Here is a 144,179-nt window from a genome sequence, read left to right as displayed (position 1 = left end):
TCCCAGTCTCTCCTCCGACTCCCCGTCTCTCCTCGGACTCCCCGTCTCTCCTCTGACTCCCCGCCAAAACTCAGTCCACAGTCATATCATACAGCATGGTATCCGAAAACAAAACCATACATAACCTCCCATTGGCTAATAGAACGCTGCTCTCTCACTTTAAAGTAAAACAAACTGCTAGCGTAAACTATCTTCAACTTTTAACACAACAAAGCTGCATTCCCCAGATTAACATAACAAAGTCGCCATTTTGACCCTTACAAAAAGAAAGACCCCGTACACAGGGTTTCTGGTTTGGGAAAACAGTAGGTTGTGAAAGACACATACTTATCCCCATAGGTCTTGATGAAGTTAGATAGAAAATGCAACCAAAATTGATTGTGCCTCGAATCATGCTATTAAACAGAACCGGAATAGGTTCTGTTTTGAAATGCAAGGATAACTTCAACGTAAATCTGTTGGAAGAGACGTTAAACCTTGCTTCAAAGAACAGAACATGAAAGGTTGCCATAAAGATGTGAAAAAGACAGGGCATGGGGACTTGGTGATCTTGTGTCCATGTGTACACAGCCCCAGCCCTGACGAGCAGCCCAGGTCTCTGCATGGCGCAGACTGATCAATGGACCAATGGCTTCAGTGGTGGATGTCCATGAAGTGCAAGGTCTAAAAGGTAGCCCTCATAGAAGATTAGCTTGCATACTGCTATGTAAAAACATAAAGTAAGAGAACATGTATTTTTCCCTTGAATCGTTTACACAGTTTGAATGGTTGAGCTAATCTAAAAACTATCAAACAGCCCATTTGAATGATCTCTTAAAGAGAATCTCTCTTCATCAGTAGTCATGGGAACATAGCGGCAACTCCATTGTAATTAGGGGCCTGGATACTAGCCTGAGGGCATGTAGGGATGAAGACCCGATTGACAGTCGATAGATAGAACATGCCACATTTCCCCGACTACATGGACTTCTAGTAAACTATCTTTTTCAGAACAGAAGGAGGTTAAGACAATGTAGAAAGCAGATACAGGATATTTCATGAGATATGATGCCTAAAGTGGACACAAGCTTTGTTCATGAGACAATTAATCTCTGTAGACATGCATGCTGGTGATAAACCTGTGACAGTCAGACGTGGCTAGTAATAACAGAATTGTTGAGTATTACTGACCTCTGGAATGAGTGGTTGATAAGCAAGTACCGACTGGTCAAATCAAAGATTTTTTGTTATGATCAGATGTTGAGCAGAAACAAGGATGTTCAATGTTCAAAGTAGTCATGAGCAGAGGTATTTAAGCAACTGATCATGCATTTTCTTATTAGAGATATCATAACTGATCATTAGTATATTGATAGAACATAGAACTGATCAGCACAGGAACAGGGTTCTTCGGCACACAAAATTGATTCAAACTATTTTAACTAGTAATCAAATGCCTAACAAATTCTTTTGCCAACACAAAGTCCATTCTCTGCACATTCATTGCCTAAAAGCATTTAAAATGCCACTTTCTTACTTGCTTCCACTACCACCCCTTCCAGCATATTCCAGGCACCAACCTGCCTGTATAAAAACTTGCCTTGCACATCTCCTTTGAACCTACCACTCTAATCTTAAATGCATGCCCTTTTGTATTAGATTTATGAGGTCTCCCCTCTGCCTCCACTGCTCCAGAAAAAAAACAACTCAAGTTTATCCAATCTCTCTTAATAGCACATACATTCTAATCCAAGCAGCTTCCTGATAAACTTCTGCACAATCTCCAAATCCTCCATGCTCTTCATATCATCAGACAACTGAAACTGAGTGCAATTCCATGAGGAAAACATGCACCAGTCCTCACTGAGGGATCAGCAGTGGAAAAGGTGAGCAATTTCAAGTTCCTGGCTGTCAACGTCTCTAAGGATCTATCATGCTCCCAACATATTGAAGCAATTACAAAGAAGGCACAACAGCAGCTATACAGTATTTGAATAGGACTCTGAGGAGACTTGGTTGTATGTCACCAAAGACACCCGCAAGTTTCTACAGTTATACTGTGGAGTCCATTTTATCTGGCTGCATCACGGATGGCATGGAGGGGCCACTGTACAGGATTGGGAAAAGCAGCAGAATGTTGGAAACTCTGTCAGCTCTATCATAGGCATAGCTTTCCCAGCATCCATGATACCTTCAAAAAACCATGCCTCAAAGAGACGATTTCCATCACTGAGGAGCCCCATTACCTAGGACATGCTTCCTTTTCATTGCTACCACCAAGGAGTACAGGAGCCTGAAGATACACACTTAACTTTTCAGAAACAGTTTCTTCCTCTCCTCCATCAGATTTCTGAATGGAGAGTGAAGCCATGGACACTACCTCAGTATTTTTTCACAATACTTATTTAATTTAATTTTCTTTTAGATATATAGAGGCCTTTGAAAGGAAGCTCTCCAAGTACGCCGGACTGGTCAGCAACTGTCAGCAGGCTGGATGGAGAGCGAGGTGTCTCCCAGTGGAGGTTAGTTATAGGGGATTTGCAGCCCATTCCTTAGCCAGAGCCTTCAGCAATTTGGGCATCGAGGGAGAGAGGAAGAGGAGAGCCATCTGCAGTACCACTGATGCAGCAGAGAGGGCCTCAAGATGGCTGTGGCTCAAAAGAGGGGAGCCATGGAGTCATAAGTAGCTAGCCATCTAGACACAAGCTGGGGTCTGATCAGCCCCGGCTGGGTCACCTGGAGGAGGTTGTATGATGTTGAAAGACCCGAAACACCCGGTGATTCCAGGAACATCACTGAAGATGTGTCCAGAGGCATCAGAAGATGTATGGACACAGCAGTATATATATATATATATATTTCTCATTATAATGTTTCATTATATGTATTACAATATACTGCTCGGCAAAACTAAAAAAAATCTTTCCTTAGCTACTTTCTTGGTTCTAATATACTTATGAAAGGTTTTACATTTCTCCGTAATCCTACTTGTTAAGAAAATATTTTGGCCCTTGTTTTGTCCTCTGAACTTTTAAATGTTTTCTGCTATTTTTCCTATAAACCCTGAAGGACTATTTTGAAACTAATATCCTACACCTGACACACTCTTCTTCCTGTTCCTTGAGCAGCCTTCAATTTCCTTTGTTAATCACGGTTCCCCTAAAATTTCATCTATGTTTTTTTTTAGTTGAACTGAAAAATGCTGACTCTGGTTCTTACTATCTCACTTTTAAACACTTCCCACTCATCCGATGTTGTTTCCCTGTCACAGTGTAACTATGTCTGTCAGGTACAGTCTTACACTGGTGAAACTCACCTTCCCCAAGTTCAAAGCTCGATCTTAAGGAGCAATCTTATCCTTTTCCTTGAAGCTTACTGACCCATGGCTATAATTCCCAAAGGGTTTCTTCATAGGCAGATATTTCTACCACTTGCCCCATTACAATTATTTTTCCAAAGTGTTGCTTCCTCAGAATATTTTTTGGTTATGATGGACTGTTTGAATCTGAACACAAGTAGAATTTCAGACTACTTGCATCACATAGGAGTTTGGAGAAATTAACTTCTATTGGATATTATGCGTTTAATTGCATTACAGTGCTGACGCTTTGCAATAGTTCAACAAACCTAAAAATATTTTGTTGATGATTTTCACTTGTACTCAGTGTCTGAGGTGTCTCACTTAAGCATCCATCAATAATTGATGGATTCCAGTTGCCCTGATACTGTTTCTCCAGGACCAAAATGTCCTTGTGAAGCCTTTCACCATGCTCATCACTGACAGTACCAAGATTTGCAGAGAAGAAGTCTAAATGGGAATGCAGTAAATTATTCTTCAGTGACATATTGAACCTCATGGTTTTGTATGCTTGAAGCATGTTGTCAACCAGTTACATGTAGTTTGGTGCTCTGTAGTTGCCAAGAAATTTTTCAGCAACATCCTTGAATGCCTTCCATATGATTTTCTATGGTCCTACTAGAAGTTCTTTGAATTCCTGTCATTGATGACCTGTTTGATTTATGGACAAACAAAAATGACTTTTTTAATCTTGGCACCAGTTATTCTGGCTTGAATTATGAATTGAAATAACAAATATGGGTGATTTAAAAAAATGTTGCCTGATAGGTAAATTCATGGTGGTTTTCATGCCCAGCAGCCCAAAATACATAAGATACACGCAAAGGTGGTCAGAAGCAGTATCTTTGATGTGGTGTTATCATTCTCTTAGGTAAAGTTCTGGCATAATGCTTAAGGAAACCCATAAGACCATAAGACATAGGAGTAGAATTAAGCCATTCAGCCCATCGAGTCTGCTCCGCTATTCCATCATGGTTGATCCTGGATCCCACTCAACCCCATACACTGGCCTTCTCACCATATCCTTTGATGCCCTGACTGATCAGGAAACAGTCAACTTTTGCCTTACATATATGCATGGACTTGGCCTCCACCACAGACCGTGGCAGAGTATTCCACAGATTCACTACCCTCTAGCTAAAAAATTTCCTCCTTACCACTGTTCTAAAAAGTTGCCCCTCAATTTTGAAGCTGTGCTCTCTAATTCTGGATACCCCCACCTTAGGTAATATCCTCTCCACATCCACCCTATCGTGCCCTTTCAACAGTTGGTAGGTTTCAATGAGATCCCCAAACAGAAGCTGGTGCAGGGGACAGGGTTTGAGGTTTTTGGACCATTGGGATCTCTTCTGGGGGAAGGCATAACCTGTTCAAAAGTGATGGGTTGCACTTGAACCAGAGGGGGACCAATATTCTAGTGGGCAGGTTTGTAGAGCTGTTGGGGAGGGTTTAAACTAATTTGGTAGGGGAGTGGGAGCTGCAGTGAGGGGATTCAGGATAGGACAGATGGTAAAACAGTAAAGATAGTGTGCAGTCAGATTGTCAGGAAGGGCAGGCAGGTGATGGGACTTAGTTGTAGCCAACAGGCTGAGTATTAAATCATTAGGGTGCAAAATCAGAAAGGATAGCAAATACGGTACTCAAGGTGTTGTATAAATGTGTGTAGTATAAGAAATAAGGTGGATGATCTTGTTGCATTATTACAGATTGCCAGGTACGTATGATGTTGTGACCATCACTGAATCGTGGCTGAAGGATGGTTGTAGTTTGAAGCTGAATGTCCAAGGTTACACGTTATATCAGTGGGATAGGGAGGAAGGCAGAGGGGGTGGTGTGGCTCTCCTGGTAAAGAGTGGCATCAAATCAGTGGAAAGATGTGACATAGGATCAGAAGATGTTGAATCCTTGTGGGTTGAGTTAAGACACTGCAAGGGGAAAAGGATGTTGATGGCAGTTATATACAGGCTTCCCAACAGTAGCTGGGAGGTGGACCACAGGTTACAACAGGAAACAGAAAAGGCGAGTCAAAAAGGCAATGTTATGGTAGTCATGGGAGATTTTCACACGTGGGTCGATTGGGAAAATCAGGTTGGTAATGTATCTCAGGAGAGTGAGTTTGTTGAATGCCTAAGATTTGGTTTTTTAGAGTAGTTTGTCATTGAGCCTACTAGGGGGTCAGCTATACTGGATTGGATGTTATGTAATGAACTAGAGGCGATTAGGGAGCTTAAGGTAAAAGAACCCTCAGGAACCAATGATCACAGTATGATTGTGTTCAACTTGAAATTTGATAGGGAGAAAGTAAAGTCTGATGTAGCAGTACTTCATTGGAGGAAGGGAAATTACAGTGGTATGAGAGAGCAGTTGGCCAAAGTAAATTGGAAGGAGCTGCTGGCCAGGATGTCAGCAGAGCAGCAATGGTGTGTATTTCTGGGAAAAAATGAGGATGGTGCAGGACATGTGTATTCCAAAAATGAAGAAATACTCAAATGGTAAAATAGTACAACCGTGGCTGACAAGGGAAGTCAAAGCTATTGTAAAAGCAAAAGAAAGGGCGTACAACAAAGTAAAAATTAGTGCGAAGATAGAAGATTGGGAAGTTTTTAAAAAACTACAGAGAACAGCTAAAAAAATCATTAGAAGGGAAAAGATGAAATATGAAAGCAAGCTAGCAAATAATATCAAAGTGGATAATGGAAGTTTTTTCATGTTAAAAATAAAAGAGAAATGAGAGTGGACATAGGGCCGCTAGAAAATGAGGCAGGAGAAATAATAATGGGGGTCAAGGAAATGGCTGATGAACTAAATAAGTATTTTGCATCAGTTTTCACTGTGGAAGACCTTAGCAGTATGCCAGATGTTGTAGTATGTGAAGGAAGCGAAGTGAGTACACTTACTGTTACAAGAGAGGAGGTACTCAAAAAACTGAAAGACCTAAAGTACATAAGTCACCCAGACCAGATGAACTGCACCCTAGGTTCTGAAAGAGGTAGCGTTAGAGGTTGTGGTGGCATTAGAAATGATCTTTCAAAAGTCATTGGACTCTGGCATGGTGCTAGAGGACTGGAAAATTGCAAATGTCACTTCATTCTTTAAGAAAGGAGGAAGGCAACAGAAAGAAAATTATAGACTAGTTAGCCTGACCTCAGTAGTTGGGAAGATGTTAGAGTCAATTGTTAAGGATGAGGTGATGGAGTGCTTGGTGACACAGGACAAGATAGGACAAAGTCAGCATGGTTTCCTTAAGGGAAAATCTTGCCTGACGAACCTATTGGAATTCTTTGTGGAGATTACAAGTGGAATAGATAAAGGGGATGTAGTGGATGTTGTATATTTGGACTTTCAGAAGGTCTTTGACAAGGTGCCACACATGAGGCTGCTTACCAAGTTAGGAGACCATGGTATTACAGGAAAGTTACTAACGTGGTTAGAGCATTGGATGATTGGTAGGAGGCAGCAAGTGGGAATAAAAGGATCCTTTTCTGGTTGGCATCCAGTGACGAGTGGTGTTCCGCAGGGGTTGGTGTTGGGATCACTTCTTTTTATGCTGTATATAAATGATTTAAATGATGGAATAGATGGCATTGTTGCCAAGTTTGCAGATGATATGAAGATTAGTGGAGGGGCAGGTAGAGTTGAGGAAACAGATGATTGGGACAGACTAGGAGAATGGACAAGAAAGTGGCAAATGAAATACAGTGTTGGAAAATGCATGTCATGCACTTTGGTAGTAGAAATAGATGTGTAGAGTATTTTCTAAATGGGGAGAAAATACAGGAATCTGAGATGCAAAAGGACTTGGGAGTCCTTGTGCAGAACAACCTAAAGGTTAACTTGCAGGTCGAGTCGGTGGTGAGGAAGGCAAATGCCATGTTAGCATTCATTTCATGGGGTCTAGAATATAAGAGCAGGGATGTGATGCTGAGGCTTCATAAGGCACTGGTGAGGCCTCATCCTGAGTATTGTGAACAGTTTTGGTCCCCTCATCTTAGAAAAGATGTGCTAGCATTGGAAATGGCGCAGAGAAGGTTCACAAAGATAATTCTGGGAGTGAAAGTGTTATCATATGAGGAACATTTAATGGCTCTGGGTCTGTACTAGCTGGAATTCAGAATGATGAGGGGGGATCTCATTGAAACCTTTCGAATATTAAAAGGCCTAGGCAGAGTAGATGTCAAAAGGATGTTTCCCATGGTGGGAGAATCTAGGACAAGAGGCACAGCCTCAGGATAGAGCAGTGCCCTTCCAAAACAAAGATATAGAGAAATTTATATATGGAAAGAGTGGTGAATTTGTGGAATTTGTTGCCAATGCAGCTGTGAAGGCCAGGTCGTTGGGTGTACTTAAGGCAGAGATTGATAGATTCTTGATTATACATGCCATCAAAGGTTATGGAGAGAAGGCTGGGAACTGGGGTTGAGGAGGAGAATAAAAAAGATCAGCCATGATTGAATGGCGGAGCAGCCTTGATGGGTCCAATGGCCTAATTCTGCTCCTATGTCTTATGGTCTATGGTATAGTGAAATAAGGGCAATATATCCAGCCTTGCTGACAATGCTTATAAATTCCAGTGAGCACAGGCCCAAAGCTGCCAAAAGCTCCTGATGTGTTAACCCTTCATTCCCAGAATCATCCCCAGGAACCTCCTCCAGACTCTCCCCAATGACAACACATCCTTTTTGAGATTTGGGTCCCAAAACTGTTAACAATACTCCAAGTGCAGCCTGGCTAGTGTCTTATGAAGACTCAGCATAATCTCCTCAGCAAGGAATATTCTATTCCCCTTGAAATAAATGCCAATATTCCATTTACCTTCTTTACCACAGACTCAACCAGTAAATTAACCTTCTGGGAGTCTTGCACAAGGACGCCTAAGTCCCTCTGCAACTCCGATGATTGATCCTTCTCCCCATTTATATAATAGTCTGCACTATTGTTCCTTTTACCAAAATGCATGATCATACATTTCCCAACACTGTATTCCATCTGCCACTTTTTTGCCCATTCTTCCAATTTGTCCAAGTCCTGATGAAATCACATTGCTTCCTCAGCACTACCTACCCCTCCACCTATCTTCGTATCACCTACAAACTTTGCTACAGAGCCATCAATGCCTTTATCTAATTCATTGACAAACATGTGAAAAGTAGCAGTCCCAACACTGATCCCTGAGGAACACCACTAGCCACTGGCAGCCAACCAGAAAAGACCTCTTTTATTCCCAGTCACTGCCTCCTGCCTGTTAGCCATTCCTCTATCCATGCCAGTATCTTTCCTGTAAAAGCATAAGATTTTATCTTGTTAAGCAGCCTCATGTGTGGCACCTTATCAAATATCTTCTGAAATTCCAAGAAATGACATCCTCTACCTCTCTTTTGTCCACCCTGCTTGTTACTTCCTCAAAGAACTCTAACAGATTTGTCAGGCAAGGTTTCCCTTCACAGAAACCATGCTGACTTTGACTTATTTTATCATTAGTAATAGACTCCAACAGTTACCCATCCACTGAGGTTAGGTTAACTGGCCTATAATTTCCTTTCTTTTACCTTCCTCCCTTCTTAGAGAGTGGAGTGACATTTGCAATCTTCCATTCCTCCAGGACCATTCCAGAATCAAGTGATTCTTGAAAGATCATGACCAATGCATCAGTTATCTCTTCAGCAACCCATCTCACTTGTATGCATTTTACAAACACAAAAGGGTACAAGTTAAGCCCGTTGTAGTACAGGTTACCTTTCAGTGTGGACAAGTAGCAGAACAATCAATGGAGCTGATGAGTGTAGGGAAGTTTATGAAAATTGCAGGATTACATGAAAATAACATGAATGGAAATACTGGAATAGCTCAGCAAAGAACTAGGAAAATTTGATATTTGAATAGCCTTCTATGCCATTGTGCACAAGAGTGTTAGGCAGACTAATCTATTAGTTAAGACATGGTGTGGGAAGATTTTCATATTCTTGAAGCCAGTGGAAACTGATCAAGATAAATGTATTTCTCCTTAACTGTGTTATGTAACCGGCAACAATGAATATTATTCGAGACAGGTTTTATAAAAACAACCAAACATTTATTAAACACGTATAAGCAATAAAGGAAAACGTTAACCAGAGGTTAACAGGTATGCAGTTGTTCACCAGCTCGCCACTCAGCTCTGGTTCTTAAAGTGTTAAATGCTGAAAACAGTTCTTAAAGCGATACAGTCAGATACAGTTCTTAAAGCAATAACTTTCAAAGTCCAACAGTTTTACACATTCAATTGGGAGAGACTTCTCTGGAGAAGGATTTCTTCACCGACGCACCTTTACTGCCGGTTCTGTCCACAGGATTCCCGATGCCAAAAATAAACAGTTTAAATTGACTGACCTTAAATTCCTTTTAGAGAGCGAGAGCTTTTGTGCATGAATTCATTGCGCTATTGCAAGAGTTATCTCAATGCAGGTTCTCTTCAACGAAGACTCAATAAGGTCGATCTTTTATTAAACTGCCAAACGATGCCAACTTCTCTCGATCCTTTGCTTCGATGAATTCTTCACTCTCCCTTCAAAACTGTCGGAATTGAGTAAATTGGCACTTCCAGCCACAAATTTCCAGTTCAAATACAATATCTTGTAAGAGAACGCACCTTCCGTTTTAAAAATGAAACTGCATCACAAAAACAAACACACAACAGAAGTGGAGGCACAACGCGTTCTACCTGGAAATCTACAAACTCAAAAACCACTGCGTCACCTGAGTCGACCCTTATGTAGTCACGGGGGGGGGGGGGCACATGTCATCACATGACCTCACATCGGCGGGAAAATCACATCAGGTGACCTCCAAAAGACCATTACAGCATTCTCACAAAAAAACAGATCTCCTTGAGCATGTAACACCTCCTTCCAAAAAATAATTTTTGGTCTCTTGAAAAACACAAAGGTATAAAATTTACAAAATACACAATATATTCAATCTTATCTTTCAGCCCTTTACAAACTAATGTATAGTAGGAGTGTTACAAATGATAAAATATCACTCCAAAAAACAAATTTGCATAGTACATTTAACATCTAGACAGACAACCAGCGATCACATTATCTTTACCATTGATATGATTGATCAAAATATTGTACTCCTGTAACATTAAACTGGATTATTAAATTGGAGTTTAATTTCCTTAACCCTTTTCCTTAACAGTCACAGTAGCAACCTCTCTCTCATAATACGGTTTTATCATATTTATATGACACAGCTGTGTTGTTTTTCTCCTTTCTGGGGTTTTTACCACATAATCCACCTCATTTACTTTAGATTTAATCTCATAAGGACCATGGAATTTGGCTTGTAATGGGTTCGTTTGCACTGGGAAAAGAACCAAAACCTTATCTCCAGGCTTAAATGACCTCATCCTAGCTTCCTTATCATACCACGTCCTCATCTTCTTTTGAGCTAACTTTAAATTCTCCTTGGCCAAACTACAAGCTTTGTACAATCTGTCTTTAAATTTCAAAATATAATCTAACAAACTAGTGTGTACTTCTTTATTAATCCACTGTTCCTTCAACAAAGCCAAAGGTCCTCGAACTCTATGTCCAAACACAAGTTCAAAAGGACTAAAACCTAATAATTCTTGTACTGCCCCCCTGACTGCAAAAAGTAGTAAATGTATACCTTTATCCCAATCCTTTTCATTTTCTACACAATATGTCCTAATCATAGTTTTTAGTGTAGAATGAAATCTCTCCAAGGCTCCTTGTGATTCTGGATGATAGGCTGAGGAAATAATCTGCTTTGCTCCCAGTTTATAAACTATCTGCTGAAACAACCCAAACATAAAATTACTTCCTTGATTTGATTGTATTTCCTTAGGCAACCCAAAATAAGTAAAGAATTTTATAAGAGCTTTTGTCACAGTTTTGGCTGTTATATTCCTAAGAGATACTGCCTCTGGAAACCTAGATGCTGTGCACATAATAGTTAATAAATATTGATGTCGAGTTTTAGTTTTTGGCAAAGGACCTACAGAGTCTACAATGATTTTTGAAAACGGCTCACCAAATACAGGAATTGGTTGCAGTGGGGCCACTGGAGTAACCTGATTAGGTTTATCAACAATTTGACATGTATGACACGTTCTACAAAATGCTGCCACATCTTGTCTTAAACTAGGCCAATAAAAATGTTTAGAAACTTTGTTCATAGTTTTCTTTACCTCTAAATGACCATCCAAAGGAATACTATGAACAATAGTCAAAATCTCATTTCGGTAAATTTTAGGAACAACAACCTGATGATTAACTTCCCATTCCTCACTAGCAGGAATTGTAGGCGATCTCCACTTTCTCATTAATACCCCCTTTTCAAAATAATGTCCAAATGGTACTTTTCCAATTTCACTATCTGGAAGAGCTTGTTCTTTTAATTTAACTATCTCAGGATCCCTACCCTGCTCTGCTATCATCTCCTTCCGAGATAAAGACAAATCTTCCTGATCAGACTTACCACCAAAATCCTGATCAAATAAGGTAGGTAAGAAAGTTTCTGATACATCCTCAAAATTCGAATCTTGATTTGAACTGTCATGGGTAACAACCTCATCCTTTACATCAGTCTTTTTAGCCGTAGCTCTTGTTACAACACAGGAAGAATCTGTGTTAGAATCCCTCTGTGGTTCCTCAAAATTTGAATTTATTGTCAAATGCACTTCAGGAAAAACTTGTCCACCTGCTAAATCATTCCCTAACAAAAGAGAAACATCATTCACAGGTAAACTGGATTGTAGTCCTACTTTAACAACCTCTGTAACTAATCCTGACCTTAAATTTACTCTATGTAAATGTACTGGCATAAGGGCGCTCCCTACACCTCTTATATAATTTACCTCACCAATGTCAGACTCATCACTAAACCTTAGCACACTGTTTAATATTAGTGATTGTGAGGCTCCAGTATCTCTGAGTATCCTTATCAGTACTGCATTGGATCCTTCTTTCAAGGATACAAATCCTTCTGTTGTAAAAGCCTTATATCCCTTAACTTGGTCAGACTCTGACACATCTTCATTAATATTTTCTAAACCCTGTGGTTTTACGGTTTTTCCAATATGCTGCACACAAGCATCTGGGGCCACTTCTTTCTCTTTCCGTTTCAATCGGAAGCAATTAGCCACTACATGTCCAGGTTTCTTACAATAATTACAAATAATACCAAAATTTCTTTCCTTCACAGGTCTCCCTTCATCCTTACTTTTCTCACTAACTTCAAATTTAATGTCTGATTTACCTTGACTCTCTGTGCTAGTTTTCCTTTCAAAAAATTTACCTGGAGAAAATGTATTCTTGTGAATTAAAACATACTCATCAGCTAATTTAGCATTCTCCTGCAATGTAGCAGTGTCCCGTTCATTTAAGTATGTTCTCACTTCAACAGGAATGCTTCTTTTAAGTTCCTCCTGCAAAATCAGCTCTTTCAATTTATTATACTCCCTATTCACATTTTTAGAGGAAACCCATCTCTCAAAAAACACAGATTTCTCATAGGCAAATTTCACATAAGTTTTTTCCACCGATTTCTTTAAACCTCTAAATCTTTCTCTGTACGCTTCCGGAACCATCTCGTATGCTTTTAATATATTCTCTTTCACAATATCATAATCCATTGCTTGCTCAGCATTTAAAGCTGTATAAACTTGTTGTGCCTTACCTTTAATTACACTTTGTAACATCACTGGCCATTGGTCCTTCGGCCACTTTAAACTCAGAGCAACTGTTTTGAAATGCTGAAAATATGCATCCACATCAGCTTCATTAAATGGAGGAGCCAAAACAACCTCATGACTAGCAATAAATTGTTTTGTAGAACCAGAAAACTGATTCCCAGACCTTATTTTCTCCATCTCTAGCTCAAATTTCCTCTGGTTTTCAGCTTCTCTTTCTCTCATTTCCACTTTAAATCTTTCAAACTTTAACTGTTCAAGATGCAACTGCATTTCCAGATTACTCAGTGGAAACTTATCTAACACCTCCTGATCAAACAATTCCAAATTAATATAATGTTCACCAATTTTCCTTTGTATGAAAGCCTTGGTAGAATTTCCCGTAATTCCTTTACTATCCAATTTCTTAGCAATCTCCAATACCACAGGTTTTCTCGCATTCTCTAAAAATCCCGAGTCAGGCGTCTTCAAAAACTCGTCAATATCCATTGTTGCCGAATACAACACACACACCAATCAAACCACAAAAAAAAATCGGATATTCACTTTTACCAAATCAAAATGGCAATTACCAGCACTTAAACACAAAATTGGAACATATCCCAGATGAGCCCCCACAAAATTATGTTACGTAACTGGCAACAATGAATATTAATCGAGACAGGTTTTTTAAAAACAACCAAACATTTATTAAACACGTATAAGCGATAAGGAAAAAAAAAACAAAGGAAAACTTTAACCAGAGTTTAACAGGTACACAGTTGTTCACCAGCTCGCCACTCGGCTCTGGTTCTTAAAGCGTTAAATGCTGAAAACAGTTCTTAAAGCGATACAGTCAGATACAGTTCTTAAAGCGATAACTTCCAAAGTCCAACAGTTTTACACATTCAATTGGGAGAGACTTCTCTGGAGAAGGATTTCTTCACCGACGCACCTTTACTGCCGGTTCTGTCCACAGGATTCCCGATGCCGAAAATAAACAGTTTAAATCGACTGACCTTAAATTCCTTTTAGAGAGAGAGAGCCTTTGTGCATGAACTCATTGCACTATTGCAAGAGTTATCTCAATGCAGCTTTTCTTCAACAAAGACTCAATAAGGTTGATCCTTTATTAAACTGCCAAATGATGCCGACTTCGCTCGATCCTTCACTTCGATGAATTCTTCACTCTTCCTTCAAAACTGTCAGAATTGAGTAAATTGGCACTTCCAGCCACAAATTTCCAGTTCAAGTACAATATCTTGTAAGAGAGCACACCTTCCGTTTTAAAAATGAAACTGCGTCACAAAAACAAACACGCAACAGAAGCGGAGGCACAACACGTTCTACCTGGAAATCTACAAACTCAAAAACCACTGCGTCACCTGAGTCGACCCTTATGTAGACGCGGAGGGGAGTGTGGGCACATGTCATCACGTGACCTCACAACGGCAGGAAAATCACATCAGGTGACCTCCAAAAGACCATTACAGCATTCTCAAAAAAAACAGATCTCCTTGAGTATGTAACAACTGGACAAGGAGCAATGCCTTGATGGGTGGTTTACTAGGGTGACCAGAGAGAATTGCACTAAAATGGATATGGAGAAAATAATTACTTGTGCAAAGGTTTGCAACTATTTGAACTAGGCATGAAAACAATGCAGTATTAGATGGGATCAGACAAAGCCAGACTGTGATATAGAAACACAAGAGACTGAAACCTGCAATGTGCAATTGGGAAGGAGTAGATTCCGTGAATGGCAGAGAGGGATAGGAAGTAGAAGATAAGGCTGGTGGGGGTGGGGTCTCATTACAGCTGTCAGAAACGATGACGTGCTGGTTATGGCGCTCACAGGGTGAAAGGTGTGAGGTAGGGACTCTGCAATTCTGTCTTGAGGGAGGCAGGTGAAGGGCAGACGCATGAGAAACAGAGCGGGCGTGAAAGTGGGCTCCATCAACCTGACCAGTCAGGAAGATATTCTTCCAGAAAAAAATCAGTACATTTCAGATAAACTAGAAGAGAAAACCTCACCCTGAAGGCAGGTGCACCGGAGGCAGAGAAATTAGGAATAAGAATGGCATCTTTACAAGAGACAGGGTAGAAACAGGTGTAGAAAAGTAGATGTGGGAGCAGATAAGTTTAAAGTAAGTGTCAGTGGAAAGTTTGTCTCCTGTGATGGAGACAGAGAGATCCAGAAATGGAAGAGAAGAGTTAGATAGGGTTCACTTGAAATTGATAACAGAGTTGAAGATTGTAGTGAAGGTAAAATACAAGAGTTCTGAATGGGTGCAGGTAATTGAACTGATGGAATTTTTGTGCTATTTCCTGCACCCATGTAGAATGGAATTTCTGGAATTACACTTGGACTTTGCTCATTATTGTCAGAATTACCGAGATAAAGTGAAAAGATTGTCTTACATACTGTTCATATAGATCAAAGTTCAAAGATTTGAAATACATTTATTGTCAAAATATGTATGCACTTTTCAACCCTGATTCTTCATCCAACAGGCAGCCATGAAACAAGAAACTTTTGGTATCCTCTTTAATATTATTGGCAAGCTTACTGGTAAATTCCAAGTTCTACTTCCTATCCCTCTTATGACTTTTTAGTTGTCTTCTGTTGGCTTTTAAAAGTTACCCAATCCTCTCAATTCCCACTAATTTTTGTTCTATTATATGTCCTTTCTTCAGTTTTTACAGTGGCTTTCACTTCTCTTGTCATCATCCTGCCTTTAGAATACTTCTCTTCTTTGGAATGAATCTACCCTGTGCCTTCCAAATTGCTCCCAAAAACTCCAGCCATTGCTGTTCTGCTGTCAACCCTGCTAGTGTCCCCTTCCAATCAATTCTGGCCAGCTCCTCTGTCGTGCCTCTGTAACTTCCTTTACTTCAGTGTAATACTGATCCATCTGACTTTAGCTTCTCCCTCTCAAATTGCAGGGTGAATTCTATCATATTATGATCACTGTTTCCAAAGGGTTCCTTTACCTTAAATATACAGCCCTGAAGTTTTTCTTCCCACAGGCAGCAATGAAATAAAGAAACACCATGGAACCCATTGAAAGAAAACTTCAAACAGCCAGTGTGCAAAAAAATCACGCAAACAGTCCAGGAATATTTAACTTAGTTCAGTTCATTTCAGTTTAGTGCTGTGTTGTTTGTTGACTTCAGGCCACAGAGTCATCCCATCTCGATCAAAGTCACTCAAACTAGCAATTTAAAAAAGAAGTAATCAGAAACATGAAGCACATCATTACATGAACTGCAGAGTCAAGTCCACAAACAATATCGATTCAGTCTAGCCCAAGACCCAAGAACTGATGTAGGCTGGAGCATGTGCATCACCCCACTTCCTGAAGTTAATGATCAGCTCTTTTGTTTCGCTGACATTGAAGTAAAGGTTCTTATCAAGACACCATATTACTAAGCTCTCTTTCTCCTTTCTGTACTCCAACTCCTTGTTTGGGACACAACCCACAATAGTGGTATCATCTGAAAATGGTGTTAAAAGGCATTACAGCGGTATCTGTCCTCATAATCATAGGTGTACAGGGACTAGAGTAGGGGGCTGGGAACATAGCCTTGCAGAACACCAGTGTTTAGAATAATTATGGTGCAGATGTTTCTGCTTATCCTTACTAACTACAGTCCAAGAAGGAGGAGAAGCTGGCGGCGTGATGCAGCTTGCGCGGCCACTCTGGTGAAGAATATCTGTAATCTGTCAAGTAGGGGACCGTGCACAATTCTGATTTGATGGAGACAGACATGAGAAGCACAGAGGAACATCTGGAGAAACTTCTGAAATGGCCGCTTCGCTGCCACTGCTACTGTGTGGCCTGGAATCTCCGGAGAAGAAGGCCCCAAATCCTTGGCTTTGCTTGTTTCAGCAGCCGGGGCGAGGTCGAAGGCACTCGGCAGAGGATGGCGCTCGGGAGGCTGTATCGGAGCGGCTGGTTGGAGGCTCGAAGTTTTCGGATGGACGGACTCAGTGTCAGCTGTTGTCGGGTGCTTCCAAGGCATCGGCAGTTGTCAGTGCCTGGAGGTTTATGGCAGGGAGTTTCTCCCTTTTGCCACCTGCTATCGGGGACTTAGGAGTCAATCGGGACTTTGAGACTTTTTTTTACCTGCTCTTCATCAAATTATGGTATTGCTTTGCACTGCTGTAACTATATGTTATAATCATGTAGTTTTGTCAGTGTTAGTCTTTGGTTTGTCCTGTTTTCTGTGATATCATTCTGCAGGAACATTCTATCATTTCTTAACGCATGCATGCATTTCTAAATGACAATAAACAAGGACTGAGACTTCTCATAATCTAAATCTAAATCTATTAGTCAGGAAGTCAAGGATCCAGTTGCAGAGGGAGGCACTGATTCCCAGTATCTGGAGTTTGGTCATGAGTTCAGCTATCAATGTAATTGAAAATGAGTTGGGACTTGGTATGGCAGAAGAGTTGGAACAGGGACTGTTCATGTTCAGTGTATCCAATAAAAAGACAGGATAGCCAAGGCCCATAATGGGTGCCCTTAGCTAAACTTTTGCTTAATAGAAAATGAGAGGAGTTGAAAGAGAAGTGTTTCAGGGTAAGAACAAAATCATCCAGGCAGATGAGAATGCTAGTGGAGGAGAACCTGTTGGATTCTTGTTGTAGGTAGAAGTTGAGGGCTTGGTGACCTTAATTATGGGAGATGATGGGAGATAATGAGTTACAATGTAAAAGGGAGTAAAAATCCAAAAGAGTGATGAATGCAGGACTGAATGTGTTATATTTGAATGCACGCAGTACACGGAATAAGGTAGGTGAACTTGTGACACAGTTAGAGATTGGAATGTATGAAACAGTGGACATTAGTGAATCATGACTGAAAAAAGATTATAGCTGGGAGCTTAACATCCAGGATCAAAATGAAAAGCAGGTAGGCAGAGGATGTGGAGTGGCTATGTTGGTAAAAAATGAAATCTAATCCTTAAAAAGAGGTAACATCAGGTTGGAGGACGTAGAGTCATTGTGAGTCAAGCTAAGAAACTGCAAGGGTAGAAAAACCCTGATAGGAGCTACTGTATATATAGGCTCCAAACAATAGCAAAGCTGTGGAATACAACTTACAACAGGAGTTAGAAAATGCATGTCAAAAGGACAATGTTATGATAATCATGGAAGATTTGAATATGCAGGTGGATTGGAGAAATCAGGTTGGTGCTGGATCCCAAGACGGGGAATTAATAGAATGTTTTTTAGATCAGCTCATAGTTGAGCCTACAAGGGCAGCAGTTATTCTGGATTGGATGTTGTGCAGTGCACAAGAATTGATGAGAGAGCTTAAGGTAAAGGAACCCTTAGGAAACCGTGATCATGATCTGATAGAATTTGCCATGCAATTTGAGAGGGAGAAGCTAGCAGGCGTGATGTCAACGTAGTAATGGCTGGAGTTTCTGGGAGCAATTCAGAAGGCACAGGATAGAAATTTCTCAAAGAACAGAAATATTCTAAAGGCAGGATGATGCAATTATGGTTGACGAGACAAGTCAAAATCAACGTAAAAGCCAAAGAGAGGACATATAATACAACAAAATTTAGTGGAAAGTTAGGTGATGGGGAAAATTTTAAAAATCAGCATAAAGCACTAAAAAATGTCTTTTACTAAAGAGGTACAGGATGGAATATGAAGGTAAGCTATTTTTAAGAATATATCAAAAGTTTCTTCAGATATACAAAGAATAAAAGAGAGGTGAAAGGAAATATTGGACCACTGAAAAATAATGTGGGAGAGGTAGAAATGGGGGCAAGGAAATGACAGACAAATTGAGTAAGTATTTTGCAATTAGTCTTCATTGTGGCAGACAGCAGGAATGCTATGCCAGAGGTTCTAGAGAATCAAGGGGCAGATGTGAGTAGAGTTGCCCTTACTATAAGGAAGATACTTGGACACTGAAAGGTTTAAATGTAAATAAACCACCTCAATGCCTCAGCGTTCTCAAAGAGGTGGCTGAAGAGATTATGGATGCATTAGCAATAAACATTCAAGGATCAAGTTCCTGAGGACTGGAAAATTGCAAATGTCACTCCACTCTTCAAGAAGGGAGATAGGCAGAAGAAAGGGAATTATATGCTAGTTGGCCTGTCCTCAGTGAGTTGGGAAGATGTCGGGGTTACTTATTATGTAAGTCGGCATGGTTTCCTTAAGGGAAAATCTTGCCTGGCAAATCTGTTGGAATTTTTTGAAGAAATTTATTGATAAGGGTAGATGTTATCTGCATGGATTTTAGTAAGGCATTTGATAAAGTCCCTCATGGGAGGCTAATGCAAAAAATTAAGATGCACAGGTTCCACAGCAAATTGACTGTTTGGATTCAGAACTGGTTTGTGCATAGAACACAAAGGGTAGTGAGAGAATGGACGTATTCGAGCTGGAGGTCTGTTCCACTGAGATCAGTGCAGGGATCTCTGCTGTTTCTGATGTATATATGTATGACCTAGATGACCATGTAGATTGGTGGGTCAGTAAGTTTGCAGACGATATCAAGATTGGTGGAGTTGTGAATAGCGTAGAAGACTGGCAAAGTATACAGCACTATATAGATCAGTTGCAGATATGGGCTGAGAAATGGCAGATGGAGTTTAACCCAGATAAATGTGAGTTATTGCACCTGCATAAGGCAAGATCCTTAACAGAGTTGCTGAGCAGAAAGACCTTGAGATCCAAGTTCATAGCTCCTTAAAAGTGGGGCTACACAGGTCGATAATGCGATTAAGAAGGATTATGGGATGCTTGTTTTTATTAGTCAAGACACTGAGTTCAAAGGTCAGAGGGTTACGTTGCAACTTTGTAAAACTCAGGTTAGTCTACATCTGGAGTGTTGCATGCAGTTCTGGTCACCCCACTATAGGAAGGACGTTGAGGCTTTGGAGGGTGCAGAAGAGGTTTACCCTGATGCTGCCTGGTTTAGAGGGCATGGGTTATCACGAAGGCTGGATAAACTCGAGTTGTTTTCACTGGACTGCCAGAGGCTGAGGGGAGATTTGATAGGGGCTTTCAAGATTGTGAGAGGCATATGCAAAGTGTATCTGTTTCCCGGGAATGAAATGTCTGATACCAGAGGGCATGTATTGAAGGTGAGGGGGGTAGGTTCAGGGTGGATGTCAGGTTTTTACTCAGAGTCATGAATGCCTGGAATGGTGGTAGAGACAAATACATTGAGGATTTTAAGAGACATTGGGATAGGTACATGGATGTGAGGAAGATGGAGGGATATGGACACGGTGTAGGTAGGAAGGATTAGTATTTGGCTGCTTTTGATTTGTTTTTTTAGCCGGGTCAGCACAATATTGTGGGCCGAATGGCCTGCTCCTCTGCTGTACTCTTCCATTTTCTATATTCTATGTTCTAAATAACAAGCAGGATAGACAAAGGGGAAATCAGTAAAGGCTCTGTACATGGGCTTTCAGAAGGCCTTTCACAAGGTGCCACACATAAGGTTGCTTAACTAGTTAAGAGCCCATGGTATTAGGAAAGATACTAGCATGGATAGATTGGCTGATTGGCAGAAGGCAAAGATGTCCATAATTAATTTACATCACAGGTGGATGGGGTCGTGAAGAAAGCTTTTGGCACATTGGCCCTCATAAATCAAAATACTAAGTATAGGACATGAGTTCTAAATTGGATTATAGTGTGCAGTTTTGGCCATCTACCTACAGGAAAAATGTAAATAAGGTTGAAAGAGTACAGAAGAAATTTACAGGCATGTTGCTGGTTCTGGAGCACCTGAGTTATAAGGAAAGATTGAATAAGTTCGGACTTTATTCCTTGTGTAATGCGCCATAAGTTTTCACTGCTAATGTAAAGGCCTCTCTGTAATGTTTCACCGCTGATGTAATGGTTTCTCTGTAGCAGCAGTGTTTGGGTTATGGCTAGAGATAACGGGGGGAAGGGTTTGGAATGTACACCATCCAATGAGAGGCGTGTTGTTTCTTTCTTGTGTGTTTGAAAGAAGGCATTCGCAGTCTTTTGTGGGCGAGAGGTGAAAGAAGACGCGAGTGGAGAGAGTTGGTAGACCATAGGGTGGAGTGGACTTGGAGTGAGGGTCCGGGGTCAACGACGCTTGGAGGAGGTCGATAGGGAATGAATGGATGGAAAATTGTGAGCTCCCACGTGCACTTTAGACTGTTTCATTAGAATAGGCCCTTTTTCTTTTTGTTTTCTTTACTAACCCTATAGTCAAATTAAGAATTATAAAGCTCAATTGTTTGATTGCACAGGGTGTACTGTCTGATATTTTGTGGTATGGGTTTGTAACTGGGCAATACATCATGCAGCATCCACAAAAACAAGATTTCTCATGCTTGGTTGGGTCGGAAGTTGTTCTCCCCTAGACAAACGCAAGCTAGCTGAACCTGAGAGTTACACTTGGAACACAGGAGATTGAGAGGAGATTTAATAGAGGTATACTAAATTATGAGGGGTATAGATAGGGTAAATGCAGGCAGGATTTTTCCAATGAGGTTGGGTGGGACTACAACCAGAGGTCATAGGTTAAGGGTAAAAGGTGAAAAGTTTAAAGGGAACGTGAGGGGAAAACTTTTTACTCAGAGTGTGAGAGTATGTAATGAGCTGCCAGCAAAATTGGAGCATGCAGGCTCGATTTCAAAGTTTAAGAGAAGTTTGGATAGGTACATGGATGGTAAGGATATGGAGGGCTATGGTCACAGTGCAAGTCAATGGGAGTAGGCAGTTTAAATGCTTTGGCATAGACTGGATGGGCCAAAGGACTTGTTTCTGTGCTGGACTTTCCAATGACTCTATGACTCAATCATTAGCCGTTTTCTATACACAATTGCATGAGAAAATGATTTAGCCTGGATAGACTGCTCTAATGATATGTACAGAATCACCATGACCATTGTTTAGAGTATTTGAAGTTCACACTGCTACTGGCTCACTTATTACACAAACACATCATTTGAATGCTTTGGAGGATTGGGAGGTAAGACACCAATTTAGGTTACATCCAGTCTTCATTATCCTTTGCACATTAATTGTTTGTTCACTTGTGCATCTGGCTATATTAACTTTACCTTTATCCTTGTTACACAATTTACCTTCCAGATTACATTACAGATTTGCATTTGAGAGCAACATCTCATTCTGCTTTGCATCAAATACTCTTGGCAGTATGGAAGATCAGAGGGATCTTAGGGTCCGAGTCCACAGGACACTCAAAGCTGCTACGCAGGTTGACTCTGTGGTTAAGAAGGCATACAGTACAGTGGCCTTTATCAATCGTGGGATTGAGCTTAGAAGCCGAGAGGTAATGTTGCAGCTATATAGGTCCCTGGTGAGACCCCAATTGGCGTACTGTGCTCAATTCTGGTAACTTCACTACAGGAAGGATGTGGAAACTATAGAAAGGGTGCAGAGCAGATTTACAAGGATGTTGCCTGGATTGGGGAGCATACCTTATGAGAATAGGTTGAGTGAACTCGGCCTTTTCTCCTTGGAGAGACATGGGATGAGAGGTGACCTGATAGAGGTGTATAAGATGATGAGAGGCATTGATCGTGTGGATAGTCAGAGGCTTTTGCCCGGGGCTGAAATGGCTAGCACGAGAGGACACAGGTTTAAGGTGCTGGGGAGTAGGTACAGAGGAGACATCAGGGGTAAGCTTTTTACACAGAGAGTGGTGAGTGCGTGGAATGGGCTGCCGGCGACGGTGGTGAAGGCAGATACAATGGGGTCTTTTAAGAGGCTCCTGGATAGATACATGGAGTTTAGAAAAATAGATGGCTATGGGTAACCCGAGGTAATTTCTAAGTAAGTATATGTTCAGTCCAGCATTGTGGGCCGAAGAGTCTGTATTGTGCTGTAGGTTTTCTATGTTCTATGTTCCATGTGATATTTCGTGCATGTCTGCCTTCACCCCATCCTCCCATCACCCCACCATGGATAGGGTTCCTCTTGTCCTCACCTACCACCCTACTAGACTCCATGTCCAGCACATAATTCTCCATAACTTCCGCCATTTCCAAAGGGATCTCACAACCAAGCACATCTTTCCCTCCTCCCAAATTTCTGCTTTCCACAGGGTTCACTATCTATGTGATTCCCTTGTCAGTTCGTCCCTCCTCACTGATCTCCCTCCTGGCACTTATCCTTGCAGGTGGAACAAGTGCTACACCTGCCTCTACACCTCCTCCCTCACCACCATTCAGGGCCCCAAACAGTCCTCCCAGGTGAGGTGACACTTCACCTGTTGGGGTGATATACTGTGTCCGGTGCTCCCGGTGTGACCTCCTGTATATACTGTATAGTCTGTTGGGGTGATATACTGTGTCCGGTGCTCCCGGTGTGACCTCCTGTATATCGATGCAGATTGGGAGTCCACTTCACTGAGTACCCATGCTCCACTTGCCAGAAAAAGCGACATCTCCCGGTGACCACCCATTTTAATTCCACTTCCCTTCCCATTCCGATACGTCGATCCATAGCCCCCTCTGCTGTTTCAAGGAGGCCACACTCAGGTTGGAGGAACAACACCTTATTTACTGTCTAGGTAACCTCCAAATTTATGGCATAAACATCGATTTCTCATACTTCCAGTAATGTCCACCCCCACCTTCACCATTCCTCATCCCCTTTTCCCTCTCTCACCTTATCTCCTTACCTGCCCATCACCTCCCTCTGTTGCTCTTCCCCCCTTTCTATGGCCTTCTGTGCTCTCCTATTAGATTCCTCCTACTCCAGCCCTGTATCTTTCACCAATCAACTTCCCAGCTCTTTACTTCACCATCCCCCTCCCGGTTTCACCCATCACATGTTGTTTCTCCCATCCCTCACCCACCTTTTAAATCTACTCCTCATCTTTTTTTTCTCCAGTCCTGCTGAAGGGTCTCAGCCTGAAACATCGACTGTACTTTTCCCATAGATGCTGCCTAGCCTGCTGAGTTCCTCCAGCATTTTGTGTTTTTGCTTGGACTTCCAGCATTTTCAGCTTTTCTCGTGTTTTTTATCCGGTTATTAATTTAGATATTTATCAGCAACACTAAATTACTTTTGTTTTCCTGGATACTGCAGCAGTTGCAAACATCTTAAGAAACCTCGGGGAAACCTCTTGCCAATGCATTCACTGTGCGCAGTCTAACAGAAAGTGCAAGGACCAAGATGAGGTCGATTGACAGCTCAAGGTTTCATCTTCAGCTCAGATGTCAGACTGTGAATCACTTGCATCGGGATGGCCAATCCCTGATTCTCTGCTGTGGCCATGTTATTTAGGTGGCTAAAGGTGACCCCCAGGATTTTTAGGGTGTCAACTTGGTGATGATAATCCCACAGAATGTCAAGAGTAGATAGTTAAGCCCTGCCTTACTTTGATGGGGTAAAACTGAAGAGCCACAGAAATAAGCTTTCAAGGAAAACCGAAAATATTGGAACTACTCAGCAGATCAGGCCACACCTGTGGCTAAATAGACAAGAATTCACTTTTAATCAAACAGAGTTAATGCTTCAGGTCAAAGACCTTTTGTCAAATGCACCAGCTAGGCTTAGTGGTTGAAAAAATACTGGATTGTAGTAAATAGAACCTCGTTCACTAATTTCAGATTCAAGCCTATACTTGACTCAGTCCATACGGTGTGGTTGACTCTTAAACTCCCTTGAAGTCAGCTATCAAATCATGTAACAGTATCATCACTGCTGTAGTCCAACAAAGGAGTAAAACTGATCATAACTGAAAAAAACTGCACATGCCGGAGATCTAAGATAAAAACTGAAAATGCTGGAAACATTCAGCAGGTGAGGCTGTATTCCTGAAAGTGAAACAGCTAACATTTCACACCGCAGCCTCTCCATCACGACTCACTCACTATCAGTACTTAATATCTGTGTTTAGTAACTACTTTACATCTGTCTTTAGTAAGGAAGAGAATACAAACATAAGATCAGTAAAAGCAGGAATGGTAGAATGAGAATTGCAAGCTGAGATCTGCTGAGAAGGCTAATTCAGAATCAGAATCAGGTTTATTATCACCAGCGTGTGGCGTGAAATTTGTTAACTTAGTAGCAGCAGTTCATTGCAATACATAATCTAGCAAAGAGAAAAAAAATAAATACAATAAAACATAATAATAAATAAACAAGTAAATCAATTACATATATTGAATAGATTAAAAAATGTGCAAAGACAGAAATACTGTATATTAAAAAAAGTGAGGTAGTGTCCAAAGCTTCAAAGTCATTCAGGAATCAGATGGCAGAGGGGAAGAAGCTGTTCCTGAATCACTGAGTGTGTGCCTTCAGGCTTCTGTACCTCCTACCTGATGGTAACAGTGAGAAAAGGGCATGCCCTGGGTGCTGGAGGTCTTTCATAATGGACGCTGCCATTCTGAGACAGCACTTGCTGAAGATGTTCTGGGTACTTTGTAGGCTAGTGTCCAAGATGGAGCTGACTAGATTTACAACCTTCTGCAGCTTCTTTCAGTCCTGTGCAGTAGCCCTTCCATACCAGACAATAATGCAGCCTGTCAGAATGCTCTCCAAGGTACAACTATAGAAGTTTTTGAGTGTATTTGTTGACATACCAAATTGCTTCAAACTCCTAATAAAGCATAGCCATTGTCTTGCCCTCTTTATGACTACATCAATGTGTTGGGACCAGGTTAGATCCTCAGAGTTCTTAACACCCAGGAACTTGAAGCTGCTCACTCTCTCCACTTCTGATCCCTCTATGAGGATTGGTATGTGTTCCTTCATTTTATCCTTCCTGAAGTCCACAATCAGCTCTTTTGTCTTACTGACATTGAGTGCCAGGACGTTGCTGTGGCACCACTCCACTAGTTGGCATATCTCACACCTGTACATCTTCTTGTCACCACCTAAGATTCTACCAACAATGGTTGTATTGTCAGCAAATTTGTAGATGGTATTTGAGCTATGCCTAGCCACACAGTCATGTGTATACAGAAAGTAAAGCAGTGGGCTAAGCACACATCCGAGGTGCACTAGTGTTTATCATCAGTGAAGAAGATATGTTATCACCAATCCTCACAGACTGTGGTCTTCCGGTTAGGAAGTCGAGGATCCAATTACAGAGAGAGGTACAGAGGTCCAGGTTCTGCAACTTCTCAATCAGGATTGTGGGAATAATGGTATTAAATGCTGAGCTATAGTCGATGAACAGCATCCTGACATAGGTGTTTGTGTTGTCTAGGTGGTCTAAAGCCGTGTGAAGAGCCATTGAGATTGCGTCTGCCGTTGACCTATTGTGACGATAGGCAAATTGCAATGGGTACAGGTCCTTGCTGAGGCAGGGGTTCAGTCTAGTTATAACCAACCTCTCAAAGCATTTCATCACTTAGTTGCTTGATCAAAAATGGTTTGCATCACTGTTGCTTAGCAAAGTTCTAATCGATTTTTTTCGTTGCTTCTGAGAAGCCAACTACCAGTTGTAAGTTATGATGTAGCTGGCAGCCCAGTCCCATGGTGGGCGTTGGATTGTGGAATACGGTTTGCCTGCCAACAAAAGGATACTCATGTTCAAAACGATGTCTAATGACATTTCCCGGACCACAGACAGGTCATTTTAACAATTAGTGGTGAATAAAGTTCTGGGAACTGCAGAGAGACAAAAAAAATCACACACAATGGAGAATTTGGGTTACTTAAAGAGAGCCAGTCTAGAAATGTAAAAGACAGATTGTTATTGACGAACCTGATGGAATTTTTTGTAATTACAAAAGTTGATAAGAAAATAGAGTGGATGTTGCCCCAATGGATTATAAGAAAGTATTTAGCAAGTGTTACATACCCCGTAACTGGGTTGCCAAACCAGCAGAAATGGATCACTCAGTTGGAGTCTGGATTACTAGAACTAAGGAAGTTTTATTAAAGAAACAAGCAACACAGTAATCGAAAGGATTATAAATGCAACAGTTCAGCAATGATAAACACACATGTGCACAGAATTAAGATAACAGGATCAATCAAGCTCTATCGTTGTCTAGGGGTAAATGACCAAATTTCAAAGTGACACAAAAGTTCAGTCCAATTTAGTTCAGTTCGCAGTAATCGTTGCCATGGCGATGGACAACGTGGGGGGAGAGAGAGAGAGAACGGGAATGACTGATCATTCAGAACGGCTTCCACTCACAGACCGGCGATATTTCTCACAAGCAGCTTTCGAGTGGGTCCTTTGTGATGTCACCTGAGGTCACCGACTGTGACCCCTCCTCCAGATGCGGTCGATCCTCTGCAGTGAACCCGGCACCCAAGCAAGGGCGGACACACACCGGGTTCCCGCTGATCGTACCTTTCCACCCTGTGCGTTTAAGGTGCGGTACTTCCCACCAACTCGTGAGAGGCGCACCGCTTCCAGGGTCTCGTTACCTCGGGTGTCGTGTGTGTGTCCTGCCTTAGCGAACCTGTCCCTTTTTATCCCCCTGTTGGGGTATCGCCTGTCCATCACTTCAAACAGTTCAGGGTTCAAAGGGGGGGGCCGCTCCAGACAGCTCTCTCTCCCGTCCCTTCATTACACATCTCCAGATCGCCTGTCCATCACTTCAAACAGTTCAGGGTTCAAAGGGGGAGCCGCTCCAGACAGCTCTCTCTCCCGTCCCTTCATTACACATCTCCAGACGCTGCTCCATTGTTCCTCATCTCTCCTTCCCCTGAGGACAGGTGGCAGACCACTTGCTGATGCCACTGATGCTAACCCAGGCCAGCAAACATCTTAATTTTATGTGTATTCTCGTCACACAAGGTACTGGTGACATCAACAGGCTAGACTGAGCTGATTTTCAGATGGTGACTTTCACTGGGAACTGTGACCAGCTGCAACACACAAACCAGCAAGTTCTGCATGTATTAGCACTCAGTGAGCATAAGGCAGAATGTGCAGGAGTTCAGATGCGGGTGTGTCAGATACCTCGCAGCATTTGATCCAGGAATCACCATCATGTCCTGTGCTGAGATCCTGCATAGACCCATCCATTTGAATGGGATTCTTGATCTTCATTAAGTAAGAATTTCCAATTTTTGTCTTACCATTAATTTTATATTCTGTCATCATATTTGATCTACCAAAATGAACTACCTCACACTTCAGTTCATGCTTTTTCAACAATAACACTTTATCAGATCTATGCTGGTGACAATCCCATTCACTTTCTTTTTTGAAGTGACATCATCTTGAACCATTTAATTTTAAATAAAATGATGATAATTTTCAATGAAGGGTGCAAAATTGTTCAGAGTGATGAGAGTTCCCCCTTCAGACTGAGTTAGTAACTACTTTGACATCAGAAATCTCATGGCTGCTCTTTAAAATATTTTCAAGTAACTTAAAATTCATCCTGCTGGATTAGTCAGACTTCTATCAGCAATTCTCAGTCCTATTGCTGACTCTGATGTTGCCGCATTGGCTGAGCCTTGCAACTAGCTCGCAATTGAGGTGACATCCTCAGTGCACAGTTGCTGGTGTCTCTCTCTGGAGGTGCTCTTGTTTGTTTAGACCCCCCCCCCTCATGCTTGCCTTGGAACTGGTTGGCTACCCCTAGTGTCCACCTTGACTGGTGAAGAAACGTCTGCAAGCTAATTACCAAGCTCGGTGACACCTCAACCCGAGCAGCCAATATTCACCACCACACTATTGTTTACTTTATAAGTAATTTTCTATTGATTTCAATGTTCCTTACATCTGTATAAAATTCCATTTATTTTTGTCCACTCTCCCAAGTACTGTGGATTCTCTACCGTACCTCCTCCATTTCTGTACGCCAGGTAGGGGAATCTCCAAACATTGCCCAAACCCACAGCACAGCCAGTCACTGAGAGCAGATAGTCAGCCTTCGCGGACCAGTTGCCACGCTGCACATTTTCGTCACTGTCACCCATGATAGCAGTCTGTTGGGCAGGAGAGCAAAGTTCTGATTAGATGATGACAACTGGAACTCATTCAGAATGGACAATTTTCAGCCAGTGCAGGAACACTGAGTGTTCAGCAGCATGTGCTTGCTACCATGAATTTGGAATTCCACAAGAAACTTTGCCCCTCTTAGGATTTAGCTTGATTATATTTTGATGTTATATAGTGATAAAATGCTTATTCTATCTTCTGTAAGGACTGTTTGATGGCAATTCTCTGAAAATCTGTGAAAGGCTGATTTGCTTCTATTCATATTTGTAGAATAGAAACATAGAAACATCGAAAATAGGTGCAGGAGTAGGCCATTCGGCCCTTCGAGCCTGCACCGCCATTTATTATGATCATGGCTGATCATCCAACTCAGAACCCCGCCCCAGCCTTCCCTCCATACCCCCTGACCCCCATAGCCACAAGGGCCATATCTAACTCCCTCTTAAATATAGCCAATGAACTGGCCTCAACTGTTTCCTGTGGCAGAGAATTCCATAGATTCACCACTCTCTGTGTGAAGAAGTTTTTCCTAATCTCGGTCCTAAAAGGCTTCCCTTCTATCCTCAAACTGTGGCCCCTCGTTCTGGACTTCCCCAACATCGGGAACAATCTTCCTGCATCTAGCCTGTCCAATCCCTTTAGGATCTTATACGTTTCAATCAGATCCCCCCCTCAATCTTCTAAATTCCAACGAGTACAAGCCCAGTTCATCCAGTCTTTCTTCATATGAAAGTCCTGCCATCCCAGGAATCAATCTGGTGAACCTTCTTTGTACTCCCTCTAAGGCAAGGATGTCTTTCCTCAGATTAGGGGACCAAAACTGCACACAATACTCCAGGTGTGTTCTCACCAAGGCCTTGTACAACTGCAGTAGTACCTCCCTGCTCCTGTACTCGAATCCTCTCGCTATAAATGCCAGCATACCATTCCCCTTTTTCACCGCCTGCTGTACCTGCATGCCCACTTTCAATGACTGGTGTACAATGACACCCAGGTCTCGTTGCACCTCCCCTTTTCTTAATCGGCCACCATTCAGATAATAATCTGTTTTCCTATTTTTGCCACCAAAGTGGATAACTTCACATTTATCCACATTAAATTGCATCTGCCATGAATTTGCCCACTCACCCAACCTATCCAAGTCACCCTGCATCCTCTTAGCATCCTCCTCACTGCTAACACTGCCACCCAGCTTCTTGTCATCCGCAAACTTGGAGATGCTGCATTTAATTCCCTCATCCAAGTCATTAATATATATTGTAAACAACTGGGGTCCCAGCACTGAGCCTTGCGGTACACCACTAGTCACCGCCTGCCATTCTGAAAAGGTCCCGTTTATTCCCACTCTTTGCTTCCTGTCTGCTAACCAATTCTCCACCCACACCAATACCTTACACCCAATACCATGTGCTTTAAGTTTGCACACTAATCTCCTGTGTGGGACCTTGTCAAAAGCCTTTTGAAAATCCAAATATACCACATCCACTGGTTCTCCCCTATCCACTCTACTAGTTACATCCTCAAAAAATTCTATGAGATTCGTCAGACATGATTTTCCTTTCACAAATCCATGCTGACTTTATCCGATCATTTCACCGCTTTCCAAATGTGCTGTTATCACATCCTTGATAACTGACTCCAGCAGTTTCCCCACCACCGACGTTAGGCTAACCGGTCTATAATTTCCCGGTTTCTCTCTCCCTCCTTTTTTAACAAGTGGAGTTACATTAGCCACCCTCCAATCCTCAGGAACTAGTCCAGAATCTAACGAGTTTTGAAAAATTATCACTAATGCATCCACTATTTCTTGGGCTACTTCCTTAAGCACTCTAGGATGCAGACCATCTGGCCCTGGGGATTTATCTGCCTTCAATCCCTTCAATTTACCTAACACCACTTCCCTACTAACATGTATTTCGCTCAGTTCCTCCATCTCACTGGACCCTCTGTCCCCTACTATTTCTGGAAGATTATTTATGTCCTCCTTAGTGAAGACAGAACCAAAGTAATTATTCAATTGGTCTGCCATGTCCTTGCTCCCCATAATCAATTCACCTGTTTCTGTCTGCAGGGGACCTACATTTGTCTTTACCAGTCTTTTCCTTTTTACATATCTATAAAAGCTTTTACAGTCCGTTTTTATGCTCCCTGCCAGTTTTCTCTCATAATCTTTTTTCCCCTTCCTAATTAAGCCCTTTGTCCTCCTCTGCTGAACTCTGAATTTCTCCCGGTCCTCAGGTGAGCCACTTTCTCTGGCTAATTTGTATGCTACTTCTTTGGAATTGATACTATCCCTAATTTCTCTTGTCAGCCACGGGTGCACTACCTTCCTTGATTTATTCTTTTGCCAAACTGGGATGAACAATTGTTGTAGTTCATCCATGCAACCTTTAAATGCTTGCCATTGCATATCCACCGTCAACCCTTTAAGTGTCATTTGCCAGTCTATCTTAGCTAATTCACGTCTCATACCTTCAAAGTTACCCCTCTTTAAGTTCAGAACCTTTGTTTCTGAATTAACTATGTCACTCTCCATCTTAATGAAGAATTCCACCATATTATGGTCACTCTTACCCAAGGGGCCTCTCACGACAAGATCGCTAATTAACCCTTCCTCATTGCTCAAAACCCTGTCCAGAATAGCCTGCTCTCAAGTTGGTTCCTCGACATGTTGGTTCAAAAAACCATCTCGCATACATTCCAAGAAATCCTCTTCCTCAGCACCTTTACCAATTTGGTTCACCCAATCTACATGTAGATTGAAGTCACCCATTATAACTGCTGTTCCTTTATTGCACACATTTCTAATTTCCTGTTTAATACCATCTCCGACCTCACTACTACTGTTAGGTGGCCTGTACACAACTCCCACCAGCGTCTTCTGCCCCTTAGTGTTACGCAGCTCTACCCATATCGATTCCACATCGATGATGAACAACTCATCCACTTGTCTGAGATTATAGAGCAGATCACTTAATTCCAATTGCCTTTCAGTGTCCTGCTGTGGTCAGAGGGATTCTGCTCCACACCAGACAATGATTCTCTCACTGTCAGAAGACAACACCTTCTTCTTTTTGAGGGAAATCCAATCTGGTTATCTCAGATATCAATGCAAGGCACCCAAGAATTTCTGGCATCACCTCACAGACTATTAGTTTCTACTGAGCTTATCTGCATTTATTTTGGTGGCCAGAAAGAATTAAGGTCTGCAACCAGGGATCAGAAATGATGCAAGGGCTGTGGAAGCAGACAAAGCAAATGTCTTTGTTCTTGCAATGTGGTTACAGGAATGCAGGCTGCCACTTTGTTAAATTACTCTTACAGCCACCATTTTGTAAACTGTTTAGTGAACTGGTTCTTGTTCAAGGATGTCTTAATCAGAGCAATTGAAAGTGAACACAATGAGTTCCTTACAAATGATGTGCTAAAGCTGAGACCATTTCAATTAAGAATCTGTTTATTCCATTATGACAAAAATGGCAGATTTGTAGAAAGGCTTCACTAACTGCAAGAGAATTCTAATTTATTTTGTTCCTCTCAACCAGTGAACACGTATATAATTTCCATATGTCATTAAAATTTTGCCATTCTGCAGTATATATGATCATAAACAGTGAATTCATTCACTCAGTACTTTGAAGGAGTCTAGACTGAGTGCTGAACTAAAATTTAAATACAACTATTCCTGTAATGACAGCTCAGTGAATTAAATCAACCTGCACCTGTGCTGTAAGTTCAGTGCAAGACTGGCACCACAGATGTGTACAGAAAGTAAAGGGTTAATAGTAGAAACCTGTACAGTTGCCAGTGATAAAGATCCAAAATTTAAAACAGTTTGAAGACTATAACTTTAAAGGAGCTGTTACAAATTGATTCATATGAATTACATATATAAATGTAGATTAATAGACAAATGAAGTTGAAGATTAATATTAAGTTCAAAATAGGGAATCATGAATCGAGTTTAGGAGAGAAATAAAAAAGGAAGTAAGATGGATAAAAAGAAACTAAGAATTGTTTAGTGGATAACAGAAAAAAGCAAGTGTTTAATAAATATGAAAATAGTAAAAAGCAAGTTATAGAAACATTGGGTCTAGTTTGGGATCAAAAATGTCTGTGAAAGCAAAGCAGACAGCTTTGGAATTAAATAGAATGATACAATAATAAACTGCAGAACACGTCCATACAGGCCATAATGACTGTGTCTTGCCCAGTAGCAGAGTTATTGGAATACTTACACACCTTTGCTCCTTCCCCGTGGCCCTATAATGAATTTTCTCTTCAACTAGACCCCAAAATCTCTTTTGAAATTTCTTGGTGAAATTTGATGATTAGAAACAGTTCTTCTCAACTACTCTGTCAAAACCATTGATAATTTTAAACTCCACCTCTATCTCCCATCTCCTATACCTTCTCTGCAATACAGCAGACCAGGCAGCATTTAGCGAAAGAATAAACAGTTGACGTTTCTATCTGAGACCTTTCATCATGCTGCTTGATTTTCTAAGTTCCTGCAGCATTTTGTGTGTGTTGCTTTGGATTTCCAGCATCAGCAGTTTTTTTGCATGTTCTCTGATTCACATCCTACACAGCTTTAATGCCCCCCACCCCCACCACCCCCACTCCTGGTACCAGCCGTTAATCTTTTTGGTACCCCTTTAAAAGAAGTAACATTTTCTCTCAGTCCCCACAATGCTCCAGTTAGGACCTACTGAAAGTATCTGACACAATTGGATTCCAAGGCAATTTTAAACACAGATTGGAGCTGTTTAATTCAATTTTATTACAGCAGTGGTGATAATTTCACCTTGGGATAAATCTTAAAGGAGCCTAAGTGTTTGCCCATTCAACCAATGCTTAGAGTTTTTCATGAGAGCCAACTTGCAATAATCTTGCTGTGTGCTGAGTTAGTGATTTAAATATGTGTTGGAAATATCTTTGAGGAAACTTCTCAACACATAGGGAAGAGAAAAATGATGATTGACAAAGGTTAAACAGCAACTGTAGAGATGCATCAAAGGATGAGCATGGGGGTGAAAAATGAGGGCTGAGAAAAGAGGTGCTTGTGTGCCCATTGCATAAGCATGTGGTCAGAATATGTGAGTGTGTGTGTGCGCGCACGCGCGCACGCACACACGAACCTTAGACCCTCTTCTCACTGGAGCAGGATTTTATTTTGTATAGATCACATGATGTGCAATGGTTATCCCACATTAAGAAATTTAAACTGAGTAACTCTCAACAGCCAACAGTCTGGAATGGAGAAACTGGGAGAACCCAGTTAAAAGTCAATTGCATTCACAAAAGTAATGTGATAATCTTTAGGTAACACTCAAATGAGAATAATATGCAGATGTAATGATACAGTTTAGAACTATGGTATCCCACAGACAACTGTAGATGCTAAGTCATCGAATATATTTAAAATAGAAGCTGATAGGTTCTTGATCCTAGTTTAAGTCATTTAGAAGTCAGCACTGAACCAAGATATCAAGACACTTGGCTAAAACACCAGAAAAGGAGTGGAGGGAACACATCCCAACATTCCTCAGAAATGGCCTTTATTTCCAGTGTGAATATCAGGATGTGGCCAGGCCATAAAAGCCTGACTGGACTCCAGAACATGTTGCTAACAGACGGATTTCGGTGATGCAGCTACGTTGTGTGTTACAGTGCCAGAAGATGTGGCCTCAGTATTACACATATGAACCTGAGAACTGACACTGTTCAATCTTCTGATAATGGACTGTTAATTCCTGCTGCAAGGAAATGAACTTTCCAATGACAAGAGCTCTGTCCAGTCATCTGCACAGCTAAACACTTCAGATAAGAGTAGTCTGGAAAGGAGAAATTGTTGAGAACCCAGTTAAAGCCAATTGCATTCGCAGAAGTAATGTGATAATACTTAGGTAATACCAAAATGAGAATAATATGCGGATGGAATGATACCTTTTAGAACAGAGTATCTACAGTATGTCACAGACAACTGTGGACACTCAAGTCATTCGATATATTTAAAATGGAAGCTAATAGGTTCTTGATTAGTCAGGGCATCAAAGGTTACAGGTCGAAGGCAGGAAAATGGGGTTGAGAAGGTAAATAAATCAACCATGATTGAATGGCAGAGCAGACTTGATGGGCCAATGGCCTAATACTGCACTATGTCAATGGCCATCAGGTCTCACAGTATGTTCCAAAGCTTGGATGCATTCAATTTGCTGTTTACAGTTGCTTTTGCTTGTGTTTGAAGAAGTGCAACAATTTGTAAATGTTGTAAAACTCACAACTTACTGAAAACTCAGGTGGCTCAATTGCTGATTCTCTAGAGTATTACCGAGTTACTAATTGCTGATTCTCTAGAGTATTACCGAGTTACTAATTGCTGATGCTCCGGAGTATTACCGAGTTACCAATTGCTGATGCTCCGGAGTATTACCGCGTTACCAATTGCTGATGCTCCGGAGTATTACCGAGTTACTAATTGCTGATGCTCTGGAGTATTACCGAGTTACTAATTGCTGATGCTCCGGAGTATTACCGAGTTACTAATTGCTGATGCTCTAGAGTATTACCGAGTTACTAATTGCTGATGCTCCGGAGTATTACTGAGTTACCAATTGCTGATGCTCCGGAGTATTACCGAGTTACTAATTGCTGATGCTCTAGAGTATTACCGAGTTACCAATTGCTGATGCTCCGGAGTATTACCGAGTTACCAATTGCTGATGCTCCGGAGTATTACCGAGTTACTAATTGCTGATGCTCTGGAGTATTACCGAGTTACTAATTGCTGATGCTCTAGAGTATTACCGAGTTACCAATTGCTGATGCTCCGGAGTATTACCGAGTTACCAATTGCTGATGCTCCGGAGTATTACCGAGTTACCAATTGCTGATGCTCCGGAGTATTACCGAGTTACCAATTGCTGATGCTCTAGAGTATTACCGAGTTACCAATTGCTGATGCTCCGGAGTATTACCGAGTTATGAATTGCTGATGCTCTAGAGTATTACCGAGTTACTAATTGCTGATGCTCTAGAGTATTACTGAGTTACGGAGAATCTAGAGTAATTATTATGGGAATGAACTTCCTATTATCAGCAGCAGAAGATGTAGCCCCCGGCCCGACGCGAGAGTCAGGCATTGTTCAGCCGGCTCTACCAGGGTTCATGGACGACATCACTATAACAACTGTGTCACATGTCCAAGCAAGATGGGTATTGGAAACCCTGGGTAATGTAGCCACTTGGGCGAGGATGCCCTTCAAGCTAAGAAGTCCAGGTGCATAGTGATCAGAAAGGGCAAAGTTACTAGCAAGTTTAGCCTCCAAGTTCAGGGTGAGGTCATCCCTCCATCGAAGATAACCTGATAAAATCCTTGGGGAAGTGGTTTAATGTGTCACTGACAGATGGGGCCAATGTCACCAATGCTGTAAAGCAGACAGACGAATGGCTGAAGAAGATCGACAAATCCAGACTCCCGGGTAAATTCAAGACCTGGCTGTACCAATATGGCCTTCTGCCCAGGCTTCTCTGGCTCTTCACACTTTATAAGTTCCCCATGACTGTCGTAGAGGGCATCGAGAGGAAAACCAACAAGCACCTGCGGAGATGGTTGGGAGATCCCCCAAGCTTCTCTTCAGTGGGCCTCTACATTCGTTCTGGGCAACTGCAGCTTCCCCTGTCATCTGTTGTGGAGGAATTCAAGGTGGCAAAATGCAGAGCTTTATTAAGCTTGAGAGATTCCAATGACATCTTGGTAAAGCAAGCAGGCATTACAACCAGATCTGGACGCAAGTGGGCAGCCAACGCAGCTGTGGAGGAGGCAGTGTGTTCTCTGAAGCTGCGAGGTATCATCAGCAACCCGTCGAGCGGCAAGGCCTCGGCTCAGTTCACTTCCAGAAGTGGGGAAACGCAAGCATAAGGAACAGGCGAGACATGATACAGGCAGAAGTACGGATCCGTGAGGAAGAGAAACGGATTTCAAAGGCAGTGGAACAAAGGTCCCAGGGTGCCTGGACAAAATGGGATCTACCTAAGCGCTAGATCTCATGGGCAGAGTTATGGAAATTGGAGCCCTTCCGTATTTCCTTCCTCTTGCGATCCGTGTATGACACCCTTCTTTCACCATTACATCGGTACACATGGGGGATGAGAGAGGACCCGAACTGTAAGCTCTGTGGTCAAAAGGGGACACTGGCTCATATACTGTCCAGGTGTAAAACAGCTTTAACTCAAGGACGGTATAGGTGGCGCCATGATAAGGTGCTTCTGGCTCTTGCTGACACACTAGAGCAGGAGAGATGCAAGAAGAGGACGGCTGGCACAGATTTGAGGAAGGCCATCACCTTCATCAAAGAGGGAGCTAGGCCTTTCGTAACCAAACAACCAAAGCCCAATCTGCTGCTAACGACCAGGTCCTGGGAGATGAGGGTCGATGTGGGAAGGAGGTTGCAGTTCCCAGATGTGGTGCACACAACCCTACACCCGGACATTGTACTGTGGTCAACTGAAGACAAGAAAATAATTCTGGTTGAGTTGACTGTGCCATGGGAGGAGGGATGGGAAGAGGCCCATGAGAGAAAGGCCGTGAAGTACCAGCCCTTAGTGCAGGACTGTAAAGACAAGGGATGGCAGGCATGGTTGTTTCCTGTGGAAATCGGCTGCAGAGGTTTTCCAGCCAAATCAGCATGGCGGTTGTTGTCAGATCTGGGCCTGGATGAAAGGAGCAAAAAACAAGCAGCTCGTAGAATGGGGGGAGAGGCAGAACGAGCTTCTTGTTGGATTTGGAGTAGGCGAGAGGAGGGGAGCAGATGGGCAGTGATTTGGCCACCACTGCCGGCCCACCAACTGGGGAGTGTTGTGGTTAAGGGTCAAAACACTCGGTGAAGGTTGGGAACCACCTGATGACATCTGCTCCTGGCTGAAGGCTAAAGTTACCTCATAAGGTAACTGGAGAATGCACACTAACAGGTGTATGTAACAAGTAATTTCTGGTTTGTACCAGTGGCTTCCAGGAAAGATTGGATGGCAACTGAGGAAGGTCGGTGACGCTGGAGAGACAGCTGACCTCCAGGAAAGACTGGCACAGGCTCACCGGGCTAGCAACGTTGTGGGCAGCACTCAAAAGAGGGCACCACTCAGGGCTACGACTGAACACAAAGAGCAATATCCCCCGAATCTCCCGAGAGGGGGGGGAGGATGAGAGACTCAACAGGACGGTCATACCGGCAACGGCCAGGACAGGAAACACGACTACGAGGAAGCTAAAGCAAACAACACTGACCGGAGAGGAATTCACGGTAAGACGTCATTGCGGGAAAGTCTGCAAAAACATCAGAGGGCTCAAGGTACACCAGAGCAGGTCTAGATGTGGATCAATGGTGACCCAAGTGCAGCGCACGGACTTAGTGTCCGGTGAGATGAAGGAGAATTCCAGCCAGGAAGCACCCCACAGAGCTGAAGATCTCCCGCACTTGAGTCTCCTCAGCACCGAACAACGGACCTAGTGAGTTCCTCTTCCGCTACCCCAATCCATTCGTCAAGGGAAGACAGGATCAAATGACCTAGATCATCAGACAATGTCGCCTGGATGCAGTTCGATGATGATCTAGACGGCATCCTGGAAGTTGCCTTAGCAGGTCCAGTACACAGAAAGTTCGACTCACTCACAGCCATAGTGTACAATCTAGCTAAGAAACGATTTGGCCCAATGGAGCGGGGAAGCCAGCTGGAGTTATGGCGGCAACCAAATAGGAGGGAAACGGAGATTCGCCGCTTGAGAGGCAAATTAAAGGCACTCAGCAAGAGGTTTAAAACCAGCTTACCGGCCGAAAAAGAAGGTATCAAGGACTTAACCAGTATGCTGCGGGAAAAACTGTGCAAACTCTGGAGGGCGGAACAACTGCGACAGCAAAGAAAGAAGAAAGAGAAAAGGCGAGTGCAGTTTGTGAGAGATCCATTCAGCTTCACCAGGACTCTTGGCCAACAAAGATCTGGTATACTATCCAGCTTGAAGCCAGAGGTAGAGGAGATCCTGCGGGAGGCACACAGCGACCCATGGAGGGGCCGGGGACTAGGAACCAATCGGGCTGTGCGTAGACCGGAAAATCCATCAATTGAGCTGAATGTGGAGCAGCCTACGTGGCAGGAAATCCAGGACATCACCCGGAAGGCTAAAGCATCAGCTGCCCCAGGCCCAAGCGGCGTACCTTATAAGGTGTATAAGAAATGCCCAAAGCTTCTTCGGAGGCTGTGGAAGGTCATGAGAAAGATCTGAGCCAGAGGTACTATTCCAACAAGTTAGAAATTGGCAGAGGGATGCTTTATTCCAAAGGAAGAGGTTTCTTCCACAATTGCCCAGTTTAGGACAATTTCTCTCCTGGATGTGGAATGTAAGATTTTCTCTTCTGTGCTCGCAAGAAAGCTGACTTCTTACATGACGCAGAACCGCTATATCAACACATCCATCCAGAAAGGCGGTATTCTAGGCTTTTCGGGGTGTCTGGAACACACCTCAATGATAGTCATTTGATCCATGAGGCCAAGCAGAAAAAAGGCGACCTAACAGTTGTCTGTTTAGATCTCGCGATGCCTACAGGCCTATTCCACATGACCTCATCCTAGAGGGACTCAACCACTATCACATCCTAGTGGCTATTCAAGACATGATCATCAGCTACCTAGGAGGATTCAAACTCAGATTTACAACAGCCCATTTCACATCTAGTTGGCAGGACCTCCAGAAGGGGATTCCAACAGGGTGCACCATCTCCCCCATCCTAATTATTATGGGAATGAACTTCCTATTATCAGCAGCAGAAGATGTAACCCACGGCCCGACACCGGAGTCAGGCATTGTTCAGCCGGCTCTACGAGGAGTCATGGACGACATCACTATAGCAACTGTGTCACATGTCCAAGCAAGATGGGTATTGGAAACCCTGGGTAATGTAGCCACCTGGGCGAGGATGTCCTTCAAGGCTAAGAAGTCCAGGTGCATGGTGATCAGAAAGGGCAAAGTTACTAGCAAGTTTAGCCTCCAAGTTCAGGGTGAGGTCATCCCTCCATCGAAGATAACCCGATAAAATCCTTGGGGAAGTGGTTTAATGTGTCACTGACAGATGGGGCCAATGTCACCAATGCTGCGAAGCAGACAGACGAATGGCTGAAGAAGATCGACAAATCCAGACTCCCGGGTAAATTCAAGACCTGGCTGTACCAATACGGCATTCTGCCCAGGCTTCTCTGGCTCTTCACACTTTATAAGTTCCCCATGACTGTCGTAGAGGGCATCGAGAGGAAAACCAACAAGCACCTGCGGAGATGGTTGGGAGATCCCCCAAGCTTCTCTTCAGTGGGCCTTTACATTCGTTCTGGGCAACTGCAGCTTCCCCTGTCATCTGTTGTGGAGGAATTCAAGGTGGCAAAATTCAGAGCTTTATTAAGCTTGAGAAATTCCAATGACGTCTTGGTAAAGCAAGCAGGCATTACAACCAGATCTGGGCGCAAGTGGGCAGCCAATGCAGCTGTGGAGGAGGCAGTGTGTTCTCTGAAGCTGCGAGGTATCATCAGCAACCCGTCGGGTGGCAAGGCCTCGGCTCAGTTCACTTCCAGAAGTGGGGAAACGCAAGCATAAGGAACAGGCGAGACATGATACAGGCAGAAGTACGGATCCGCGAGGAAGAGAAGCGGATTTCAAAGGCAGTGGAACAAAGGTCCCAGGGTGCCTGGACAAAATGGGATCTACCTAAGCGCAAGATCTCATGAGCAGAGTTATGGAGACTGGAGCCCTTCCGTATTTCCTTCCTCTTGCGATCTGGGTATGACACCCTTTCTTCACCATTACATCTGTACACATGGGGGATGAGAGAGGACCCGAACTGTAAGCTCTGTGGTCAAAAGGGGACACGGGCTCATATACTGTCCAGGTGTAAAACAGCTCTAACTCAAGGACGGTATAGGTGGCGCCATGATAAGGTGCTTCTGGCTCTTGCTGACACAATAGAGCGGGAGAGATGCAAGAAGAGGATGGCTGGCACAGATTTGAGGAAGGCCATCAACTTCATCAAAGAGGGAGCTAGGCATTTCATAACCAAACAATCAAAGCCCAATCTGCTGCTAACAGCCAGGTCCTGGGAAGGAGGTTGCAGTTCCCGGATGTGGAGCACACAACCCTACACCCGGACATTGTACTGTGGTCAATGGAAGACAAGAAAATAATTCTGGTTGAGTTGACTGTGCCGTGGGAGGAGGGCTGGAAAGAGGCCCACGAGAGAAAGGCCTAGAAGTACCAGCCCTTGGTGCAGGAATGTAAAGACAAGGGATGGCAGGCATAGTTGTTTCCTGTGGAGATCGGCTGCAGAGGTTTCCCAGCCAAATCAGCATGGCGGTTGTTGTCAAATCTGGGCCTGGATGAAAGGAGCAAAAAACAAGCAGCTCGTAGGATGGGGGAAGAGGCAGAACGAGGTTCTTGTTGGATTTGGAGTAGGCGAGAGAAGGGGAGCAGATGGGCAGTGCTTTGGCCACCACTGCCAGCCCACCAACTGGAGAGTGTCGTGGTTAAGGGTTGAAACACTCGGTGAAGGTTGGGAACCACCTGATGACATCTGCTCCTGGCTGAAGGCTACGGTTACCTCATAAGGTAACTGGAGATTGCACACTAACAGGTGTATGTAACAAACAAGTGTAGAATAAAGAATAAAGACAAGAGTATATTTTACTCTTGCCCCATGTGACAGGCCAGAAATCAACAAATTTTTGTCTGTCTCGCAGCAAGCCCATACTGGAACATTGCCGGAGGCGCCACTTCATTTCAATTACTTGGAAATGAGATTATTATTTCATACTTCGCCTATACAACTATGATAAACAGATACACCGTGTTTCGTTGCAGGTGTGGCTTTGTCTGGCAACCTGTTACTTTCACATCATTTCATTATCTTAAAGTCATAAAGCCATAGAAGAGTTCAGCACAGAAACAGACCCTTTGGCCCAATCTGTCCATGCCAAACAATTATTTTGCCTAGTCCTATCAAACTGCATCCAAACCATAGCCCTCTATACTCTTCCCATCCATGTACCTAACCAAATTCCTCTTGAATGCTGGAATCGAACCCACATCCACTTTTATTTAAGATTAAACTTTTAATCTTTCACTCTTAACCCATGACCTCTAGTCCTAGTCTCACCCAAACTCAGTGTAAAAATCTTACTTGTATTTGCCCTATCTGTACCATTTATAATTTCGTATACCTTTATAAAATCTCCGCTAATTCTACTACGCTCTCGGGAATAAAGTCCTAACCTGTTCAAACTTTCCCTATAACTCAGGTTCTCAAGCGCAGGCATCTTTTCTGTACTCTTTCAATATTATTGACATCTTTCCTGTGGGTAGGTGACCAAAACTGCAGACACTACTACAATTTAAGCTTCATTATGTCTTATGCAAATTCAAACTGACATCCCAGCTCCCACAGTCAGTACTTTGGTTTTTGAAGGCGTATGTGCCAAAGCTCTTCATGACCTTATCGAGTTATGTATGGTGCCACTTCCAAGGAATTATGGATCTGTATTCCCAGGTATCTCTACTACACACCACAGTGTCCTACCACTCAGTGTCTGAGATCTACCCAGGTTTGTCCTCCCAAAGTGCAACACCTCACATTTGTCTACATTAAATTCTCTCTGCCATTTTTTGGCCTATTTTTCTAGCTGATTCACAACCCGTTGCAAGTTTCTGTAGCTTTCTTCTCTGTCCACTACACCCCCAACCCTGGTGTCATCTACAAATTTGCTGACCCAGTTTAGCACATTATCATCCAAACCGTTGATATAGGTGACAAGCAACGGACCCAACAACAATCCCTCTGGCACACCACTAGTCACGGGCCTCCAGCTGGAGAAACAACAATCTATTACCACTTTCTGTCTTCTCCTGTGAAGCCAATGTCTAATTCAATTTACTAGCCTAACCTGAATGCCAAATGGCTGAGTCTTTTGCCCAAACTCATATGAGAGACCTTGTCAAAGGCATTGCTAAAGTCCTGTAGAGAAGGTCCACTCCTTTGTCTTCATTAATTTTCCTGGTAACTTCTCAAAAAACTCTATAACATTGATTAGACAACACCTACCATCACAGAGCCATGCTGTCTATCGTTCATCAGTTCCTGCCTATCCAAATACTTATATACCTGGCCCCTTAGAATACTTTCTAATAATTTAACTACTGACATTAGGCTCACCCGCCTATAATTTCCCACCTTAATCAGAGAGATTTTCTTAGGCAATGAAACAACATCAGCTATTCTACTATTCTTGAGCAACTCACCCAGGGCTTAGGATTTTTTAAATACTTTTGCTAGGCCCCCTGCTATTTCTGCAGTAGCCTGCCACAAGGTTCAAGGAAACACCTTGTCATGTCCACCCTAATTTGTCTCAAGACAGCAAGGACCTCTTCCTTTGTAATCATCTACAGTCCATGACTTCACTGCTATTTTACCTCATCTCTATAGTCCATCTCCCAAGTAAATCTCCCCCATTTCTCTCAGCTCCATGCATAGATGACCACTTTGATCTTCAGAAGGACGAAGTTTGTCCCTTGCTATCCTTTTGCTCTTAATATATCTGTAGAAACCCTTGGGATTCCCCTTCACCTTGCCTGCTAGAACAACCTCATGCCTTCTTTTATCCAACAAGATTTCCTTCCTAAGTTTTCTTTTGCATTTCTTATACTCCTCAAGTTCCTCTTTTGTTCCTTGCTGCCTACACCTGCTATGTATGGCCTTCTTACCTAAGGCCTCAATATCTCTTGAAACACCAAGTTCCCTAATCATGTTAGCCTTGCCTTTTATTCTGACAGGAACATACAAACTCTGTGGTCTTAAAATGTCACTCTTGAAGGCCTTCTATTTATCAAGCTCACTTTTACCAGAAAACAACCTGTTCCAATCTACACTTGCAAGATCCTTTTTGATAGCATCAAAATTGGCCTTTCTTCAATTTAGAATCACAACCCATGGACCAGTCCTAACCTTCTCCATAATAATCTTCAAACTAATGGGATTGTGATCACTAATACCTTGGGTGTCAGCTGGGGAAAGATCTTCTCTAAATAACCTCTTTCAAAAGCACAGTTGTTATTAAATGTGAGGGTGCTCCCTGTACAGAGACTGCCCTTTTGCTGCAATTGATGGTGAAAGATGTTCTTGCAATCAATTCTAATTGTGGTGTGAACTTGTGGTCAGCTCCCTCTGAGAAAAATTAAAGACAAAGTCAGCTTTATTATCATTTGCACAAGTATAAATCTGTTTTAGCTTAATGAGTATTCCAGATGTTATGGTACCAAAGTACAAGGGTGAACTGAAGATAAGAACAGTAAGATCCCTAGAAATTAGTCACTTTTAAACGTGGATGGCATAATGTCATAGCAGGAAGTACAGCCACTTTGTCACAACAGCAGAGACACAGGTTCAAACTTGCCCTTGTATTATGATCTGGTGGAGTTTGCATAATCACATGAGTTTTTATGGTTCACACAGTTCCCTCCTACATCTCGAAGGCCTTCAGGTCTGTAGGCTATTTGGCTATAGCACATTGCCCCCAGTATGTCTCTACCACTTACATAATGGTAGAATCTGCAAGCCGTTGAAGAGAATGTAAGACAAATAAGAAGTGCAGAGAAAGTTTACAAGGATGTTGCCGGGACTTGAGGAACTCAGTTACAGAGAAAGGTTGAATAGGTTGGGACTTTATTCCCTGGAGCGTAGAAGAATGAGGGGAGATTTGATAGAGGTATATAAAATTATGATGGGTATAGATAGAGTGAATGCAAGCAGGCTTTTTCCACTGAGGCAAGGGGAGAAAAAAACCAGAGGACATGGGTTAAGGGTGAGGGGGGAAAATGTTTAAAGGGAACATTAGGTGGGGGCTTCTTCACACAGAGAGTGGTGGGAGTATGGAATGAGCTGCCAGACGAGGTGGTAAATGCGGGTTCTTTTTTAACATTTAAGAATAAATTGGACAGATACATGGATGGGAGGTGTATGGAGGGATATGGTCCGTGTGCAGGTCAGTGGGACTAGGCAGAAAATGGTTCGGCACAGCCAAGAAGGGCCAAAGGGCCTGTTTCTGTGCTGTAGTTTCTATGGTTTTTTCTATGGTAATGACCTGCCTGATCAGAATGGGGTTAATGTAAGATTAGTGTAAAATAGGTGTTGGATGATCTGATGTGTCTGTTTCTATGTTGCACCTCTTGATGAATCTGTTCAGTAAAATGATAGGCTGACAGATATTCTGTGACACTCCTTCTACAACACATTTTGGTTTCTTTATTTTTGTATATGAACCTTTTACCTTTTAACCAATAACACACATCTGTGAGACTAAATAGTGTCTAACTGGTTAATATGGTTTTGTTAGGTTTTTTTTCAGTCTTGGTCTGTCCTGTGTTTTGTGATATCACACCAGAGGAAATATTGTATCATTTCTTAATGCATGCATTACTAAATGACAATAAAAGAGGACTACATGTCTTCATAATCTATTCTAATACTGAGAGATCTGCATTATCACTGAACTCTCTTAACAAGCTTTTACTGTTGTACTGTTGGAAGTATCCCGACTGGTTGCATCATGATTTTCTATGCAGAAACATTAGAAGCAGCATGATAGTGTAGTGGTGAGCACAACATTTTACCATTCCAGTGACCAGGGTTCAGTTCCCATCGCTGTCAGTAAGGAGATTGTGCTTTTTCCCTGCGACTGCGTGGGATTCTTCTAGGTGCTCGGGTTTCCTCCCATGTTCCAGAGATGGACTGGGTCGTAGATTAATTGTAGATTGTCCCGTGATTAGGTTAGGATTAATTTGGGAGATTTGCTGGACAGTGTGGCTTGAAGGGCTGGAAGGACGTATTCTGCTTTGAATCTCAACGAATTTAAGGAAAGGTACAGAGTAGTAGTGGTCTCAGCCCCTTCCATCGTGAGCACATCTCTCACCCCCATCTGAGTTGCTGCCTCATCTACCAACAAAGATCCCCAGCAATCAGGCTATGCCGTCTTCTTGCAGCTACCATTAGTACAGAAGTATGAAGTCCCACATCATCTGGTCCAGGAAAACTCATTTCCCTTCAGTCATTCAGCTCTTAACCAAACCCTAATTACTACCTCAGTATAGTGACACTATGGCTATTTTGTACTAAAAGGGCTTTGTTTTATTGTGTTCTTTCATGCATAATTTATGTTTCTCTTATGAATGTTATGTCTCTGAAGCTATGTCCCTGTGATACCGTTGTAAGTAAAGCTTTATTTTATTGCACCTGTTCACATAAGTACTTGTGCAAATGACAATAAACTTGAGTTTAATTTTTCTCAAAGGGAGCTGACCTCAAAATTACACCACCACCGGAAGTCAATGCAGGAACATCTTGTTCCATCAATGGCAGAAAAGGATCTATCGCCAGGCAGGGAGCACCCTCACATTTAGTAACAATAGCATAAATATGTTCTTAAAGGAAGTGGAAAATTGGAGGGAGGGTCTTTCCCCAACAGATACTGAAATGATGTGAAAGTAACAATATGCCAGACAAAACAACATCTACACCGAGGCACTATAGATCAAAGCTTAGCTCAGAAGAAATTCAGTGACGGCATTGATTTGGACAAGTTTAGCTGAGTTATCTGTAAGTCTCATGACAGCTATTCACCCATTCTGGCCCACCTCCCAGGACATAGACACCCAGCTCTACTCCCCAGGTCAGTCATCCCCTATGCTGCTCACACGTTCACTTTGACTCTGGTGATCACATTTCATTGTACACGCGTGTGCACACACACATATACACACACACATGCATACATATACATGCACACAAAACACAACTCACATGTATATAGACACACATACACAGAAATACATACATGCACACACACACACACACACGTACAAACACATGCAGGCACACACATAGAAACACAACACACAAACACATGCAGACACCCACACACAAGCAGAAACAACATACACAGGCACACACAGACACATACAAAACAGAACTCACATATATACAGACACACAAATACGTACAAACACATACAGACACACACACAAACATGGCACACACATATACATAAACATATACAGACACAAACACAAACAGAAACACAGGCACACACGCACACACACACACACATATACACACACACGCACATACAAACACACGCACACGACACACACAAACACATACAAAATTACACACACACATTCATCCACTGCTGATACATCCAGGCAACCTTTCTATATACACACACAATGAGACATATTCAGATATCTCTGCTGGATCCACACCCACAGGCTCCTCTTGGTCCTAGAAGCAAAGGAACATCTTCAGGCAATTATGGCCTGTCACTACCTCTTACTAATGTTTTCATCCTGAAGTTGCCCTTCAGCATCTGTTCAGCACAGTTGCCATCATACACTACCTCCAACATGTTGACAATCAGCTGAAACTCTAGTATTTTCTATGGGCCACACAAAGGGCTGCAGACCTGTAGCCAGAATCTGCAGTATTCTGTTTTGGCAACAAGAGCTTGTGTTCCCTCTGATGCTGACCCTGCTGAAGTCATTCAGCCAATCAGCCCTTCGGACCTTGCAGTTCCACTTCAGGTTATTGAAATCCTGAGTTGGTTAGGATTGTTTTTTTATGAATATCTACTGCCTCCTGCATGCAAGGGACCAGCCTTTCAATTGCCATTTGGGAGGGATGAAGTGTCTCTTCAACTGGTTATCTTTAATTTCACTTTGAAAGTTGATCGTAAGCTGGATTCTTGAATTGCTGCAGATTTTTTTTTTCACAAAAGTGCTCCAACAGTGCTGTTGTGCAGGAAATTCCCAAAGTTAAACCCAAGTCGAGTTTATTATGATTTGCACAAATTTGATGTTTCTTCAGGTGCAGTGAAAAGCCTGTTTACACCAGCATCACAGGCACATTGTATCAGAGACAACATTCACAAGAAAAACATCAATGTAAATTATAAAGTCATACAATATAATTAGAAAATAATGTCCATTGTGATGTAAAATGGTAATCGTCATCATTATGTACTAGGTAATCATGGTCTATGACTGTGATTGCTCTTGGAAAATTTTCTACAGAAGTGGTTTGGCATTCCCTTCTTCTGGGCAGTATCTTTACAAGACTGGTGACCTTGGCCATTATTAAAACACTTCAGTGATTGTCTGTTTGGCATCAGTGCTTGCATAACCACGACTTGTGATATTCACCAGCTGCACATACGACCATCCACTACCTGCTTCCATGGCTTTACATGACCCTGACCGGTGACCTACAGGCTAGCGGAGTGAAAAGGCATTTTACACCTTCTTTGGTTGAGATGTATCTCTACCCTGCCACCCAAAAAGTGGCCATAGCATTACTGTACTGAAGTAGTGATTATCATTGTGCAAATAGTCAAAAAGGGAAGTCGTTGTTATTTTTTGAACCTGGTGGTGTGGAGCTTCAGGATTCTCTAATTCTGTCTGATGGTAGCTATGAAAAGAATAATGTGACCTGGATTGTGGGGAATCTTTGAAGATAATCCAGAATTTAGGCACAGTGATGAAGGGAGTTTGATATATTGCCAAGAATTCTTTAATTTACTTCTGCTCTGAAGGCAAAGTTGGGATGATTATGATCACAACACGTTAAGTCTGTCATACAGAGTAGTCACATACAGAGAAGTTGAAACAGAATGCTAACATCAGAAATTCTGTGTGTGGATTTAATGGAGAGGAAGTAGAATTGACTTCTACCTTCATATTGTTCTGTGAAACATTCTGGCAGTAAGGACTACATTTTGTCTAATGCTTTGTACAAGTTAGTGAAAGTTCAGTGTTTGCGAAAACAACAAAGTAATACAAGAACCACACCAGCAGGAAATCTGCTTAGATCTATTGCAGTTATGAACAAGTTGCAGGAATTGTGCAGCATCAGTGACGTGCTAATTTACATGATCAGAGGTTGTTGCACATAGTATGTTAGTTAATGGCTTGGTTTACGGCAATGGTCTAAGTCTCTGAGCTTGTTTACCAGGAGGGAGATACTTAGTACCTGTTTGGTTTGGAGTAAGAACATCAGGAATGATGGGATGTTTGAAGTGTTGTATTACATGGGCCCTTTGTGGGAAAGATGAAAAGTAAAGTAGTGGGTGACTAGTCACCGTGCCGTTGCCGATTGGCTAGACTCTGACAACTTGCTTCAATCACACTTTATTTAATTGTGCACAAAGAGAACAGTCTGGTTCCTGTTACCAAGCTCTTCTGAAATTTGAACAAAGAAATGCCATTTTGAAACAGAAAATGACTAGCTGGATAACAGATAACAGATAATAGAAATATTGTGCACTTCTGAAACCCATCTTTTCAGTACCAATCACAATACATACTTCAAGTGTTAATAACCAGTTAAATCAATGTGTTAAACACCAAACAAACTCAAGAATTAGTAAAACAATCCTTCATTTGCATCTTTATCCTGCGTTGGTGTGCCCGGTGACCTTGGTTCTCAAGCTTGAACAGAAAGGCTGTATAAACAAGAGTTTAGCCTGGGTGCCTGGGCATTGTTTCTGTCAGCTTATCATCTTGACTGTGCCTTACTGAACTTCAACACATAGAAGAAGCTGTACAACATATCTATTCCCTGTTTTGTTAGCATAACATTTAAACCCAATGCTTTGCTGCAACTTCAACAATTTCCCCATTTTGTCCTGTAAAAGCCAACACAAATCTTAATTTCTGAATTTCAATAGCACAGAGCCCCTGAAATTCCTTGCTGACCCCATTTAGAGAGGTTGACTGTTGGATCATAATGAAGACAACGGTTCTTCACACTATCACTTCACAGAGCAATCTCAGGCAAGAAGTTAGAATGAATTACAGCTAGCAGTAATAGGGCCCCCATTGTCTACTGCACAATGCAGCTATCCCAACCTCCCAGATGGATGTACCAATCTTCCTGAAAGGGGGAAAAAGCAGATATCATAGGTGTAAAGAGACTTGGGAATCCTTGTGCATAATTCCCTAAAGGTTAAGTTGCAGGTAAGGAAGGCAAATGCTATATTAACATTAATGTTGAGAAGACTAGAATATAATAGCAGCGATGTAATGCTAGGAATTAATGATCCTGGGACTGAAAAGGTTAAGGTATGAGGAGCATTTGATTACTCTTGGTCAGTACTCACTGGAGTATAGAAGAATGAGGAGGTATCTCATTGAAATATACAGAATATTGAAAGGCCTACATAGAGTGGATGTGGAGAGGATGTTTCCTGTAGAGAAGGAGTCTAGGACCAGAGGGCACAGCCTCAGAATAGAGGGACGTCCCTTTAGAATAGAGATGAGGAGGAGTTTCCTTAGCCAGGGGGTGATGAGCCTGTGGAATTCACTGCCACAGGCAGCTGTGAAGGCCAAATCATTTGATATATTTAAAGTGAAGGTTGATAGGTTCTTAATTAGTAAGAGCATCAAAGGTTACTGGGAGAAGGCAGGAAAATGAGGTTGAGAGAGACAATACATTACCCATGATAGCCATAACCATAGCATTCCAGCAGTGCATCTCTGAATGCACATGGTGTCAAACCATGAAATGAATGGGCTACAGCAGCAGCAGACCACAAACAGACAACCAGTGGCCACTTTATTAAGTACAGGGTGGACCTAATAAACTGACCACTGAGTGTATTTGGATAGCAATACTTGAAATGGACTTTCACACTCAGCTTCAAGGCAATTTTTCTATCAGTAGGATCTCCCCATTAGATTTTGAAGAGATCTTGAAGGCTGTAAAAAGTCTGGGATATGAGAAGGTTTTGAGAAAGTAAAAGGAAATCAGTACACAGCAAGGTTTTGTGAACCTAGTGTGAGTACATACTGGGAGAAGCTCATGGATGGACATGCTTGATACTAGATACAGTTGGAGAATGTTTCCTTGTTAGCTGTGTTTCTAAATTACAAACCAAGGTCAAAGGTCACAAGAAATAAGGTATATGCTGGCCACTAGGGGATAAAAAAGAACTTTGGTAAAGTTTATGTTACATTTTTGAAGAGATCCTGAAAGGTGTACAAAGGGGTCATTACTTTGTCTAAGTGGGAATGTTCTCTTACACTGGGTTGCAATTAGTGATAAGAGTTGGAGAGAGAGAAAAAGATGGGGGAGAGACTGGAAAAGCTTTCAAGTACAGTGCCTCTTTTGCTTGCGGATACCTTTTGCTGTTGAATCAGAAAAGAACCAGGAATGAATTTGAAAATATTCTAGCTACGCCCACTCTTGTATCTCTAACGTGTGCACTGCCACATCCCCATGTTTTTTGATGTAAAACAAAGAAATGTAAAAACCATATATTAAGAAGAGCATTATCGAACTTGTAAACTATGCTTCAAAACAGAAATAACACCAGTCACAAGTAGGTCACGCGAGCCAAATGCAAACAGTACAAAGCAGGTTGACAAGGCAACACGCAGGAAACGCTGGAAGAACTCAGCAGGTCAGACAGCATCTATGGATATGAATATAGTCAATGTTTCGAGCTGAGACACTTCTTCAGTAATGATAATGTCGCGAAACACTCACAATTCTACTTAACCCTTCGCATCCCACACAAGTAACAGTACACTTTTCTATTTACAACCTATTTACAATCACACTTATTAAGACAGGTGTACCCATCGCTAGGATTAATCTGGAATACTTCAGAAACACTATGCATGCATTCATTAATATCATTGCCTGTGAGACACTGTGTATCTTATGCCAATTTACAGTGCACTGGAAACATTTTATTAAAGTTTCTGTTAGATTAGTTCAGGGTACATTTAAATCAACAGCTCACTCATCCTCAGCTCCTGCTACCAGTTTATTTTTCTGAACACAGAGGTAGACCAATTGCCCTTTGCCCACCCTCTCTGTGTCCTTTCCTTCTCTAAATCTATATCACTTTCAGTGCTGTTTTACAGGACTCATCTAAATGTTTCCGCACTTCACCCTTCCAGTGAAGATGTGCAAACCATCCACAGTTCTCTCACATTTCCTTTTTCTGTCCACACTTCTGTAAACATTCCATTCCAGCCACTTCTCAAGATGCCAGCATAGTCCCCTTAGGCCAGACATCCCACCTCTCCTGGAAGTTCCGGGAGTCTCCCGTATATCGATAGCGGCTCGCTGATGCCCGCAAATTATATACAATATCCAGGAAATTGATTTTTTTGAGAGGAAGAGGGAGAGCGAGCATCCTGATTGGTCTCTCTTCATGCTAAGTAGACGTATCAGTTTTCTCTGTGGACGGGCTTTACAGTCGACCTCAAAAATAATGACAGTGTTTCTCGCTGCACTGTTTGCAACAGTGACTTTTCTATTGGCCATGATGTAAAATATAAAAGATATGTTGAGGTGAATTTAACAGGCGTTGTTTGTTCATTAGCGTAGCTAACGTTATTTAAACTAGCTGGCTAACTGCTAAGGAGCTACTCTATTGATGTCCTACATGATGAGGCCAAACTCCCTGTAGACTTGCTTAAAGTTGTAATAGAATAAACATGATAATATAATATAATTTATGTACATATCTTAATGTCACATTTTCTGCATATACCCAACTTGGTTTACAGATTAGACAAAATCACTGAACAAAGTATTACATACACCCTTGGAGGTCGACGAGGGTGGGGGTGATATGCGGTTGCGGGAGGCGGGGGTGCTATCTCCCTGAAATGAGTTCTTGCAAGGTGGGATGTCTGTCTTAGGGTCCAGGACAGGCAATTCTTAATCCAGCATTCACACTTTGTAATTGGGTTTCTTACTCACACTCACACATGTTACGAGAATACACATAAAATTAAGATGTTTGCTGGCCTGGGCTAGCATCAGTGGCATCAGCAGTTGGTCTGCCACCTGCCCTCAGGGGAAGGAGAGATAAGGAACAATGGAGCAGCGTCTGGAGATGTGTAATGAAGGGATGTGGGAGGAAGAGCTGTCTGGAGCGGCTCCCCCCTTTGAGCCCTGAACTGTTTGAAGTGATGGACAGGCGATACCCCAGCAGGGGGATAAAAAGGGACAGGTTCGCTAAGACAGACACACACGCCACCCGAGGTAACGAGACCCTGGAAGCGGTACGCTTCTCACGAGTGGGTGGAAAGGTACGATCAGCGGGAACCCGGTGTGTGTCCGCCCTTGCCTGGGTGCCGGGTTCACTGCAGAGGATCGACCGCATCTGGAGGAGGGGTCACAGTCGGTGACCTCAGGTGACATCACCAAGGACCCGCCCAAAAGCTGTTTGTGAACCATCTCGCTGGTCTGTGAGCCATCTTGCTGGTCTGTGAGTGAAGCCGTTCTGAATGATGAGTTGTTCCTATTCTATCTCTCTCTTCCCCCACGTTGTCCACCGCCATGGCAACGATTACTGCGAACTGAACTACAAACTGGACTGAACTTTGAGTCATTTTGAAATTGGTCATTTACCCCTAGACAACGATAGAGCTTGATTGATGCTGTTATCTTAATTCTGTGCACATGTGTGGTTATCATTGTTGAATTGTTGCATTTATTATCCTTTCGATTACTGTGTTGCTTGTTTCTTTAATAAAACTTTCTTAGTTCTAGTACTCCAGACTCCAACTGAGTGATCCATTTCTGCTGGTTTGGCAACCCAGTTACGGGGTACGTAACACACAGAAAAGGGAAAAAAATGCTCTTGTCCTCTCCAATTCTTCTTGTTATATCCTTCTTTTCTTGTTTTTTCTTTGTGGGACTCAAACCACAGGTGAACTCGTAGAACTTGGACCCAGCTTGAGCTGTCTTCTTTTATGTGTACTTGTGAGAGCAATACTTGACACAAGAAATCTTTTTGTCAGCATCTTTATATCCATAAACACCTCATTTGTTCCTACCTGCCTATACATCTCTTTTTTTTCTTAACTAGGGCCTCAATATCTCTTGAAAACCAAGGTTCACTAAACCTGTTATATTCATCTTTTATTCTGACTTGACATACAAGGCTTATTACTCTCAAAATTTCATTTTTGAAGGACTCCCTCTTACTAAGTACATCTTTGCAAGAAACCAGCCTGGCCCAATCCACACTTGCCAGATCGTTTCTGATACCATCAGAATTGGCCTTTCTCCAATTTAAAACATCAAGCCATGGACCAGACCCATTTTTTGCATATTTACTTTGAAACTAATGGCACAAGCTTTCGTCACCAGCCCCACCTCATTCTTGAATGCCACACAATCTCTCACTAGGTATTCTACGTACTCATTATGGAAACTCTCCTGAACACATTTGGCAAACTCTGTCCTATCTAGTCCTTTTACAGTATGGGAGTCCCAGTCAGTATGTGGAAAGTTAAAATCACCTACTGTAAAGACAAGAACAACTGAGATGTCCTCCATCTTCAAAGAAAGAGACTTCCCTTCCTCTACCATCAATGCTGCCCTCACCTGCGTCTCTTCCATTTCACACACATCTGGCCTCACCCCCATCCACCTGCTGTCACACCAGGCCCCAATAACCTCTGCATCCAGCACATAATTATCCATAGATCCCACCACCATGCACATCTTTCACTCCCCCTCACCACTTTCTACTTTCTGTAGGGATCATTCCCTCAGACTCCCTTGTCTACTTGTCCCTTCCCATTGATCTCCCTCTTGGTACTAATCCACACGCAGGTTGGAGGAGCAACGCCTTGTATTCCATCTGGGTAGCCTCCAATCTGCTAGCATTAACATCAATTTCTCAAATTTCTGGTCATTGTCCCCGTTCCTCCTCTCCTTCAACATACCCCATTCCTGTTGCCCTCTCTCACCATATCTCCTTACCAACCCATCACTTCCCTCTGATGCCCTTCTCCCCTCCCTTTCTTCCATGGCCTTCTGTCCTTTCCTGTAAGATTCCCCCCTTCTCCGGCCCTTTATCTCGTTCACCAATCAACTCACCAGCTTTTTTCTTCATTCCCTCCGCCTCTCCATGTTTCACTTATCACCTGCCACCTTGTACTTCTTCCTCCCCTCCCTCCACATTCTTATCCTGACTTCTTCCTTTCCATTCCCGATGAAGGGTTTTGACCCGAAACGTTATCTGTTTACTTTTTTCCATGGATGCTGCCTGGCCTGCTGAGTTCCTCCTGCATTTAGCTAGCCATCTGGACACAGCTGGGGTCTGATCAGCCCCGGCTGGGTCACCTGGAGGAGGTTGTATGATGTTGAAAGACCTGAAACACCCGATGATTCCAGGAACATCACTGAAGATGAGTCCAGAAGCATCAATAGATGTATGTACACAGCTTACACTCTGAGTTCATCAGTGACAACCATGAAAGACTGGGTGACAACCGCGAAAAGAGTGGTGACGACTGGAGAGTCAGTGACAGCCCGGAGACACGGCAACCAGGGCAGAATGGGCGGGCAACCCAATCTGTGTCCTCCACAAAAGGACCCCCACAAAAGCTACAATGAATCTAAGGGAAAGATACCCCCAGGGTGCCCAAGAGAGGGGTAGGATGAGCACCCCAGTCGGATGGACACAACGACATCAGACCCAGGCAATGAACAAACGACGATGAGAAAGCAGTGTGCATGTGGCAAAATCTGCAAGAACGATCGCGGCTTGAAGATCCACCAAGCGAGGATGAAGTGTTTGGCGGGAGCAGGAGCAGCACAACGCGCAGGTGTCCAACCTGGTGAGACGAAGGAGGGGCCAGGCCCGGAGTCACCCCATAGTGCCCGGAACCTCCAAGTGTTGCAAACTAATCCCTCTAACATGAAGTCTAACAGGAGGCAGATCAAATGGCCTGCAGCTACCATGACTTCACCGCGGAAGCAGTTTGATGAAGATGTTAACCAAATTCTGGAGGCAACAGCGAAGGGAGGGGTTGATAGGAAGCTGCAAGGCGAGGTGTCTCCCAGTGGAGGTTGGTTGTAGGGGATCCGTAGCCCGTTCTTTAGTTAGAGCCTTCAGCATTTTGGGCATCGAGGGAGAGAGGAAGAGGAGAGCCATCCACAGTACCACCGATGTGGCAGAGAGGGCCTCAAGATGGCTGTGGCTCAAAAGAGGGGAGCCATGGAGTCATAAGTAGCTAGGCATCTGGACACAAGCTGGGGTCTGATCTGCCCCGGCTGGGTCACCTGGAGGAGGTTGTATGATGTTGAAAGACCCGAAACACCCGGTGATTCCAGGAACATCACTGAAGATGGGTCCAGAAGCATCAATAGATGTATGTACACAGCTGTTTGTATTGCTCTGGATTAACAGCTTCTGCAGGTTTTTCCAGTTTACTATAACAACCTTATGTTTCTCACAACAGTCTGCTATCTCTCTACAAACCTGTTCCTCTAAATTGCTCAGATTGCTGAGTAAACTGTAATACAGTCCCATTAACATGGTCATACCTTTCTTTATTTCTCAGTTCCACCCATAATGCCTCACTAGACATATTCTCCAGTCTGTCCTGACCGAGCACTGCCGTGACATTTTCCCTGACTAGCAACACTACCCTCCTCCTTTAATCACTTCTGCTCTGTCACATCTAAAACAATGAAACCCCAGAATATTGAACTGTAAGTCTTGGCCCTCCTGTAACCAAGTCTACAACATCATAATTCCATGTGTTGATCCATGCCCTGAGCTCTACTGTCTTTCCTATGAAATTTGTTGCATTGAAATGTATGCAGCTCAGGACATTAGCTGCACTATGCTCGATCTTTTTTATTCCTGACTTTGCCTGAGATCTTAACAACAGCTCCCTCCACAACCTCTCCACTAACAGTTCAGGCATTCTAGTTCCCATCCCCCTGCAATTCTAGTTTAAACCTCACATTCCCTGAAGGAGAGCCTAATGATCCAAAAATATGACACCATCTCTCCTACACCAACTCCTTGGCCACGTGTTAAACACTATAATCTTCCTGTTGCAGCCTCACCAGCACATGGCATGGGTAGCAATCCTGAGATCACAACTCTGGAGGTTCTGCCCTTTAAATGAACACTTAATTCCCTGAACACACTTTGCAGGACCTCATCACTCTTCCTACTTATGTCACTGGTACCTACACAGACCACAGCCTCTGGCTGTGCACCCTCCCACTTATGATTGCTGATAACTCGATCTGAGATGTCTCAGACTCTGGCACCCGGAAGGCAAAATACCATCCGAGAATCTCGTTCTCATCCACAGAATCTCCTTTCTGTTCCCCAAACTAATGAATTCCCTATCACCACAGTTCACCTCTTCTCCCCCTCATCCTGTCTGAGTCACAGAGTCAGACTCAGTGCCAGAGACCTGACCACTGTGATTTTCCTCTGCTAGGTCATCCTCCCAGAGTATCCCTGTTGTTCAGAGGGATGGCCATAGTGGTACTCAGCACTGGCTGTTTAATCCCTTTCCCCTTCCTGGATATCACCCAGTTTCCTGTGTCCTACACCTTGGGTGTATCTACCTCTCTCAATGTCTCATCTGTCACTCCCTCAGCCTCCTGAATGATCCAGAGTTCATCCAGCTCCAGCTCCAACTCCTAAATCTGGAGTGTTAGAAACTGCAGCTGGATACACTTCTTGCAGGTCAATTCGACAGGGACACTGGAGGTCTCCCTGCCTTCTCACATCCTGCAAGAGGAGCATACAGTTCTCCCACCTGGCATCTCTACTGTTCTAACTGAGCAAATATAAAGAAAGAAAAACAATAAACTCCAGCTTAAAGATACTTTTCCATGACTGTGAAAGTTGGATTCTTTTTTGGGAGGAGGGTAGGGTGATCCAATTCTGTGGTCTATATAAGCAATGATAAACTAGAATCACTGTGGTGAAGGTAGAGCAATGGATGTGGTGTATATGGATTTTAGTACGATTTTGATAAAGTTCCCCATGGTAAGCTCATTTAGAAAATCAGGAAGCATGGGATCCAGTGAAACTTGGCTATGTGGATTCAGAATTGGTTTGCCCACAGAAGGCAAAGGGTGGCAGTAGATGGAGCATATTCTGTCTTGAGGTCCATGACCAGTGGTGTTCCACAGAGATCTGTTCTGGGACCTCTGCTCTTTGTGGTTTTTATAAATGAATTCGATGAGGAAGTGCAATGGTGGTGTCATGGTCCAGATCAGGGTCCCTTTAAATTTACTTTGTTTGCGTTACGATCCAGATCATAGACTCCCTGTTTCCACTTGGCTCCCTGTTTTCCTGTGGCCCTTGGGCTTGGTGATTGGAGACAATTTACTCTCGGCTGAACCAGCAGTTTATAGTCTCCAGCCTTCAGCCATTCGACGCGAGAGCGTTTGCAAAGTCACCAAAGGTACTGCGAGCCAATGTCATCTGGCCGGAGCAAGCCTAGTCTCCCCCCAAAGCGAGTGCCAGTAAGTCGTCTTTCCTCACCAGAGCAACCCTGTCAAGTTACCTCGCCGAGGCGGGTCCGTCAGTTAACCCGCCGGAGGGAATCAAGTGCTGCTGTCTACTGTTCCTGGGCCAAGTCTAGAGCTTGCCACTACCCGGAGGCTCCAAGTACCAAGTCCTGGCTCCAGAGGCTCCAAGTACCAAGTCCTGGCTCGGGCGGCATCCAAGTACCAAGTCCTGGCTCTGGCAACATCCAAGTACCAAGTCCTGGCTCGGGCGGCATCCAAGTACCAAGTCCTGGCTCTGGCGACATCCAAGTACCAAGTCCTGGCTCGGGCGACATCCAAGTACCAAGTCCTGGCTCCGGCGACATCCAAGTACCAAGTCCTGGCCCTGGCGGCATCCAAGTCTGAGGTCTGAGGTCAGGTACCAAGTCCTGCCCCTGGCAGCACCCAAGTCTCAAGTCCTGTCCCTGGCAGCACCCAAGTCTCAAGTCCTGGCCCTGGCGGTCCGTGATTCCAAGTCCTAGCCCAGACCCTTAGTCCCAGCCTAGTCCAAGGCCTGAGTCCTTGACCTGTACTCTATTCCTGCTTCTGCTTTGCTCTCCTTGCATCGAGCAATAAACTCAATTGAGTTAACCTCACAAGATGTGTCTTACATTTGGGTCCATTCTTGCTCCCAATGCCCCCCATTGTGACAGAACACTCTTGCCAAACATGGACCCAGCAGACACAAACACTGTATTTCCAAACTCTCGTCAGCCTGAAGGTCAAGGTGTTGTTGTTCTTTTCTGGTATTGGGGTCATAAATCCATTTGCTGTAGTCCACATAGGAACCAATGAAATGAGCAAAACAGAGAAAAGGTTTCTGTAGAGAAAGTTGGCAAAGCTAGGGAACAAGATACAATGCAGCTTCATATTCTTATTGTCAAAATAGTTGTACAGTCATCTTTCATTGGTCCATTATGATTTGTAGTTACTTTAATTTGCACTGTTCTGTGATTGTTCCCTTGGTAATCACCTAGACCTTGCAAGTCTGTCTTTCAGGTAGCAGGGTGCCCAAAAATGTATAATGTATTACAAGTGTAATCTTACTAACAACCTACATAGCTGCAAAGTAACATCCTGACTTCTATATTCAGTGCCCTGGCTGATGAAGGCCAGCATGCTAAATGTCCTTTTTCGAAACCCTGTCCATCTGTGATGCTGCTTTCAACCAGCTATGCACTTGTACTCCTCAGTCCCTCTGTTCCATTACACTCCCCAGTGCCCTGCAATTCACAGTATAAGTCCTACACTGGTTTGAGTTTTCAGAACGATACCTCACATTTATCTGTATTGAAATCCATTTACCACTCCTCAGCCCACTTCCCTAACTGATCAAGATATCCTTGTAATTTACAATAACCTTCTTCACTATAAACATAAATTTCCAATTTCATTTCATCCATAAACTTACTGATCAAGATTTGTGCATTTGCATCCAAATCATTCATGTAAATAATGAACAAGAGGAGTTCCAACACTGACAGCTGCCACACGCCACCAGCCACCAGTCACCAGTCTCCACTGGAAGAAACAACCTTCAGACACCAGCCTCTACTTCCTACCTCCAAGTCAATTTTGAATCCATTTAACTATCTCTTCAAAAGTTCCTTGAGACCTACCCTTCTGCACCAGCCAAAGGCCATGCTGAAGTCCAAATAGGTTCATCAAGCAGGACCTTGCACACACAAAGCCAAGCTGACTCGTCCTTTTCAGATCCTGAATGCAGATGGTATGCACATGACTTTCAATGCAATAACTTTGATGGACCTAAATGGGCCCAGTCTGATTTCTAAATCAAGACACGGATGAAAATAATCAACCAAAAATTCCAGCAAGGAGGAGCTTCGGTGCCTGGAGGACTCTGGTGTCCCCTGGTGATCAGACCGAAGCATGACAGATTGAAAGAGCACAGTAAAATTTAGAAGGATGGCTTCCTGGGAGTGTAAAAGAATGAGGGGAGAATTGGTAGAGATATACAAAATTCTGAGGGATATACATAGGGTAAATGCAAGCAAGCTTTTTCCACTGGGATGGATGAAATTAGAACTACAGGTCATAGTTTAAGGTTAAAGATGAAATATTTATGAGGAACTGAAGGGCAACATCTTCACTGAGTGTAATGAGAGTTTGGAATTGGCTGCCATGGGATGGTGGATGCAGGTTTGATTTCAACTTTTAAGAGAAATTTGGGTAAATACATGGATGGGAAGGGTATGGAGGGCTGTTGTCCATGTGCAGGCTTACGGAACTAGGCCAGATGCGGGGAAGGGCCTTTTTTTTTTGTTGTAGTGATCTATGGGGAAATGGAAGCTGTCCCAATAATAATCAATGATACAACAACAGTACTAAGAAATGACACTGGTCCTGAAGAACAGAAAGTAGAATTGTCTCAGATGAGTTGAAGGGACACATCAAATGTAATGCTATCAATGTTAGTGTTATGATAAACTGTTGGATTCTTTCAACTTTACCATACTCTGTGTCTAATTCAAGAAAACCCAGCAATTGATGGGATCCACTTATTAACCCCAAGAGTTATATGGGGTAAAAATAGTGTCATGGTGAATCTAATTCTGTAATTACCCCTGTACTCAGATGACTATGTATGTTCCAGTGAGCTGCAAGCTGTTTCAACTAACTTTGGAATAACTCAAATTAATGGAATTAATTAATTACTGAAAGGATTGAAATTACAGTGAGATATCAGAACAGCTATAGATCTTTATGGCCATGATCTACACATCTTTTCTGAACAGCAGATATGTCAGTAGAGGTAAGAATTTGTACTTAGATGGTGGTTTTGGTAAGATCAGCTCTGGTTCTGTATCATTTCCTCTCTGTGCTGTTCCAAGTACGGACCCCAGTCAGGAGCTGATCTGCAAGCAGCAGAAACTTTCTGTGGAAAGAAATATTTAAGAATGTCTGTTGCATTTTTTAAACATGATACATTTTCAACGAGATAAAATTCCTGATCAAATGTTGCCTTTATTTATCCTGACACGAATTGAGTTATATTGAATTTACAAATGGTTAACTGATGATTATCACAGAGCTACCCACTCTAAGTTTGAATTTATAGAAACTAAAAGAATAATTAAACAGTTTACAAAAGTCATTTTACTAACCAATGAAAAGAAGCTTTTAACAATGCCCTCATTCATGGCTTTATTACTGCTCCACTTAAATATTACTATGTTTTCTTTGGTGATTCTCTTCATCTTACTCCATGTAAACTTGAGACATTCTTTTTGGAGGGGAATGGGGGCTCTGTCTAGCTGACAGCTTCATCTCATAACTTGACAGCTCTCACAGTTTTGTGAAACCTAGACAACCTTGGTCTCCACCATTAATCAGACATTACGGGTTGCTTCTTCACACTTTACTCTTGCCAGAATGTAAAACAGACTCCCCTCTCACTGTTTCAAATCTTTTGAAGGCTTTGGTGATAATTTACCAAAATTCTCCCGTCTCTGGGCAGGTCCCAGTGGATTGGAAGATGGTGCATGTCATGCCCTTGTTCAAGAAAGGATGTAGGCAAAAGACAGGTAACTATACACCAGTTAATTCAACATTTGAAGTTGGGAAAGTGCTTGAAGTGTCATTAAAGAAGAAATAGTGAGGCATCTGGAAAGAAATGGATTCAACAGGCAGATGCAGCATGGATCCAGCAAAGGCAGGTCCTGCTTGACAAATCAGCGGTGAGCCGTGTGCCATAGGGGTCGATGCTGGATCCTCAACTGTTTACGATATACAAAAACAACCTAGAAGAGGGGACTGGCTGAATGTAGTGTATCTAAGCTTGCTGATGACACTATTTTGAGTGGAAAAGCAAATTGTCCAGAGAAGAGGGAGAGTCTGCAGAGAGATATAGATAGGTTAAGTGAGTGGGCAAGGATGGAGTGCAATGTTGGTAAATGCAGGGCCATCCACATTGGATGGAAAAGTGGAAGATCATATTATATTTAAAAAGTAAAAGATTGCAGCATACTGCTATACCAAGGGACTTGGGAGTGCTTGTGCATGAATCGTAGAAGGTTGGTTTGCAGGTGCAGCAGGCTGTCAAGAAGGCAAATGGAATGTTGGCCTTCATTGCTAGAGGAATTGAATTTAGGAGCAGGGAGGTTATGCTGCAAATGTACAGGGTATGGTGAGGCTGCATTTGGAGTATTGCATGCAGTTCTGGTCTCCTTAATTCAGGAAGGATATACTGGCTTTGGAAGCAGTGCAGAGGAGGTTCACTAGGTTGATTCCAGAGATGAGGGGGTTAAACGTGAGGTGAGATTGAGTAGCCTGGGACTGTACTCACTGGAGTTTGGAAGATTGAGAGAAGATCTTATAGAAACATATAAAATTATGAATGGAATAGATAGGATAGAGACAGAAAAGCTATTTCCACTGGTGGGTGAGACTAAAACTAGGGGAGATAGCCTCAAGATTCATGGGAGTAAATTTAGGATGGAGATGAGGAGGAACTGCTTTTTCCACAGGAACCTATGAAATTCTCTACCCAGTGAAGCAGTGGAGACTACCTCAGTAAATTTATTTAAGATTGGACAGATTTTTGCCTAGTAGGGGAATTAAGGGTTATGGGGAAAAGCCAGGTAGGTGGAGATGAGTCCATGGCCAGATCAGCCATGATCTTATTGAATGGTGGAGCAGGCTCGATGGGCCAGATGGCCGACTCCTGCTCCTATTTTATATGTCACTATCTGAAATATTATCTGTTTCTCTCTATAAAGGTTGACCTACATTTACAGCATATTCTCTTCTTTGTTACAGATGTCCAGCATCTGCACTTTTTCTAAAAACTTTTCAATGCCTAGCAATATTTCTTTTGTATATTTTTCTATTTTAATAATATTCCACCATCAATGGTACAGTGGGAGCAATGGGGAAAATTCATTAAAATTCTGTTATTTGTGGTTAACTCCTTCATTACCTGGCAAAAACTGGAGCCCTCGGCTTGAATAACTCTAATGATGGCAATAATGGGGATCCACATAATACAGAAAATTAGTATGCACCAACCAAGGACTATTGCCCATTGTGGGTACTCAACAGATCTGTATGTAGGTCTGGAAAATGTTGCTAACGACCAGAGTAAGATGGCCTGTAACAAAAGATGGACATAAGAAGAAAGAGATTTAATGACACCTGATCTGTAGATGGATTGTTTTTAGTTTAAATCAATAAAAGCACAATATTTCCTTACAGCCAGCAAACCTGGAGAAATGAAAAGCCAACACATTCTCCACCACAGCCAGAAGAGCCAAGTTTTCCTCCCAATCATTGTCTCAATGTCGTTAATAAACCTGTTTATCCCTGTGAACAAAAGAATAGCAGAGATGATGATGAGTTTACTCCTCTGGTCTTTGATGCAGCCATTTGTACAGTTATCCTGTATTAAGAACAAAAAAGGGGTCAGTAACAATATCTCAGAACGTTTTTGTAGGTTCGCTAGTAATGCTGTCATTAACCTGATTACCAGAAATGTTATGTAGAATCCACAAAATCCTAAAGTAGCTCTTCCTGAGAAAAGCTGAAGTTTCAGATCCAAACTGAGCTGAACTGCATTCCAGGTATCAGAATATGGAAGGGTGCACAATTAATGTAATATCTAAAGTTGGAGAATAGAAAGTTATTCTAGGCAGTCAGACAAAGCTCCAAAGATGAGCCTACCTTGTAATTCCATCTTCATCATATTGTCAAGAAACAACTACAGTCTACTTCAGTGAACTTGAATGAATCAAGGACAGTGGAAGCAGACAAACCAATTGTCTTTCTTCTTGCCATGTGCTTAAAGGAGGCTGGCATTTTGTGAAGCTGCTCTGAGACCCCCATCTCGTGAACTGTTTGAGAACTGAATATTGCTCTGGGATAATCTAATCAGAGCAATTGAATGTGGACACAAGGAGTTTCTGCTATCTTGGTACAGTATCTGAGTGGCCTAGTCTGATTCATTTGAACCAGAGTCAAAAAACAAAGAACTATATCTTACCAGCTGTCACTTGCAGTAGAAGGGCAATAAATAGATGTTGGCTTGGACCAGAGTCAATGAGAAGGTGTTATAGGTCAGTCAGGTGACCCATAGCCAATAACATCCAAATGTAACATTTGAATTGGTAAGGAGTGAATATAAAACCAAATGCTTTAATTGCAAAAGTAAAATAACTCTCTAGGAACTGAACATCGCAGATGTGGAGTACCGCACAGACATTTGGAGATTAGAGTGGGACCGTGAGAAACGCATGGCCAGCATAGATTCCTTTTTACTGGTGTTAACTTTTCTGATCTTTGACTATTCAGGATAGTCAGGGAAACCTAATGGATGTGCACACAAGTACTTAGTGTATGAATTCAAGTGCTTGTTAGTTTAGACAATAAAGGTAATTGTTGGTAATCTCAGATTGTCCCTGTGCCTCTGATCATTATTACTAAGGAGTAGATCCTGGTAACAATCATAACTGGGAGAACTGACAGGTGGCAGATGAAGGTTCATGAGGATGTATCCATTGAACCTCCACCACCATTGAAAGGATCGTAGAGTAATGTCACTTCTGTTCAAAAATTTTAAAAGATTAGCTTTGACAGATGTACTTCGAAACATACTGTGAAATGTGCCATCTGTGTCAAAATCAGCAAGGATTGTGCAGGGCAGCCTGCAAGTGTTGCCACATTTCTGGCAGTAATATAGCATGCCCACAACTGACTCACCCTAACCATATATCGTTGGAATGCAGGAGAATACTGAAGCATCTGGAGGAAACCTATGTGATCATGGGGAAATACAAACTCTTTACAAACAGCGAAAGGAATAGAAAGCCAATCGGTGATTGCTGCCTCTGTAATAGTATTACAGTAATTGCCACACTACCTTTCCACCCTAAAGTGTTAGCCTTTTGTTGTCATACTCATCAAAAAATAGCAGGAGCTGCTGCAAAATTTATTTAGCAGTCAATGCCAGCAGTTCAGCTAGAATAAGGCATCAAGACTGAAAGATGCAAAAGGCAGAATAGCTGTGAAATAAAGTAGAAGAACTGTGACAATTATGGAGAACTTTCTTTACTGACCCCGTTTAGTTAAAAAGAACTTACTATGTCATGTAACAATTAATTTGTTTCATTCCTTCTAAAAATCCAAGTGCTAACAGTGATTTAACGATCTGACTTAGTTTTAGTGCTTTTCATGTTATGCTTACCATAAATCCAGCTGAGTGCAATGAGTTCCATCAGGGCGACTGTAACAAGAATCCATCCAGTACAGAAATAGTCAATTAAATTTAACCAGTAAACTCCAGCCTTTCATTAAATGGAGAGAGAAAATTCATATCAGAAAATCATCACACCCAGCATTCAAATAAGGCATTAATGAAAAATGAAACTGTCTAATTTCTACAGCATTTCTTCATCTTGCAAAGCGTTTCAGTCATTTATTTTTGGTGCTTCTAGCCCCCTTTTTTTGGCAAAATATCAAAAATAAGAATGAAAGGATGTTTGCTACAGCATGAGGGTGGCTTACAGTATAAAGGCAGAGCATTAAAGGAATGCAGAAAACAGTTTTACAGTTAGAGAAAGTGCAGTACAGGGAATAGTGAGGTAAACTGAAAGGTCAAGAGATGATCTTTAACTGTTGAAGAGTCTTATAACAGTCCTGACGAAGGGTCTCGGCCTGAAACGTCGACTGCACCTCTTCCTACAGATGCTGCTTGGCCTGCTGCGTTCACCAGCAACTTTGATGTATGTTGCTTATAACAGCAGGATAGAAGCTATCCTTAGGCCTGGTGGTGGCTGTAATTGACTTCATCTTAAAGAAATGAAAACAGGCAAGCCGGTGGAGTTGTCGCAGAAGGTGATTACAGTTTTATAAGTTTTTATGTAGTTATGGAAACATAAAAGTTGGTCCTCAGGTTAAGGTCCTAAGGTGCAATTTTGATATTGCAGTAAAGGAACTGGTGAAAGTAGATTGGGAGCACATGCTAGCAGGTAAAATAATATCTCGTAAGCATAAGCCATTTACAGGGTAGATATCAAGAGTTCAGGGACAGCTTCTTCCAGTCAGAGGAAAAGGAAACGATGGTAAGTTTAAGGAACATTGAATTACAAATGTTATGAAGGTAACACGGGAAACGTTAGACAAGTAGAGGCAATTACAATCAACAAATCCCTCCATGAACATAGAGTCTATAGAGGAGTATTTAAAAAGCAAAATCGGAGGAAAAAAGAAATCAAGAAATACGATTGGAAGGTGTATGTAAGGCGAATCCTAAGCCATTCTTTAAGAATATCAGGGACCAGGAGGGTAACTATGGAAAGAAAGGATCCTCTTAAGGAACAAAAGAGTAACCTACAGTATGTGTGCAGTCAGGGGCTGCAAACAAGTTTACTAAATGAATACTACTCACGTGCACTTTCCAAGGAAAAAAGAAATGAAGGAAAGTGAACTCACAGAGGGAAATGTTGAATGTCTAGACCATGCAAGTAAGATTAAAGATTAGATATTATTTATCACATGTACATCAAAACGTAAGAGTAAAGTGTTGCTTGTATCAAATCAAATCAGCAAGGATTGTGCCAGTGACCGCCTTGAAGTATCACCAAACTGCCGATGCCAACATAACATACCCACAATTTACTATCCCTGACTATACATCCTTGAAATGTTGGAGGAAACCCATATAGTTGCATGGAGAATGTACAGACAGACAGCAGTGAGAATTGAACCCCAATTGGTGATCCCTGGCACCGTAATGCAATTGCACTTAATGCTACTCAACCATAAGTGTTATCACAGCGGGTATAATTATGCCATAAATATTAAGACAGACAGTGGTGGGAACCAAACTCTGATTGGTGATTGTTAGTACTGTAAAGCAATTGCACTAACTGCTATGCAGCCAGAAGTATTCTGAAGGAGGAAGTTTCAGGTGTCTTAGCAGATGGATTGCTGATGTTTCAGTTTGAGATTCTTCACCAGGACTAGAAAGAAAGAGAAAAGATAGAAACATAGAAAACCTACAGCACAATACAGGCCCTTCATCCCACAAAGCTGTGCTGAACTTGTCCTTACCTTAGAAATTACCTGGGGTTACCCTTAGCCCTCTATTTTTCTGAGCTCCACGTACCTGTCCAGGAGTCTCTTAAAAGACCCAATCGTATCTGCCTCCACCATGGTCGCCAGCAGCCCATTCCACACACTCACCACTCTCTGTGTAAAAAACTTACCCCTGACATCTCCTCTGTACCTGACTCAAGCACCTTAAAACTGCCCTCTCGTGCTAGCCATTTCAGCCCTGGGAAAAAGCCTCTGACTATCCACACGATCAATGCCTCTCATCAGCTTATACACCTCTATCAGGTCACCTTATCCTCTGTCACTCCAAGAAAAAAAGGCTGAGTTCACTCAACCTATTCTCATAAGGCATGCTCCCCAATCCAGGCAACATCCTTGTAAATCTCCTCTGCATCCGTTCTATGGTTTCCACATCCTTACTATAGTGAGGCAACCAAAACTGAGCACGGTACTCCAAGTGGAGTCTGACCAGGATCCTATATAGCTGCAACATTACCTCTCAGCTCCTAAACTCAATCCCACAATTGATGAAAGCCAATGCATTGTATGCCTTCTTTCTTTTTATTATTATTATTATTATCCAAAATTAAAACGAGTACATCGAAGTATGCAACACTTACAATGTCTCAAGAAAAAAACATTATTTTAAAGATTGAAAAAATGTTGGTGATTAAAAAAAAACCCTACTAAGCAAGAAAAAGTATGCCTTCTTAACCACACGGTTAACCTGCACAGCAGCTTTGAGTGTCCTATGGACTCGGACCCCAAGATCCCTCTGATCCTCAACACTGCCAAGAGTCTTACCATTAATACTATATTCTGCCATCATATTTGACCTACCAAAATGAACCACCTCACACTTACCTGGGTTGAACTCCATCTGCCACTTTTCAGCCCAGCTTTGCATTCTATCAATGTCCTGTTGTAACCTCTGACAGCCCTCCACACTATCCACAACACCTCCAACCTTTGTGTCATCAGCAAATTTACTAATCCATCCCTCCACTTCCTCATACAGGTCATTTATAAAAATCACAAAGATCAGGGGTCCCAGAACAGATCCCCAAGGCACACCACTGGTCACCAACCTCAGTGCAGAATATGACCCGTCTGACCAGTCTTTGCCTTCTGGGTCCACAAAGCAAGGTCCCCTTGGATCCCATGCCTCCTTACTTTCTCAATAAGCCTTGCATGGGTTACCTTGCCAAATGCCTTGCTGAAATCCACATACACTACATCTACTGCTCTACCTTCATCAATGTGTTTAGTCACATCCTCAAAAATTTAAATCAGGGTCGTAAGGCACGACCTGCCTTTGACAAAGCCATGCTGACAATTCCTAATCATATTATGCCTCTCCAACTGTTCATAAATCCTGCTTCTCAGATCTTTTCCATCAAATTACCAATCACTGAAGTAAGATTCACTGGTCTGTAATTTCCTGGGCTATCTCTACTCCCTCTCTTGAATAAAGGAACAACATTTACAACCCTCCAATCCTCCGGAAGCTCCCCCGTCCCCATTGATGAAGCAAAGATCATTGCCAGAGGCTCAGCAATCTCCTCCCTCCCTTCTCACAGTAGTCTGGGGTACATCTGGACTGGTCCCAGAGACATATCCAACTTGATGCTTTCCAAAAGCTCCAGTACATCCACTTTCTTAATGTCTATATGCTCAAGCTTTCAAATTGCTGGACATGTTTCATATTGGATGGCTATAGCCAATCTCTGACTGCTGTGTCTTAGGGTCCATTTTGAGATTGCCATTAGGGATGATACAATCCAAAAATGACACTGAGGTCACGTGAAATTCAGATTTCTCCAGTTTAACATAAAGTCCATGACCTAGAAGCCTCTTTAAGATATCTAAGATGTGAGTAATATGCTCCCCCTTGGACTTTCAGAAAATGAGGATGTCATCCAAGTAGACGAAGGTGTAATTATGGAGAGAATCCTGGAGCACATCATGTATGAAGGTCTGAGAAACTGCTGGTGCATTATCAAGGTGGAAGGTCATGACCAAGTACTCATACTGCCCTGTCAGTGTGTTGACTGCAGTCATCCACTAGTCACTCTCCTTTCTGCAATCCAAATTTTATGCACTCCACAAGTCTAGCTTTGAGAATACTCTTGCCCCTTGGAGAACCCTGAAGGCAGTGTTAATGATTGGAAGGGAGCAATGATTCTTGGCCAGTATGCGATTCAGCCCTCCATAGGCTATAGACTTCCGTCCTCTTTCTGTACAAACAAGAAACCTGCACCAGCTGGTGAGGTGGAAGGCTGAATAAATCCCATGGGAAGACCTTCAATTATGTACTCCTCCATTGCACTTCTCTCAGGGCCTGACACCTCGTGGATGACAAGTACCAGGCAGTAGATCTTTTACACAGTCATAGGGTCAATGCAGTGGAAGAACTGAGGCCTTACCCTTGCTAAAGACCTCTTCAAAATCCTAGCAGGTAGATGGAAGGGATTTGGACCAGCTTAGGTGTTGCAACTACCCCCAAACATCTCTCCAAAGACTACTCCCGAGTTTCCTTAGGTAGCAGGGTTAATTTGTCAAACCTCAGAGTTTCTTCCATAGATTCACTAGAGGCTCCTGACAACAGAATCCACGTCAGAGTTCATACCTAACTCATCCGTATTCTCAGATGAGGTGCTATGAATAGCTTTGTCCTCCTGGGACTAAGCTCCAAGGGTCTACATTTTGAAGTCTTTCACTTAGGTGGGACCTGGCAACTGGTTCCCGTAGTTGCTAGGGCTCCAAAATTCTTGGATACCTCCTTGGGAGGATCTTTGGCTTGCTCCTGAACTAGAGACCCTCTCTCTCCAGTTCCAGTGCACCCCCAACTAGATGGTCAGGACCTTCACGGTGTTGTTGACTGGAGCCAGCTTGCCTGCACTTGGAGACAGGACTGGATCTCCAAAAGGGTTCTGTTTACCCTGAGCAAAAGTCTACTCCTCATTGATCGCTGGTCTTGAGAGAGTCCAGGGGTCAGAACACCAAACTAAAAACATTCTCTCTTGCAAAGACTCGACCATGCAATGATTTTCCCTTCTTCCCAGTTCACAGAAGGGTTATGCTTGGACATCCAAAGGTGCTTGACAATCGGAGTACGTGAGCAGAATTAATTATTTGGAAACAAATGTCCTCCGCATATCTCCCTATCCTCATTCGCAGAACCGATGTCTGCTGCACGATCTACACAGACGACCGTCCAGGGCAGTTGTGGTCATATGCTGTCTCAAATTTTGCAGAAGTATGTTGAGCTAATGAGTTGTCCCCAAGTTCAGGAAATTCCCAGCCTGCCCTAGAGTCCACAAAGGCAATCACCTCTTATCTTTTTTTTTTAACCCCAGGTGATTATCTTCAGCGTGACACCGGAATTTGTAGGTTACCAGTACCAACTGCTACCGTCACAGTTCTCCTGACACAGAATGGTCTTTTTAGTTCTCTTGACAGCTGCAGTTTCAGACATTCAGGTGCACAAGACTTGCCTCCCTACAGTTGTAGCAGCAACCTCAACCTTTCATTAGCAGAGAGTCTTATGTAGCTGATTTGCATTGGTTCGACAGGGTCTCATGCAGAAGGTTGGGAAGTGAAACTGTAAAGCATTGAAGCCAGGCTTGGGCTAGCCCTCTTCAACTTGTTGAGGTAGTCCCACTTTCATCTGTCAGGTGGTTATTCAAGTGCATAGACTGGTCAGTCAGAGCCTCTAAGTCCTCCACCGGCTCTGTAAAGGCAAGGGCATCCATTAATTCGCCTCGGAGGCCGTGGTGGTAAAGAGGGGCCAAGGCCTCCCCATTCCAGCTAAACTTCTTGGCCAAAGTCCACGACTCAAAAGCATAGTTGGCTGCTGACCGACTACCCTGATGCACCTTCTTCAGACCGTCGGCAGTTCTGTAGGCTTCAGAAGGATGATGGAACATCCTCTTCATGGCATTCATGAGTTCCTCCAAATCAGACCAGATCTCTGCCCTCTGCTCCCAATGCACAGTGGCCCAGGCCAGGGCTCTCCCAGTCAGGAGAGAGATCATGAAGGCCACCTGTCAGAGGGAACCAGGACAGCTGAAATTCAAATACCAATGAACACTGAGTGAGGAAACGTAGGCAAGAATCCAGGTCATGGCCAAATCTCTCTGGGGTTGGAAGATGGACTGACTCTGCAGAATGATCGACAGACTCACCTGAGTGATTACACTTCCTCCTTGCGATAGTTGATGCATGGTGACCTGGAGGTTGCATATCTCCAACTCTTTCTAGAAATTTTCTCTCTGTAGCTGGCCGCAGTTGATGAGAAGCTCTAATACCACAGTGGGTCCATGTTAGGCTCAGTCATACTGTGACGAAAGCCCTAGGCGAGGTTGGTAAGGACTCAAATGCTGGAGTATCCGAGAATAGAATCAAGACACAATACAAGACTGAGAAGAGGACATGGTTCTAAACTGAATGCCAGATGGTATTCTAAAGTAGAGCTGATGATTAAGCACCGAACCTCAGTTCAGGTGGTCCTTAAATATTAAAATCCTGGCAGCAGAAGTGTCCAGCAATTAGTGGGGCGGGTCTGAATCTTTAAAGGAACCTTGCTAGCTATCCATATTCTGGAGAGTCAGAGTGTCTAACCCCTGGAAGATGGCGCTGTTGGGTGCATATCATAACAATAAAAAGCTGGGGGAGAGACAGAGCAAGATCTGGTTTGTGATAGGTGGATTCATGTAAGGAGAGCTTGACCGCAGGAGGAGGAGACCAAAGGTTCGTGAGGAAGTTCTCATCAGGGAATCAGAGGAGGAGGGTCAGCAACTTCAAATTCATTGATGTTATCTCTTCAGAGGATCTGTCCTGGGTCTAGCACATAAGTGCCATTGCAAAAAAGGTATAGTAGTGCCTCTACTTTCTTAGAAGTTTGCACAGATTTGGCATGGCATCTAAAAATATGACAAGCTTCTATAGATGCACAGTGAAGAGTATACAGACTGGTTGCATCATCCCAGGTATGGTAATGTTTTGTATTTAATATTTCAGCAGTATTTGAGTAATATTGTAAATATAGTGATTGATTAAGCACTCGTTTGTTTAAATAATTCATTACGGTTATACATAAAATGACATAAATTGTGTACGTCATGACACTACCTTGTGATATGCACATGCCTTGCTTAAAGTAACAAAAAATGAAACAACACCTGTTGTCTTGGGTGCCTATCTTTTTCTTGCAAGTGGTTTCATGTTTTGGAGTTTACAAAGCATAACAGTGGTGACAAGGTATTTTTAAAACAAACCCAAGATGGCTACTTACCTATTGAAGTGCAGCAAAATGGTTGAGTAAAATTTTCTTTGCATAATGAAAGGCAGTTGAATTAAAAATGGCAGAAACTGCAAGAATTGATGGGTTTAAAAACCATGAGTACTGGGTAATAATAATAAAAAAAAGGTGATGGGCAAAATGGAAAATGGGAAATGGAAAAGGATAGATGTGGTAGATGTGATAGATGAAGTTGGCGAAATTGATGTTCACGCCATCAGATTGGAGGCTACGTAGACACAATATGAGGTATTGCTCCTCTAGCTTGAGTGTGGCTTCATCATGGCAATAGATGAAGCCACGGACCGACATGTCAGAATGCAAATGAGAAGTAAATTGAAATGTGTGGCCACTGGGAAATCCCGCCTTTTGTGGTGGATAAAGTGAAGGGGCTCGGTAAAGTGATTCTCCAAGTTATGTCCGGTCTCACCGAAATGCAGAAGGCTGCACTGGAAGCAGGGGTAGTGTAGATGAGCCCAACAGACTCGCAAGTGAAGTGTTGCCTCAACTGAAAGGACAGATTGAGGCCCTGAATGGTAGTGAGAGAGGAGATGTAGGGGCATGTGTTGCAAGTGTCTAACAACTGAGCGAGTTTGGTGGATGAACAGAGATGGACTTGAGGACTAAGTGAATCAGAGTAAGAGATTTAAAGTGACTACAGTATAAAACTGATTCACAAAATGACAATGCAGATGAAGTTCATCTCTTTGACCTGACTCCATCAAGTGGAAGGCTGGGTCAGACGTCATTCTGCTCATTAAACAAATTGAAATATAACACATCTAGGTTCTTCCTTATTACTTCTATGAAACCTCACAAGTGATAACCAGCAATACATGGAAATATAACGATAATAGAACATCATACCTCTGTTACAAATATAAGGCCGAGGAAATAAAACACCAGGCAAATTCCACTTGTCACCTTATGATGCTTTGATTGCATAAACTTTGGGAACTGCTCAAGTAAGGTTGTTACAACTGTTTCTGGTGAAAGAATTTTTTTAAATGGATTATTGATAATTAGTGTCTCACAGTATTCCAGTCAGTTCTTAAAATGCATAAAAATAGATTAATTCCCACAGAATAGCCAAATGTATCCAGTGATATTTGTATTATCAATAGCCATAGTTGAGGTACCAGAAAACCGGATGATGGCTGATATTGTGCTTGTATTTATAGAAGGTTCTAAGGTTAAGCCTGGGAACTATAGACCAGTGAGCCCTGTGTCAATGGTGGATGAGTTATTGGAGGAGATTCTGAGAGCCAGGATCTACATGCACTTAGAAAGGCAAGGACTGATTAGAGATATCATGGCTTTGTGGGTGGCAAATCGTATCTCATGGATATGATGGTATTTTATTTGAAGATATCACCAGGAAGATAGAAACATAGAAATGTAGAACATAGAAAATAGATGCAGGAGTAGGCCATTCAGCCCTTCGAGCCTGCACCGCCGTTCAGTATGATCATGGCTGATCATCCAACTCAGAACCCTGCACCAGCCTTCTCTCCATACCCCCTGATCCCTTTAGCCACAAGGGCCATATCTAACTCCCTCTTAAATATAGCCAATGAACTGGCCTCGACTGTTTCCTGTGGCAGAGAATTCCACAGATTCACCACTCTCTGTGTGAAGAAGTTTTTCCTCATCTCGGTCCTAAAAGGCTTCCCCTTTATCCTCAAACTGTGACCCCTCGTTCTGGACTTCCCCAACATCGGGAACAATCTTCCTGCATCTAGCCTGTCCAATCCCTTTAGAATTTTATATGTTTCAATAAGATCCCCGCTCAATCTTCTAAATTCCAGAGAGTATAAGCCTAGTCGATCCAGTCTTTCATCATATGAAAGTCCTGCCATCCCAGGAATCTATCTGGTGAACCTTCTTTGTACTCCCTCTATGGCAAGAATGTCTTTCCTCAGATTAGGGGACCAAAACTGCACACAATACTCCAGGTACTGGAGTACACAATACTCAAGATAGATGAGGTTAGCATTGTAGGCATTGTTTACATGGACGTTGTAAGTCTTTTGACAAGTTACTGTAAAGTAGGCTGGTCCATAAGTGTAGATCACATGAAATGGAGGAAAACTAGCCAGATGGATACAAAATTGGTATGACAGTAGGAGACAAAGATTGGTGTGCTGCAGGGATTATTGTTGGGTCCACTGTTGTTCGTTATTTTTATCAATGAGAATACAGATGGCATGGTTGATATGTTTATAGATAGTACTAAAATCTGTGGAATAGTACACAGTGAAGAATGTTATCTAAAATTACAACATAATCTTTATCAACTAGCCTAGTGAGCTGATGAATAAAAAATGGAGTCTAATTCAGAAAAAAATGTGAGATTTTGCATTTTGGTAAAGCAAACCACGGCAAGATTGCATATTAATTGATGGGGCACTCTAGGGTGTTGCCGGGAAGGAAAACCTAGCCATAAGGTAAGAGCATAAGACATAGGAGCAGAATTAGGCCATTCAGTCCATTGCGTCTGCTCCGCCATTCCATCATGGCTGATCGCGGATCCCACTCAACCCATACACCTGCCTTCTCGCCATATCCTTTGATGCCCTGACCAATCAGGAAATGATCAGCTTCTGCCTTAAATATACGCACAGACTTGGTTTCCACTGCAGCCTGTGGCAGAGCATTCCACAGATTTATTACCTTCTGGCTAAAATAAAATCCTCCTTATTTCTGTTCTAAATGGCTGCCCCTCAATTTTGAGACGACTCTTAAGAACAGAGATAAGAGATAACATTCCTCTAGTTCTGGATACCCCCACTGTAGAAAACATCCTTTCCACATCCACACTATCTAGTCATTTCAACAATAGGTTGAAAGTTCATTGAAGTGATGACATAGGTATTCAGGGGGCTGGAGAAGGCATTTAGCATGCTTACCTTCATCGGTCAGGGCACAAGTTGGAATGTACACATCATTAGTAAGGACCACACTTCGAGTATTGTGTGCAATTCTAGACTCCCAGCTATATGGAGAATACAATTAAGATGGAAAAGGTGCAGAAAATACTTATGTTATCATGCCTAGAATGTTTGATTTATGGAAGCTGGACAGACTAGCACTTATTTCCCTGGAGCACAGGTGACCGAGGGGTAACCTTACAGAGGTTTATGAATAGCCATAATCTTTTCTCCAGGGTGAGGGAGTCCAAATCCAGAAGCCATAGGATTAAAGTAAGATGGGAAAGATATAAAAGGGATCTGAAAGGAAAATTGCTCAAAGGATCATATATATGTGGAATGAGCTGACAGATGAAGTGATAGAGACGGTACAATTATGACATTGACTTTGGGACAGATAGAAAAGACTTAGAGGGATATGGACCAGACAGAGACAAATAGGACTAGCTTAGCAACTTAGTAGTATGACGAAAGGGGCTGTTTTCCTCTATCCATCTGTCCTCACAGTGGAAGTGTTCCAGTTACTTTAACATGGTAAACTTCAGGAAGAAACCACAGACTGCAAAATTAATATCCTCAGAAACCCAGCACAGCAATCATTAGCAGAGAAATAGGACTTGATTCAGTTCAGGAAAAATACCAATTATCATCTGAACAGAGAAATTCAACAATAATGGAATATCTAAAAAAAATTGTTAACAAGAGATTCTGTAGATGCTGCAAATTTTGAGCAAAACACACAAAATGCTGAAGGAACTCAATAGATGAGGCAGAATCTACGGAAAGAAATAAAGGGAGGATGTTTTGGGCCAATACCCTTCATCAGGACTGGAAACGAAGAGGAAAGAAGACAGAATAGGAAAGTGGGGGAAGGGAAAGAGTACAAGCTAGAGGGTGATGGGTAAAGCTATATGAGTTGAGGAGGGGATGAAGTAAGAAGCTAGGATGTGATAGGTGGATAAGGTAAAGGGGTGGAGAAGAAGGAATTTGCGAGGAGGGTGGGCCTTGGGTGAAAGGGAAGGAGGAGGGGCACCAGAGGGAAGTGATAGCAGGTGAGAAGAGGTAAATGGGGAGCCAGAGTGGGAATGAAAGAAGAGGGAAGAAGGAGGGTGAGGGGGAAATATTACCAGGAGCTATAGTTGCAATGTTCAAGAACCAATGTTTGCGCCAGCAGGTTGGAAGCTACCCAGATGAAACACGCGGTGTTACTCTTCCAATCTGGGAGTAACCTCATCATGACAGTAGAGGAGGTCATGGATTGACATGTTGGAATGGGTATGGGGATTGGAATTAATGTGGTTGGCCACTAGAAAATCCTGCTTGTAGCACACAGAGCAGAGGTGCTCGACAAAGTGGTCCCTCAGTCTATGTTGTGACTCATCAATTTAGACAAGGCCACGTTGTGAGCACTGCATACAACAAACTTGTAGGTGAAGTGTTGCCTCACCTGTTTGGAGCCCTGAATGGAGGTGATGGAGGAGGTGAATGGGCAGGTGTAGCATTTCTTCCGCTTGCAGAAATAAGTACCAGGAGGGAGATCAATAGAGAAGGATGAATATACGGACAGAGTAAACCCTGTCAAAATTTTTGAAGTGATATTCCTCTGAAACAAAAAGTTTGTTGTCCAAGAAAAATTACAATCTGAAGATCTTACTGCTGAAGCATTACGTCCTGAACTGCCACACTGGTCTACCTTTTCTGCGTGCACCAGCTTCTATTTGCCACATGATGCTGGCCCAATCCAGTTCAGTGAGGTCTATGTAGCAGCAGAACTACGTGCCATTTCAAGCAATGACTACAAAACTATGGAATTGTTAAAACTGAGACTGAACCAAGACTGAGAAGTGTCCAGAGCTCTATACACAACTGTAGGATTTTCCCAGATGGAATATCTGATCATTATAACCACCAGCAATAATTTCTCCACTTGACTGAAAATTATTTGATAACTTATATAGATAAATATCAAAAGTATTTAGTTAAATGTGGTAACATTACTCTTACCTAAACCTGCAAATTGAGTGTCCAGTCCCAGAGTGAGCAACATCAAGAAAAACAAGATGGACCACAGAGGTGCCCAAGAAAGGTGTGTTAAAGCCTCTGGATAGGCAATGAAAGCCAAACCGAAACCTAAATAGTAGATACAATCGCAGTTAATGCTCCTTATAAGTATGCAGTACTGTATATATAGTAAACACAAGCAAGTGTACGACGGGTGATTGATATGTTCGTGGCCTAAGGTAGGATTCAATTTTAGAAAACCTAGCACATTTATTTTTCCGACGTTTACACACTTAGTCCAGCGGTCGTGGAGAATACAGATCCCTTCTCTGTAGAAGTCGGCATCTTGGACCTCCAGAAAGTGGTCCACAGCAGGGGTGATTGATAAGTTCGTGGTCTAAGGTAGAAGGAGATGAGTTATTAACTTCAAACTTTCTGCATTATCACTCGGAGTTGAATTGCACGTGCATGCAACAAGAGCTGTATAACTCATCTCCTTCTACCTTAGGCCATGAACTTATCAATCACCCCTGCTGTGGACCACTTCTACAAAGAAGGGATCCGTATGCTCCACAATGGCTGGACTAAGTGCGTACATGTAGGAGGGGATGATATTGAAAAATAAATGTGCTCGGTTTTCTAAAATTGACTCCTTCTACCTTAGGCCACGAACTTATCAATCACCCCTCATACTTCATCTTGGAGGAATGTACAGCATTATTTGAAGCAGCAGATTTTTAATTTCATTAAGGTGGTATATGTTTCCAAGTAAACTATGATTACACCTAATTCATAACCTGGTATATTTAATTTCCAGGCATGGCTCTAAAGTCACTCTTACCATCCATTTTTTTACCCTGCATTCTTTTAATTTGTTCTTTATTCTCTTTGTTAATATGTAGAAAACTACTTTAGGGCAGAAACCCCAAAGTATCTTCTGATATAAATTATTGTTTAAAAACACATTGATTTATCTTGAGTCAGTTCATCACTTTACACCTGTTTTATTTTCCCATTAACTGTGGTGCTTAAATGTATTTCTGCCTGCTGGGCATCAACTGGGCATCCTTCATTTAATTTACAACTACTATTAAAGTATCAGTGCCTAGGAAAGTTTCCTTAATCAGTACATGGAAGTCCCAATGAGAGAGTCGGCAATACTTGATCCGTTATTAGGGAATGAGACAGGGCAGGTGACAGAAGTTTGTGTAGGGGAGCACTTTGCATTTAGTGACCATAATGCAATTAGTTTCAAAGTAAATATGCAAATAGATAGATCTGGTCTGCGGGTTAAGATTTTAAATTGGAGAAAGTCCAATTCTGTGTTCTTGGTACACTTCAAAGGTGAAATTTGAGAATGCAAAAATTGTATGAGCCTGTCAACATAAAAATTACAGATAACAGGTTTAGATAACTTTGGTTTTCAAAAGATATTGAGATGCTGGTTAAGGAAAAAAAAGGAGCTGCACAGCAGGTGTAGGCAGGTAGGGACAATTGAGGTGTTTATGCAGTATAAGAAATGCAAGATAGCACTTAAGAAGGAAATCAGGAGGGCTAAAAGAAGGCATGAGATTGCTCTAGCAGACAAGATGAAGGAGAAACCTAAGGGATTCTACAAATAGGTTAAAGCAAAAGAATTGCGAGGGACAAAATTGGTCCTCTGAAAGATCAGAATGGTAATCCACACGTGGAGCCAAAAGAGATCGTGGAGATCTTAAATTTTTTTTTGCATCTGTTCTAATTCAGGAGATGGGCAGAGAGTCTGTAGGAATGATGCAAAGCAGCATGAACTTCATGGACCCCGTACAGATTACAGAAGAGGAGGTGTTTGCTGTCATGAGGTAGATTAGGGTTGATTAATCCCTAGGGCCTGACGAGGCCTTCCCTCAGACCCTGTGGGTGGCAAGTGACAGGTGAGGTAGCAGAGGGTAGCTCATGTTGTTCCACTGTTTAAGAAAGACTCTAAAAATAAACTAGGAAATTGTAGACCAGTGAGCCTGATATCAGAACTGGAAAGTGATTGGAAGATATTCTAAGGGACCGGATACATATGTATATGAATAGTCAGAGACAGATTAGGGATAGTCACCGTGGATTTGTGCATCGTATTATGGCAAATGGCAGTGGGTCCAGGTCCTTGCTGAGGCAGGAGTTGTTTCTAGCCATGACCAACCTCTCGGAGCAGTTCATCACTATAGATGCAAATGCTACTGGACAATGGTCGTTAAGGCAGCTCGCACTACCCTTCTTGGGCACTGGTATTAATTGATATTAGTTGTTCACAGACTCAACAAATTGGAAATGAGTACGAACCTGAATGTCAGAAACTATCACAAACTGCACCAACAGTTACGGCACGATTACAGGATGAAACAGGAAGAGTTAAACAGTACAGAGAAGACCGTCACAGACACAAACAAAGGAACCCGTGAGTAACAGTGAAAGATGGATTGAATTTAAAGTGAAAATAACATGGCGATGGCTCGGGAAAGTTGACGAATTAGATAGAACTAATGAAGGCTGTGAGCCACATATCGAGAGGGTTGAACTGTATTGTAATGTGAACAACGTAGAGGAGCAAATGAGAGCCCCTACGCTTCTTAGCTTAATGGGCCCAAGAATGTACAGTTTTTTACACAACTTAGTAACCTTGCAAAGCCAGTAAGCAAGACATTCATCGAAATTGCTACCAATTCACAAAATCACTTGAGCTCTAAACTGCTGGTAATAGCTGAGAGATTTAGATTTTACAAAAGGAACCAACCATTTGAAAGCATTACCGAATACATAGCACAACTGTGCAAACTTTTCCAGTCCTGTGACTTTAGAGATGGACTTTCTGATGCATTAAGGGACAGGCTTGTATGTGGCATGCATAGTCAAAGCACTCAAAAGAGGTTACTATCCTAAAGTGACCTAACCTTAGAACGGACATTGGGCATTGTAATATCATTAGAGACTGCAGCAAAGGGTGCAGCAGAACTATAGAAAAGCTAAAGTGAACTACACAAAATGTCCCTGAAAGGTGCAAAAAGGCAAAAACATTTGCTATGTGGCAAATCCTCCCATGATGCAAATGACTGTTGATTCAAAGAAAAAGTCTACAGAAATTGTCACAGAGAAGGTCAAATGGAAAGAGTGTGCAAGGCAGACCGAAAGCACAACCAAGTGAAAAGTCTCAAACACAAAATTAAGCAAATGCATAAAGTTACCAAATGTAAAACTGAATCAGACAACATCGAGTCTGACAAAGGTGAACTGTCATGCATAGAAATGCATGGTACTACTGCAGAAGATTGCAATATAATATGTATCACAACAGATGTGTCTGTTGTAAAACTGAAAATGGAGCTATAAACAGGGGCGGCTTTGTCTATAATTCCAGAGGCTGACTACAACAGACTGTTTTCTAAGATACCATTAGAGAGGACTTCAGTAATGCTAAAGACCAACATAGGTGAAAAAGTGTCCTTCAAAGGCAAACTGAATGTGAAGGTGACGTGTGGAAGCCAAGCACAGCAGTTAGAGCTTTATGTATTGAAAAGTGGAGGATCAGCACTTTTTGGATATGAATGGTTGAGAAAAATCCAATTAAAGTAGCACTCAAGCAAAGCTCTCTGTGTGGCATCAACAGGCAACTGCAGTCCAAATGGTAGCACTAACCAGAGACTTACACAGCTGCTTAATGCTAATAAGAACGTGTTTGAGAAGGGTTTTGGTAAACTGAAAGGCATGAAGACCAGAGTTGAACTGGATGAAGCAGCAACACCAATATTCCATAAAGCATGTCCGATGCTTTATACACTGTGTTCTAAAGCTGATGCTGAACTGCACAGCTTGGAGGCATCTGGAACTCTCTCTAAGACTGAGTGTAGCGATTGCACCATTCCCATCGTCACAGTAATCAAGGTTGGAGCCTTCGCATAAGTTGGGATTTGAAGGTGACCATCATCCTGGTGCTGCATACTATCCAGTATCTCCTGCCACAAATAGAAGACATTTTTGCATCTTTGGATCCTCGTGAGGAGAGGTTTTCAAAGATACACTTGTCACAAGCCTATTAGCAAAGGCGATTGAGGAGTCAAGCAGGAAGTTCCTCACGATCAACACTTGCAAGGGTCTGTTGCAATATAATCATCTCATCTTTGGTGTCGAATCAGCTCCAGCAACTAAGTGCTTCATGATATCCCAGGAACATAATATTAGCTTGCTGACATTACTGTGACTGGTAAAGATGAAGAAGAATGCCTCCAGAATCTTGCTAAGTTGCTTACCAAACTGAGTGAGTATGGTCTGCGCAGAAAGAGAGAGAAATGTGAGTTTTTCAAGAATGAAATCTCACAATCTGGACAAGTCATTGACAAGCATGGCTTACATAAGTCACAAGAGAAGATTGAAGCAGTGCTGGATATTTTCCAAACTGGAAAATATGTCAGAACTCAAGTCATACTTGGGCCTTGTAAACTACTACCACTGGTTTCTCCCAAACATTGCTACAGTGCTGCATTCATTGAATGCATCATTACAGAGAAGAGCAAAGTGGGTCAGAAAGATGTGAAAAAGCATTTAAGGAAACAAAGAGACTAATAACATCTGATAAACTGCTCACCTATTATGACACATCCCTGCCCATCAGACTGGTGTGCCATGTGCCTTCTTATGGTATTGAGTCATTTTGACCACGTTATGAAAGATGGATCTGAACGCCCAATTGTGTTTGCTTCAAGATCGCTGTTGAGCACAGAACACACTACGCACAGATTGACTAAAAGACCCTTAGTCTAGTATGGGGCATAAAGAAGTCCCACCACTACCTGCACAGACGAATATTTACACTAGTGACAGATCACCAGCCCCTCATGTCCATTTGAAATCCCTGAAAGGGAATTTCATTGATGACTACTACCCAATGTTGGAATGGTTACAAAGTTGGGCACTATTCCTAGGAGCCCTCTTTTATAACATACAGTTCAAGGGTACCAAGCAACACAGCAATGCTGGTGGCTTGTCACGTCTTCCACTATTGGTAACTGAAGAAGAAAAGTCTTCATACTGAGACCCAACAGAAATGTTCCATACAGCATTGGTGGACCAGTTGCCAAAAGTCTATGAAATCACGATGCAAGGATGGCCAGCTCATGATAATCCTTTGTTTGCAGAGTTCTCAACGAGATGAGATCAACTGCTAGTGTTTCAAAGAACGTGATGTGTGGATCTCGTGTTGTTCCCTCTAAACTGCATGCCAGAGTATCGGAAAATCTGCATGAAGGACACCTGCGTACAGTCAAGATGAAGAGTCTCGCCCGGAGCTGTGCGTGGTGGCCAGAAATAGACAATCAGATTGAACACTTGGCCAGAAGCTCGTGAAAATGCCAAGAAGTTCAGATTGTACCCCAGAGCACCCTTACACCTGTGGGAGTGGCCACTTTCACAATGGCAAAGAGTACATATTGACTTTGCTGGGCCTTTCATGAACTCCATGTTTCTGTTTGCTGTGGAAGCTCATTCAAAGTGGCCAGAAGTTATACAAATGAAGTCAACCTCCTCAGCAAAGATTGTCTTCACTCTGAGACCTATCTTTGTCAGAAACAACTTACCAGAATAAATTGTGAGAGACAACGCACCACAATATATGTCAGAAGAATTCCGACTGTTCATGAAGAAAAATGGTATCAGACATTTCAAGTCAGCTCCTCACCACCCAGCAATGAATGGGTTGGCTGAAAGGTTTATTCAAACCTTCAAGAAGTCCATTAAAGTGATGGACAAAGAGGACATTTCTCTTCAGCACAAGGTGGACAACTTCCTTTTTGTGTATCAGAACTTTGCTCAAGCAATTACAAATCAAATACCTGCAATGATGTTCATGAGAAGGATTCTGAGATATCACATAGACCTCCTGAAACTAGACCTCTGGAGGGAAGTACAGAATAAACAGTTGAGCCAGTTTCCAAGTGAAGCAGCAAGGGGCTTTGAGATTGGGTAGGGAGTCCTAGCACACGATTACCAAGAAGACACGTGGACAACCCGGTAGGATAGCTACAAAAACTGGACCACAGTTGTACATAGTGGATGCTGGAGATCAGACATGGAGACATCATGTGGACCAGATACTGGATGCTCAACTGAAGTGCACACCTGAGTCAATTACATCCAACAAGATGGAGACATTACAGTGACCAGACTTTTAGATTATGAGGACACTCAGTCCTCGTTTATTGTCATTTAAAAATGCATGCATTAAAAAATGACACAACGTTCCTCCAGAATGATATCACAAGAAAACACAGGACAAACCAAGACTAAAACTGACAAAACCACATAATTATAACATATAGTTACAACATTGCAAAGCAATACCATAATTTGATAAAGAGCAGACCATGGGCACAGGAAAACAAAGTCTCAAAGTCCCGATAGGCTCATCATCTCACACAGGTGGCAGAAGGGAGGAACTCTCCCTGCCATGAACCTCCAAGCTCCAAGACTTACATCTCTGTGATGATGTCACTGACAGCAATGTGACACAGAAACAGAGAACGAGGGAGGGAGGGGAGCTGGGGGAGCTTTGGGGTTCTAATATTTAACTGTCATTCATTCTTTGAGATCACTCCTCTGTTTTTGTGGATAGTTGCGAAGAAAAGGTATTTCAGGATGTATATCATATACATTTGTCTGACATTAAATGTACCTTTGAACTTAGACAAGACACCTCTCAGACCTGATGCCACTCTACAGGACCAGAGGCGCTGTCCTGAAAGAAATAGACTGTATCCTTAACACTGAGAAGTTAGTTATGGACTGCTATTGTGAAATCATGTTTATTTGAAATGTGAAAGGGAAATTGAATGTTTTGTACGTACACAGTTTGTGTTGCATTAATCTAAAGAGGGAGGAAGTGTAATGTATGGATCTATTTCTTTTAGAGCAATGACCAGCCTCCTTACGTAGCACAACATATTGATCCGATGTCAGCATACACACTGCTGTTTAAGTATGTGCATTGCTCTCTCTCTCTCTCTCTCTCTCTCTGGTTTTCTCACTGCAATGTAAATACACCAGTTAGAGCAATTTCCTGTGTATATTCTTTTATCTAATATATACAGTATGTAGTTGTATGTAGTTGCAGACACAACAATGAGGTAGTAAATTGGATTAGGCATTGGTTTTGTGGGAGAAGCCAGCGAGTGGTAGTAGATGGTTGCCTCTCTGATTGAACATCTATGACTAGTGGAGTGCCGCAGAGATCGGTACTGGGTCCATTGTTTGTCATCTATTACCAACAATCTGGATGATAATGTGGTTAACTGGATCACCAAATTTGCAGATGGCACAGAGATTGGAGGTGTAGTGTACAGCAAGGACAGCTATCATGGCTTGCAGTGAGATCTGGACTAACTGGAAAAATGGGCTGAAAAATGCCAGATAGAATTTCATGCAGAGTGTGAGATGTTGCACTTTGGTAGAACCAACCAGGGTAAGCTTTACACAGTGAATGGTAGGGCACTGAGCAATGTGGTAGAACAAAGGGATATGGGCACACAGGTCCATAATTCATTGAAAGTCATGTCACAGGCAGATAGGGTCATAAAAAATGCTTTTGGCACTTTGGCCTTCATAAATCAAAGTATTGAGTACAGGAGATGGGATGTTATGTTGAAATTGTATAAGACATTGGTGAGGTGTAATCTGGAGTATTGTGTGCAGTTTTGGTCACCTACCCACAGGAAAGATGTAAATAAGGTTGAAAGAGTACAGAGAAAATTTACAAGTATGCTGCCAGGACTGGAGGACCTGAGTTATAAGGTGTCATGTACCCCGTGACGGGAATAAAGAACCAGCAGAGATGGAAAACACTTTGGAGTCCCGTATTGCTATAAATTAATAATATTTATAAGTAACTACGCAATACAGTAATATAAATGTAAATAAATCAAACAGGTTAGCAATGATTATATATATAAGTATATCAGTAAGTGTGGAAATATATGTATGAAAAACCAAGCTTCTTTAAGTCTAGGGGTAAAAAGATACAGTCTTACGATGATGAGTAAAGTTCAGTTCAGTTCGGTTCAGTTTGTGGTATTGAGTTAAGTAGTGATGGAGAGAGAGAGGGGGAGAGATTTGAGTCTTCAGGTGAGCTGACACTGTCGATCTTTCCATTGTCCTTCGAAATCCTTTAAAAGTCATCGACTGTGACTTTAACAAAGGGGTCCGGTTTTCTGTGGTGGAGCTATCCCCCAGGCGAGGATGGACACATGGACAACTCCTCACCAGTCAACCTTTTTCCTCTTTCCACTGCAAGAGTGATGGATCGATCCGCCTGATCGATCCTCCAAAACCCACTTTTTCTGCGGGCACAGCAATGCTCATTCAGTGTCCAAACATGTGTCTGAGGTCTGTATCATCTGACCTCCTATTTTATCTTCCTGTGCTGAGCATCAACTGTCACTCAAATAACCCCTCCTTCCTCTCTCTGTGAAGAAATGCAAGCAGGCAAGAAGTCCTTGAAGAAGTATCAACAACCTGCCAAAAATCATGTCCATTTAATAATGCCCTCGGTCACCATAGCAACTTACAGGCTGCTCGGTGCTATCTCCACTTCAGCAGAAATCCAACAGTTAACCAGTTCTTTCTCGTTCCTTAAAGTGACAGTCCCACAGTTAGTCTTCGTCTCTCTCTCTCTCTCTCTCTGTTACAAACAAGTCGGTGTTAAATAACTCTCTTTCTTTTCCAAAGCACAGTTCATAGGGGTAATTCAGGGTCCCGTCACATAAGGAAAGATTGATAGGTTAGGAGTTTATTCCTTGGAACATAGAAGACTGTGGGAAGACTTGATAGAGGTATACATAATTATGTGGGGTATAGATAGGGTAAATGCAAACAGGCTTTTCCCACTGCGGTTGGGTGGGACTCCAAGTAGAGGTCATGGGTTAAGGGTGAAAAGTGAGAAGTTTAAGGGGAACATGAGGGAAACTGCTTCATTCAGGGGGTCCTGAGAGTGTGTAATGCCAACGCAACTGGTGCATGCAAGCTCAATTTCAATGTTTAAGAGAAGTTTGGATGGGTATGTAGGTGGTAGGGGTATGGAGGGCTATGGTCAATGGGAGTAGGGAGCTTAAATGGTTCAGCATGCACTTGATGGGCCAAAGAGCCTGTTTCTGTGTTTTAATTTCTAGGCCTCTGACTCTTCACTCATGTCCCTATATATCCTCTCTCACCACCAACCAGGACCCTAAACTGTCCTTCCAGGTAAGGTAGAGACTCACAATGCCTATGCTGTGTTCTCTTCTACATCAAGAAAACAAATGTATACTACTCAACCTTTTTGTGGAGCAAACAACCATTTTAATTTTTGTTCCGTTCTCACACTGACCTGTTTGTCCTACCTTCTCCACTATCATGGTGAGACAAAACGCAAACTAGAACAAAATCCCATATTTCGCTTGGGCAGTCTACAACCCAATGGTATGAACAGTGATTCAGAATTCAAGATTGTTTGATGTCATTTCCTGTACACAATTGTAAACAAGAACAAAATAATTGCTCCTCCAGATCCGGTGCAGCACAGAAAAGAAACATGAAAGATAAAGATTAAAATAATAATAATAAATTACATTAAATATTAATACATAAGATAGCCTATATAAATTGATTGATTAATAGTTAATAGGCATCCATTAGTCTCGTGAGACTATGGATTTGCGCCTTGGAAGGTTTTCCAGGGCACAGGCCTGGGCAAGGTAGTATGGAAGACCGGCAGTTGCCCATGCTGCAAGTCTCCCCTCTCCATGCCATCAATGTTGTCCAAGGGAAGGGCATTAGGACCCATACAGCTTGGCACCGGTGTCATCGCAGAGCAATGTGTGGTTAAGTGCCTTGCTCAAGGACACAACACGCTGCCTCAGCTGAGGCTCGAACTAGCGACCTTCAGATCACTGGACCGACGCCTTAACCACTTGGACACGTGCCAACACGATTGATTGGATGGCCATAAATGATACTAGCCTGTACATAGGTAACTGACAGAAATAATAAAGTAGTGGTGGAGTTGGGTGGAGGTGTTGATCAGCTTTACTGCTTGGGGAAAATAATTGTTTTTGATTTCGGTGATCCTGGTGTGGATTATTTCTCTGATGGGAGTGGGATATACAGTCCTTAGATAGGGTGAGTGGGATCTGTTATGATGTTATTGGCTCTTTTCCAACACCTTTCTGTATATATGTCCTTGATGGCGGGTAGGCTGGTGCCAGTGATGCGTTGGGCAGTTTTGACTACCTGTTGTAGAGCCTTCCTGTCCATTGCAGTGCAGGTTCCATACCAAGCAGTGATGCAGTTTGTCAGGATGCTCTCTATTGCATGTCTGTAGAATGACGTGAATATGGATGAGCACAATCCAGCTCTCTTCAGCCTCTTCAGAAAGTAGAGACATTGATGAGCTTTCATGACTCTGTAGAATGTGTTCTGTGACCGAGAGAGGTTGTATGTGATGTGTTTGAAACTACTTGCAGATCCCACTGTTGTGGCACCGATGTAAAGAGAGGTGTGAGTGGCGAGAATTCTCCTAAAGTCGATAACTATCTCCTTTGTCCTGTTGACATTAAGGAACATATTATTTGCGTGACACCAGGCTCTGAGTGCTCCACTAACTCTCTGTAGGCCATCTCATCATTGTTAGTGATGAGCCCTATCACTGTCACATCATTGACGAACTTGACGATGCTCAGATGTTTGGCTGTGCAGTCATGTGTGAGCAGGGTGTATGGCATTGGACTCAGCACACAGCCCTAGGGGGATGCCTGTGTTTAGGATGATGGGAGGGAGGAGCAGTTATGCATCCTGACTATGCGTTTTGAGTTTTACAGTTTCAGGTTACCCACATCTCCTGTGTTCCTTTCCCACACCTATTGGTCCACCAATATTCTCTCTTGCCCTTTGTTCACCTTTTCAATTCTCCACCCATCTGCTTTGCACTGCCATTTATGTTGTCCCATCTAGTACTATTTGCCCATTGCCCATACACCAATCCACCTGCAGTATGTTTCTTCTCTTGGTGCTCCTTCATACCCTCCATCCCTACTTTCCCTATCCCATTCCCTCATCTGGCTCCATCTGCACGTCATCCACCACCCAATCTAATTCCACTTGTCACCCATGTTTTTGTACTAGCCATTTTTCTCTGCACTCTCAGTGCTGATACAGGGTCTCATTCCTAACATTGACCATCCCTTTCCCTGCACAGATGTTGCTTGACTCACTGAATAACTGCAGCAGTTTGTTTTGCCAGCAGGTTTCTGACTGGTCAATCAACCCAATGCCAATGCTAGACAGCTCTCAGGTGCCAGATTAAATTTGCTGACGATACTACATTGATTGGCCTTATCTCAAATTATAATGAGACAGCCTACAGAGAAAAAGTCATCACCCTGACACAGTGGTGTCAAGAAAACAACCTCGCCCTCAATGTCGCAAAAACAAAGGAACTTGTTGTAGACTACAGGAGGAATGAAGACAGGCTAGCCCCTATTGACATCAATGGATCTGGGGTTGAGAGGGTGAACAGCTTTAAGTTCTACAGCATACACAGCACCGTGGTCTGTACCTACCGGCTGTGGGTGAGAAAAAGCACAACAGTGCCTCTTTCAGCTCAGACAGTTGAAGAAGTTTGGCATGGGTCCCCAAATCCTAAGAAATTTCTCCAGGAGCACAATTGAGGGCATCCTGACTGGCTGCATCACTGCCTGGTATGGGAACTGTACCTCCCTCAATTGCAGGACTCTGTACGGAGCGGTGCGGACAGCCCAGGCACCTGTTCAGGACATTTACAGAGACAGGTGAGTAAAAAGGGCCCGAAGGATCACTGGGGACCCTAGTCACCTTTGTCACAAACTGTTCCAGCTGCTACCATCCGGGAAACAGTACTGCAGCATTAAAAGCCAGGACCAACAGGTTTCAGGACAGCTTCTTCCACCAGGCCATCAAACTGATTAAGTCACACTGATACAATTGTATTTCTATGCTATATCGACTGTCCTGTTGTACATACTATTTATTACAAATTACTATAAATTGCACATTGCACATTTAGACGGAGGCCTAACGTAAGAATTTTACTCATGTATGTGAAGGATATAAGAAACAGGGTCAATTAAATTCAATTCAAAAATTCCTTTCATATCCAGCACTGATATCCCTGATTTTTCACTAGAAAACTTTAAAGCCCAATCTCTTGCATGTTGTGAGACTCATATTTCTCAGTTTAGGTTCAGTTGAAAAATGTCTTTTGCAGGTACTTTTCTCTATTGCCTCTGTAGGGTACTCAATGTGATGCCTGCTCTGTCTCATCTTGTTGAATAGCAAGACCGCCTCATACCTACCAGTACTTCTCTCCAGTGACTTTTTTCATGCAACAACATTAGGGAGCTCATCCAGGATGCCTTTGCAACTCACTGTAGAGTCAGTCATCTCAGTAGTCTAAGTGGGTGAGTAGTTTTTAAATCAGCATTCATAATTGGACCTGTTTCGGTTGTTGGCTACAGGATTGCTTGGTATCATGAACACGCCGGAGAGCTGAACTGGTAGATAACTGGTTGTGTGTGTACCCATGCGTATGTTTTTATGTAAGAGACTAAACTTGGTGTGTTAATTTGGTGAGACGGGGCCACCAGCTGCAAAGGGTGCTTATTGAAGGTTCGGACTGCCAGTGTAGCGTGTACATTTGCCAGTGCGTATGCCCTGCTGTAACAGATGCAAAGGAATACAGCAGGCATTATGAGTTTAGACGCACATATGTGGCAGATTGCGGAGTACATATTCTGCAGTTTTAACCTAAAACATAGAAGATAGAAATCTACAGCACATTAAGCCCCTTGAGGCCCACAATGTTGTGCCGACCATTAACCTAATCTAGAAACTGCCTAGAATTTCCCTAGTGCACAGCCTATTTTTCTAAGCTGTACATACCTATCTAAGAGTCTCTTAAAAGACCCTATTGTTTCCCCTTCCACCACCACCACTGGCAGTGCATTCCACACACTCACCACTCTCTGTGTGAAAAACGTACACCTGACATCCCCTCAGTACCTAATTTCCAAGCATTTTAAAACTATGACGCCTCATGTTAGCCATTTCAGCCCTGTTAAAAAGCCTCTGGCTATCCACACGATCAATGCTTCCCATTATCTCTATCAGGTCATCTCTCATCCTTCGTTGTTCCAAAGAGAAAAGGCCAAGTTCACTCAACCTATTCTCATAAGGGATGCCCTCCAATCTAGGCAAAATCCTTGTAAATCTCCTCTGTACTCTCTCTATAGTATCCACATCCTTCCTGTAGTGAGGCGACCAGAACTGAACACAAGTGTGTACTATTACTTTGTAGCCATCATTTATGTTTTGAAAAGTGTGGGAATTAGTGTGGAGATATTTCAGGGAGAGGTTTTACCCAGATATACAGTATCTGTCAGAATGCCACCTATTGAGGTCAAACAACGTCAGGTTGAGAGCCCTGATGACCCAAGGGAGCTTCTGACCTTGATTACGACCTACATAAGCCATTTACCCTTGAGGAGAAGCAGAGCATTTTGTCAGATCTGTCCTCATTAAGGCCATCTGAGGGTGTGCAGAATTCTGGCGCAAGCTCAAGGAAATGACTGAAATTCACCAGATGCACCCCAGTGATGCACTTGTGCTGGTAAAAGCAAAGTGCCCGAAAAATATGTGGAACAGTATGGCCCAGTGAGTGTGGGATGGTACATGGGCAACTACTGGGAATGCCAACAATGAAGAGAGATATTGCTTTTTTAAAGTGGAAGTGAGACAGCGACTGGGAGGAAGTAAGAGTAACTGGGTGGGCAATAATGTCAGTGATTCAGAGAGCTGAAGAGACAGCTATAGACTATGCAGAACATAAATAACAAGCGTTTGAGGAGTATTCAGGGTTGGATAATTCAGAGGGCATGCACCTTCCTGTAGATTTTTCTGTGTGCCCAAACAATGAAGGTACTATCCTGGGAACAGACACACTGAGTAAGGCAAGTGTGATCATAGACTATGGAAAAGGATAACTAACATGGACCAGTCAGATAGTGAACATGTGTGACCTGCAACACAGCGAACAAGACCCACAGAGGGACAGCAGCCCCAAGCAGGGAGGAGAGACAGGGCGATGTGTGGGAATTAATGTGATGATGTCCCAAGGGGAGGGTCGAACACAGTCAGAAGCTGTTAGAAGTAGTGCAGTTGCCTGAGATGATTACAGTAAAGGCTCACCAGAAAGGGGAGAGTAAGGAGCAAAAAGGGAATGAGTGGGCAGACATCAGTGCAAGGAGGGCAGCGGAAGAACAAGAAGGAACAGAAATTGTAAGTGCACAGAAAGAAACTACAACTGCCAGTTTAGTAAGATTACATGGAGATGTGAAGAACCACAGTAACCAGGGTAACACATTGTGGGACTGAACAATACAACAGCAGCACATTGTTGATCACAGAGAGCCGGAGGAAAAAGAGATAGTCCCTCCCGCAGCCCGGTGACCAAGTCATGGTGAGGGTGTTGCCTGTAAAGACAGGGTTTACTTCCAGATGGATAGGACTACAGAGGGTACTTTTTACGAGTGACACTTGTATCTGGGTGCAGACTGGGTGAGGCAGTCAGTGGAAATACTGGACTCAAGTTAAACTGCATGAATCTCCTTATTGCCCTCACTGACAGAGCAGGGAATCAAGTGTATCCAGTAACCGTGTAATTACAGGGAATCTAAGAGAAAAACACCAACCAGCCACAGCAGACCTGACCACAGTTGATGGAAGCAGACCCACAGCAAATGTCAAGGACAAGGATACCGAGAGAATGCGACAGAAAGCCAAGAATAGCTTGTTAAAGTGCAATGGTAACAGTACTCTGTAATGAAGGCTGGTTGCTGAAGGCAGATGATTAGTTGTACAGCATGGAATAGAAAAGATATTGGGGAAAATAGATGGGAAAGGATTTAAATTACAGCAGTTTACACAACTTCAATGGCACAGGAGACTGAGAAAGCGAAGACATTGCACACAACATCTGAAGACAGTCACTTCTAGCCTGAATGGGGAGTGAGGCCTTTTCAGCAGTAGGGCCAGTGATCGACTGGACAGTTCAGAAGGGGGAGCCACCAGGGAGAGGTCCTTGCAGTCATTCAAATAGAGACCACCTCAACCCCTTCCTGTACATCGATGAGAGGGCCTGTGAACCTGATACATTTACCTCACTGGTGCTCCTCAAGACAGAAAGTTTTAAATACCAGATATGAAGGGGTGAAGATAATGAATGGCCAACAGGGATATGAACGAAGCTACATTTTTAAAGACTGCTGTTCAAATCTCTGGAACAATCTCTCTGCTTATTGTTTTGCAGGTAAGCATTAGGGATGATAGGGTAGATGCAGATGCACATAACATAATTGGGGAAGGGGGAATTCTGGGGCAGGGTACTTCTGCTGCCCTATTTGAGTAGATTCTCCTTAAGGTTGGCCTTTCTTGGTACTAATTTACTTTTCTCCAAGAGGGCCAAGAGGAGGGACTGTAGAGTGTTTTTTGGGGGTTAGCACATATAGCAAATAACTTCAGCTACCAATATTCAGATCTATATGAATATGACATTCCAAGGTTGTCAAGCCGAGGAGTGGTAGTAGGGACAAGCTCCCACTACCTAAAGGTGCTCCTCACGGCATGCGCCTCAAATAGCCTCTGACAACTAAGTCCAACTCCTGGCCTTCTCGTGTGGCTTAGCCTCTAAGCCTGGCGGAACTGATTCTACTGACAGGAGAAGGGGCGAAGGAGGGTCCTGGCGCCTTAAAACCTGTGCTTCAGTTAGATGGAGTTCATCAGCCTGGGAAGGCAGTCCATCTAAGAGAGGGAAAATTCTGATTTCAAACCTCCGCTGCCTTGTGGCCATACCCACTGATGGGAAAGGCTTTGGGAGTAAACCCTGAGGACAAATCCGGAGCTGGGGTATCTAAGGCAGTCCGACATTGCCTTCAATCTCATTCTGGCAACTCCTGCAACGACACTGGTGCCAAGCTGTATCGGCCCTTGCCCTTCCCTTAGACAACACCAGTGTCATGGAGAGGGGAGACTTGCAAGGCATAGGCAACTGCCGGTCTTCCATACAACCTTGCTCAGGCCTGCGCCCTGGAGAGGACACCCCAGCGTCGCCTCAGAGATTGTCACTCCTATGTGGGCCTCTACAGCCACAATAGACGCTGCTCTAACACAGACTGAAGCAAGACCTTCCAGGCGCAGATCCATGGTCTCGCGAGACTAACGGATGCCACTACCACCAACATGAATATGAACTGTGGATTAAATCAATAATATAGTTCTGAACAATGGGTTCCTAAGAACCATGAACCACAATTAATTGGAAGACCAGACAATGCTGATTTAAATTCATTATTTGGGTGTCTGTAGTGTGGTGTGAGGAGGGAGGTGTGAAGGTTGTGTGTATTTTGGTGTCATTTGGGTGTCTAGTGTGGGTGTGAAGAGGGAGGTGAGAGGGTGGAGTGTAGTTCAGAGGAAGCATTGTAAATATGGAATTGTCCTTCATTCTTTAGCATATAAAACATCATGTAGTGTTGGTTTCGGGGTTTTCCTCCAAAAGGGTCTCAATGTGATGCCTGCTCTATCTCATTTTGTCAAATAAAGACACTGCTTCATATCCACCAGTGCTTCTCACCAGTGATTTCATTCATGCAACAATATTAGTAATAGTGTTAGAGACAACTTTCTGATGATCCAAAGAGGGGTCCTCTTCAAGGGGTAGGTATGAGCTGTTTGAGAGTTGCTTCCTGGCCTCAGCAAGGTAGAGGTAATTCCACCACACTACCACAGTGCCCCTTTGTCTGTGGGTTTGATGGTAAGGATTGGTGTGGGGAGAGAGGAGGGCAGTGCATTCGAGGAGGAGAGAGGAATGCTGAAGTAAAGAAGGTTGAAGTCTCTTGGCAGTTTGAGATGAAATGATCCGGAACAGGCAGAGAACCAGACCCTCTATCCTTCTATTGGGTAATCCTCATAGTTCTGCATTATTAAGCACTGTGATTTGGTGCAACAGGTAGTGCTGCTACCTAATAGCCCCAGGGAGCTGTGTTGGATCTTGACCTCAGGTGTTGTTTTTGTGCAAAGACTCAGAGGTTTTCCGCAGGTGCTCTGATACATTACAAAGTTGCTGGTGGATTATAAAGTTTCCCTCAATATAGATGAATGACAATAAGAATCAAAAGGAAGTTGATGAATGAGAAAAAATTGTAGTGTTATAGAGGGAAAAAAGGAGAGGAGGAATGGGAATTATAGGATTGCATCTCAATTGCAAAGCAATCATTGTAACTAATGGGGCAAACAGCCTCCATCTACACCACTGTGAGAATCAACTATCAAAACAAGATTACAGACACTATACAGAACATCTTGGCAGATATTTCATTTTGTTTGCAAACTTCCAACAAGAAAAATACATGGTCATCAATTTGCAATCTGAGAACATGTGTCAGTAATTTCTATTATTAGCTACTGAGGTCTACCTGTAATCTACTCAGAACTATAAAATAACACAGACATTACCTAATGTAAAATCCCAGAATGCACTCGGTACTTTGCTCCATAAAATTCAAAATGTTTACAGAACTTAATGCACTTAGTGCTCTAATTGCATACTTTATATTGAGTTACCATCTGAATGCCGTGTGACTTCTTGTTCTATGACTACATGAATAAATTACAGTTTAGAAGAAAGGTTGAACAAACAAGTTTTCTGAACTCTGAACACAGACGTTGCATCTCATCATTCATATCAATTTGCCTTACCATTGTGAGGTACTTCCAGGCTTAAATGACACTTCTCATTAGAACTGTTTCTGTGGAGACAAATAGCATTTACTGGAAATCACTGCTTGTTAAACTTTGGATCTACTGGAGGATTAATGGTCAAAGTAGTGAGCCTGGTTGAAACTGGATATTTTGGATATTCCTATTGATGAATTACAAGCAGTTGATAAGCTTGAACTATAGTTTCCTTGTTTGAACTTCAGAAAGTTTTGGTAAAAAATTGTCCACTTCCATGCAACAGTAAAACTACACTAATTGAGCAGCCTTGACGTGGTAGGTGAGCTTTTTTCTGGACTACTGAATATGTCATATCCATAGATCTGGTTTCAGGAGGTCTATACGAGATCTCAGATTCCTGTTCGTGAACAGCATTGGAGATATTTGATTTGTTGTTGCATAAACAGAGTTCCATACACAAAAAAGAAGTTGTCCACCTTGTGCTGTAGAGAAATGCCTTCTTCATCCATTGCTTTAATGGACTATTTGAAGGTATGGATAAACCTTTCAGCTAACCCATTCGTGCTGGATGGTGAGGAGGTGACTTGAAATGTCTGATGCCATTTTTCTACATGAACAGTCGGGATTCTTGTGACATATATTGTGCTCCATTGCCTCTCACAATTTGTTCTGGTAAACCATTTCTGGCAAAGATAGTCCTCAGAGCAGAGACGGTCTTTGCTGAGGTGGTTGACTTCATTGGTATAACTTCCGGCCAGTTCGAAGAGCATCCATAGCAATAAGAAACATAGAGTGCATGAATGGCCCAGCAAAGTCAATATGTACTCTTTGCCGTGGCACAGGCAGCCACCCCACGGGTGTAACAGTGCTTCTGGGGGTGCATTTTGAATTTGTTGGCACTTCGAACAACTTTTGACCAAGTGTTCAATCTGTTTATCTACTTCCGGCCACCACACACGGCTCCGGGCGAGACTCTTCATTTTGACTGTTTCCAGGTTTTCTTCATGCAGATTTTCTAATACTCTGGTATGCAGTTTAGAGGGAACCATAACACAAGATCCACACATCATTGTTCTTTGACATACTGACAGTTGCTCTCATCTTGCTGTGAACTCTGAAAGCAAAGTTTTACCATGAGCTGGCCATTCTTGCATCATATTTTCATAGACTTTTGACAATGTCGGGTCATTCCTTGTTTTCCTTCGTATTTTGGAATTTGTTACCAGCAACTGGTCCACCAATGCAGTGTGGAACACTTCTGCTGGGTCACAGTATGAAGATTTCTCTTCTTCAGTTACCAATAGTGGAAGACATGACAAGCCATCAGCATTGCTGTGTTGTTTGATACACTTGAACTCTATATCATAAGAGTGGGCTCCTAGGAATAGAGCCCAATGTTGGAACTGAGTAGCAGTCCTCATTGGAATTCCCTTCCTGGGGTTGAAAATGGACAGCCGGGGCTGGTGATCTGTCAGTACCGTAAACCTTTGTCCTTACAGGTAGTAGTGGAACTTCTTTATTCCCCATACTGGACTAAAGGCCTCTCGGTCAATCTGTGTGTAGTTGTATTCTGTGCTTGTCAGTGATCTTGAAGCAAATGCAATCAGGCATTCAGATCCATCTTTTATAATGTGCGACAAAATGGCTCCAATGCCATAAGGGGACGCATCGCACACCAGTTTGATGGGCAGGGATGGGTCATAATGGGTGAGCAGTTCATCAGATGTTATTAGTCTCCTTGTTTCATTGAATGCTTTTTCATATCTTTCTGACTCACTTTGCTCTTCTCTGTAACAGTGCATTCAATGGATGCAGAACTGTAGCAATTTTTGGGAGAAACAGTTTAGAAAAACCCATGTATGACCTGAGTTGTGACACATTTTCTGGTTTGGGTGCCTGTAGCACTGCTTCAATTTTCTCTTGTGACTTATGTGAACTAAAGCTCGTCAATGACATGTGCAAATAATATGGCCTAATCTCAAATAATAACAAGGTTGCCTACAGCAAAGAAGTCATCACCCTGACACAGTGGTGTCAAGAAAACAACCTCTCCATCAATGTCACAAAAACAAAGGAGCTGGTTGTGGACTACAGGAGGAATGGAGACAGGCTAACCCCTATTGACATCAATGGATCTGAGGTTGAGAGAGTGAACAGCTTTAAGTTCCTCAGCATACACATCACCGAGGATCTCACATCGACTATACATACTGGCTATGTGGTGAAAAAGGCACAACAGCGTCTCTTTCACCTCAGACTATTGAAGAGGTTTGGTATGGGCCCACAAATCCTAAAAACTTTCTACAAGGGCAGAACTGAGAGCATCCTGACTGGCTACATCGCTGCCTGGTATGGGAACTGCAAAGCTCAATCGCAGGACTCTGCAGAGGGTGGTGTGGACAGCCCAGTGCATCTGTAGATGTGAACTTCCCACTATTCAGGACATTTACAAAGACAGGTGTGTAAAAAGATCGTTGGAGACCTGAGTCACCCCCACCACATACTGTTCCAGCTGCTACCACCCGGGAAACTGTACCGCAGCATAAAAGCCAGCACCAACAACTCTGGACAGCTTCTTCAACCAGGCCATCAGACTGATTAATTCATGCTGATACAATTGTATTTCTATGTTATATTGACTGTTGTACATACTATTTATTACAAATTACTATAAATTGCACAATGGGAGGAGGAGCTTAGGAGAGTCAATGGTGACTAACGGTGACTCCTTTGTTTGCACCTTCGAAACAGCTCTATTTCTATCTTTAATAGATCTATTTTTTCCTTTCAAGGTTCTTTTGAAAACCCTGACCAGGAGTTACACGCTGACTTTGGTTCTTTGCGGGAATGGAACCTGCTCTTGGGGTTTCACAACTGGCTGTTATTCAACATGCCAAGGTCATGGCCTAAGAGCTTCGCTTGCCTATGGAGGTCTGAGATCTCATGGCTCTGGAGACGGGCGGATCAAAGGTCAGTGTCATGGCAGGAGATCGACATGTCATCGGGGGAGTCGGAAGATCTAGGGCTGTGTGCCCAGAGACCTGAGATCTTTGGGCACAGAGTTCGAAAAAAAAACAGATTTTTAACATCATAAGCCAGCAAATTGTTTGTTATGTCTCCCCTCTCGCTGTGAAATGGAGACGTCTCTTTCTCCCTTATTAGAGAGAGAGAGATTGCTTGTGGTATGTCGAATACTGGGTGAACGCGTATACTTTGAAGTATTGCAAGTCTGTGTCTTTACTGTTGCTTTGCTGCACGCTTGATGCTCAGTGGTGGGCACCGATGCTTTTTTTTGCTGGTGGGGGAGGAGGGATCGTTACTTGCTGCCGCTTACGCACAGGAGGGAGGGAAACTGGGGGGTGTGGACTTTGGGGTTCCAATATTTAACTGTCATTCATTCTTTGGGAGCACTCCTCTGTTTTTGTAGATGGTTGCAAAGAAAAATTATTTCAGGATGTATATTGTATACATTTCTCTGACATTAAATGTACCTTTGAAACCTTTGAAACATTACACATTTAGATTTTTACACCTCAATATATGAAGGATAATAATATGATGGTAATAAAGTCAATTCAATCCAATTCAACATAATATGAGACTTTGTTCTTGAAAATCTTACATTTGTCTCTCTTCGTGCTTGGTAAGCACTTTATCAAGTTTCTGCAAGTGCTCTTCATCATTTTTGCCAGTCACGATGATGTCATCAAGGTAACATTGTATTCCTGGGATATCTTGGAACACTTGGTCCATTGTTCCTTATCAAATTGCTGGAACTGATGTGGCGTCAAAGATGAGACAATTATACTGGAACCCTTGTGAGTGTTGATTGTGAGGAACTTCCTGTTTGACTCCTCAGTCTCCATTTGCAGACAAGGCTTGTGACAAGTTAATCTTTCCCTGCCTGCCAAAGTTGCAAAAATGTCTTCTATTCGTGGCAGGAGATGCTGCAGAGTACACGACAGAGGGTTGATGCTCACTTTGAAGTCCCCACATATGTGAAAATTCCAAGCTTCCCTTTTTTGATCACTGGAACAATGGGCGTAGCCCAATCACAACCTTGGAGAGGATTCCAGATGCCTCCAAGCTCTGCAGTTCAGCATCCACTTTAGGACATAGTGCATAAGGCACTAGACACACTTTATGGAATCTTGGTGTTGCTGCTTCATCCAGTTCGATTCTGGCCTTCATGCCTTTGAGTATAACAATCCTCTTCTCAAACACCTTCTCAGTAGCATTAAGCAGTTGTGACACACTGTGGTTAGTGCTACCATTTGGGCTGCTTTTGCATGTTGATGTCACACTAAGAACTTTGATTATGTGCCAGTCTAGGTGGATTTTTCTCAACCATTCATGTCCAGAAACAGCTGGCCCTCCACTTTTTAATTCATAAGGCTCTAACTGCCGTGTGTGACCTCCATGCATCACATTTACTTTCAGTTTGCCTCTGGGAGATACCTTTTCCCCTGTGTGGGTCTTTGGCAACAGCAAGGTCTTTTCTAATGGTAGCTTAAAAAAGTCTGTTGTAGTCAACCTCTGACATTATACACAAAGCTGACCCTGTATATAGCTCCATTTTCAGTTTTACACCGGACACATTTATTGTGACCAATATGATTTTGCGATCTGCTTCAACAATACTGTGCAGTTCTAGGCATGACTGCTCAACTTTGCCAGACTCTGTTGTCTGATTCTGTTTCACATTTAGTCACTTTCTGCGTTTGTTTAGTTTTATCTTTGAAACTTCTCATTCTGTTTGGTTTTTCATCTTAGTTGTGCTTTTTGTCTGACTTACCAACTTTCTTTGTGGCCTTGTCTGCAACACTCTCTACAAACCTTTTCTTTGAATCAACAGTCATTTCCATCATGGGAGTATTTACCCCATTGATAACATTTTTGGTTTTTGCACCATTTGGGGATATTTTGTGTGTTTCACACTCTAACCCCCTTTTCTGTAGTTCTGCTGCATCCTTTGTTGCAGCCTCTAACAATACGGCAATGGTCAATGATCGTTTTAAGGTTAGGTATCTCGTTTTCAGTAGCCTCTCTATGCATACCACATACAAGACTGTCCCTTAATGCATCAGAAAATCCATCTCTAAAGTTACAGTACTGGGAAAGTTTGTACAGTTCTGCAATGTATTCCGAAATGCTTTCCTCCTTTGGCTAGTTTCTTTTGTAAAATCTGAATCTCCCAGCTATTACTAGCGGTTTAGTAACAATTTCATTGAACATCTTGCAGTTTGGCTTTGCAGGAGATACTAAGTTACGTAAAGGCCTGTGCATGGAGTCTTTCTTTTCCTCATCCATGTTGTTTGTGTAACAGTACAGTTCAACACTCTCGATATACAGTATGATTCCCAGTCCTCATTAGCACTATCAAATTTGTCAACTTTCCTAACTAAAGCCATTGTCATGTCATTTTCACTTTAACTTTGCTAGCTGTGCATCTTTCACTCTGTACTATGCAGTTACTCACAAATCCCTTTGTTAGAATCCATGACTGCCTTCTCCTTACTGTTTAATCTTTCTCTTCACTGTTTCTTCCTCCGAATTCTGTCTTAACTGTCGGTGTCATTGTTGATATTTGCTGAATTTCAGATTCGTACTTGTCGCCAATTTGTTGTGTGCATACAACTACATATCAAATAAATAAAGCATGCACATGGGAGATGAAGTTAGCTGGTGTATTTACATTGAAGAGAGAGATCAACGTGCATGCATAGACAACAGATCAATGTGCACAGGTAAGTTATTATTCCATCTGTGGTGCTACGGGGAGTCATTGCTATAAACAGATAGATCCTTACATTACAGTATATTACTCCTGTTATTATATCAACACACTTTTCATACACATTTTAAAGATGCCACAATTTAATAAACTTTTTGATGGACCTGGTTAGTTTCAAGACAGAATGAAAAATGTGAATTCAAAGGCAGCAAAGAAAACGGGCTCCTGGTGAGTTTAATGAACGTATAAAAAGGGAGATGTAGTGAGTTTTAGGGGAAGGTGGCAAAGGGGGCTCCAGTGAGCTGGACAGGAGCATGAGAAATGTACCCCAATATGTTTAAAGAAAGGGCAAGAAATAGAACCATGGTAAGTTGAAAGGGAGAGTGAGAAACACAACAACAGAGAGTTCATAAGGAGGGCAAAAAATGGGCTCCAGTGATTTTAAAGTGAGTGCAGGAAACCAGTGATTTTTAAAGGGAATATGGAAAATGTGTCTAATAAGTTCAGAGGACCACAGGAAGTGAAACGTCAATGAGTTTGTAAGGAGAGCTGCAATTAGCATAGGTGCATGAAGTTTTAAAGCAGCCTTTTATTTTCATTTCTTGCTTCTTTTCTCTCTGTGTAATTTTCCCTCTGTTTATATCAACAAAAGATTTTGCTTGACTTTATCCCATACTGTTTCCTTGACCAGTAAATCTCAGTGAATTGGAGAGATACTAAAGGCTCTTCTGTTTCCTAAACTTCCTAATGCCTTCGTTTCTGCAGTGTCAACTCATCCCTCGAGAGTATTACAATGCAAAATAAAATCTGCTGATATTTCAGGAAGAAGACTAATAAGGTGAGACAGGTGTGAAATCTACTCCAATAACATCCAGCACATCAGAGTTGAGACCGTCCATACCTGATTCAGCAACCTCTGAAATAGACTTGTCTTGCACATGAGCCATGTGTCCAAGAATGGAAAAGATGGCAAAGCCAGCAAGTATACTTGTGGCAGAATTCACAACACAAACAATGATGGTGTCTCTGTAGCAATTATTGTGGAATTTGTTATAGGATGACAGTGTTATTAAGCTGCCAGCGCCCACTGAGAGAGAAAAGAAAATCTGAGTTGCAGCATCTTTCCAGACCTGGTGAATAGAAAATGAAATCAGTCAAATTTTACTTGAATTCATTCAACGTTAACCTTGAAGAACATGAAAGGATTAATTCCACCATTCTACAGTATGTATGGTTGCCCTGGAGCTGAGCATGCTTCACTTTGGAGTATCTGTGAAGCTGAGAATGTTGGAATAACACATTTAGTGAGTTGGTCACACAACAGTCTAAAGGCCCAGGGAAAGATATGGAATGGGTGAGGAGAGGGGTCACGAGTCTCATCCAGAAGTGTATCGAGGATGTTGTCCCTCAGAAATCAGTCAGGGTCTATCCAAACCAATAACAGTTCTGTGTGAGCAGCACTTACCATGCGACACAGAGCTTATGTTGCCGGTAACGAACAGCAACTTAAGAAATGAAGCTACGATCTGCGCAAAGTCACCAAGGCAGCAAAACAATACACGGACAAGATCCACACTCAACTCTCCACCAACAACACATGCAGCTTATGGCAAGGTCTGCACACCATCACAGACTTCAAAGCTAAACACAGTGGAGTTTCCAACAATGCTGCCTCTCTCCCAGATGAACTAAATCTTTTTTACGCTCGATTTGATGTTGCCAATACTGATGAGCCCCTGAGGGGAGCCCCTGATGCGACCTGCAGCCTGGTCATCTCTGAGACTGAAGTAGGAGGATGTTACTAACGAGCAGACAGTCAAAAGGCTTCGGGACCAGTCAGCATCCCAGGACGGGTACTCAAAGTGTGTGCGGCACAACAGGCAGGTGTGTTTACAGACACTTTTAATCTCTCCCTCTCCCAGTGTAGAGTGCCCTCCTGCTTCAAAACATCCACCATTGTTCCTGTACATAAAACGGACCAAGGTAACATATCTGAACAACTGGAGTCCTGTCGCACTCACCTCAATATAAGCAAATGTTTTGAGGGGCTGGTCAAGGGCTACAACTGCAACTTGCTACCACCCACACTGGACCCCCTAAAATTCACCTACCAACACAACCAATCGACAGATAGCACAATAACCATAGCTCTTCATAATGTCCTTACTTACCTGGAGAAGAGCTTATGTGAGAATGCTGTTCTTGGACTACAGTTCAGCATTTAACACCATAATTCCCTCCAGGCTCGACAAGAAGCTCAGAGACCTCGGCCTTCACCCTGCCTTGTGCAGCTGATCCTGGACTTCCTGTCAGATCGCTGGTGGTGGTAAGAGTGGGCTCCCTCACCTCTGCCCCTTTGACCCTCAACACAGGTGCCCCTCAGGACTGTGTCCTAAGCCCCCTCCTTTACTCTCTGTATGCCCATGACTGTGTTGCCACCCACAGCTCTAATCCGCTAATTAAATTTGCTGACAATACCACACTGACTGGCCTAATCACAAATAATAATGACGCAGCAAACAGAAAAGAAGTCATCACCCTGACACAGTGGTGTCAAGAAAACAACCTCCCCCTTAATATCACAAAAACAAAGGAGCTAGTTGTGGACTACAGGAGGAATGGAGACAGGCTAACCCTTATTGACATCAATGGATCTAGGGTTGAGAGGGTGAACAGCTTTAAGTTCCTCGGCATAAACATCACCAAGGATCTCATGTGGTCTGTACATACCGGCTGTGTGGTAAAAAAGGCACAACAGTGCCTCTTTCAACACAGATGGTTGAAGAAGTTTGGTATGGACCCCCCCAAATTCTAAGAACTTTCTACAGGGACACAATTGAGAGCATTCTGACTGGCTGCATCACTGTTTGGTATGGGAACTGTACTTTCCTCAATCGCAGGACTCTGCAGAGAGTGGTGCGGACAGCCCAGTGCATTGTAGAAGTGAACTTCCCACTATTCAGGACATTTACAAAGACAGGTGTGTAAAAAGGGCCCAACGGATCATTGGGGGCTCAAGTCACCTTAAACTCACACTGTTCTAGCTGCTGCCATCCGGGAAATGGTATTGCAGTATAAAAGCCAGAACCAACAGGCTCCAGGATAGCTTCTTCCACCAGGCCATCAGACTGATGAATTCATGCTGATACAATTGTATTTCTATGTTATATTGACCGTCCTGTTGTACATCATATTTATTTATTATAAATTACAATAAATTGCACATTGCACATTTAGATGGAAACATAACTTAAAAATTTTTACTCCTCGTGTATATGAAGGATGTAAGAAATCAAGTCAATTCAATTCAATTCAGTCCAGGTGCATCAGTAGCAGGAAAGTAGTGCAGGAGACCTCTACATCCAGAACAGATTACTGCTTTGGTTATTGTTGAGAGGATTGGCTCATTAGGCAAGGGTAGCAGTAGTCAGGATCATGGCACCATTATTGGCTCTGCTGCACAAGAAGGCAGAGAGAAGAATGGCAGAGATATCACAGTGGATGATTGCCTGGTAAGGGAAATAGGAGCTTTTGTGGCTGCAAACAAGACTCCTATTTAGTGTGTTGGCACCCAGGTGCAAAGGTGATGGGTGTGTCAGAGCGGCTGCAGGGCAGTCTGGAAGGGGAGAATGAACAGACATTATCATGGTGCATGTGCATGGAAGTGTTTGTGCATGTAGTTCAAAAGGTAGGTTTGCAGGTATAACTGGTTATCAAGAAGGCAAATGGACTGTTGACCTTTATTGCCAGAGGTGTTGAATTTCAGAGCAGGAAGGTTATGCTGCAACTGTATAAGTACTGGTGAGTCTGCAGCTGGAGCACTGATTGTAGTTCTGGCTTCATGACTTACGGAAAGAAACTGACTTTGGAGGCAATGCAGAGATTGAATAAACTGGGACTATCTCGCTAGAATTCAGAAGAATAATAGGGGATCTTATAGAAATATATAATTGTGTGAATGGGAAACTAAAGTTGTTTTCAGTGGTAGGTGAGACTGAACTAAGGCACATAGCCTCAAGATTCAAAGGAATAGATTTAGGACGAGATGAGAAGAAATTTCTCTTCCCAGCAGTATCTGCACTCCAGTGGGCCTCCACTTTTTCCACTGAAAGTTCAAACAAAGCTTTACGCTGCTAAATTAACACATCTTAATCAATAAATTGTCTCAACATAACTTTAAACATCTGCTATAAAACCATTGTAATGAGTTAAAGTTTTAAGATTTTTTCCCACAACCAACTCCATTAGCATTGTGAAATCAGAATTATGAATGAAAATACTTTTCGTTCATTTTTCTTACTTAAAATTTATTTCCTGTCTCTTTAACTTTCTGAATCTACTCTTTCCATTCCTCTATTTACCTTTCTGTGGATACATGAAATTGAATACAAAACTTTGTGTTCCATTCTCTGTCCTTGAGTTAGTAATGCCAACCCTTCTGTTTGATTGCTGAGGATTTAACCCATTACTTTCTTTCCCTTTTCATACAGATCACTGATTCTATTTGGAAGAAACTGTGATATTTCCATTTCCAACTGATGGAGAGTCATAGAACAAAGTATCAGCAACACTAAACAAGCAGAATTAATAGGAAGCACTGTTCAATGCCTTGCCTCTGTGAATATTGGATCAACCTTTAGACCGTGGATTGATGGGAAGTTACACCTAAAAACTCAATTACTGAATTGGTTCCAAGATTTTAGAAAAGTTTCAAGAAAAAAATATATTCTGTGGCTTCTAATCTTAGGTAGCCTTATTCATCATCTTATCTTCCCATTGCAATTTCTCCTTTCTTTCCTGTGTACAAACATGGAATGATAAAGATCTAACCTGGTCCCAACATAGTGATGCAGCTATAAAGAAGGCAAGACAGCAGCCATATATGAGCTTGAAGAGATTTGGTTTGTCACCTAAAACACTTTAAAACCTCTATAGATGTACCTTTCTGGCAGGCTGCATCATTGTCTGGTATGCTGGGGACAGTGGGGGGGGGGGCACCACACAAGTCTAAAGAAAGCTACAGGAAGTTGTAAAATTAGTCAGCTCCACCTTCCGTGGTATCTAAGTCACCTTCAGGAGTGGTGCCTCAGAAAGGCAGAGTCCATTATTAAAGAGCCCCACCATCCAGGTCATGCCCTCCTCTAATTGCTACCATCAGGAAACAGATACAGAAAAAAAGAAAAAGAAAGAAGAACTGCCTGGATATTGGAAGCTTTCCACATGCTCCATGGGATTCAAAATAAATTTAATATATTTATTTATTACTTTCCCCAAGGGACCAACATCTTTATCATCGGAGCAACTAAATATGCCATCCTATCTTTTGTAAATAAGGGTGCCAAATATTCAAAAATGTATCATATTTATCTCTTAAATTATAAGTAATTTTTTTGAGTGGAATACAACTAGACATTTCATTGTTCCAACGATTCATACTTAAATACGAACCAATTTCCAAGTAACTGCTATAGCCTTCTTGGCTACTGCCAATGAAATTTTTATGAATTCTTTCTGATATTTATTCAGTTTAAGTTTCGGTTTTATCCCTTCAATATCACCTAATAGAAATAATACAGGGTTATATGGAAGTTGAGTTCCAGTAATTTGTTCCAATAAGACTCTTAAATTTATCCAAAAAGGTTGAATTTTAGAACAAGACCAAGTAGAATGTAAGAAAGTACTAATTTCTTGATTACACCGAAAGCAGTGATCAGATAAGTTTGAATTTAATCTATTTATTTTTTGCGGTGTAATATATAATTGGTGTAAAAAATGATATTGTACTAATCTAAGTTGAACGTTTATTGTATTTGTCATACTGTCAAGACACAGTCTTGACCAATTTGTTTCATCAATATTAATATTCAGATCCGTTTCCCATTTTTGTTTTGACTTGTGGATTCCTTGTTTAATTGTCTGTTTTTGAATCAAGTTATACATACAAGAAATAGATTTTTTAAAAATACTGTGGGTTTGTTAAGTAAATCAAAACATCATCAGCAAATAGATTAATTTTATATTCCTCCTGATTGACTCTAAAACTCTTAATATCTGGATCAATTCTAATTAGTTCTGCTAATGGCTCTATCGCCAGGACAAATAAAGCAGGTGATAATGGACCACCTTGTCTAGTTGACCTTTTTAACTGGAATGGTGTTGAAATTTGACTATTTGTCACTACTTTAGCATTAGGGTTAGTATTTAAAGTTTTAATCCAGTTTATAAAAGGTGTTCCTAACCCATATTTTTCTAATACTTTAAATAAAAAATCCCATTCCAATCTATCAAATGCTTTTTCTGCATCCAAGGCTATTACTATACTCATCTCCTCCATTTTTGTGCCAAATGAATTATACTGAGTAGCCGAGTTACATTATCTGCCAATTGTCTATTTTTAATAAATCCTGTTTGATCCATATGTATTAATTTTAGATAATATTTAGATATAAATATTTAGATAATCTATTCGATAAAATTTTTGCTACTATTTTATAATCCTTGTTCAACAAAGAAGATGCTGGTTTTAAAGGATCTCTAACTTTTTTTGGCAATACTATTACAATCACTGTTGAGAAAGATTCTGGGAGTTTATGTATTTTTTCCGCTTGGCATATTAACTCCATAAAAGGAGGAAATAATAAATCTTTAAACTTTTTATAAATTCAGGTGGAAAACCATCCTCTCCTGGAGATTTATTACTTTGGAGTGATCCTAAAGCTTCTTCAACCTCTTTTAATGTAAACGGCATATTTAATCCCTTCTGTTCTTCCAAATTCAGTTTTGGAAGAGTTACTTGTGATAAAAACCTTTCTATCTCATTAACATCATTTTGTGATTCTAACTGATATAATTCAGAATAGAAACTTTTGAAGGTTTCATTAATTTCTAAAGGTTTATAAGTAATTTTATTTGCACTTGTTCTAATTGCACTTATCATTTTGGAAGCTTGTTCTGTTTTTAACTGCCAAGCAAGAATTTTGTGTGCTCTCTCATCTAACTCATAATACCTTTGCTTAGTTCTCATGATTGCTTTTTCCATTCTATATGTCTGAAGCGTATTATATTGTAACTTCTTATTGACAAGTTGTCTTCATTTTTCTTCTGTCATATGTTTTTGAGATTCTTTTTCTAATTTTGTAATCTCTTTTTCCAATTGATCTAGTTCTGCCATATATTCTTTCTTAATTTTAGTCGTATAACTTATTATCTGACCCCTATCGGTATATATCGGGGGGAAGGGTTAAGGGGAGGGGGAAGGGTTAAGGGGAGGGGGAAGGGTAGACATTATCTTTCTATGTAATCACTTCGAAAACTCAATAAAAATTATATTCAAAAAAAAGGAAAGAGATGCAGAAGCCTGAAGGCACACACTCAGCAATTCAGGAACAGCTTCTTCCCCTCTGCCATCCGATTCCTAAATGGACATTGAACCCATGAACCCGACCTCACTTTTTTTAATAAATATTATTTCTGTTTTTGAACTATTTTTAATTTAACTATAAATATACATATATTTGATTGATTTATTTAAGTTTTTTCTTCAGTATTATCATATATTATGTTGTACTGCAGCAGCTAAGATAACAAATTTCATGACACAAGCCAGTGATATTAAAGCTGATTCTGATTCTGAAACTAGCTTGATAAAAATTGCAACCTGGTATAATTTTACAGAAGTGAATGACAATGACGGTTATTGATCTTTGCTTGAACAAGATTGCCACATCTTGACTTTCAACTGAATTAACAATGTATACAAAAATAAGTTACAACAAAACAGGAAACAGTTTCAGGAAAGCATTTGGCATTCTACAGAATATCCTGGTTTGCTTACCTCAGCATTAAGCAGTTTGGTGAAGTCTGACTGGCTTCCAATATAGAAGTCAATCCCTTTTTGAGCTCCTTCAAGGGTTACGCCTCGGATAAGAAGCACGATGAGAACCACGTAAGGGAAGGATGCAGTGAAGTAAACCGCCTGGCATTCAGAGGGATTGTTAGATTCTCCTGTGTTTCTAGTACAGCTTTTACATACAATAATTACATAGAAAACAATAGGACTACTGTAAAAGTGGTTAATGAAGCAGAAGCGAATTGCTCTGCAGGTCAGTGTCTGTGAAGAGACTTGCAACCTTTCAGCTTAACAGCATAAGACCATACGACTAGGAGCAGAATTAGGCCATTCGGCCCATTGATACTGCTCCACCATTTGATCTATTTCCCTCTCAACCCCATTCTCCTGCCTTCTCCCTGTCACTTTGCATGCCCTGCCATCAAAAATCCAACAGCCCCCTCCTTAAATACACCCAATTACCAAGCCTCCACAGCTGCCTGTGGCAACAAATTCCACAGGTTCACCACCCTCTGGCTAAAGAAATTCCTCCTCGTCGCTGTTCTAAATTGATGTCTCTCTATGCTGAGGTTCTGTGGTCTGGTCCTAGACTCCCTCACAATGAGAAACATCTTCTCCACATCCAACCTATCTAGGTCATTCAACTTTTGATAAATTTCAATGAGGTCCCCCTCATTCTTCCAAATTCCAGTGAGTACAGGCCCAGAGTCATCACATGCCCCTCATATGATATGCCTTTCATCCCAGAATCATTTTTATCAAACTCCTATGAACCAACTCCAATGCCAACATATCCTTTCTTTGATAAGGGGCCAAAAACTGCTCACAATACTCCAAGTGACCTATAAAGCCACAGCATTACATCCATGTTTTTATATTCAAGTCCTCTTGAAATGAATGCTAGTATTGCATTTGCTTTCCTCAACCTGCAAATTAACCTTTAGGGAATCTACACGAGAACTCCCAAGTCCCTCTGCACCTCAGATTTTTGAATTTTCACCTGATAGTCTATACTTTTGTTCCTTCTACCGAAGTGCATAACCATACACTTCCTAACACAGTATTCCATCTGTCACACCTTTGCCCATTCTCTTAATACGTCTAAGTCCTTCTACAGACTCCTTGTTTACTCAACAGTAACTGCCCCTCAATGTATCTTTGTATTATCTGCAAACTTGGTCACAAAGACGATCAATTCCATTATCCAAATCATTGACATACAGTATAAGATAAAAAGAAGCCATCCCAACACAGACCCCTATGGAACACCACTAGTCTCCGGCAGCCAATCAGAAGAACGTCCCTTTATTCCCACTCTTTGCCTCCTGCCAATCAACCAATGCTCTATTCATGTTGGCATTTTTCCTGTAATACCATGTTTATCTTGCCAAGCAGCCTCATGTGTGGCACCTTGTCAAAGGCTTTCTGAAAATCCAAATATACAACATTCAATAATTCTTCTTTCCCTGCCCTGCTTGTATTTCCTCACAGAATTCCAACAGATTTGTCAGGCAAGATATTCTCTCAATGAACCTTTGCTGACTTTGGCCTTTTTTATCATGTGCCTCCAAGTTCGCCGAAACCTCACTCTTAGCAATTGACTCCAACATCTTCCCAACCATGAGGTCAGGCTAACTAGCCTATAATTTCCTTTCTTCTGCCTCCCTCCCTTCTTAAAGAGTGGGCTGACATTTGCAATTTTCAAGCCCTTCAGACCATGCTAGAATCTATTGATTCTTGAAAGATCATTACTATTGCCTCCATAATCTCTTCAGTTACCTCTTTCAGAAATCTGGTGTATATTCCATCTACCTTCAGACCTTCCAGTTTGCCAAGCACCTTTTCCCTAGTAATAGCAACCGCACTCACTTCTGCCACCTGACACTCTCAAACTTGTGACATACTGCTCGCGTCTTCCGCAGTGAAAACTGATACAAGATACTTATTCTGTTTTCTCACCATTTCCTTATCCCCTATTACTACCTCTCCAACATTATTTTCCTGTTGTGTGATATCTATTCTTGCCTCTCTTTTACTCTTTATATATCTGATAAAACTTTTGGTATCCTCTTTGATTACTATTGACTCAATTACCTTCACATTTTATATTTTTTCTCCTTATACTTTCTTCTAGTTTCCTTCTATTGGTTGTAAAAGCTTCCCAATACATTAACTTCCACTAACTTTTGCTCTATTGCATGTCCCTTCTTTTGCTTTTATGTTGTCTTTGACTTCCCTTGTTAGCCAATGGTTGTGTCACCCCACCTTTAGATTACTTCTTATTTGGGATGTATTGATCCTGTGCCTTCCAAATTGCTCTCAGAAACTCTAGCCATTGTTATTCTGCCTTTATCCCAGCTAGCTTCCCCTACCAAACAGCTCCACTCTCATTCCTCTGTAATTCCCTTTACTCCACTGTAATACTGATACTTTTGACTTTAGCTTCTCCCTCTCAAATTGCAGGGTGAATTCTATCATATAATTAACACTGCCTCCTGAGGGTCCCTTTACCTTAAGCTCCCTATTCAAATCTGGTTCATTACACAATACCCAATCCAGGTTAACTGATCCCCTAGTGAGCTCAACCGCAGATTGTTCTAATATGCTATCTCAAAGGCATACCACAAATTGTTAAGTTCCCAACTATAATCTTCTTTCAGCCATGACTCAGAGTTGCCTACTTCATACCTGACAATCTGTAACTACGCTACAATATCATCTACCTTATTCCGTACACTCTGTGCATTCAAATATAACACATTGAGTCCTGTATTCATCACCCTTTTCAAGTTTGCTCCCCTTTTACTTTGCAACTTATCCCACTGACTGCAATTTTGCTCTACCATCAGACACTTCTTGCAAGCAGTCTCACTACACATTGCCTCTGTTTGTAAACCAACTGCTCCATCCTCAGCTAAAATACACCAGTACCTGTCTGTCTGTCTGTATCTTGTTTTACGGCAGTTGGCATCCAGCTTAATGGTGCATTACCGCCACCCTCTGCTCCAGAATGTGCACTAGACATACATTCTAAATCCCTTCACCCAATCGCACGCGCGCGCACACACACACACACACACACACACACACACACACAAATATACTAACCTACACTTCACCCTCCCATCTTTGACCATTCTAGTATCCTATTCCTGTTTATTCGTCATATTCTATAAAAAACCCCTGTACCCCTTAAAAACACTAAAAATACCCGGACTTGTGCTCTCTCACCCATGCCCAGCAACCCTTTTAATGTGAATTCCTGCATCCCCAACTCCCTTAATTTATTTCTCATTATCTCTCTCTGTATACCATACTCTCTGCAACACAAAACTACATGTTCTACTGACTCCTTTTCCTGACATTCCTCACACAATCCTGTCTGGTGTTTCCCTATCATTTTCAATGTTTTGTTTGATGCACAATGCCCCAGCCTTAACCTAGTCCACACAATTTCCTCTCTTCTGTTTCCATTACCTACCCTAGTAACTGCAACACTCTTTTGTATTTGATATAAATGCCTCCCTTTCCCCTCCCTGTCCCATCTTTCTTGCCACATTCAGTTGACTTTTTCCCAGATTACACACTTAACCTCTGCTTTACTGATACTAATGTGCATGTCCACATTTTCTTTCTTTAACGCCCTCTTTGCCAACTCATCCACCCTCTCATTCCCCTTCACCCCTACATGTGCTGGAACCCATAGAAATTTTACCTGACCTCCCTGATTTGCAATTCTTGTAACTAACTGAAGGACTTCATAAAGTACATCTTGCCGACTGTTTGTGTGAAAAGACCTTAAACTTGCTAGAACTGAGGATGAATCTGAACATATCAATGCTTTGACTTGTCTGGCTTTCTGCACCCATTGCAATGCAACCAACACTGCCAGCATCTCCACTGAAAACACCCCTAACTTATTAGATGTTCTTCTGCTGATTCCAATTTCTTTTTCTGGTATTACCACCCCAAACCCTGTCACTCCTGTTTCAGGTTCCTTCGCACCATCCGTATAAATGTGAGTATAATCACTATACTTTTCCATCACATGACAGTTAAATGCATTTACCAAATCTGTTTTATATCTTTCTTTCCTTTTTACCTCTAACAAATGCCAGTCTATGTCAGGCCATACAAGCTTCCATGGAGCTACAACTGGATAAACTACTGAAGGACTTATCCTCAGATCAAACACACCACATTCTTTCGCGATATCATTCCCTACCCGACTGAAGGTATCCCTCTGAAACCTCCCATTTTCCCAGCACTCCTGCAACACTCCTTTAGTAGGGTGAGAATCATTGTGCCCCTGCAAGTTAGCCCAGTAGTTTGCCATCAGTTGCATCCTTCTTAGTTCCAAAGGCATTATTCCCATTTCTACCTGTAGGGCTGACACTGGTGACATTTTAAAAGCCCCACTGCACACCCTCAAGGCCTGAGCCTGAATCACATCCAGTTTCCTTATAAGAGACCTAGCTGCTGATCCATATACTATATTTCCATAATCCAATACAGATCTTTCTAAAGCCACATACATTCTCTTCAAAGCTGAACAACTTGCTCCCCATTCCCTACCAGTCAAACATCTCATCACATTTATTACTTTTTTACATTTCTCCTCAACTTTCCTGATATGGTCTGCCCATGTTAATCGTGAATCAAATATAACTCCCAGAAATTTAAATGATGCAACCCTTTCTAATTCAACCCCATACATCCTTATCTTCTTCCCTACCTCAACCCTTTTCCTGGTAAAAAATACAGTTTGAGTTTTATCTACTGAAAATCTACATCCCCAATCATAATCCCACTCCACCACTTCATCAATTGCTTCTTGTAGTTTCCTGATTATATGGTCCATGTTCCTGCCTCTTTTCCACAAGGCCCCATCATCCGCAAACAGTGACCTACCTATATCCACTGGTACCTTTGTGAAGACATCATTGATCATAATGATGAAAAGTAACGGGCTAATCACACTACCTTGAGGTGTGCCATTTTCCACTATGTACTGTTTTGATAATTCTGATCCAATCTGAACTTGAATTTTTCTACCAAACAAAAAATCTTTAATCCAATTAAAAACTCTCCCACCAACCCCCATCTTGTGCAGTTTAATTAATAATCCTTCCTTCCACAACATATCATAGGCTTTTTCAATGTCAAAGAACACTGCCACTACTGACTCTTTATTTGTCTGGGCCTTCCTTATTTCAGTCTCTAACATAATCACTGAGTCCATGGAATTCCTTCCCTTTCTAAAACCACTCTGATAACTTGCCAGCATTCCCCTTTTCTCAAGCTCATATGATAACCTTTCTGTTATCATCCTTTCCATTATCTTACATATACTTGATGTTAATTCAATTGGTCTGTACCTAGTGGGTTTTGACAGATCCTTGCCAGGCTTCCTTATTGGAATTACTACTGCTTCTTTCCATGCACTTGGTAATCTTCCCTCCTCCCACACTCTGTTATAAAAATGCAGCAACTTCAAGAGCGCTCCTTCTCCTAGATTTTTTAGCATCACAGAGCATATCAGATCTTTCCCTGGGGAGGTTGGTCTCGATCTCTTTATTGCTCTCACCATTTCTGCTAATGTAAATGGATCATCAATTATATCATCTGTTCCTTCCCTCCTGCTTAACACACCTGGGTGTTGGCTCATTATTCTTTCCCTCCTTCTTCTCCCTTCTTCAGACAAATTTTCTGAACTGTGTATCAGTACAAATGACTTGGCCATGACCTCAGCCTTATCCCTACTGGAGACTGCAGTTTCCTCCTCAGATATCATTACTGGATATTCCCATTCCCTTCTATCTCCTCCCATCCTCTTAATCATTCCCCATATCTCTCCCACAGGTGTTGTTCTTCCTACCTTGTCGCAAAAACTCCTCCAACTTGCCCTTTTAGCTTGACATATAGTTCTTCTCACCACTGCCTGTGCTTTCTTATATTGAACCAAATGCTGCATATTATGGGTTCTTTTAACTAGCCTGAATACTCTATTTCTGTTTTTTACAGCCTGACAACATTCCTCTGTCCACCATGGTACCAGTTTTCTATTCATCCTATTTTTACTCCTAGGTATAGATCCTTCTGCTGCCATGATAATTGCTGAAGTCACCTGACTGTTTAATTCATCTACATTTCCAGAAATATCAGTCTTTGTCAACCCTTCTTCACTCAATTTCTGGAATTTACCCCAATCAGCTTTTTCAAACACCCACTTTGAGGTTCCGCCACCTGGTCTTACTTCAACTCTTTCACCCACTGAACACAAAACTGGGTAGTGATCACTGCCTACTGTTGAAGCAGTCCAAACTCCCCAGTTACTAATGCCAGCCAAGGTATTAGACACTAACGTAATATCTAACACTGACTCATTTCCTGTTGTTATATCTATCCTTGTGCCGCTACCATCATTCATACACACCAAATCCCTTTCTTCCATCAAATCTTCAATTACCTTTCCATTTGGATCTGTAATCTGATCCCCCCATATTGTGCTATGAGCATTGAAATCTGCACACCACACTACTTTATGTCTGTTTTGTCCTTGTATCTTTAATAGGCTGTCCAAATCCAACCTTTTACATGGATTGTAGTAGTTAATTATAACCACTCCCTCCCCTCTCTCCCACACTTCCACCACTATGTATTCCTGATCATCTCCTTTTTCCAGTACCCTATATGGTATACCTTGCTTGATTAACATAGCACAACCCCCTCCTCCCCCTAGATTTCTATCTTTCCTTATCATTGTATACCCATATACCACAAAGTCTAAAGTTGGTTTCAACCAAGTTTCCTGAATACACACTACATCCGGTTTTACAACCATTTCTTTAATAAAGTGCTTGAATTCCTGGCTATTGGCCAGTAAGCTCCTTGCATTCCATTGTAAAAGAATCACCATAATTAGTATTAACCAACACATGACACTTCCTGGCTTGACTGATTACTGAGGTTCTCCCTCACTTCCTCCCATGTCAGTCCTATTAACCCTAAATGGTTTACTGCTGCTTTTACCACCAGCTGAATTTTGTCATTTTTTGACTTTACCTCAGCCGTACTATTAATCACTCCTGCAATGAATGTTACTAGAGCCTTTTTGTCTACATAAATCCTGTCATTTGTTCTTTGTTGCATCTCTCGTATCCCTATTGCTCCCTATTCATTAGGAGCATTATTCTGTTCTCTTGACATTCTTACAGCTTCTGCATAAGTGATCTTTCTTTTCACTCTTATTTCTTGAATTTTAGTCTCCCGTCTCACAACCTCACACCCACTATATGCCACATTATGAGCTCCTCCACAATTGCAGCATTTTGGTTGAACTCCTGTTCCAGACTTTCCATATTCATGATCACCCCCACATCTAGCACATCTCCTCTGCCTTTTACAGTTTTTAGCCACGTGTCCAAACCTTTGACAATTATAGCACCTCAGTGGTTTTGGCACATACACCCTTACTGGGTAACCCATGAAACCCAGGAACACCTTCCTTGGCGCTCTTTCTTCTTCAAATTCAATCAATATTGATTCACTTTCCTTTTTCACTCCCTCCTTTGTTGTTTTCAGTCTTTGAACATTCATTACTTTCCCTCCTTTGATATTCCTCTTTATCTCCTCCATATTTATACTCATTGGTATCCCCATGATCACTCCTTTACAACCACTATTTTGTGCTATCACCCTCCCTGTGTATTCCACCTTGCATTTTCCTATCTCTTTTAGCTTGAGTGCTTTCTCAAGTTGTTCCTCATTTGCACATCTTACCAATAAGTTGCCATCATTAAGGACTTTTGCAAATACTATTTCCCCTATCTTATTTGTCAGAGTTGTTGTTAGCACAAACGGGTTAATTTTCTTCATATGTCCCTGAGCCTTCTCATTAAACCTAATTATGACAACACCTCCTCGCTGAGCTTGTTCATCTTCCTCACTTTCAGAGCTTTCTCCACTATCATTTCTTATTCTTTTATTCCCTTTGTCTTGGTTTTTATTCATCCGACCCCTCACTACCTCCTCATTCCCTTTATTTCTCCCTTCACAATAATCCACCTCTCCCCAGCTGCCTACCTCTGGTCCCAAGTCTCTATCCCTCTCCTTCTCCAATTTCTTTCCCTCAACCCCGCCTCTTATCTTGTCCGCCATTACCGGACCCACATGACCCCCTCCCAGCAATTTCCGTTCCTTCCCCACTCTCTTTCCCTCAACAGGTTCCAAACCACATTCACGCATCAAGCAAAACACAGCCAGCTTCCAGTCGAGCCAACTCCAATCGAAATCCAGAGCGAACTTCTCTCAAACCGCCAGCTTTTGGCCTACACCAGTACCTATCCCCTGCTGAATTAGGTGCGTTAAACCATCCCCAATAACTCTAACAAATGCGCCAGCAAGGATATTGGTCCCCCTCGGGTTCAGGTGTAACAGATTCCTTTTGTACGGGTCATACCTTCCCAAGAAGAAATCCTAATGATCTAGAAATCTGAAATCCTGACCCCTGCACCAGTTCCTCAGCCACGTATTCATCCCCCAAACTATCCTATTCTTACCCTCACTAGCATGTGGCATAGCCAGCAATCCAGAGGTTATTACCCTTGAGGTCCTGCTTTTCAGCTTTCTACCTACCACCCTAAGTTCTCTCTTCAGGACCTCCTCTGTTTTCCTACTTTTGTCATTGGTGCCAATATTTACATAGACTTCTGGCTGCTCTCCCTCCCCTTTAGAATGTATAGACCCGATCTGAGCAGTTCCTGATGCATCATACCATCCAGGTATCCCTATCACATCTATAGAATCTCAGGTCTAAACCTCGAACTATGAAATCGACTATCACATCCGCAATCCATTTCTCCCCCCTTTCTTTCTGATTTACAGCACCAGACTCAGTGCCAGAAACCCTGTTGCTTCCCCCACACCCCTCTCCCCCGGTAGGTCATTTTTCCCCTGCAGTATCCATAACAGTATATTTATCATTGAGGGGATCAACCACAGGGGAACTCTGGACTGGCTGCTCATTTCCTTACCCACTCCTGATAGTCCCCCAAGTACCTGCCTCCTGCAACTCAGTGGTGACTACCTCCCTGTGATCCCATTTATCACGTCCCGATTTCCTGTATGAGCCAAGGTCATCAAGCTCCTTAACATGTTACCTGAGGAGCGGAAGCTCGGTGCACCTGAGGCAGATGTGATTATCTGGCAGTCTGGAGGTCTCCCTTTCATCAATCTGAGACACTTCCTGCAGGCCCACTGACCACTCAAGTATTTCCATTTATTTTATTTATTTTTTTGTTTTTTTTTAATTACAGATCTCTGGCACTTGTATTAATTTATCTTTTCTTATCAATTGGAACATCAAAACAAAAGAAATACGAGTCAGGAGAGGATATTTCACTCCTTGTGCCTTCTTGACCATTCAATAATATTGTGATTGACCTTTCACTTCAAGATGCCACTTTCCTGTACCGACTCTATAACCTTTAATTCCTAAATATGCATGAACCTGAACTATTTGGTCAACTATGTATAAATAGCATTATAATATCCCAATATTTATGCTTCAGTTAGGGGAAAATGGATTGCAGAATGCCAGGTATTTTGAATTTGTAGGTTTCATTATCATTCTCATTGTCAGAGAAAAGTAGTTTCTATCAGATGAAACCATCCTTTAGATCCACACAAATCTGTCAACCTTGTAAATGCATTTAAAATCCTGTACGAGTGACTGAGTGACCTCATCATCCAAAGGTCTGGAAACTTGCTGCTGAGATAAAATCTTTGAAGCTCATCTAGGACAGCAGTGATCATGAATTATACAATTTTATATTCCTCTAAGTATTTCAAAATTATAATTCACATAATTGAAAGAAACGATGTTACTTTACAACTTTCTGAATTTTAGTGGAATATTTACAGAAAAATGTATTTTATCATCACAGTTTGAACACAATGTGTAACGAATAGTTTTACCTTCCCTGAAGATTTGATGCCTTTACACAAAGCAGCTCCAATAATCACCCAACCCAGAAGCAGACACAAGGCTAAATACCAAACTATCTTCCCCGTGTCTTCTATTGAACGTGAACGGCGTAAAACTACTTTGCTAAAAAAAAATTCATAATAAACAATTTCAGCCAGAAATTTAGCCATTCCATACATTCACCGTTTCGTATAATACATTGGAGAATTTATATGGATTTGAACCATTTTCAACTTAATGGTGCACTCTGAATTGTTACCAGAATTAAAATTATAATTTATAATTGTTTATTTCCTGTGCTTAGATTTTGTTTCATATAATAATAATCTTCATTTAAACAGGTATGGTTGATGAGATTCTCCTCTAAGTTAATTAGTTCCTGCTAATTCTATAGCTAAATCTATTTTAGTTAATCACTTTATCTCCTAAATTAATTTCATGAATTCTTATTCAATTCTAGATCTATGAACGACACGCAATCCAACAATGAACTAACTAATGGAGCTAAATCAACATCTGCCCATGGCAACAAATTCCATAGATTCACCACCCTCTGACTAAAAAAATGTTTTCGCATTTCTGTTCTGAAAGGGCGCCCTTCAATCCTGAAGTCATGCCCTCTCGTACTAGACTCCCCCATCATGGGAAACAATTTTGCCACATCCACTCTGTCCATGCCTTTTAACATTCAAAATGTTTCTATGAGGTCTCCCCTCATTCTTCTAAACTCCAAGGAATACAGTCCAAGAGCGGACAAACATTCCTCATATGTTAACCCTCTCATTCCCGGAATCATTCTAGTGAATCTTCTCTGTACCCTCTCCAATGTCAGCACATCCTTTCTTAAATAAGGAGACCAAAACTGCCCACAGTACTCCAAGTGAGGTCTCACCAGCACCTTATAGAGCCTCAACATCACATCCCTGCTCCTATACTCTATTCCTCTAGAAATGAATGCCAACATTGCATTCGCCTTCTTCACTACCGACTCAACCTGGAGGTTAACTTTAAGGGAATCCTGTACGAGGACTCCCAAGTCCCGTTGCATCTCAGAACTTTGAATTCTTTTCCCATTTAAATAATAGTCTGCCCGTTTATTTTTTTCTGCCAAAGTGCATAACCATACACTTTCCAACATTGTACTTCATTTGCCACTTCTCTGCCCATTCTTCCAATCTATCCAAGTCTCTCTGCAGACTCTCCGTTTCCTCAGCACTACCAACCCCTCCACCTATCTTCGTATCGTCAGCAAACTTAGCCACAAAGCCATCTATTCCATAACCAAATCGTTGATGTACAATATAAAAAGAAGCGGCCCCAACACTGATCTCTGTGGAACACCACTGGTAACCGGCAGCCAACCAGAATAGGATCCCTTTATTCTCACTCTCTGTTTCCTGCCAATCAGCCAACGCTCTATCCACGTATGTAACTTTCCCGTAATTCCATGGGCCCTTATCTTGTTAAGCAGCCTCATGTGTGGCACCTTGTCAAAGGCCTTCTGAAAATCCAAATATACAACATCCACTGCATCTCCCTTGTCTAGCCTACTGGTAATTTCCTCAAAAAATTGTAATAGGTTTGTCAGGCAGGATTTTCCTTTAAGGAATCCACGCTGAGTTCTGCCTATCTTGTCATATGCCTCCAGGTACTCTGTAACCTCATCCTTGACAATCGACTCCAACAACTTCCCAACCACCGATGTCAAGCTAACAGGTCTATAATTTCCTTTTTGCTTCCTTGCCCCCTTCTTAAATAGCGGAGTGATATTAGCAATCTTCCAGTCTTCCAGACCCATGCCAGAATCTATCGACTTTTGAAAGATCATCACTAATGCCTCCGCAATCTCCACAGCTACTTCCTTCAGAACACGAGGGTGCATTCCATCTGGTCCGGGAGATTTATCTACCTTTAGACTATTCAGCTTCCTGAGTACTTTCTCTGTCGTAATTGTGACTGCGCACACTTCTCTTCCCTGCCACCCTTGAGTGTCTGGTATCCTGCTGTCTTCCTCAGTGAAGACTGATGCAAAATACTTATTCAGTTCCTCTGCCATCTCCTCATCTCCCATTACAATTTCTCCAGTATCATTTTCTATCGGTCCTATATCTACTCTCACCTGTCTTTTACTCTTTATATACTTGAAAAAGCTTTTAGTATCCTCTTTGATATTATTTGCTAGTTTCCTTTCATAGTTAATCTTTTCCCTCTTAATGACCTTCTTGGTTTCCTTTTGTGTCACCTTCCTGTCAGCTGGAACCAGACTAACCATTCTCCTCTGACCTCTCTCATTAACAAGGCATTTTTGCCCACAGAACTGACCTCACTAGATGTTTTTTTTTGCTTTTCACACCATTCTCTGTCAACTCTAGAGACTGTTATGCATGAAGATTCCAGGAGTACAGTCATTTCTGAGATACTCAAAGCACCTTGTCTGGCACCAACAATCACTTAACTGGCAGGATCACCAGATCACATTTCTTTTGCATTCTGATATTTAGTCTGAACCACGACAGAACTTCCTGACCATGTCTGCATACGTTTATGTATCGAGTTACTGCCACATGATTGGTTGATTAGATATTTGCATTAATGAGCAGGTGTACAGGTGTACCTAATAAAGTGGCCACTGGATGAACATTGACATAAATCATATGGCTGTCTACAGCAAATGGTTCTTCTCTTATTAAAACTAACTAACCATCTACTGATACAGCAATGTAGACTGCAGATGTAAATACCAGTAGCATGCTACTTACTTCCAGTATTGTTCACTAGGCCCCTGGTGAGGAACATAGATTTCTGATCCATTTGAGCAAGTCTCGTTGCTTGCATGCAGCCATGTTGTACTAACAATTTCAAAATGTCCATTGTCTAGAGTGAGATTGCACAGCGAACCTGTAAAATGTGGAATATGGTTAAAAGAGTGTACCAGGAACAATTTGTAATTTCTCATTCATACAAACACTCTGACTGAATCAGTCCAAGGGTAAGACCACAGACTGACCAGGATCCAAAGGTACAGTGACAGAATAGGATACAACAATGGCTGCAGGACCAGTCCACATGTCAGTTGTAATACCGAAAGTGTGCACTCCAGAACTAATTGAGACTCCTGCCAAGCTATTGCAGAACAATTACAACACTTGTGTCTACTCAGTAATGTAGAAAATTATCCACATCGGATTTTTCATACAAGCTGGAGAAATTCAATCCAACTAATTATAATCCAATCAATTCTCTCTCAATCATCAGCAAAGTAATGCAAGTTGCCATTGACATTAACAATTACTCACTGATAATCAAACCCATTGATTCCCAGGCGTCTTGCTGTGCTCCAGACCTCATCGCAACCTTGGCCCAAAGAGCTGATTTCAGAGGCAAGAAAAGAGTGGCTGCCTTTAATATCAAAGAAACATTTGCCTGAGTATGCTGTTCTGATAAAGTTGGTGTTAATGGGCTTTAAACGGAAACACTCCAGTCATTGGAATCATTCTTCACACTAAGGATGGTGGGTGAGTTGAAGCTGAGTTCTAGCCAAGGACATCACTACAGGAATTGAAAGGGACTGTGGTATGCCCAACCATCTTCAGATGCTTTATCAAAGAACTTCCTTCCATCTTAATCTCAGAAGTCGAAATGTTTGATGATCATTCCACAATATTTAATTCCATTCATAGCTCTTCAGTAAGTGAAGCAGCCTACACCTGCATGTAAAACCGTCTGCATAACATTCAGACGTAAACCAGCTTTTAGCGAGTAACATCTATGCCACACAATTGCCGGACAATGGTGATCTCTAACAAGGGTATGTCTAACCACCCACTATTAATATTCAATGGCTTTACTGTCTCTAAGTCCCCTGGACGGCCACTATTGACCAGAAACTCAAATGACCTGCCACATAAATATTAGGGCTACCGTAGCGGTTTGTGCCTTGGTACCTTGTGATGAGTGACTGACCTCCTGACATCCCAAGTCAGGGGGGTATTGAAATACCAACTATTTTCCTGGATAGTCATAGTCATAGTCATACTTTATTAATCCCTGGGGAAATTGGTTTTCGTTACAGTTGCTCCGTAAATAATAAATAGTAATAGAACCATAAATAGTTAAATTGTAATATGTAAATTATGCCAGTAAATTATGAAATAAGTTCAGGACCAGCCTATTGGCTCAGGATGTCTGACCCTCCAAGGAAGGAGTTGTAAAGTTTGATGGCCACAGGCAGGAATGACTTCCTATGACGCTCAGTGCTGCATCTCGGTGGAATGAGTCTCTGGCTGATTGTACTCCTGTGCCCAACCAGTACATTATGTAATGGATGGGAGACATTGACCAAAATGGCATGCAACATAGATAGCATCCTCTTTTCAGACACCACCGTCAGAGAGTCCAGTTCCATCCCCACAACATCACTGGCCTTACGAATGACTTTGTTGATTCTGTTGGTGTCTGCCACCCTCAGCCTGCTGCCCCAGCACACAACAGCAAACATGATAGCACTGGCCACCACAGACTCGTAGAACATCCTCAGCATCGTCCGGCAGATGTTAAAGGACCTCAGTCTCCTCAGGAAATAGAGATGGCTCTGACCCTTCTTGTAGACAGCCTCAGTGTTCTTTGACCAGTCCAGTTTATTGTCAATTCGTATCCCCAGGTATTTGTAATCCTCCACCATGTCCACACTGACCCCCTGGATGGAAACAGGGGTCACCGGTACCTTAGCTCTCCTCAGGTCTATCACCAGCTCCTTAGTCTTTCTCACATTAAGCTGCAGATAATTCTGCTCACACCATGAGACAAGTTTCCTACCGTAGCCCTGTACTCAGCCTCATCTCCCTTGCCGATGCATCCAACTATGGTAGAGTCATCCGAAAACTTCTGAAGATGACAAGACTCTGTGCAGTAGTTGAAGTCCGAAGTGTAAATGGTGAAGAAAAAGGGAGACAAGACTGTCCCCTGTGGAGCCCCAGTGCTGCTGATCACTCTGTCGGACACACAGTGTTGCAAGCACATGTACTGCGGTCTGCCAGTCAGATAATCAAGAATCCATGACACCAGGGAAGCATCCACCTGCATCGCTGTCAGCTTCTCCCCCAGCAGAGCAGGGCGGATGGTGTTGAACGCACTGGAGAAGTCAAAAAACATGACCCTCACAGTGCTCGCTGGCTTGTCTAGGTGGGCGTAGACACGGTTCAGCATGAAGACGATGGCATCCTCAACTCCTAGTCGGGGCTGGTAGGCGAACTGGAGGGGATCTAAGTGTGGCCTGGCCATAGGCCGGAGCAGCTCCAGAACAAGTCTCTCCAGGGTCTTCATGACGTGGGAGATCAATGCCACCGGTCTGTAGTCATTGAGGCCGCTGGGGCACAGCGTCTTCGGCACAGGGACGAGGCAGGACATCTTCCACAATACAGGAACCCTCCGGAGCCTCAGGTTCAGGTTGAATACATGGTGAAGTACTCCACATAGCTGAGGGGCACAGGCTTTGAGCACCCTGGTACTGACACCATCCGGTCCTGCAGCCTTGCTTGGGTTGAGACGTTTCAGCTGTCTTCTCGCTTGTAGAGCTGTGAAGCCCACCGTGGTGATTTCTTGTGGGGAAGAGGTATAGTGATGAGAGCAGGGTGGCGGACTGTGAGGAGGGGTAGGAGGGGAGAGTGGAATATGTGTTGGTTGGGGGCCGACCACAGATGGCTCATGTGTGGGATGGGCAGGGGCCACACTGTCAAATCTGTTAAAGAACAGGTTAACTTCGTTGGCCCTGTCCGTACTGCCTTCCGCTCCTCTGTTGCTAGTTTGCCGGAACTCAGTGATGGTCCTCATCCCCCTCCAGACCTCTCTCATGTTGTTCTGCTGGAGTTTCCACTCAAGCTTCCTCCTGTACCTGTCTTTAGCCTCCCTGATCCTGGCTTTCAGGTCACTCTGTATTGCCCTCATCTCCTCCCTATTTCATCTCTAAACGCTCTCTTTTTAGCGTTCAGGATGTCCTTAATGTCCTTGAGATGAGAGCAGCACCAAAATTCTCAAGAAGCTCATCACCTTCCAGGACAAATCCACTGCTTGATTGGAACTCCATTAACCACTACTCTGTCCATCGTAGACATTCAGTCATAGCATCTGCAAAATGCAGTGCAATTGCTTTCAGACGACTCTGACTACATCTGTCAAACCTGTGATTTATACCATCAATTAAGAGCACTGTAGCAGTCCTTGAAAATATTACAGGTTGTAGGTCATCTGCATAAGTTTTCTGAAATTTTGATGTACAGAAGGATCTTGGGTGTAAGTCCATAGCCCTCTGAAAAGTGGAAAAGTAAGTAGATAAGGTAATTTAAAACGCATATGGCATGCTTACATTCGTTGGTCGGATCATGGAGTACAAGCATTGAGAAAATATGATGCAGCTCTATATAACTTTAGTTAGGTATTTTAGGTATTGTGTGCTGCTCTGGCATGTGCAGAAGAGGTACAGCAGGATGCTGCCTAGATTCCACAGCATTAGCCGTAATGAGAGATTGGACAAACTTGGAACATTGGAGACCAGAAGAATATCAAATTATCAGAAACATAGAAAGGAAAGAAAGTCGAAGTCTTGTTCCTAAGATGGAAATGTCAAGTACTGGATGGCATACGTTAAGTTGAGAGGGGAAAGTTCAAAGGAGATTTATGAGGCCAGATTTTAATTTTTTTGTTTTTATGCAGAATGGTAGGTGCCTGGAATGTGCTGCTGGGGTGGTGGTAGCAGATATCACAGCAATGTTTAAGAGGCATTTAGACAGGTGCATGGGTAAGCAGAGAATAGAGGACTACAGACTACATGCAGGCAGATGGGATTAGATAGATTGTTGCCATGGTCAGACAAACATGATGGGTTGAATGGCCTATTTCTATACTGTACTGCCATTTCCATCTGTCTAGGCCAGCGTTTAAATTCTCCAAACACCGGGTTGTTTCTTCACACTACAACCTGAGCCCTGCGTTCTGGGCCTGGACCCCGCCGCCCAGCCCACGTTCCGGCCCATACTCGACCTTTGCAAATCAGCTCAGTGCTTAGATTGATCCAACCTTGCTCTTGGTTTAGTTGGATGGGCTCCAAATCTCCTCCACTCTGATGCCTTTTTGATTCGCTCAGTCCAACTCCATCTTTGACTCCAAATTTATCTCAGACATGCCTCAACCTCACTTTGACCACTTCTTCTCAAACATGCCATGCTCTGACTTTGCATTGCACCTGCACGCTTCGAACCTTGGGTCAGCCTCATCTTTGCTTGTCTCTTTATTGTTTGCAGTGATATTTTCTCACAATGTACCACAGAAGAAGTGTTATTAATAAAATATTTAATCCAATTTCTTGGTTTATGAACCACCAGTAAGCTGTCACCTAACTTCAGTAGTGCCATCTTAAACCAATCTTAAACAGTACATATTTAGAAGTTAACAACAGGTATTCTGCAGATGCTGGAAATTCAAGCAACACACATCAAAGTTGCTGGTGAACGCAGCAGGCCAGGCAGCATCTATAGGAAGAGGCGCAGTCGACGTTTCAGGCCGAGACCCTTCGTCAGGACTAACTGACGGAAGAGTGAGTAAGGGATTTGAAAGCTGGAGGGGGAGGGGGAGATGCAAAATGATAGGAGAAGACAGGAGGGGAGAGGGATGGAGCCAAGAACTGGACAGGTGATAGGCAAAAGGGATATGAGAGGATCATGGGACAGGAGGTCCGGGAAGAAAGACCGGTGGGGGGGGAACCCAGAGGATGGGCAAGGGGTATGTTCAGAGGGACAGAGGGAGAAAAAGGAGAGTGAGAGAAAGAATGTGTGTATAAAAATAAGTAACAGATGGGGTACGAGGGGGAGGTGGGGTATTAGCGGGAGTTAGAGAAGTCAATGTTCATGCCATCAGGTTGGAGGCTACACAGACGGAATATAAGGTGTTGTTCCTCCAACCTGAGTGTGGCTTCATCTTTACAGTAGAGGAGGCCGTGGATAGACATGTCAGAATGGGAATGGGATGTGGAATTAAAATGTGTGGCCACTGGGAGATCCTGCTTTCTCTGGCGGACAGAGCATAGGTGTTCAGCAAAGTGGTCTCCCAGTCTGCGTCGGGTCTCGCCAATATATAATAGGCCACATCAGAAGCACCTGGCCGACCTATTGTCTCAGCTTGCTCCTGCCCCACCGAACTCATTTCTGCATACCTCGACACGGTTTTATCCCCCCTTGTTCAATCCCTTCCTACCTATGTTCGTGACACTTCTCACGCTCTTAAAATTTTCGATGATTTTAAGTTCCCTGGCCCCCACCACTTTATCTTCACCATGGATGTCCAGTCCCTATGTACTTCCATCCCCCATCAGGAAGGTCTCAAAGCTCTACGTTTCTTTTTGGATTCCAGACCTAATCAGTTCCCCTCTACCACCACTCTGCTCCGTCTAGCGGAATTAGGCCTTACTCTTAATAATTTCTCCTTTGGCTCCACCCACTTCCTCCAAACTAAAGGTGTAGCTATGGGCACCCGTATGGGTCCTAGCTATGCCTGCCTTTTTGTTGGCTTTGTGGAACAATCTATGTTCCGTGCCTATTCTGGTATCTGTCCCCCACTTTTCCTTCGCTACATCGACGACTGCATTGGCGCTGCTTCCTGTACACATGCTGAGCTCGTTGACTTTATTAACTTTGCCTCCAACTTTCACCCTGCCCTCAAGTTTACCTGGTCCATTTCCAACACCTCCCTCCCCTTTCTAGATCTTTCTGTCTCTGTCTCTGGAGACAGCTTATCCATTGATGTCTACTATAAGCCTACTGATTCTCACAGCTATCTGGACTATTCCTCTTCTCACCTTGTCTCTTGCAAAAACACCATCCCCTTCTTGCAATTCCTCCGTCTCCACCGCATCTGCTCTCAGGATGAGGCTTTTCATTCTAGGACGAGGGAGATGTCCTCCTTTTTTAAAGAAAGCGGCTTCCCTTCCTCCACTATCAACTCTGCTCTCAAACGCATCTCCCCCATTTCACGTACATCTGCTCTCACTCCATACTCCCGCCACCCCACTAGGAATAGGGTTCCCCTGGTCCTCACCTATCACCCCACCAGCCTCCGGATCCAACATATTATTCTCCGTAACTTCCGCCACCTCCAACGGGATCCCACCACTAAGCACATCTTTCCCTCCCCCCATCTCTCTGCTTTCCGCAGGGATCGCTCCCTACGCGACTCCCTTGTCCATTCATTCCCCCCCCATCCCTCCCCACTGATCTCCCTCCTGGCACTTATCCGTGTAAGCGGAACAAGTGCTACACATGCCCTTACACTTCCTCCCTTGCCACCATTCAGGGCCCCAAACAGTCCTTCCAGGTGAGGCGTCACTTCACCTGTGAGTCGGCTGGGGTGATATACTGCGTCCGGTGCTCCCGATGTGGCCTTTTACATATTGGCGACACCCGACGCAGACTGGGAGACCGCTTTGCTGAACACCTATGCTCTGTCCGCCAGAGAAAGCAGGATCTCCCAGTGGCCACACATTTTAATTCCATGTCCCATTCCCATTTTGACATGTCTATCCACGGCCTCCTCTACTGTAAAGATGAAGCCACACTCAGGTTGGAGGAACAACACCTTATATTCTGTCTGGGTAGCCTCCAACCTGATGGCATGAACATCGACTTCTCTAACTTCCGCTAATGCCCCACCTCCCCCTCGTACCCCATCTGTTACTTATTTTTATACACACATTCTTTCTCTCACTCTCCTTTTTCTCCCTCTGTCCCTCTGAATATACCCCTTGCCCATCCTCTGGGTCCCCTCCCCCCGTCTTTCTTCCCGGACCTCCTGTCCCATGATCCTCTCGTATCCCTTTTACCAATCACCTGTCCAGCTCTTGGCTCCATCCCTACCCCTCCTGTCTTCTCCTATCATTTTGGATCTCCCCCTCCTCCTCCAACTTTCAAATTTCTTACTCACTCTTCCTTCAGTTAGTCCTGACGGATGGTCTCGGCCTGAAACGTCGACTGCACCTCTTCCTACAGATGCTGCCTGGCCTGCTGCGTTCACCAGTAACTTTGATGTGTGTTGCTCATATTTAGAAGTTTGCTGGAATTGTGGTGACATTCCAAATCTCCTTAAACTCTGAATGAAATATAGCCTCTGGTGTGTCTCCTACATAAATGCATCAATATGTTGGGCTCAGGATAGATATTCAAAGATGCTGGTACCTAGAAACTTGAAACTGCTCACCCTTTCCACTCAAACAACAGGAATTCTGCAGATGCTGGAAATTCAAGCAACACACATAAAAGTTGCTGGTGAACGCAGCAGACCAGACAGCATCTCTAGGAAGAGGTACAGTCGACGTTTCAGGCTGAGACCCTTCGTCAGGACACCCTTTGCACTGCTGACTCCTTGATGAGAACTGATGTACGTTCTCCCAAGATCCCTTTTGTCAATTCCACAATCAGTTCTTTTGTCTTACTGATGACCAGTGCAAGATTACTGCTGTGTTACTACTCAGCCAGCCAATCTATTTCACTTCTCTCTGCCTCCTTGTCACCCCCTGAGGTTCTGCTGACAACAGTTGTTGTATTTGTGAATTTAGTAGATTGTGATTGAGCTGTGGCTAGCCACACATTCGTGAGTGTAGAGAGAGTAGAACAGCAGGCTAAACACACATCAGGGAGATGCACTTGTGTTGACTGTTAGTGAAAAGGAAATTGCTATTTCCAATCTACAATGACTGTGTTCTCCCCATGAGAAAGTCAAGGGTCCAGTTGCAGAGAGTGGTACGTTAGTCAACTTTTGAAGCTTGTTGATTAGTACTAAGGAGATGGTGGTGTTGAACACTGAACTGTATACATCAAAATACATCAGCTTAATGCAGATATTATTGTTGTTGAGATGGTCCAAGGCTGAGCAGAGTCATTGAGGTTGCAGCTATTGTAGATCTATTGTGGCGGTAGGCAAATTGCAGCCAGTCCAGCTCATTGTTTAGGCACAGATTAATTCTAACCATGATGAACCTCTCCATACACTTCATTACAGAAGATGTGAGAGCTACTGGGTGATGGTCGCTGAGGTGTGAGGGTAGAAATCTGGACATTTTTACACTACATTCGAAGACTAGGTATATGTATATTCCAAAGTGTATCAACATTGAAATTAAGTACATTTGCACCTCATCCCTGGATATCTAATTAAAGAGAACGATATTAACACTAATACACAGGATCAAAATAAGCTGCAGAGAGTTGTAAAGTTCGTCAGCTCCATCATGTGCACTAGCCTTCATAGTATTCAGGACATCTTTAAGGAGCAATGCCTCAAAAAAGTGGCATCCATCATTAAGAACCCCTATTACCCAGGATATGTCCTGTCTCATTGTTATTGTCAGAAAGGAGGTACAGAAGCCTGAATGTACACAGCTTCTTCCCCTTTGCCATCAGATTTCTGAATGGGCATTGAACCCATGAATACTACATCACTACTTTGTTATTTCTATTTTTGCACTACCTATTTAACCATTTAAGATATATATACTTACTGTAATTCATGTTTTTTCTATTATTACGTATTGCATTGCATTGCTGCTTCTGCAAAGACAACAAATTTCATGACATATGCTGGTGATATTAAACCTGATTTTGATAACTCATAGAAAAATAGAAGCTGTATGGCTCTGAAACACACTAACTAGCAAAGAACATAAAATCAGACTATTAGAGTTTAATACATAGATAGGGTTCCAAATAAATACTGCTCTTTGAGAGACTGAAGCTGGAGAAATATTTACGGGAACAAGCAAATACCACAGAAATTAAACATATTTTGCATCAGTCTTAACTCTACATTATGCTACAAATATCTATTGCTACTGAATGAAGCTGGGGAGGAATTTTACTAGAGAATTGGTGTTAAGCTAATTTATGGGGCTGAGGCTGCGTAGTCCACTGCTGCAGATATCTTGCATCCTAGGATCCCAAAAGTGGTCACTGAGACAGCAGATTCATTAGTTATAATCCTCCAAAAAATTCTTAGCTTCTGGAGAAAATTGGTACTGCCTACATGACGCCACTGTTCAAAAAGCAAGCGAGGCAAAATGTGGGTAACTGTAAGTTGATGAGCCCAATGTCTACTATTTGAAAAATATGAGAATTTATTTTTAGGGAATGCATCAGCACCAGATTTTGAAAACTGAAATTGAATCAAGCAAAGTCAACACAATATCATAAAGGATAAAGTGTGTCTGAAATTTATTTGCGTTCTTAATTGGAATAAAAGTTTAAGATTCAAGTTTCAAAATTCAAAATTGTTTAATGCCTTTTCCAGTACACAAGTATAAAGGACAGCAAAATAATTACTAATCCGGATCCAATCTAGCACAAACAAATGCAATAAAATAAAGAGCAAAATAATAAAAGAAACACAATAAATATAAATACTTAAATTAGTTTCTATACATTGATTGTATGTACATATAGTGATGGTACATCCAGGTAAATAAGTTGATTGACAGGTAATGATAAAGTGGGGGGCTGTGGTGGATGTGTTCATGACAGTGGTGTTGATCAGTCTTACTGCTCGGGGAACTGATTTTGAGTCTGGTGGTCCTAGCATGGATACTGCATAGCCCTAATGGGAGTGGCACAAACAGTCCATGAGCAAGGTGGTTGGGAGCCTTCATGATATTGCAGACCTTTTTCTGGCATCTTTAATTAAATGAGAACCAGCATATCAGCATATTTGGAATTTCAGAAGACTTTTGACAAGGTGCCCTATAAAAGATTAAATCAGAAATGTTGGAAATAACATGTACTGTATATACACAGATAGAAAGCTGGCTAAGAGGTAAGAAACAACAAATAGGAATAAGGTATTCTCTCCACAGACGCTGCACAATCTGTTGAGTTCTTCCAATATTTTCTCTTTAAATATAAGTTTCAGATACAACATAAACGCCCATCATTAAATCAGACTGATGGAAGTGAAAGTACCAAGATGGTGTCTAGCCTTTTCCAGTGGAAGTTAACACAGTACCTCTGGGTGTCCTGCTGCAGGTTTCATCTGCTCCCCACCAGCTGAAGCAGTCTGCCCACGGCAGAGGGGATTGGAAGGAGGCAAACAGGTAGAACAGGCTGTAGGCAATGATGCAGCAATAGGAAATGTCAATAAATGAAATTACAAGAACCATTGTGATCCCAATGCCTAAAGATAAATGAGGAAAAAGGAGTTTAGAGTATAATCTAATTAAAATACTGCACATTCCCACACAAAGGCTGTTGAGTAGGTTGCAATAAAATAATATTTATTTTCCTGGTAGAGACCTGCTCAACAACTGTAATTGGCACACCATACATTCAACCTCTCTTTCATCAACTACAAAACCCATTAAGTTACTTGACCAGGCTATTCCAATTGCATCTCATGTCTTTGACTTCTACCACCAGGATCAATGTGATGAACAAGAATGTGGAAACACCATCACCAGCAGATTTCCCCCAAGTTGCACACCATCCTCCCATGGATATCTGCTATCATTGCTTCAACATTACCAAGTCTAACTCCTGAAATTCATTATCCAACAACACGTAGGACTACTTTCACAGGAAGGCTTGTAATCATTCAATGGGTGTCTCTCCACCTGCTTCCCAAGAGCAATCAGGGATAGGGAAGTATGGATTGAGTGCTGATTGCCACTAAGCACCTATTGAAAGAGGACCTTAAAAGCAAATTACTGGAAGAAATACTCATGACAGTTGTACCATGCTTCATGTACTTTGAAGCATGTAAGCTGCCCAGCCAGACATTGTAATGTAGCAGTATCTCCTTAAATAGTTAAAAACGTAGAGCTGTATTCTGACTAGCAGTGCAGTGAGTGTGGAGTTTGTACATTCTCCACACCTCTGTGGGTTTCCTCCAGATACTCCAGTTACTAACCACTTCTCAAAAATGAATGGAATGATAGATTAAACATCAAATGCAGCGTATACAGCCTGTAAAACCTTCAATCAAAATCTATGTCCATGCTCTTAGTGGGACATCCCCAGGAGACCTTGTTGAAAGTTTCATTCTTAGGATACGGCAGTGACTAGGATGGTGGGATGTGGGGAAGGCAGTGTCAAAGTCCAGCATTTTGGAGGGAGTGGATCAAGAGCTGACATTTTAATGTTGGGAATGTAAAGATAGAGACTGGCACTGGAGCTGGGACAATTAAGACTGGAGACTTGATATGTACCATTGGATGGTGTGCAGCATGACTAATTACCTTGGACATTTTTTTTGTGATTGCATGACTCTGTTGGACATTGGTAACATCAAATATTATAAGTCCAGTTCACTGGTTCATTGACAGAGAATGATGCCAGGGGAGCTGTGTTGCCATGGTTGTAACAAGGACTAGGCCCTCACCGCGAGGTTGCGCGTTGAAATCACCCAGGGGAGGGGACACCAAGGTGAGGAGAGAGAGTAGGAGCCACTGGGTTTGTGCTAGAATCTGTACTGGGTTGAAATTGGCCCTCCCATCAGTGCTGCCCTCCAGTGTTCACTCAATGGAAAATCAAACTGGACCAGGGCAACTTACTATCAATCTGTAATCATGGCACTCAGGGCCTTCTGCTATATTGTGTGTTTGTCTTTCTGAAACTGGAACTATAGACTATCTGTGCTCTATGCTATGTACAATGTGCTGTGTGTTGGTATTGTGCTCTGCACCTTGGCCCCAAGAAACACTATTTCATTTGGCTATATTCCTGTAGAGTTGAATGATACATAATCTTGAACTTGAATTTGATGTGATAGCAGATGGTGGGACTTGAACCAGCAGAATCAATGACAATAGTGTGATTAAAGTCCAGGATTTGGGCAAACCTGGAGCCCAGAACTGGCCTGGAGACTAGATTTTTTTATTTTTGGTAGAGGAAATATGAAGGATGAAGACAATTGATTAATTTATCTATCATGCAGTCTGTTCCTTACAATTGCCCAGGAGGATTGCTTGTGAATGATACACAAATATGCAAAATGTACAAATGTGACCTGGGTCTAGAAGCTTTCAAGAAAGTGTTTTTCTAAATGAATTTCCATCAAAGAATTTTTTGGTGCATTTCCTCATTAGTATAAATAATTTGTAGATGATCAAAGGGAGATATGATGAACTGAATACCTGTCAAGTATGTTAGTGAGATATGGCATTGGAAGGTCTGTTCGTTAATCCTGACTATTTGTTTGACAAATGTAGAGTTCATGCTACCAGCTCCTGCTGGATTGACTCTAGGCTTATTGGAATTCACATACCTTTGAATGTGAGACAGAAGATTTCCAATACAAGAATCTCTCACTTTAGCTCCTCCACCAAGAACGCAAGTAATGCTTGTAAAGAGCTGTGTTCACACTACTACACTGCACAATTCAATATATATACCCAGATTAATTGAAGTTATGGAACTCCTGGCAAGACCTTTACAAACTACGACAGGTGAGTAGGCCAACATAAATCACTGTGGACAAACTTAGCTGGTGAAAGACACAAATGCTAATAAAAATACTTCATAATTATCCTAAGCTCAATTGTTTCAGGAATTGCTTGGCACTTTGGTTCTCTATTCCACTCACTCTCTGTGCTTTCAGACTACAGTCTCCTGCATTGTTACAATGAGGTCCAAAGCAATCTTGAAGGACAACACTTCATCTTTCACCCGCAGCCGACTGGACTTGGATTAAATTCTACAATTTCAGTTACCTGTCTGTATCAGTTGTCATCCATTATATTGCTCAGCTTGCTTGTTGTTTCTACCTCTTTTGTCCCCTTTCCCCCCCCCGGGAATGGAAGGCATGTCCAGTGTGACCTACTGGACACATTTCCCTATTTCACAATTCCTCCATTACTTTTTATCTAAGCTCTTTCTTACCTTCTAACTGTTCCCATTCACTCTTTGACAAGATGTCCTTGTTCACAGTTTATCTCATGATGACCAAAGTTTTAACCTATCACTTTCCCTGCAGCAGATATCTGTGGTAAGCACAAGGTTGTGATTGTGGGAGATTTTAATTTTCCACACATAGACTGGGAAACCCATACTGTAAAAGGGCTGGATGGTTTGGAGTTTGTAAAATGTGTGCAGGATAATTTTTTGCAGCAATGCATAGAGGTACCAACTAGAGAAGGGGCAGTGTTGGATCTCCTGTTAGGGAATGAGATAGGGCAGGTGACGGAGGTTTGTGCTGGAGAGCACTTCGGGTCCAGTGATCACAATGCCATTAGTTTCAACATAATTATGGAAAAGGATAGGTCTGGACCCAGGGTTGAGATTTTTGATTGGAGAAAGGCTAACTTTGAGGAGATGCGAAAGGATTTAGAAGGAGTAGATTGGAACAATTTGTTTTATAGGAAGGATGTAATAGAGAAATGGAGGTAATTAAAAGGTGAAATTTTGAGGGTACAGAATCTTTAAGTTCCTGTCAGGTTGAAAGGAAAGGTTAAAAGTTTGAGAGAGCCATGGTTTTCAAGGGTTATTGGAAACTTGGTTCAGAAAAAGAGAGATATCGACAATTAATATAGGCCGCGTGGAGTAATTGAGGTGCTTGAGGAATATAAAGAATGTAAAAAGAATCTTAAGAAAGAAATTAGAAAAGCTAAAAGAAGATATGAGATTGCTTTGGCAAGTAAGGTGAAAATAAATCCCAAGGGTTTCTACCATTATATTAATAGCAAAAGGATAGTGAGGGATAAAATTGGTCCCTTCAAGAATCGGAGTAGACAACTATGTGTGGTCCCAAAAGAGATGGGGGAGATTTTGAACAATTTATTTTCTTCGGTATTCACTAAGGAGAAGGATATTGAATTGTGTAAGACAAGAGAAACAGATAGGGAAGTTATGGAAATTATGATGATTAAAGAAGAGCAGGTACTGGCGCTTTTAAGGAATATAAAAGTGGATAAGTCTCCGGGTCCTGACAGGATATTCCCTAGGAACTTGAGGGAAGTTAGTGTGGAAATAGCAAGGGCTCTGACAGAAATATTTCAAATGTCATTAGAAACGGGGATGGCATATTGCTCATGTTGTTCCATTGTTTAAAAAGAGTTCTAAGAGTAAACATAGCAGTTACCGGCCTGTGAGCTTGACGTCAGTGGTGGGGAAATTGATGGAAAGTATGCTTAGAGATGGTATATATAATTATCTGGATAGGCAGGGTCTGATTAGGAACAGTCAACATGGATTTGTGCGTGGAAAGTCGTGTTTGACAAATCTTATTGAATTTTTTGAAGAGGTTACTAGGAAAGTTGACGAGGGTAAAGCAGTGGATGTTGTCTACATGGACTTCAGTAAGGCCTTTGACAAGGTTCCACACGGAAGGTTGATTAGGAAGGTTCAATCGATAGGTACTAATATTGAAGTAGTAAAATGAATTCAGCAGTGGCTGGATGGGAGACACCAGAGAGTAGCGGTGGATAAATGTTTGTCAAATTGGAGGCCGGTGACTAGTGGTGTGCCTCAGGGATCTCTACTGGGTCCAATGTTGTTTGTCATATACATTAGTGATCTGTATGATGGGGTGGTAAATTGGATTAGTAAGTATGCAGATGATACTAAGATAGGTGGAGTTGTGGATAATGAAGTAGGTTTTCAAAGCTTGCAGAGAGATTTAGGCCAGTTAGAAGAGTGGGCTGAAAGATGGCAGATGGAGTTTAAGAAGGTGGAATCTCATGTGGATAGGGTGGTGAAGAAAGCTTTTGGTATGCTGGCCTTTATAAGTCAGAGCAATGAGTATAGGAGTTGGGATGTAATGTTAAAATTGTACAAGGCATTGGTAAGGCCAAATTTGGAGTATTGTGTACAGTTCTGGTCACCGAATTATAGGAAAGATGTCAGTAAAAGAGAGAGAGTACAGAGAAGATTTACTAGAATGTTACCTGGGTTTCATCACCTAAGTTACAGAGAAAGGTTGAACAACTTGGGTCTTTATTCTTTGGAGCATAGAAGATTAGGGGGGACTTGATAGAGGTATTTAAAATTATAAGGGGATAGATAGAGTTGACATGGATAGGCTTTTTCCATTGAGAGTAGGGGAGATTCAAACAAGAGGACATGAGTTGAGAGTTAAAGGGCAAAAGTTTAGGGGTAACATGAGGGGGAACTTCTTTACTCAGAGAGTGGTAGCTGTGTGGAACGAGCTTCCAGCAGACGTGGTTGAAGGAGGTTCAATATTGTCATTTAAAGTTAAATTGGATAGCTATATGGACAGGAAAGGAATGGAGGGTCATGGGCTGAGTGCAGGTCAGTGGGACTAGGTGAGAGTAAGTGTTCGGCACAGACTAGAAGGGCCGAGATGTCTTGTTTCTGTGCTGTAATTGTTATATGGTTATATGGTTAACAGCTTCTTCCTGTTTCTAAAAAGGATCTCTTTGACCTGAGAAGTTAGCTGTGTTTCTCTTCCCATAGATGTGGGTATGATGTGGCTAAACCTGTTGAATATTTGCAGATTTTTCTGTTTTTAATTTAGATTTCTCACATCTGCAGTGTTTTATTTATATTAATTAGTACAAAATGGCTTGCCATTCCTCTTTTACATAATTCTGCTTTTGTAAAAATCTAATAGATCTTCGACTGTGAACAGTGAACCAACAAGATCATTTCAGCTCTGCAAACTAAAATGAAAAAAAAAGCACATTGGTATGATTTAAACACTATTACTCACTCAAATTGTAACTAAACTGTAGAGTTAAATAAACATTAACCTTGAAGCATTGGCACGACTCTCCATATTGTAACAGGTCCAAGGCTGGCAAACTGCCCAAAAGACGTGTCCAGAAAAAACATCGGCATTCCAATAAGTGCCAGCATGAGCATGTAGGGAATAAGAAAGACTCCTAGAAAATATAGGAAAGAGTTTTACTGGAGACTAAGACCAAGTACCACCAATATGAAGGTCAATTTGAACTCCTTCATTTCTGGAAGGTTAACATTATGAGCAAATCTCTGAAGTGTGCTGTATGTCTATAACCATTCACATCTGATGATCATTACCTCAGATATTTATTTATCATTCCTGTGTTTCCTCTCAGTCCTGTAAGATTTAGTGTTCCCTACAGCACATGTGAAAAATTCATTTTTCAGCTTCATTTCTGAATCTGTAGTTGTGAATAACATGAATAGAGTCATCTCCATTTTGCAAAGTCACCAAATTAAAATCTTAGTTCCCAAATCTGACACAGCCCAGATAAACCAAAGAAAATACAGCTTACTCCTGGATTCCAAAGAGGTTCCATAGGTCAATTGTGTCTCTAAGGCAAAAAATATTTTTCAAAAATATGGTAACTATACTTTCACAATATTGTAATGAATGACACCAGAAACACATAAACCTTGTAAGAAAGTAAATTACTATAATTGGGGAAGGAGAGAGTTGAAGGGGGAGAAGGCGAAGGAATTGAGTTCTGACATTCAAAGAAAGAACATATGTACATAAATTGGACTTTTAAATTTAGTAATATTATGGGAGCTCACTCAAATATAGAGGTGTTGAAATTCAAGTAGTTGTAACCAGTTGATGGCCTGTATCCCACAATGAATATGCTTGATGTGCTGAGTTTATTCATTATGGCAATGTTCACATATAATTAATCATCAGTTGTACACAATGGAAGATCCACTCATTTCTAACAATAAATTATCATGTATTTTGGATCATCCCCATAAATTATACATATTATAATTTAAACCTTATAGAATATCTTGATCTTTCCTGATGGAAGAAATGCTCAAAACTGTTAGTTACCCAGTGCAATAAAGATTCTGTCATACAATAAATTTAGTATCACTATATTTATAAAACAATGGCTCTTTACCCATATTTCTATTTTGCCCTCCTACATATCTTATTCTCTAGAGTACCTCCTCCATTCCTGTACGCCAGGTAAGGGAATCTCCAGACATTGCCAAGTCCCACAGCACAGCCGATCACAGAGAGCAGGTATTCAGTCTTCGAAGACCAGTAGCCTCGCTCCACGTTTTCGTCACTCTCATTTACATGTCCATCTATGGCAACCTGGGGGAAGAAAGGAAATTGAATGAAATTAATCTTTGTTAGATCAAAATTCAAACATGAAGTTCACTACAGAAGCATTAAGCTATTTTCCATTGAGCACCAGAGAAGTTTGGAAACATCCTGAGCTCCTTCAGGTGATCTTGCAGATTACTGTGCAGAGATCCTCAGATTATTAGCAGATTTCTGGACTCTCCACAAGTATTTTTTGATAAAAAGACTTACTGAATTCTTTGAAAATTGACTAAGATGGTCAGTCTGTGATAACGCATAAGCAACTGCTTTTTCAGTTTTCATCTTTAACTAATGATGAATAATTCTTCTATCCACTTCAAGATTAATTCCCAAAGGATTCTTGCATTCAAGCTGCTGTAATCTTTTTGTTTTGGGCTAACACAATCCACTCTAGCGAATAACACTTCCAAAGTCAGAAGTCAGGACCATATTTAAGCTCCAGCACTCTGTTTATGATTTACCGCAAACTAAGGTCTTTTGAGTTCTTTTGTTACTGATTAATCAGATACAACTGTAGTTTTTTTCCATTGAAATATTTATATTAGTTTCATCTAGCTTTCATTTACAGGTTTGACACTGGTATTGGTAAATGAACCACCAGCAAGAGCGTCAGCTCCAGCCAAAATATCACGCAAGGCAGAGCGCTGCTTGCTTGGTTCACAAATATGAAAATACTTCTGGAAAATTATTTCCTGGAGTTTAAATAACTCTGTCCATCTCAAAATAAAATACATGACAAAAAAGATGGCGCCAGTGAAAAACAATTTCACAGGCAACTATTTCCAGATAGAAAATATTTTAAATTACTTAATTTTTTTCTGCACGATCTGCTTGTCCTTTTTGTAATGTTTGTGTTACAGAAGCTGTTGGTGCCTGTGACGTTCTGTTTGGATCTCAGTCAAGGGATCCAGCATGATACCATGCCTGGAGAGACACCTCAAGGAGGTCAGAACAAGAACCCGAAAAAGACCGAGAACACAAGCTGGCTCACGGAAAAAAAACAACGAAGGAACACAGGGTCATGAACAACTTTATCTCCAAGCCACAAGGAAGATTGTAGCATCGAGGGGAAGGCTATCGGACCTCATCAATGATCACTCCCAATGGGGCCAGAGGGTCAGTGATCGCTCCAAACAGGGTCAGAGGGTCAGTGATCATCCAAACGAGGCCAGAGGGTCAGCGATAACTCCCAATGGGGCTTGAGGGTCAGTAATCACTCCCAACAGGGCCAGAAGGTCAGCGATCGCTCCCAATAGGGCCAGAGGGACAGTGATCACTTCCAACAGGACTTGAGGGTCAGTGACCACTCTCAACAGGGCCAGAGGGTCAGTGATCAATCCCAATGGAGCCTGAGGGTCCGATCACTCCTAACAGGTCCAGAGGGTCAGTGATCAATCCCAACGGGGCCTGAGGGTCAGTGATCACTCCTAACAGGTCCAAAGGGTCAGTGATCAATCCAAATAGGGCCAGAGGGTCGGTGATTGCTCCCAATGGGGTCAGAGGGTCAGTGATCAATCCCAATGGGGCCAGAGTGTCAGTGATCAATCCCAATGGGGCCAGAGGGTCAGTGATCAATCCCAATAAGGCCAAAGGGTCAGTGATCAATCCCAATGGGGCCAGAGGGTCTGTGATCAATCCCAATGAGGCCAAAGGGTCAGTGATCAATCCCAATGGGGCCAGAGGGTCAGCGATTACTGCCAACAGGACCAGAGAGTCCACGATCACTCCTAATGGGACCAGAGGTTAGCGATCACTCCCAATGGGGCCAGAGGGTCAGTGATCGCTCCCAACTGGTCCAGAGAGTCAGTGATCACTCCCAACCGAGCCAAAGGATATGTGATCACTCCCAATGGGGCCGGAGGATCAGCAATCACTCCCAACAGGGCTAGAGGGTCAATAATCACAACCAACAAGGCTAGAGGTTCAGTGATCACTCCCAATGGAGATGGAGGGACAGTGATCTCTCGCAATGGGTCCAAAGAGTTAGCGATCACTCCCAACAGGGCTAACGATTGCTCCCAATAGGGCCAAAGAGTCTGTGATCGATCCCAATGAGACCAGAGGGTCCGAGATCGCTCCCCGCAGGGCCAGGGATTCGAGATTTTCTTTTCCCCACAAGCACAAACACTTAACAAGGTTTTTCCACACACCTGCACTGGCCTGTTAAGCAGACACTGTTGTGACGGGACCCTGAATTACCCCTATGAACTGTTGTTTTGAAAATAGAGAGAGAGAGTTGTTTGTAAAAGAGAGAGACAGACAAAGACTAACTGTGGGACTGTCACTTTAAGGAATGAGAAAGAACTGGTTAACTGTTGGATTTCTTCTGAAGTGGAGATAGCACCGAGCAGCTCTTAAGTTGCTAAGGTGACTGAGGGCGTTCTTAAATGGACAATTGATGTTATGATTTTCAGCAGGTTGTTGATACTTCTTCAAGAACTTTTTGCCTGCTTGCATTTCTTCACAGAGAGAGGAAGGAGGAGTTATTTGAGTGACAGTTGATGCTCAGCACAGGAAGATAAAATAGGAGGTCAGAAGATACAGACCTCGGACACATGTTTGGACACTGAATGAGCATTGCTGTGCCCGCAGAAAAAGTGGGTTTTGGAGATCGATCAGGCTGATCGATCCATCGCTCTTGCAGTGGAAAGAGGAAAAAGGTTGACTGGTGGGGAGTTGTCCATGTGTCCACCTCACCTGGGGGATAGCTCCACCACAGAAAACCGGTCCCCTTTGTTAAAGTCACAGTCGATGACTTTTAAAGGATTTTGAAGGACAATGGAAAGATCGATGGCATCAGCTCACCTGAAGACTCAAATCTCTCCCTCTCTCTCTCTCCATCACTATTCAACTCAATACCATGAACTGAACTGAACTGAACTTTACTCATCATCGTAAGACTGTATCTTTTTACCCCTAGACTGAAAGAAGCTTGGTTTTTCATACATATATTTCCACACTTACTGATATACTTACTTATATATAATATCATTGCTCACCTGTTTGATTTATTTACATTTATATTACTGTATTGGGTAGTTACTAATAAATATTATTAGTTTATAGCAATACTGGACTCCAAAGTGTTTTCCATCTCTGCTGGCTCTTTATTCCGGTCACAGAGTACGTGACACTGTGCTGAAGGTCAATGGACATCTTGGTAGTTTTAGAACGCTGTTTAGGTCTGGATATGTGCAGAGCACAAAGTCAGATGAGGTACATGCACTTTCCATGCAGTACATTGCAGACGGATGTAGGATGTCCAAAAAGGGAGAAAGTATTGGAAGGGAGCAGCTTAGTAAACACAAAGTTGATCTGCATGGCTCATTGCCCTAGGAGACACAAGACAGACTGCAGATGCTGGAAGTCTGAAGCCACACACACAAATTGCTGGAGGGGCACATGAGGTCAGACAGTACGTAAAATGGTCCTGTGCCTAATAAAATGGCCACTGACTGTATGTTCATGGTCTTCTACTGCTGTAGCCCATTCACTTCACAGTTCAACATGTTGTGCATTCAGAAATGCGCTTCTGCACACCGCTGTTTGAGTTACTGTCGCCTTCCTGTCAGCACAAACCAGTCTGGCCATTCCCTCCCATTTCTTCTCACTAACAAGGCATCTTCACCCACAGAACTGCCACTCACTGGATGTGTTTTTGTTTTCCGCATCATTCTCTGTGAACTCTGTGCGGATTTAATTGCTACCACAATTGGTTAATTAGATATTTGCATTAACAAGCAGGTACACAAGTGTACCTTATAAAGTGGCCACTGAATGCATCTTCAAAGAACCTGCTTTCACTCACATTTAAGGAAGAAAGTTCCAAAGAGTAACAAACCTATGAAAAATATATCTTGCCTCATCTTTCAATAGAGACTCTACTTTTAAGCAATGGCCTCTAGTTCTGGATTCTCCCAGAAATGGAAACCTCCAGTCACGGCCACAACAACCCTGTCAACATTTCTTTGTTCCTTTCTGGACACCAGACCCTCCTGCTCGTCCCCTCTACCACCGCTGTCCTCCATCTAGCAGAACTTGTCCTCACTCTTAATAATTTTCCCTTCAGCTCCTCCCACTTCCTTCAAACCAAAGGTGTAGCCATGGGCACTGGCATGGGTCCCAGCGATGCCTGACTGTTTGTCGGCTACGTGGTACAGTCTACGTTCCAAACCTACACTGGTATCACTCCCCAACTTTTACTACACTACACTGACAACTGCATTGGTGCTGCTTCCTCAATTTCAACTTCATCAATTTTGCCTCCAACTTCCACCCTGCCATCAATTTACCTTCTCCATTTCCAACACCTCCTTCCCCTTTGCCGATCTTTCTATCTTTGGAGACAGCATATCTACCGATGTCTATTATAAACCCACAAACTCTCACAGCTACCTGGACTATACCTCTTCCTACCCAGTTACTTGTCTCAATCCCCTTCTCTCAGTTCTTCCCTCTCCACTGCATCTGCTCTCAGGATGAAGCTTATCATTCCAGGAACTAAGGAGATGTCCTCCTTCTTCAAAGGAAGGGGTTTTCCTTTCTCCACTTCAACTGCATCTCTTCCATTTCATGCATGTCTGCCCTCACCCCTTCCTTCCACCATCTCCAGCTTCTTCCCACCACCAAGTACATCTTTCCCTCCTCCCCACTTTTTGCTTTCCACAGAGAGCGCTCCCTACACAACTCCCTTGTCCGTTCATTCCTCCCCACTGATCTCCCTCCTGGCACTTATCCTTGCGAGCGAAACAAGTGCTACACCTGCCCCTACATCTCCTTCCTCACTCCTTCCAAACAATCCTTCCAGGTGAGGCGACACTTCACCTGTGAGTCTATAGGGGTCATCTACTGTGTCCAGTGCTCCTAGTGTGGCCTTCTTATATCAATAAGACCCAACGTAGATTGGAAGACTGCTTCGCCAAGTACCTATACTTCATCCACTAGAAAAAGCAACATCTCCCACTGGCCATCCATTTTAATTCCACTTCCCATTCCCATTCTGACATGTCAGTCCATGGTCTTCTCTACTATCGCAATGAGGCCACGCTCAGTTTGGAGGAGCAACATCTTATATTCCGTAGGGGTTACCTCCAATCTGATG

The 144,179-nt window shown here is 42.3% G+C and overlaps 1 protein-coding gene across 3 annotated transcripts; it reads right to left on the bottom strand.

Annotated features, from left to right (window-relative positions):
• Positions 1 to 47,740: 47,740 nt before the first annotated feature.
• On the bottom strand, positions 47,741 to 139,500 carry LOC134352895 (sodium- and chloride-dependent neutral and basic amino acid transporter B(0+)-like). 3 transcript variants are annotated; one of them, XM_063060477.1, is made up of 14 exons: positions 139,289 to 139,500; positions 138,913 to 139,066; positions 137,757 to 137,888; positions 132,059 to 132,226; positions 121,786 to 121,924; positions 119,017 to 119,149; positions 109,024 to 109,164; positions 102,091 to 102,319; positions 77,648 to 77,773; positions 73,581 to 73,699; positions 65,541 to 65,640; positions 63,555 to 63,664; positions 63,282 to 63,452; positions 47,743 to 61,238 (listed from the first exon to the last, which is right to left on the bottom strand). In XM_063060477.1, the coding sequence occupies exons 1-14, from the start codon at positions 139,358 to 139,360 to the stop codon at positions 61,152 to 61,154; spliced, it is 1,881 nt and encodes a 626-aa protein (XP_062916547.1). In that variant the 5' UTR covers positions 139,361 to 139,500; the 3' UTR covers positions 47,743 to 61,151. The 3 variants fall into 3 exon arrangements, with proteins under 3 accessions (XP_062916549.1, XP_062916548.1, XP_062916547.1); XM_063060479.1 differs by lacking the exon at positions 139,289 to 139,500 and having other exon boundaries at positions 47,741 to 61,238; positions 137,717 to 137,888; positions 138,913 to 138,920; XM_063060478.1 differs by lacking the exons at positions 138,913 to 139,066; positions 139,289 to 139,500 and adding an exon at positions 134,929 to 137,666 and having other exon boundaries at positions 47,741 to 61,238; positions 137,757 to 137,890.
• Between the last annotated feature and the right edge of the window lie 4,679 nt (positions 139,501 to 144,179).

Source organism: Mobula hypostoma, chromosome 10 (assembly GCF_963921235.1).
Source record: "Mobula hypostoma chromosome 10, sMobHyp1.1, whole genome shotgun sequence".
Lineage (NCBI taxonomy): Eukaryota > Metazoa > Chordata > Chondrichthyes > Myliobatiformes > Myliobatidae > Mobula > Mobula hypostoma.
Note: the sequence above shows the minus strand (reverse complement) of the source record. Positions and strands in the feature narration are given on the sequence as shown.

What these genes read in the sequence shown, in the direction of transcription:
- LOC134352895 (XM_063060477.1), bottom strand. Translation starts at nt 139,360, where the DNA reads ATGAAAACTGAAAAAGCAGTTGCTTATGCGTTATCACAGACTGACCAT. An exon ending in GGCGTACAGGAATGGAGGAG is followed by an intron (nt 137,889 to 138,912) that starts GTACTCTAGAGA and finishes TATATTTTCTAG; the next exon opens with GAGTCTTTCTTATTCCCTAC. An exon ending in TTTCTCCAGGTTTGCTGGCT is followed by an intron (nt 63,453 to 63,554) that starts GTAAGGAAATAT and finishes CTTTTGTTACAG; the next exon opens with GCCATCTTACTCTGGTCGTT.